Source organism: Triticum urartu, chromosome 3A (assembly GCF_056163025.1).
Source record: "Triticum urartu cultivar PI428250 chromosome 3A, HENAU_Tu73, whole genome shotgun sequence".
NCBI lineage: Eukaryota > Viridiplantae > Streptophyta > Magnoliopsida > Poales > Poaceae > Triticum > Triticum urartu.
In genome coordinates this window covers 733,261,552-733,405,730 of record NC_141875.1, presented here as the reverse complement: position 1 = coordinate 733,405,730, position 144,179 = coordinate 733,261,552, and the positions used below count along the sequence as shown (strand labels likewise).

The 144,179-nt window shown below is 47.2% G+C and overlaps 2 pseudogenes; both read left to right on the top strand.

The window, feature by feature from the left end:
• Positions 1-29,091: 29,091 nt before the first annotated feature.
• LOC125547369 (wall-associated receptor kinase 4-like) lies at positions 29,092-106,946 on the top strand (annotated as a pseudogene).
• A 1,876-nt stretch (positions 106,947-108,822) lies between these two features.
• Positions 108,823-109,704, top strand: LOC125541518 (uncharacterized; annotated as a pseudogene).
• The last annotated feature ends 34,475 nt before the right edge of the window (positions 109,705-144,179 follow it).

Genomic DNA, 144,179 nt, shown 5'->3' with positions numbered 1-144,179 from the left:
AAGTATGCAAAGCTCCAGCAATCCTTCTGAGGACTGGAGTAAGCATCTCGGAGTTGGAATGTATGCTTTGATGAGATGATCAAAGATTTTAGGTGTATACAAAGTTTATGAGAAACTGGTATTTCCAAAGAAGTGGGTGGGAGCACTATAGAATTTCTGATGAGTATATGTTGTTGATCAGAAATGATGTAGAGTTTCTGGAAAGCATATAGGGTTATTGGGAAAGTGTTTTTCAATGGAAAGCCTGGATTAAGCTACTTGAGCATTGAGCATCAAGATCTATAAGGATAGATCAAAACTCTTAATAGTACTTTCAAATGAGCACATGCCTTGACGTGATCTTGAAGGTGTTCAAGATGGATCAGTCAAAGAAGGAGTTCTTGCCTGAGTTATAAGGTATGAAGTTAAGACTTAAAGCTCGACCACGGCAGAATAGAGAGAAAAGACGAAGGTCGTCCCCCATGCTTAAGACGTAGGCTCTACAGTATGCTATGTTGTGTACCGCACCTGAAGTGTGCCTTGCCATGAGTCAGTCAAGGGGTACAAGAGTGATCCATGAATGGATCACAGGACATCAGTCAAAGTTATCCTTAGTAACTAGTGGACTAAGGAAGTTTCTTGGTTATGGAGGTGGTAAAAGAGTTCGTCATAAAGGGTTACGTCGATGCAATCTTAACACCTATCCGGATAGCTCTGAGTAGAGATGCCGGATACGTATAATGGAGCAACAATTTGGAATAGCTCCAAGTAGAACAGTTATTTGGAATAGCTCCAAATAGAATGTGGTAGCTACATCTAGGAGATGACATAGAGATTTGTGAAGCACACACGGATCTGAAAGGTTCAGACCCGTTGACTAAAACCTCTCTCACAAGCAACATGATCAAACCCAGAACTCTTTGGGTGTTAGTCACATGGCGATGTGACCTGTGAGTGTTAATCACATGGCGATGTGAACTAGATTATTGACTCTAGTGCAAGTGGGAGACTGTTGGAAATATGCCCTAGAGGCAATAATAAATTGGTTATTATTATATTTCCTTGTTCATGATAATCGTTTATTATCCATGCTATAATTGTATTGATAGGAAACTCAGATACATGTGTGGATACATAGACAACACCATGTCCCTAGTAAGCCTCTAGTTGACTAGCTCATTGATCAATAGATGGTTACAGTTTCCTAACCATGGACATTGGATGTCGTTGATAACGGAATCACATCATTAGGAGAATGATGTGATGGACAAGACCCAATCCTAAGCATAGCACAAAGATCGTGTAGTTCGTATGCTAAAGCTTTTCTAATGTCAAGTATCATTTCCTTAGACCATGAGATTGTGCAACTCCCGGATACCGTAGGAATGCTTTGGGTGTGCCAAACTTCACAACGTAACTGGGTGGCTATAAAGGTACACTACGGGTATCTCCGAAAGTGTCTGTTGGGTTGGCACGAATCGAGACTGGGATTTGTCACTCCGTGTAAGCGGAGAGGTATCTCTGGGCCCACTCGGTAGGACATCATCATAATGTGCACAATGTGATCAAGGAGTTGATCACGGGATGATGTGTTACGGAACGAGTAAAGAGACTTGCCGGTAACGAGATTGAACAAGGTATCGGGATACCGACGATCGAATCTCGGGCAAGTATCGTACCGCTAGACAAAGGGAATTGTATACGGGATTGATTAAGTCCTTGACATCGTGGTTCATCCGATGAGATCATCGTGGAACATGTGGGAGCCAACATGGGTATCCAGATCCCGCTATTGGTTATTGACCGGAGAACGTCTCGGTCATGTCTGCATGTCTCTCGAACCCGTAGGGTCTACACACTTAAGGTTCGGTGACGCTAGGTTTATAGAGATATTAGTATGCGGTAACCCGAAAGTTGTTCGGAGTCCCGGATGAGATCCCGGACGTCACGAGGAGTTCCGGAATGGTCCGGAGGTAAAGAATTATATATAGGAAGTGCTATTTCGGCCATCGGGACAAGTTTCGGGGTCATCGGTATTGTACTGGGACCACCGGAAGGGTCCCGGGGGTCCACCGGGTGGGGCCACCTGCCCCGGGGGGCCACATGGGCTGTAGGGGGTGTGCCTTGGCCTATATGGGCCAAGGGCACCAGCCCCAAGAGGCCCATGCGCCAAGAGATGGGAAAAAGAGGAGAGTCCTAAAAGGGGAAGGCACCTCCGAGGTGCCTTGGGGAGGATGGACTCCTCCCCACCCTTGGCCGCACCCTTCCTTGGAGGAAGGGGCAAGGGCTGCGCCTCCCCCTCTCCCTTGGCCCTATATATAGTGGGGAAAAAGGAGGAGCAAACCAACCTAAGGCCTGGCGCCTCCCTCTCCCTCCCGTGACACATCTCCCTCCTCCCGCAGCGCTTAGCGAAGCCCTGTTGGAATCCCGCTACTTCCACCACCACACCGTCGTGTTGTTGGATCTCCATTAACCTCTCCTCCCCCCTTGCTGGATCAAGAAGGAGGAGACGTCGCTGCTCCGTACGTGTGTTGAACGCGGAGGTGCCATCCGTTCGGCGCTAGGATCATCGGTGATTTGAATCACGACGAGTACGACTCCATCAACCCCGTTCTCTTGAACGCTTCCGCGCGCGATCTACAAGGGTATGTAGATGCACTCTCCTTCCCCTCGTTGCTAGTCCCTCCATAGATAGATCTTGGTGACACGTAGGAAAATTTTGAATTTATGCTACGTTCCCCAACAGTCCGTCGTGCGCGGCTTAACCGGCGCTCCTGCTCCCGGCGCCCCCGCCTGGTTTAGTGTGGGTTGGTTGCCAGCTCCTGCACCTGGCGTGTTGAAAAGATTCTGCGGCTCATAAACCGACGGGAGACGTGATCGTACCTTCTTCTCATGACTTCCTCCGAAGCATTCTGATCCAGTCTAATCCGGTAAGCCTGTGCTTCCAACTCGGCCCTCTCTGTAGCCATCCTGGCGTTCTCTGCTGCCAGGTCCGCTTTGGCCTGGGCTATCTGATCTTTCAACTTTGCAATCTCCGCATCGTGCTGATCCCTGGCTGCCGTGTCTACCTCCGCGGACATCAATGTTGCAAAGCGTCGAACAAATCAGATAAGACTTGGGCCAGAGGTGTCGCGAAGCTTCCTGCCCCTGCTGGCGTGGTCGTTGTTGAACCGGAGAGCATTGCTGCGGCGGTAGATGAATGAGGCGCCAATTGTGTGCCGACCATGAAGATGGCGGCCCGGTTTGGCAGACCGGGGGAATCCGGAATACTGTTGCCCTCGGATCCTCCCTCAATCCGGCCGTCCTGCAACTGGTAAAGCGATTCGGTTTCTCCAGAAGACTCGTCATCAGAGTAGACTACGGTTTCTCCTTCGGACACCGGTCCGTCCTCGTGCCCTGATCCATGGATGACACCTAGGAAAACATGCCTTGCCTCGGGCTGAACCGGCGAAGGACTTGCACGCCGAGCCGTTTCGATGATGTCGGTGCAGATGTCCGGCTCGGGGGCCGGTTCGCCAATCTTGCCGATGAAGACGTGAATCCCACCAAAGGGGACCCGGTACCCGTATTCGATTGAATCAGCCTCGGGACCCCATCCTGCATTGTCGATGTAGAGCTTGCCGCGGCGGCTCTTCGTCATCCGGCCCACAGCGTATCCCTTAAGTCCATCGAAGCTGCCCTTCAAGAACTCGAAACCATCGTGCGATAGCCCCACGGTGGGCGCCAACTGTCGTGGGTTTGTCACGGCAGATGTCCTCGTGAAAGGACTTAGTTGTGGAACCATCGCGACGGGTTAGCTTAAAGGGGTTAAACCGGACAAGGGGACACGGGAGTTTATACTAGTTCGGCCCCTTCGATGAAGGTAAAAGCCTACGTCTAGTTGTGATTGGTATTGCTAGGGTTTCGAAGGCCAGGGAGCGAATCTGCTTTGTCTGGCTTTCGAGTTGTTGTTGTCTGTCCCTAAACCGCGGCCGGGTCGTCCCTTGATATACATAGGTTGATGCCCGCCGGGCTACAGAGTCCCGAAGCCGGTTTATAAACGTATCCGGTTCGGTCTCTCTCTTTCTATATTACTATACAAGTTACATGACTGGGCCGGTTTACATTTACATATTGTAGTCGCCTCTGGGCCCTCCGTAAAGCGCTAGCATCTTTACATCTTCATGGGCTTCTAATCTTCAAAGAGTCAACCCGGCTACCCAAGGCCGGTTTACCTCTAGTAGTAATATCCCCAACAGGTCCCGCATGGCTGAACTTAGTAGCAACGAAGACGGTGGCGTGTCCGCGTCTTCTCCGCCTTGAACTGCCTCTTCGCCATCGACATTTCCAAGGTATTCTTCCTCTTCGGGCACATAATCGGTCATCTCTTCATCTGGTAGCCCCATGTCGTTATTTCCTGCCCCGTCGACGTCCTCCTCCTCCTCCTCCTCCTCCTCATCATCATCATCGTCATCATCATCATCATCATCATCATCATCATCACTTAAAACATCGAGTATGGCCATGCATGAAACCATGCATGAGCAGGTGCGCCTTGAATTTACCACCCTCAAAGGGGTCGAGCCTGACTCTTCCTTTGCATTTTTGACACGGACATAAAACATCCTTTAGTCTTTTTTCATACATGTCATCCACAGCGGATTGCCAGTATCTTTCCACCTTCCTTCCATTGACCTTCATGATCACCTACGCGTGAAGCAAATGTTTTAAACATGTATATATGCATGCATGGATCAAATTCATAAAAAATTCGGCATGACCTTCCCTAAATATAGCACATATTGAGTTTGCATGCCCGAAATTCGCCGATACGGAATTGAATCGACATTTCGGCATAACATAGGCAACTCATGTCACCCACATTATTTCATCAAATACACAATGTAGGAAACTCAAATTATGCCACACACAAATCAGTATATATATTCTCATATCGCCCATATATATATAGTTGCGATCCTATCCACACAAACACCTTTTTTTGCTCACCTATGTGTTGAGAGGGATATCAAGCACCTTTCTTCTTAATTACCTAGTAGCTCTAGATATATAGCTCTAACTAGCTAGCTAGCTAGCTAGGGAGAGAGAGAGAGAGCTAGCTAGGGAGATAGTGGGAAAGGAGAGGGAAGGCATTAATGGAAGGGGGTGGAGGGCAAAGAAGAGGGGGAGGGAGGGCATTAATGGAGGGGATGGTGGTTGAGGGCACAAAGATGAGGGGGGTGGTAGAGGGCACAAAGAAGAGGGGGTGGTGGAGGGCAAAGAAAGAGGGCTCTAATGAAGGGGGGGTGGTGGAGGGCAAATAAGAGGGGGGTGGTGGAGGGCAAAGAAGAGGGGAGGGAGGGCTCTAATGGAGGGGTGGTGGAGGGGGAGCATTGAATGGAACAAGCAAGGTGCAAGGAAAGGGGAAGAGGAAGGGGGAGAGGAAGAAGAAAGGGGAGGAAGGATGGGAAAGGTGGTAGGCGGGTGGCGACCATAGCAGTAGCGCGGGGTGCCAAAGCACGCTACTGCTATGAGTGCCAGCCAAAATATATGCTGGTACATAAAACTAGCTATAGTTCTTGTACAAAAACAACGCTACTGGTATAAGTTTACCCATTGAAGAAATAGCAGTAGCGCTTCTAGGTGCACGGGCGCTACAGCTACTTTCTTAACAGTAGCGCTTGTTAGACAACAAACGCTGCTAATATTTTTTGGTCGGGTGGTGTGTTATGGCAAACTTACCAGTAGCGCGGCCTCCAAAAACCAACGCTGCTACTATGTTGTACCAGTAGCGCGCTTTGTAACAGACGCTACTGTTAATTATCAGTAGCGTGGGGTCCATAATACACGCTAGTGGTAAACTTCTATATATAAGCCTTTTCCTAGTAGTGTCCCGTGGCAACGCCTCCCGTTTCGGTGACCGCGGCGGAGTGGCGCACCAGTTCACGTCCACGGCGGTGGCCATCTCCGGTGCAGTGCAGGACCAGCCCCACCCCTGGCCCACCAGACCCGGCTGGAACGCGGCCACCGGCTCCTCTATAGCCTCCTCCGCGGCCACCATCTCCAGCTCGGGGATGGCTACCTTGCCGGCGGCGGAGTGGGCCATCATCTCCTCCAGGCCCTCCCATTGCTGCTCATGGTGCGTGTACATGGTGTCCTCCATGAATACGCACCATGAGACGGGCCTCCTCCTCCTTTGTCATGCGAGGAGGTGGTGGTGGAGATGGCGAAGGCGACGGCGATGGTGTGGGCGTGAGGCCGCGCACCAGCCTACGCCCTCGCTCCTGGGGAGCAGACGCTGCGCGCTCCCGACGTGGCCATCGCGGCCCAGACGCTGTGCCGACGAAGAAGGAGGCACGCCACACGTCTTGCTCGTCCCTGAGCCAGGTATCCCAGAGGGAGGAGTCCGGGGCATACCTGTCATCGTACTACAGGTCGTCGGGGAGGAGGAGGCGGCGGCGCTTGATCTCTTCACGGCGTGCACGGCCGCTCGCCGGGACCGGTGGGATCGGCACACGGTCGGCAGACAGGTGCCAGTTGTTGGGGAGGTGGACGTTGCTCCTGGGGAGCGGTATCCTCGTCTCCCAATAACGGCGGCACTCCAACATGCGGATGTAGTGCCGGTCGCGCTCGCCGGTGGACGTGGGGGCGATGGAGAACACGGGCGGCATGGGGGCCCGGCGTGGTGGTGATGCGGCCTCCTTCTTCACTGAGCCGGCGCGGCGCCCCGACGAGGAGCCGTCCTCGCGGTCGTGCTTCCCCTTGCAGTTCTAGAAGACCATGGCTTCGAGGTGGCCGGCCGTTGAGCTCGAGGACAAGGAAGGGCTAGGGTTTGGCACTGTCGGGTTTCGAGGAGGCCGCGGGATGGAGTGGGGCAGTGTGGACGACGACCGGTCCATGGGTTCCCCATTTAAGAAGGACGGCGACCTTCCACTGAGCCGATGACAGATGGGGCCGGCCACCCGTCCGCCACGCGACCACGCCACGCCACGCCACGCCGCCGGGTGTGAGGTAGGTAGCCGCCGCGCCACGCGACCAGACGCGGACGAGCGGCGCGTTTGTTCGGTGTCCGCGGAGACCCAAACCCGGCGTAAGTTTGTGCTCGAAATGGGTCGGCCTGGAGACAAAACGGACCAGATGGGTCCGGACCGTCGTGCACTGTGCCGCCTCGTTTGTCTGTTTTACTCCAAACGGACGGGGACGGACAAAATGGGGTCGCGCAGTGGAGTTGGCCTCACACACCGCATCAGCTTTGCGCTCAAGATTCTTTCTTACATACTAATATACTTCAGATTTGTAACACTGCCCGCACAGGGTTCCAGACCCACCACTGTTGAAAATTTTCCAAAATAATCATCTCAAACATCAGTCATGTACATGATTCTTTGTCTGTAGTTTTTTCTCCAGCAATCACAGTGTTTGTCCCGTGGTCTTTGTTTCTGCTTGAGCAAGCAACAGCTAAATTGAAGATGGACTTCAGTTAATGTTGCTTAGCTCAGTTAGCTTATCTAAGATTTGTGTTATTCCTCTAAAAATAAGTTACTGGTTTGCTTTTCTTCCGAATCTATCTATTCATTTCAGTGGTCGGAGGTTTTTATGTCGTGATTCCCTTGGTTGTGATGTAACCCCTTTTGCATGGGTCCCATCACATTTACATTAAAAAACAAGATGGGAAGGTGTGGTCAGATGACTTATAAGTCAGATGACAACCAAACAGACGTGACTTATAAGTCACTTGTTTTAGGTCAGCTGACTTATAACAGAGGTGACGTATTGAAAGCAAACAGACTCTAAAACGTCTTATTTTGTTAACAGAGGGAGTTCATGATTCTGTGCATGTACTTTATTTCCAGCAGTCACACTTTTTACTCTGTGCTCTCCAGTAGTTTAATGGGCACATCACTAACTGTCAAAATTTTTACCATGGCTGTGTTCTTTGGTTGTAGCTTAAGAGCATCTTCAATAGACGGTCCAAATGTAAAAATACCTAACTTTTGGACCGTCTCGGGCAAAAAAAACGCTGCTCCAACAGACGGTCCATATGTAAAAAAAATTGGACCGCGGCCTCCTCGTGATGTAAAATCCAAAATCACGTGATGCAAATATACATCACGAGATGCATCTGGTCCAAAACCAGCCGCCGCCCGGGAACGCCCAGCCGCCACTTCATTTCTGTTCCCGCCCGCCCGCGACCTGCCGGCCGGAATCCACCACCGCGACCGCCCAAAACCTCGCCGTCGCCCATGTCACCACCCCACATCCCCGCCACCGTCCTCCACCGCCGTCGCCCCCCTCGCCTCCCCGCCGCTGCCCGGACAGCGCCGAATCAGGAGGCAGCCGGCGCGGGGTTCGGCCCCTTCGGCGGTCCGGCTCCCGCGGTAGGCCTCCGCAGGGTCTTGGGCTGCCGCTGACATGCTCCCGTCGGCCGTGAGCCTATCCACGGACGTTGCACCGGCCACACGATGACCGCCACACCAATCCCTCCGCCCGGCTGCCGTATTTTTCTTCGCCGCCCGCCAAGGTCCTCTTGGCCGGCCTCCAACCTCTTTTGTTATCACCGCTGCCGTCCGGAGCCGTCCGCAGCCGTAAAGCAGCAGCCAATCCAACCAGCGGCCATCTTCCTCCACCGCACGCACAAGGTGTTCGACGAAATTCCTCAAGGTAAAAAATTGACAAAACTTGATGATTTAACTCGGGATTGGATAGTATGTTTGACGGTGGTCGTGTGCATTGTAGATGGCGCACGAGATCCGCATAGATTCATCATTTGTTTGTTCAAAACTATGTTGTATTGTGCAAAACTATGTTGTATTTGTGTTGCATTTCATCTCCTGGATCTGAAGAACTATGTAATAATTTGATGTTGTGGACATGGAATTTTTTTATGTTGTTTTAAAACATGTTTTATGCAATATGTGCGGCTGTACAATGGCTAGACAGCGGCTGAACAGCAGCCACGTGACTGCTGGCCGGTTTTGGACCATGAATTTGGACCGTCTATTGGAGTTGCTCTTTTGGATCATGAATTTGGACCATCTGTAGGAGTTGGCCTTTTTTCGGAGCTCCAAAACGCACTTTTTGGCGGTCGAAATTTTACATCTCCGGTTTTGGACCGTCAAAATTTGGACCATCTATTGGAGATGCTCTAAGGAAATGACGACGGTGGGAAACCCCCGGCTCCTACACGGTGCACGGTGATGCGACATGCCACATCAGCTTTGCGCACAAGTATTCTTTACACTCAAGATTCTTACATACTTTAGCTATGTAGCCCTTTTCCACACCGGAACACTGCCCGCCCAAAGCACGAGACCCACCAGATTCTTGGAATATATTCAAACTAGTCATTGCACTTCATGTACCTGATTCTTTGTCTGTGGCTTATCTCCAGCAATCACAATGTTTACCATGTGCTCTTGATTGCTTCTTGAGCAACCAACGTCTAAATTGGAATGGACTTTAGTTACTGTTGCTTAATTAGCTGTGTTAGCTTATCAAAATTTTGTGTTACTCTAAAAAAATGTGTTACTTCTTAATGTTGGTGATGGTTTCAGTTACTGTCACCTAGCTCAGTTGGAACATATCAGTTAGGTTGTCTCCACCAGTTTCCATTGTTGACGAGCAAGATGTCATTCACTATTGGATTATGGATGGGCTTAGGCCCATATAAGACACTAATCCCTGGTTAACCTTGAGGCCCATGTATGAGATGGCAGGTGGTGAGAAGTTTAGTCCCACCTTGCTAGTTGAGGAGATTTGAGACCCCTTTATAGGGGTTGCTCTACCACTTGCCATTGGGAGCTTGGGAAGAGGAGTGATACACGCGCGCTCCTCCTCCTCCGCCGCCCGCCTCGTCACGACGCGCGCGCGCAGCGGGTTGCGGGAATGAGCCGAGCCGAAGCTTATTTTTGCCGCTCAGGAATGAATTAATTAATCAGGGATTAATTAACGAGTCGCTAACATGTGGGCCACTGTCCAAGACGTTGGACTGTGGGCTGACTTGCGTTGCCGGGATTCGTCGACTCCCTTGCCAGGACACGCGTATTCGTCGACTCCCTTGCTGGGAGTGCGACCCTTGCCGGGAACAACGACTCACTTGCCGGGAGTGGGCCGACATGGTCGTGGGCCTCGACAAGGCCCACAACTTTCTTCCTTATGGACTATATAAGAAGGCTCTAGCCAATGAAGTAACCTAGTTCGGTTCACTCACTCCCTCTCGCGTGACCTAGCCATCATCTACTGTTCCTCACTCTTTGCTGCCTCCGGCGATCCCATCCCGACGACTGCGTGCATGGCTGGTCAGGAGAGCAGGTGCCTTCGGAACCCTGTCATTCGAGATCCTGCTCGGGAGAACGGCAATAAGGTTTTTGGGGAGCGTCTCGACGCGACTGCTCCCGATCCATCCCTAACTTCTTCCGCCTCTGCTTCCACTACTTCCTCTGCATCGACACCATGGCGGACGACGCCGCCGCTAAGAATAAGGCCACGAACGATGCTGAAGCTGCTGCTGCAGCCGTCGCGTTGGCCTGGCCAACCGGAGGGTCTGATTTGTTCATCCCTCATTAACTCGTACTTATGCTAGCCGTATATGTGCTGCTCATAGAAGGTTCGATTCTATGTTCTGCACGTGCTAGTATGCTTAGGTATCGCTATGAGATGCATACCTTTTATGCCATGCTTACTGTTTACTCGTGGATAAGTCTAATCGGAAAAGTGCTAATATTTCCAACAATCCAAAAACCTTATTTTAGGCACTTTTTGATTCAAGGCTTTGCTGCTACTCTGAAACTGGAAAAGTTCACCGGGACGCATTTTAAGCGTTGGCATACTAGGACCACCTTGTGGCTCACAGCGATGAACGTGTTCTGGGTTGGTGGTGTGTCCCTCACAGAAACGATTGCTCCTGAATAGGAGAAGGTGTTTAGGGAGGCAACCACAATCTTTCTGGGAGCAGTTCTGAGTGTGATTGGAGACAAGTTGGTTGATGCCTATATTCATATGAGTGTTGCCAAAAACTTGTGGGATGCGCTCGAAGTCAAATTCGGCGCAACTGATGCTGGCAGTGAGCTGTATGCCATGGAGCAGTTCCATGATTACAGGATGGTTGATAATCGTTCTGTATTGGACCAGGCTCATGAGATACAGTGCATTGCTAAGGAGCTGGAGCTCCTGAAGTGTGAGTTACCAGACAAGTTTGTCGCGGGTTGCATTATTGCAAAACTCCCTCCTAGTTGGAGGAACTTTGCTACTTCTCTCAAGCACTTGAGACGTGAATTCTCTGTTGTGGATGTCATTGGTCATCTCAGTGTTGAGCAGAACTCAAGAGCAAAGGACTCACACGTGAAATGGGCAGAGGGTTCTTCTAGCACCAATGTGGTGCAGAAGAACTTCCACAAGTTCAAGGGAAAGAACTCTGTCCAGCAGAATACTACCTTTAAGAAGAAGGGTAAGAAGAAAGACAAAAATAGAGATGGCTGCTTTACTTGTGGTTCAGATGAACATTGGGCGAACAAGTGCCCAAACAAGTATAAGAAGCCAGCACAGGACTCCAAGTCTGTGAATATCACTCTGAGGAACAATGATACGACATCCGGATATGGTAATCTGTTTACCATAATTTCAGTCTGTCAGTCCACCGATTGGTGGATTGACACTGGGGCCAATATTCATGTGTGTGCTGATGTGTCTTTGTTTTCTTCTTACCAGGTCGCACGAGATTGTTCCGTCCTGATGGGGAATGGCTCGCATGCTTCTGTTCATGGTGTTGGCACGGTAGATCTGAAGTTTACTTCGGGAAAGATCGGACAACTGAAGAACATGCAGCATGTCCCCGCCATAAAGAAGAATCTCGTTAGTGTCTCCCTTCTATGTAAAAAAGGGTTTAAGTTAGAATTTGAGTCTAACAAAGTAGTCGTATCTTGGTATGGACTATTTGTTGGAAAAGAATATGATTGTGGTGGTTTGTTCCGCCTTTCCCTGGAGGATTTCTGTAATAAAGTCGTGAACCAAATTCATTCTAATGTGAACGAATCTGAGGTTTGGCATTCACGTCTTTGTCACATAAATTTCGGTTGTATGACGCGGCTAGCTAGGATGGATTTAATCCCGAGTTTCACTTTAGCCAAAGGCTCTAAGTGCCATGCGTGTGTGCAAGCTAAGCAACCTTGCAAGCCTCACAAGCTTGCGAAGGAGAGACACCTGGCACCTCTAGAGCTCATACATTCAGATCTCTGTGAGATGAATGGTGTGCTGACTAAAGGTGGAAAGAAATACTTCATGACTCCGATTGATGATTCCACTAGGTTTTGCTATGTGTATTTGTTAAATACTAAGGATGAGGTTCTACACTACTTTAAAGTCTATAAGGCTGAAGTTGAGTACCAACTTGAGAAGAAAATAAAACTTGTCCGGTCTGATCGTGGTGGAGAGTACTTTTCTAATGAGTTTGATTTATTCTGTGCGGAACATGGTATTATTCATGAGAGGACGCCTCCCTACTCACCCCAGTCAAACGGGGTTGCCGAACGAAAAAACCGTACTCTAACCGATTTGGTTAACGCCATGTTAGATACATCGGGTTTATCCAAGGCATGGTGGGGGGAGGTTGTATTGACATCTTGTCATCTCCTGAATAAAGTTCCCACAAAGGATAATGAGACTACTCCCTATGAGCAATGTGAAAAGAAAAGAACTACACTCTCTTACTTGCGCACTTGGGGCTGTTTGGCGAAAGTCAATGTGCCGATAATCAAAAAGCGCAAGTTGGGACCAAAGACCGTGGACTGTGTTTTTCTTGGCTATGCCAAGCATAGCGTTGGCTATAGATTTCTAGTGGTGAAATCTGAGGCACCTGACCAGAAGGTCGGTACAATTATAGAGTCTAGGGATGCTACATTCTTTGAGGATATTTTCCCCATGAGAGATATGCAAAGCAATTCTAGACTAGAATCTGATGAGACTCCTGAACCTGCTATTCCGATGGAATATTATGAACATAAAAGTGATAAGAGTTCCACGGAGGATGACGAGGAAGCTCCTTTAGGAGCAAGAGACAGAGGACTGCAAAGTCCTTTGGTGATGATTTCCTCGTGTACCTCGTGGATGATGATACTCCCAGCTCCATTTCAGAAGTGTCAGGACCCCGATTCTAAGTCACACCGATCTAGCCTGTAACACCTCATATCACTTTGCGGCCTCACGCACGGTATTCCCACGGGTGTCGCCTTACCATGGCCTGGGACCGTTTGCGCCTTTTGGCTCACGTATATGATAGTGCCGCTAGCATCCATATGACAGAGAACCCGGACCGACATGACTAGTCGTGAACCCAAAGTGGCACTAACTTACGGGGACAGGCATACATGAATCAACATCGAGCATGTCGGTCAGCAGCGTGTGAATCCGGGCTGTAGCACTGGGCTAACAGGACTTCGGGAACCCGGGCTGTAGCAGGCTAGGCAGGACTCCGGATGTCACCGTGTGACATTTCCCCGAAGGGACAGACACAGGAACGAAGTGAATCAGACGCCGGCTAGTCAAGTGCTCCGGAGCAGTAGTGCTGGGCTAGCAGGACTCCGGTGAACCGGGCTGTAGCGGACTACTATGGCTCATGGAAGAACAAGACTACATTTCCCCATAAGAGAGGCTACCAAGGATAAACAACTAGGTTGTCAGATCCCACACATACCAAGCATTTCAATCATACACACAATATGCTCGATATGTGTAAATACAACATGGCACCACAACATAACTCTACGACTCAAGTATTTATTTATTAGGCTTCGAGGAGCGAGATATTACAAACATGGGTCTCATGACCCAACATTCAGAGCATACAAGTCAAAGCACATGCGGAAGCTTAACTTGTCTGAGTACAGGCAACTAAAAATGAAGAAGGCTGAGGAGCCTGACTATCTACCAGACCCTCCCAAGGGTACAAGATCGTAGCTGAGGTAACAAGCTAAACGTCGAAGTCCACGTGGAACTACTAGCGAGACTGAAGTCTCTCTGCAAAACATAAAATAAGCAAACGTGAGTACAAATGTACCCAGCAAGACTTACATCAGAACTAAGTACATATGCATCGGTAACAACAAAGGGGGTGGTGGAGTTTAACTGCAGCAAGCCAGCTTTGACTCAGTGGCTAACCTGAACTACGACTGCAAGTAACTCTTTTGAGGTGGCGCACACGAGTCCACAAATTCACCATACCAATACACCACTATGGATCCGCTCTCGTCTCCCTGCGAGAACGCCAACCATAGCACTCACGCTTATCTTGCGAGTTTTAGAGTATCCACTTTCACTTGTCTATGAACTATGCAAGGGGTCCAAGTTTCCATATCCGAGGAATCCGTCTATTCGAATAGATAATGATAACCCTGCAGGGGTGTACTTCTTCACATACACTCTCGCCACTTATCGTCATGTACACGTCATGTACCTCGGCAACCTTCAAGCAGAAGCCGGGCGAGGGTGTCGGCCACAACCTGACTAACCACACAACTCTCTCGTCCAGGTTTATCGCCTATTCGGGTTCCATCCGCGAGGAGATCCGGTCGGGGTGTCGCTCACGGCCCCAAACGATGTGTGAAGGGTTCCCAAGCCCACCATCCGTGTGCCACTTGGTACACCGTGCCACTGTGCCTAGTCTGTCCCAAGCCCACCTGTACCGGGTGCCACTTGGTAGACTACTAACACTACCTACAAACACCAGAAACTAGTTGCAACTCCTGGACAGAGATCGAGTTGATTAATAAGCTGAGAGGGGCCGAGTTACCGGAACCCAATGTGTGGTAGTAACTGTTCATGGATCACAAACACAGAACTCAGTTCCTGAGAACGGCTCCAATGAGACAACCCACCATGTACTCCTACATGGCCTCTCACCACTACCTTTACCAAATCGTGTTCACACACTTAGCTATCAACGATAGGACAAGTTCACCATGTTCCAATTCATTCCCGATGAATCAGACCTGACTCAACTCTAAGCAGTAGCAGGCATGACAACAAGCATGAATGAGTAGGCACATCAGGGCTCAAACAATTCCTACTCATGTAGTGGGTTTCATCTATTTACTGTGGCAATGACAGGTCATGCAGAGGAAAGGGGTTCAGCTACCGCAACATGTAACAGTTGAAACGTTGTTGTCCTAATGCAGTAAAAGAGAGCAGGAGCGAGAGAGTGGGATTCTATAGGAATGACCAAGGGGGTTTTGCTGCCTGGCACTTCTGAAGATAGTATAGTTCTTCATCGATCAAATCGTCGGAACGTCGTCTGCTGAGAGGGGACAAACACCGGCAACAGAGAGGAAACACAATCAATGCAATGCAATAATATGATGCATGAACGTGACATGGCAATAATGTTATGATTTGCACTAATGCATCTAGCAACAATTTAAATGAAGTCCATATGGACCAAGGGTTCATATGCAAACTCCATATTTAGCATTTAAAATGCCATTGTCATGTTTTCACTTATACAGTGGGTATAAGTTGGTTGATCATGCATGAAAGTAGCGTAAATGGATAGATTGGATTTTTCTGATAATTTTTCATATATAAATTATTTCATTTGGAGTTACGGTTGATTTTCTATGATTTTTAGAAGTTTTAACTATCTGGAATTTGTAAATCATTTCTGAATAAGAAAAACCAGAAAAGCATTTACTACGTCAGCATGACGTCGGTGTGACGTCAGCAAGTCAACATGACCGTTCCTGGTCAAATCTGACCAGTGGGTCCCGCGTGTCACTGTCTAGGCTAATTAACAAAGTTAGTTAACACTAAACTAATCCTAAACCCAGGTTAATTAGGGGCCTGGGCCCACACGTGGGTGACTCAGGGGAGTCAAACCCCGGGTCAAAGGTCAAACACGCCGGCGGCTTGACGCCGGTGACAGCAGGCGCAACGGAGTGCTGCGGAATCGCTGCTCCGGCCACGGTTTGATGCGCGGAGGGGTGCTATGCAGAGTTGGAACCCGTCCGCGTCGTTTGGTGCAGGTGGTGTCGTCGTAGGTGACCTAGAACGACGGCGGCGTCCTCAAATGCGGCGGCCGGAGTTCGGGCGATGATGCAAACGTCGCTATGGTGCACGGCAGGAGCAACGGGTGGTTGCTCTGGGCCCGTGGAGCTGTGCTAAGCACGGTGACGCACTCGGTTTTGAGCCTGAGTGGTTGCGGCGACGACAGTGACATGGCCGGCGGGCGGAAGCTTTCGGCTCCGGTGAAGAGCACGGTTAGGGGACACGTTCGGCAGCGAGAAGAGAGGGGAAAGACGGCGGGCTCACTTGGGGTCGGAGGAGAAGGTCAGCGGGCTCGAGGACGCGCCAGACGTCGCGAATCGACAACGGTGATTGGTGGCGCCCGAGGTGGAAGACGAGCTCGAAGGCGTCACCACAGTGCTCTTGGGTTCGGGATCTTCCGCGTGGAGGAGCTGTGCGTCGTCATGGAGCTTTTGGACACGGGGAAGGGGCGAGAAGACCACGGTGGTCACGGTGGCAGCGAACGGCGGTGATGGACCCGTTCGGGTGAGTGAGAGGGAGAGGTCCAGGGGAGGGGAGAGGCCACGGGTGAGGGAGAGGGGAGAGAGCCCACTGGGCGTCTCCGTGGCGCGTCCAGAAGAGCCGGCATCGCAGTGGAAGCAGAAGCTGGCACGCGCGTAGCGACCACGCGCCCCTGCTCCTACTGGCAGGAGGTAGACGACGCGGTAAGGAGGTGGGCTAGGCCCTTTACAGCGATGGGCCGCAGCTGGGCTGCTAGATGGCCTGCGTCAGGTAAGTCCACTCTCTCTCTTTACTAATTTGTTCTGCTTTTCTATTTTTGTTATTTTGTTTTGATTTAGTTTATAACCCAAATCATTTTAATAAATACTGAAAATAATTGTGGGCATTAAATGAATTATTTCAAAGGTCCATAACTATTTTCAGAATTAGTGGGGCATTTAAAAATATTAATAGTATTTAAATGCCCCAATTCAAATACAATATGGGTTATTCAAAAATCCAGAATGGCCTAAAAATATGTGCATCATTTTTGGCAGAGGTTTTCACCTTTATCAAAAAAATAAACTTTTCTAAAGGGCATTCTGGGTTCATTGGAAATATTTGTATTTTGATCCTAATTGCATTTCATTTAGTGCTAGGGTTTGTCATCCCTATTTCAAATTTCAAACAAATATAGACATGATGCATGGATGCTTATGAAACTAATTGCAATCAAATTGTAGGGTTGTGACAACTCACCCCCACTAAACAAGAATCTCGTCCCGAGATTCAAGACGTGAGGTAAGAAGACAGAGGGAACACAAAGCTAATAACACGATCTTCATGATCCAACTGCCCTTCTCGGAGATGTTGATCCACTACATCATATTGATTATGACATCCTTTCCTTCGGGAACTTCATACAACATGGCGACAAGAGAGCAAGACAACCTCACAAGAATGGATCATCGATCTTAATGAACACAAGATCAACTCACGGAATGAGGCGTAGAAACATCCCTTGAGCTGAGACGCAAAACACACATCAGAGATGATGGATGAGAAACATATGACAAAGGTTCAAATTGGTAGGCAACAATTCGACGCTTAAATAGATGGTGAGGGGGGGTTTCAAAGTAGCGAGGAGTTAAGTTGCCCATGATACCATAACGGAACACCTCGGGGAAGATGACTCGTAGAATTATTCCCTTAAGTGGCCAAAAGAATTACTTTTGATACAGAGATTATTGAAACTCTCTATACCAGCCTGAGGTAATCACAATGGATCATTGGAAGGGGTTCGAAAGAATGGCATACTCCGACTAGGATGGATGATGTGGACTACCTTGTTGAAGACAACGTAATGGATGAATTTGCTTGCGCGTGCTCTCAAGAACTTGAGCACTTACATATTCATCAAGGTTCTACCAACATCCGAGTCGAGGATCCTGGCAACACATCTCACTACCCTGAAAAATAGTGGTGGACAATGCAGATGCATAGAAAGACAACCCTTTCACAGATTTCACCTTAGCGAGGCCAAGGGAATGAAATCTGGATGATCGACCGAGAGACATTTAGTACTCTGCTTCTAATGTTCTCCTTGATGTACTGGTTACCACGGTCATGCTTTAAAGCATCAACATAGTCATCCAGTAGTGGTCGGACTTCGGAATACAAAGGATCCATAAGAAAGAACTGTTGGAGTAAATCCTACGAAATCCTTATGGGGAGGTGGCTAACTTCCTCAATCAAGATACTACAATAATAGTTCTTCCGGCTGGGTGTGTTGGCCACAACATCCACTTTACCGGTTATAGAGAGACCAATATTATAGTTCTTGGAGTGTGTTCCAACCATCATATCTGCCTGAGATTCAGATCTGGTTGGTGTCAGGATATTCCAGACTCATCAAGTCTAGAAATAAAAATGAAAGTTTGCAACACAATTCGACGATATGACGTTGCGAGATTCTCAGGGAAATGAACTACGGTAGTAAGCTCCAAAACATGAGCTGGTTCTGCTAACACATGTGAACATGTTATCCCAGACAAGCATGACCACATGGTAGTCTTATAATAAAACACTACCGAGTTCAGGTGGGGAACCATCATCAAGGATAACAAAGTCCTTACATAAGGCATGATCTTAAGAAGGAACTTCTTCTCCTTGAACAAATCAATCAGTGGCTTGGTGTGCTAGGGAATACATATGGAGTGGAGGTAATTAATCGACCAAACCATATAATACATTGGCACATGCATAACTAACTTGGGATGGTACCAGAGGAAACAAAACAATCTTTCTCGAACTTATGGCGGCAACTTGCTCCAAATGCACATGAATTTGAGGAAGTCACTTCTTCCATCCAAGCATAAGCTTCATGAACGAAACACGAAGGCATTGCTTACAAAGTTTCCAATACTAGGTTGATGTTCAACATGAATCATGGGGGAGACAAAATGCTGCTGATGGGTTCAATAGCAACTCATTGGAATTTCCATATCACTGGACTTCCACCATCATGTGAACACGGTGATAGCATTGGTCAGACCCAAAGGATGTAATGGTGTATGCTCGAGGGATCAACCACGAGTAAGAAAACATTACGAACATCGTTGGTTCTGATTTGATTTGACAATAGCCCATACTCAAATCAAAGTTGATAAGACAATAGGTCCAACAACTGATCACAGGGACCAATCGATGAAGATATCATCTTTCTTCAACACACACACACACACAAAGATATCCCTTATCATGAACTAAGTCAGACAATCTTCCATCTTCCAACTCTCCAAGTTGTTGTTTAGCTTAACCAACTAGCTCGGGGGTATCCAACTCAGATTCTTGGAGAATGGATGGTTTAGAGAAAAACCAACATGATCACGAACTCAACATAGCGATCAGGGAACAACCTGGTAATACTTCCGAGAAGATATTCGGAAAATCATGAACCACCGATATGTTATTTAGCTCGAGCACAATCTTGCTTTTCAGGGAAAGATGATATGATCAAGAAGCGAGTGATTGTCACAATCCTAACTCATTGGTCGATGAGTGCACCCGAAAATATGGTCTAGGCAGCATGATCAATCTTAGGATGATGATTCAATAACCAACACGCTAAGAATGAGAGTATTGTCCATTAAATGTCCATTAAGCTTGATTTCACACCTCACAGTTCACTTATCGGCAATCTTACAACAACACGGGACTGAGGAATGAATAATGATGGCGAGAAGTATCACTCTGTCAGGAATTCATAAGAGGTGGTGCAATTTTCATGACATTCTTGACAATAAGATGGTAACACTTCAAGGTAGAACAGAGCAAAAGCTGGATTGGCATTTTGATCTGCGGAATACAATTGCTTTGACCCAATCCTAGATATGGATGAGGTACTGGACTTTGTTTTCTCCTAGTCATTCTGGAGTAGAATGGCTTGACGGACCACAAGAATAATAGACTTTGATGAACGAATGCAATGATATACCCTCAACTATCAATTGATAGACGAAGGTTAGAAACAACTAAGGAGGGACAACTCAAGGAACATATATCTTTCTGAGTTGTGGATGCATATATTAGTATGTCGAGCAAAGCTCAACATTTCTTCCGGATAACCCATGTAGAAAGGTAGAACTGGCAGATTCACAATGTAGAACGAAGAACTCATCAAGAGCACTCTTATTGTGATCCTTTGGTTAAAAAGAACTTCTGCCATAAGCAGTTCATGGTACTTGAAAGAAGAAAATACCACGGACCTCGAGGACTATCGCAAAGGTTACTAATATTCTAAAGGAACTAGCAAACACTATCAACAGAAGGTAAGTGGAGTGAATCTTGGGTCAGGAACCCAAGAGTAGAATACCTACTACTAAATGGCATCACGAGATGCTTTCGAGAACAATGGCCAGAATCATAACACCGGGGACACAAAGCATTGCTAGATTACTAGGTGACTCTCTAAGACATCTAGGGTCATAATAATAGCTCCAACATATATGTCGAGGCAACAAAGTACCTCAACTCACTAGCTAGTGTGCTTATTCTGACCAAAAGGACATCAGGAACGGAGGAAGGATTTACAAATGCATCAGATTATTTAGAAACCTGGAATGACTCAGACAGCATAATGGCTGTAAATGCTCGAAAAGATTTGAGACATCCTGCAAAATGGTGGCATAACGACTTAACATCGCAATATCAAGTTTCCCAGTCCAACTAACAACACACTGGAGTAGTAGAAACTGGACTGAGGCTTAAATCCAACAATCCTAGGCAACTACGGTTTAGTAACACGTCATCCTGAGAGATAGAAGAGAAGCCTAGTTCTTAACCCCGTAGAAAAGATAAGATGACTCAGATTAGAAGGTCATGAGGATAAGGAGTAAAAAGAGCCTTACGTTCCCTTCCACAATCAATTCCCTTACATAACTAAAGCATTTCTAGACTCAACTTCGACCGGTTTGGCTTGGTAATCCTACAGCCAGTCAGGCTCTGATACCAAAGCTGTCAGGACCCCGATTCTAAGTCACACCGATCTAGCCTGTAACACCTCATATCACTTTGCGGCCTCACACACGGTATTCCTAGGGGTGTCGCCTTACCATGGCCCGGGACCGTTTGTGCCTTTTGGCTCACATATATGATAGTGTCGCTAGCATCCATATGACAGAAAACCCGAGCCGACATGACTAGTCATGAACCCAAAGTGGCACTAACTTACAGGACATGCATACATGAATCAACATCGAGCATGTCGGTCAGCAGCGTGTGAATCCAGGATGTAGCACTGGGCTAACAGGACTCAGGGAACCCGGGCTGTAGCAGGCTAGGCAGGACTCCGGATGTCACCGCGTGACATTTCCCCGAAGGGACAGACACAGGAGCAAAGTGAATCAGACGCCAGCCAGTCAAGTGCTCGGGAGCAGTAGTGCTGGGCTAGCAGGACTCCGGTGAACCGGGCTGTAGCGGACTACTATGGCTCATGGAAGAACAAGACTACATTTCCCCATAAGAGAGGCTACCAAGGATAAACAACTAGGTTGTCAGATCCCACACATACCAAGCATTTCAATCATACACACAATATGCTCGATATGTGTAAATACAACATGGCACCACAACATAACTCTACGACTCAAGTATTTATTTATTAGGCTCCGAGGAGCGAGATATTACAAACATGGGTCTCATGACCCAACATTCAGAGCATACAAGTCAAAGCACATGCGGAAGCTTAACTTGTCTGAGTACAGGCAACTAAAAATGAAGAAGGCTGAGGAGCCTGACTATCTACCAGACCCTCCCAAGGGTACAAGATCATAGCTGAGGTAACAAGCTAAACGTCGAAGTCCACGTGGAACTACTAGCGAGACTGAAGTCTCTCTGCAAAACATAAAATAAGCAAACGTGAGTACAAATGTACCCAGCAAGACTTACATCAGAACTAAGTACATATGCATCGGTATCAACAAAGGGGGTGGTGGAGTTTAACTGCAGCAAGCCAGCTTTGACTCAGTGGCTAACCTGAACTATGACTGCAAGTAACTCTTTTGAGGTGGCGCACACGAGTCCACAAATTCACCATACCAATACACCACTATGGATCCGCTCTCGTCTCCCTGCGAGAACGCCAACCATAGCACTCACGCTTATCTTGCGAGTTTTAGAGTATCCACTTTCACTTGTCTATGAACTATGCAAGGGGTCCAAGTTTCCATATCCGAGGAATCCGTCTATTCGAATAGATAATGATAACCCTGCAGGGGTGTACTTCTTCACATACACTCTCGCCACTTATCGTCATGTACACGTCATGTACCTCGGCAACCTTCAAGCGGAAGACGGGCGAGGGTGTCGGCCACAACCTGACTAACCACACAACTCTCTCGTCCAGGTTTATCGCCTATTCGGGTTCCATCCGCGAGGAGATCCGGTCGGGGTGTCGCTCACGGCCCCAAACGATGTGTGAAGGGTTCCCAAGCCCACCATCCGTGTGCCACTTGGTACACCGTGCCACTGTGCCTAGTCTGTCCCAAGCCCACCTGTACCGGGTGCCACTTGGTAGACTACTAACACTACCTACAAACACCGGAAACTAGTTGCAACTCCTGGACAGAGATCGAGTTGATTAATAAGCCGAGAGGGGCCGAGTTACCGGAACCCAATGTGTGGTAGTAACTGTTCATGGATCACAAACACAGAACTCAGTTCCTGAGAACGGCTCCAATGAGACAACCCACCATGTACTCCTACATGGCCTCTCACCACTACCTTTACCAAATCGTGTTCACACACTCAGCTATCAACGGTAGGACAAGTTCACCATGTTCCAATTCATTCCCGATGAATCAGACCTGACTCAACTCTAAGCAGTAGCAGGCATGACAACAAGCATGAATGAGTAGGCACATCAGGGCTCAAACAATTCCTACTCATGTAGTGGGTTTCATCTATTTACTATGGCAATGACAGGTCATGCAGAGGAAAGGGGTTCAGCTACCGCAGCATGTAACAGTTGAAACGTTGTTGTCCTAATGCAGTAAAAGAGAGCAGGAGCGAGAGAGTGGGATTCTATAGGAATGACCAAGGGGGTTTTGCTGCCTGGCACTTCTGAAGATAGTATAGTTCTTCATCGATCAAATCGTCGGAACGTTGTCTGCTGAGAGGGGACAAACACCGGCAACAGAGAGGAAACACAATCAATGCAATGCAATAATATGATGCATGAATGTGACATGGCAATAATGTTATGATTTGCACTAATGCATCTAGCAACAATTTAAATGAAGTCCATATGGACCAAGGGTTCATATGCAAACTCCATATTTAGCATTTAAAATGCCATTATCATGTTTTCACTTATACGGTGGGTATAAGTTGGTTGATCATGCATGAAAGTAGCATAGATGGATAGATTGGATTTCTGATAATTTTTCATATATAAATTATTTCATTTGGAGTTACGGTTGATTTTCTATGATTTTTAGAAGTTTTAACTATATTCCGGAATTTGTAAATCATTTCTAAATAAGAAAAACCAGAAAAGCATCTACTACGTCAGCATGACGTTGGTGTGACGTCAGCAACTCAACATGACCGTTCCTGGTCAAATCTGACCAGTGGGTCTCGCGTGTCACTGTCTAGGCTAATTAACAAAGTTAGTTAACACTAAACTAATCCTAAACCCAGGTTAATTAGGGGCCTGGGCCCACAGGTGGGTGACTCAGGGGAGTCAAACCCCGGGTCAAAGGTCAAACGCGCTGGCGGCTTGACACCGGCGACGGCAGGCATAGTGGAGTGCTGCGGAATCGCTGCTCCGGCCACGGTTTGATGCGCAGAGGGGTGCTATGCAGAGTTGGAACCCGTCCGCGTCGTTTGGTGCAGGTGGCGTCGTCGTAGGTGACCTAGAACGATGGCGGCGTGCTCAAATGCGGCGGCCGGAGTTCGGGCGATGATGCAAACGTCGCTATGGTGCACGGCAGGAGCAACGGGTGGTTGCTCTGGGCCCGTGGAGCTGTGCTGAGCACGGTGACGCGCTCGGTTTTGAGCCTGAGCGGCTGCAGCGACGGCGGTGACATGGCCGACGGGCAGAAGCTTTCGGCTCCGGTGAAGAGCACGGTTAGGGGACGCGTTCGGCAGCGAGAAGAGAGGGGAAAGACGGCGGGGCTCACTAGGGGTTGAAGGAGAAGGTCAGCGGGCTCGGGGGCGCGCCAGACGTCGCGAATCGACGGCGGTGATCGGTGGCGCCCGAGGTGGAAGAAGAGCTCGAAGGCGTCACCACGGTGCTCTTGGGTTCGGGATCTTCCGCGTGGAGGAGTTGTGCGTCGTCACGGAGCTTTTGGACACGGGGAAGGGGCGAGAAGACCACGGTGGTCACGGTGGCAGCGAACGGCGGCGACCGACCCGTTCGGGTGAGTGAGAGGAAGAGGTCCAGGGGAGGGGAGAGGCCACGGGTGAGGGAGAGGGGAGAGAGGCCTCTGGGCGTCTCCGTGGCGCGTCCAGAAGAGCCGGTGTCGCGGTGGAAGCAGGAGCTGGCGCGCACGCAGCGACCACGCGCTCCTGCTCCTACCGGCAGGAGGTAGACGACGCGGTGAGGAGGTGGGCTGGGCCCTTTACAGCGATGGGCCGCAGCTGGGCTGCTAGATGGCCTGCGTCAGGTAAGTCCACTCTCTCTCTCTCTTTATAATTTGTTCTGCTTTTCTATTTTTGTTATTTTGTTTTGATTTAGTTTATAACCCAAATCATTTTAATAAATCCTAAAAATAATTGTGGGCATTAAATGAATTATTACAGAGGCCCTTAACTATTTTTAGAATTATTGGGGCATTTAAAAATATTAATAGTATTTAAATGCCCCAATTCAAATACAATATGGGTTATTCAAAAATCCAGAATGGCCTAAAAATTATGTGCATCATTTTTGGCAGAGGTTTTCACCTTTATCAAAAGAATGAACTTTTCTAAAGGGCATTCTGGGTTCATTGAAAATATTTATATTTTTATCCTAATTGCATTTCATTTAGTGCTAGGGTTTGTCATCCCTATTTCAAATTTCAAACAAATATAGACATGATGCATGGATGCTTATGAAACTAATTGCAATCAAATTCTAGGGCTGTGACAAGAAGCTTATGCATCTCCGGATGCTGACTACTGGAAGGATGCGGTCCATAGTGAGATGGATTCCATCTTGGCTAACGGGACATGGGAGATCACTGATCGTCCTTATGGTTGTCGGCCATTAGGATGTAAGTGGGTGTTCAAAAGAAAGCTTAGGCCCGATGGTACTGTTGGGAAGTACAAGGCTAGGCTTGTGGCCAAGGGTTATACCCAGAAAGAAGAAGAGGATTTCTTTGACACTTATTCACCTGTGGCTAGACTGACAACGATTCGAGTGTTACTCGCTTTGGCTGCCTCGCATGGTCTTCTCATTCATCAGATGGATGTTAAGACGGATTTCCTTAACGGAGAGCTAGATGAGAAAATTTACATGCAACAGCCGAATGGCTTTGTAGTAAATGGCCAGGAAGGAAAGGTGTGTAAGCTAGTGAAATCTTTGTATGGCCTGAAACAAGCGCCTAAGCAATGGCATGAGAAGTTCAACACTACTCTGACATCTGCTGGCTTTCTTGTGAACGAAGCTGACAAATGTGTATACTATCGCTATGGTGGGGGCGAAGGAGTTATACTTTGTCTGTATGTCGATGACATACTGATATTTGGGATCCACCTCAAGGTCATTGAGGAGGTCAAGTCTTTTCTATCTCACAACTTTGAGATGAAGGATCTGGGTGTGGATGATGTTATCCTGAACATCAAGCTACTGAGAAATTCTGATGGTGGAATTACACTTTTGCAATCCCACTATGTTGAGAAAATTTTGAGCCGTTTTGGATATTCGGACTGCAAACCTTCTGCAACACCATATGATCCTAGCCTGCGGATTCGAAAGTTCGAAGGCACGGCTATAGATCAATTGAGATATTCTCAAGTGGTTGGTTCACTGATATACCTAGCATGTGCTACTCGTCCTGACATCTCATTTGCTGTGTGCAAACTGAGCCGGTTTGTTTCCAATCCAGGAGATGTGCATTGGCATGCTGTTGAGCAAGTGATGCGTTATTTGCAAGGTACTACGAACTATGGAATTCACTATTCTAGGTACCCGATGGTACTTGAGGGGTATAGTGATTAGAATTGGATATCTGATGCCGATGAGATGAAAGCCACAAGTGGACATGCCTTCACACTTGGTGGTGGTGCTGTTTCCTGGAAGTCTTGCAAGCAGACGATCTTAACCAGATCGACTATGGAAGCAGAACTCACAGCATTAGACACATCATGCGTCGATGCAGAATGGCTTCGAGAGCTTTTGATGGATTTGCCGGTGGTTGATAAACCAGTGCCGGCTGTCCTTATGAACTGTGACAATCAAACAGTGATTGCCAAGGCTAAGAGTTCAAAGGACAACATGAAATCCACAAAGCACATAAGAAGAAGATTGAAATCTGTCAGAAAATCAAGAAACTCTGAAGTAATAGCGTTGGATTACATCTAGACGGCTAAGAATCTGGCAGACCCTTTTACGAAAGGGCTATCACGGATTGTGATAGAAAATGCATCGAGGGAGATGGGTATGAGACCCACGTAAGTTGCCATGGGGGTAACCCAACCTATGTGACCGGAGATCCCGTGAATTAGGACCTGAGAAAACAATCCAGCGGTCAACTGAGGAGAGTATCCTTAATTAACCCACTCCATTGGAGATGCACAATACTCTCAATTCTGTAAGGCTGGCTGACTTTTGTCTTAATGTGTTCCAAAGCTTGTGTAAGCAAGATGCTAACCTACAGAGCATTCTTTGAAGGAACACACCTATGTGAGCCCGACTGCTGGTCACAGTCTATGAGATTGGGTAATCTCTATTAAGCTCATGAGAAGGTACGGAGTATGACTAATAAGCTCCACCCGTGGGGTTTAGCTTTCGGCAACCACGTATCAGCTGACAATAGGCGAAACTTCTGCACGCCAAACTGACAATTCAAGGCATATTCCATTGTTCAGTTGTGAAGAAGTCTAATCTTGTTGCTCTAGGTGGAAGTTCAACTTAACAGTCTGCACTGAAAATTCTGGTATATCAAACATTGTTTGGAATAGTTGACAAACTTATGTGCCTCGAGATCTGGTGGGGATTGTTGGATTATGGATGGGCTTAGGCCCATATAAGACACTAATCCCTGGTTAATCTTGAGGCCCATGTATGAGATGGCAGGTGGTGGGAAATTTAGTCCCACCTTGCTAGTTGAGGAGAGTTGAGACCCCTTTATAAGGGATGCTCTACCACTTGCCATTGGGAGCTTGGGAAGAGGAGTGATAATCGCGCGCTCCTCCTCCTCCGCCTCCCGCCTCGTCACGACGCGTGCGCGCCGCGGGTTGCGGGAATGAGCCGAGCCAAAGCTTATTTTTGCCGCTCAGGAATGAATTAATTAATCAGGAATTAATTAACGAGTCACTAACATGTGGGCCACTGTCCAAGACGTTGGACTGTGGGCTGACTTGCGTTGCCGGGATTCGTCGACTCCCTTGTCGGGACCCGCGTATTCGCCGACTCCCTTGCCGGGAGTGCGACCCTTGCCGGGAACAACGACTCACTTGCCGGGAGTGGGCCGACTCGGTCGTGGGCCTCGACAAGGCCCACGACTTTCTTCCTTACGGACTATATAAGAAGGCTCTGGCCAATGAAGTAACCTAGTTCGGTTCACTCACTCCCTCTCGCGTGACCTAGCCGTCATCTACTGTTCCTCACTCTGTGCTGCCTCCGGCTATCCAATCCCGACGACCGCATGCACGGCTGGTCGGGAGAGCAGGTGCCTCCGGAACCCTGTCGTTCGAGATCCTGTCCGGGAGAACGGCAATAAGGTTTTTGGGGAGCGTCTCGACGCGACTGCTCCCGATCCGTCCCCAACTTCGTCCGCCTCTGCTTCCACTACTTCCTCTGCATCGACACCATGGCGGACGACGCCGCCGCTAAGAAGAAGGCTACGGACGACGCCGAAGCTGCTGCTGCAGCCGCCACGTTGGCCTGGCCAACCGGAGGGTATGATCTGTTCATCCCTCGTTTACTCGTACTTATGCTAGCCGTATATGGGCTGCTCATAGAAGGTTCGATTCTATGCTCTGCACGTGCTAGTATGCTTAGGTGTCGCTATGAGATGCATACATTTTATACCATGCTTACTGTTTACTCGTAGATAAGTCTAACCGGAAAAGGGCTAATATTTCCAACATTCACACCAGTTTGCATGGAACGGTTCCATGCTCTACCGATGGCCTACCTATTGTTGGTGAGTTTCTTGTGTGTTTCCCTTTTTCATGTTGTAGCATGCTCATATTTTTCCTTTCTATGTTGGTAATGCCTTTCTTGCCTAGAGCAACATTTGGAAACCCAGAAAATCGACAAGGGAAATTTGTAGCGTGGTTTATCAGGAACAAGCATAGATTACCCCCTTTAATAGGCCGACTTGTTGAGGTCTCCCTGTGGCATGACTTACGAGGTCACGGACTGACAGTCATGGTCTTCTACTTTACATCCCATCAAATATACCACCACTGCCACATCCACATGGGCATGTACGAAGCATCTCCTTTCACATGCCAATAAAGCACACCACATCCACGCCAGCTGTAACCATTGATATATATGCATTAGGGAGGCAGTCATGAAAGTGGTACCTAGAAGAGAAGAAACCAGATCCTCTAACATCACGAAATGATGTTAGGGAAGCTACAGTACCCTGACATCCCTTCTTCACATCCATATGATTAAGCCTAAAATAATTTGAATTAATTTGCAAATTACAAATCTACTATATACATTTATAAAAATTACATACAAACAAAATTATGGTGCAATAAAATTAATTTCGGATTTTATTTTCTATGAACAGTAATTGCGCACATTATATTTGCTACAGTGTCCGTGACATCCCTTCTTCGTTTTGCACTGGGATTGCACTGTAGCTTCATGACATCCCTTCATGATGTTAGAGGATCCGTTCCCAGAAGAGAAGCCACTGCGGCCTGACCTGAATGTCTCTAGTGCAAGGTGTAGTATAGAACTGTAGATCGATCATGGGCATCTTCCCGATGATGTTCTATCTGTTGGTAGTCGGGTTACTAGGACAGCCAACGGCTCTAGCATCTGGAGCTGTAACAAGCCAGCAGAGCCCTGAGGGGAACTGGGCGCAACCATCACGTACCGGTGGCACACTTGCTGGCTGCCCAACGAACTGCGGCAACCTGAGCTTCGCCTGTCCGTTCGGCATCGGATCCAGGTGCTCCCGAGGGCCTGACCTCAACCTCACTTGCGACGACACAACTCAGCCCCCGAGGCTCTTCTTGCACGACGGCATCACCGAGGTGATCGAATTCGACAATCTTCTTTCTGTTTATAACACTATCCATGCCTCCTTGCATACCATCCACATGAAATCTGGTGTCAGTGTCTACAACTATTCTTTGGAACCACCTGGGGGTCCTTCTCTCTTTCATCCTTTGTTCTAAACATTACCAGCTGTGACATGGGGGTATACTCTGTCGTAGACAATGCTACCATGTTGAAATGCTGCACTGCATGTCTGGATCCAAGAACCCCAGAGATGGTGGCTATGCACAACTGTAAAAATACATACGGATGTTGTCGTATTAAAGTCTATGGTAACATCAGTTTTCAGTTCAAACTAGCAGGGCCACCCGCGCATTTGCGCGGCTAGAAGTTTTGAGTTTACAATTTCATATATTAGAAGCTATATATTTCTCTATAAATATTTTTTATATTTTATAATAAACATTGTATACTATCATACGCTTTTAAACTGTGCATTTAGCTAATTTAGGGCATTCATAATATGTGTTAAAACTAACAAAGGTTTTTTACTGATAATGAATAGTATAGAACAATCACATGTAAATATGCACATGTGAAAAGGTACATCTTTAGATCAAATGTATGCTCCAAGAATTCATATAGTTATGTATATGCATTGCTGATGCTTTGTCTGGCTACATTACCTAAGTATATAGTTGTTATTTTACTTGGAAGATTTTAATGCTATTTCAAAATTTTGTTTTATTCTTCCTTGAGAAACTTGAAATTTTTTATGAGGTTAACCGCGATTCGAAGTATGTAGCCATTCCAAATATAGTTTTGAATTGAATTTATCTCTCTCTCTCCCTCAATCTCTCTCCCTCTCCCTCTCCCTCTCCCTCTCTCTCTCTCTCTCACACACACACACACATACACACATCCATTTGATTGAGCAGTTCTAAAATGGCCCCTTTGATTAGCCACCTTCAAAAATATCTCATGCGCAAGTACCACGGATTGGTGGCTCTCTATTTTAGCCTCCCGGCCAACTTTCTTTATTGGTCCAATGTCATCTCCATAAGTTACTACATTAAACCCCTAGGCTCCCCTGAATGTTGTATGCCCAGTTTTTGCTCCCCTGAATTTATTGTAAACATTCGTCCACATGAAAGGATACTATCGCCTTTACCAAATTGATATTGTGAAACTAATACTTTAGATTACTGTAGAAAAATGTAAATAATGTTCATTAAAAATGGAAAACTTTGGTACACTAAATTTGATCGTATTTTAATTAAAGTTCATGTCACTTTCGGTTAAAAAATTCAAACAGATGGTTGTAGATAGTACCTTCTATCTTTTCTTAGATGACTTATTTTGCGGGGAATTTTTCCTAGGATGATAGGACTGTGTGTGTACAGGTGAAGCAATCAAGAATGTGTAGCTACCTGATTGTCACTGACAATAATTCATATATTTTCTTGGAGGTATGGGACAGGTCCGATACACATATGTCATTTGTGTCTGCCACCAGGTCCTAAATTTCATTGCTGGTATGGGACCTAAGTGCATGATGTACGTCGTAACACCTTTTCACCTGGTTTGTGTGCATCATTTGGCACTGGCACGCCGTACTACATGGACTGACCAAGTAGCATCCCGTTCTGCCCAGTCTTGTCCGCTGTCACGGAGGCCGAGGAAGTGCCTGATTGCAAGAGCAAAACTCCCTTGTGCATCTCGCGGAGACATGTTGCCAGTGCAATCTATACATGTGACGGCCGACAACCAAGTCAGGTCTTCATGCTTGCAATAAAAATCTTGGGTGGCAGCGCAATTGATTGCGCAGCCATGCCGGACAACCTGGCCGGCTCTTTGTGCGACCATGACATTGACGGCCTCCCGGATGGGTCGCGTCATCACTAAATTTCCTATCGTCCTGCCATCCCAGATCTCCGTAATGCCTAATTTCTCAACAAAGGAGCACGCCGCTGAGCACTCTCCACGTCATCGACCTAGCATCGTATGTGTGTAGACACATGTGCAATGTGAGATTTATTTTTTGAAAAACAACTGGACTTTCTTCATGGACAGAGAGGAGGCTAGACTTTCCTTTATATTTCTTGTATATTTACTGGATTATGCGTGTTTGCTTTTCCCCACGGAAAGAACAGCCTGTATGTTTCCTTTTCCATCATGCGTACATGACATTGCACGTACGTGCAATGTGATTTTTTTTGAGGGAGAGCTAGCGTGCCTTTTTCTTGCACATACGTGCAACGTGAGACTTTTGTTTTTGAGGGAGAGCTAGCGGGCCTTTCTTTTTTTAGGTAGACGTGACATGATCTACGTGACCTAGACTTTCGTTTTTATTTCCTTGTAGGTTTAGGTGACATGATCTACATGTGATTGTTTTTTAAGTTAACGTGTGATTGTTTTGGACAACGTTTTTTAATAGAGTAGGCTTAGAGACATGTACGTGACATGCCAAACTGTTTGACATGACTTTATTTTTACGTAACGTTACATCTTTTAAATCTTAACCGTTGATATCTAAAATTGATGGTCGAGATAATATAATCTATGTGGGCGAACGTGATGGCTTGTTTGCCTCTTGTCTACAACTTTTTTTAATAGAGTAGGCTTAGAGACATGTACGTGACATGCCAAACTGTTTGACATGACTTTATTTTTACGTAAAGTTACATCTTTTAAATCTTAACCGTTGATATCTAAAATTGATGGTCGAGAAAATATAATCTATGTGGGCGAACGTGATGGCTTATTTGCCTCTTGTCTTAATTATATAATACATAGATAGATAGATAGATTTGGCTCAAACCACGGCCAAAGCAACATTGATGCACGCTCTAACCAGACCTCTCAACTGTGGGATAGAATCAGCATAACTAGTGATGGGCTGAGTGGCTTTCAGCTATCGTGGCAGATAGTTGACAAATCCAACTGTGTTGCTGCCAAGCAAAACAGGACAGACTATGCCTGTATCAACGAATATACCGAGTGCACTGATAGCACAACCGATTTCTGCATCAAAGATGCCGAGTGCAGTGGCCCAAGCGATGGCTACACCTGCAAGTGCAGAACTGGCTATACAGTTAACCCCACATTCATCGCTACACCTGCAAGTGCAGAACTGGCTATACAGGTAACGCCTACATTAAAGATGGTTGCTCAAATGATAGAGGTGAATTCTCTTTTCCTAATCCAGACCAAACATACAGGTGTTGTCGGATTTTGGGTTCCGGTAAAACCCTTAAGGTTCGAACACTGGGGTGCGCACAAAGATCTCTTTCCCTCTCTAGCTCGCACACTCTATGATCTCACGTCCTACCTCGACGAAACCAAAAAACACGATACATAAGATTTATACTGGTTCGGGCCACCGTTGTGGTGTAATACTCTACTCCAGTGTGGTGTGATGTATTGCCTCTTGGGCTTAGGATGAACAATTACATGGAAAAAACAGCCTCACGAGGAGAGGTGTTCTTGTACTTGGTGAACTTGAGTGGTTGGGGGATGATCTGGATCCGATCAGGATGCCTCCCTACGGTGGTGGCTAGTCCTATTTATAGAGGCCCCGGTCCTCTTTCCAAATATTGAGCAGGAAAGGATCCCACAATGGTCAAATTCGAAGGGGGGCAACTAGTACAAACTATCCTGAAAAAAATAGTCTTCGCCTGCCAAAAGCTCTGGTGGTGACGTCGTCTTGGGCTCCACGGTGACCTCCGTCCTGCCGTCCTGCTGGTGTTGGTCTTGTTGCACCGATATGGAAACCTTTGCCTAATGTCTCGGGACTCCTCGTCTGCGCTAGCCCCTTTAGCACCAAAGAGGAAACGAGGACACTGCGCGCGCTGGCGCCCGCCTGGCTCCAGTCGTCATGGCTTGCGTCACAGAAATCTCGCGAGGTGTCCCTTGCCTTGATCTCTCCGCCCCTCGCGAGCCAGCCTGGTGAGGCCGCCCCTGAGAAGGTCTTGCATCGTCCGCCTTGCGAGGCTTGGCCCCTCGCGAGGGTCTTGAGTGTTTGCTGGTGAAGATGGGCCGTACAGGGTCGCTGGTGGAGCCACGCAGCGGGCCGCAGGAAGGCAAGTCTGGGGACCCCCGTTCCCAGAACCCCGATAGTAGCCCCCGGGCCCAAGGCGCGCTCGGGCTTGGCTTCGAGGCGAAGCCAAAGGGCAAGTGCGGAGCGCCGCGTGCCCCAACAGCCTACGGCCCAGCTTGACATGTGGCGATCGATTGGACGTGGGCGGCCCCGCTTCCCCATGCAGCCTTGATATCCGCCTGACTAGGCGGCCACGGCGTCCCACACAGTTATTTCCTCCTTGCTGGCAACGCACCCCCCAACTCCTTCGCTTCCTCTCCCAATCCAACCTGAGCTCAGTCCTCCCCATCGTCATGGCGCCGAACCGGACGGAGAAAGCGAAGAAGCCCCTGTCCTCAGCCAACCCACCTCTTGTCGTCGAGCCCACCGTCGGCCGATCGCGGGTGCTCAATGAGGAAGCCATGGACAAGGTCCGCCTTGCGCTCGCCACCAGCTTCAACGAATGGGGAGGGTCGGCGGCCTGGCCGGCGTCCCGAACTTCTGTCGATAGAGCAGTCACCGAGGTCCAGTTCTTCGTCAACGCCCTGTGCGCCGGTCTGATCCCCCGCTACTCCGCCTTCTTCAACGTCGTGCTTTCCCATTACCATTTTCATCTGCTGCACTTGGATCCCCAATCTGTCGCTCTTCTTGCCGTCTTCGCCTTTATCTGCGAGGCCATGCTGGGCATCACCCCCTCCGTGGCCCTTCTGCGCCATTTCTTCTCGTTGCACCTAACCGACCCCCGGCAATGCTCGGGGTGCCTGAGCTTCCAGGCCGTGGCGATGACGGCCGACTCGGGGATCGACTTCGAGCTCCCGCCATCTACGAGTGGGTTGTAGACGCGGTGGGTGTATGTGGATGTCGGAGTGCTCAGCCCTTTGCTCTCGCCTCCGTTCCCAGCTCCGGCTGGGCTCACGAGAAGCTTATGAGCCCCCGCCTTGCCTTCGTCTGGCTCCGGCTGAGGAGGTTGAAAGACCTTGGCTTGACCGCGCCCATGGTGATGAAGGAGTTCCTCCGATGCCGCGTCGCCCCACTCCAGCGCCATTCCCAGCCGATGTGGGCCCTATCTATCGTCCCGGATCGCATGATGCTCCAGGAGTCAGAGCTTCCGCTTGAGGCACGAAGAACGGTGCTCGAGATCCTGGCGGGCTACCCCTCGCCAGCCGATATGCCACCGGTGGGCTGTCTCTTGTACTGTTGCTTGAACAAGGTGGAGTTCGCGGGGCAGATGCCCCCTTTTGACGAATAGGGGTTGCGTCCGGTTGGCCTTAAGGGTCCCGCGAGAACGCTGTCACCGTGGTTCCCCTCCTTGTCTTCGGCACCGAACTTGCCCCAAGAGTGGATGCAGGGGGCAAGCACCACCGGAGGCTGGAGGCGCGGGCGCCGAGGCGTCGAAGCCGCCCGCAGTCCCTGAGGCGTCATCTTCGGGAGCCTACAACACTCACGCTGAGGTGGCGGCTGAGGGGGCGACGCAACCCGCTGCTCCCGAGGCCTCTAGAGGCCGTCACAAGGCGGTGCTTGATGGCTCTCCCCAGCTTTGCGCTCATGAGTTCACCTCCTTGGGCGCTTCACCAGCCGCGCCCTGCGCTGGTCGGCACGCCCAACGCTTCGGCCGGCTCCGTGTAGACTTCAATGCGCTCCGCAAGAGGAAGGGGTCCCCAAGCTGCAGCAGCGGCGCTTTCCGGCTGTTGAAACAGAGGAAGTACATCGCCATAGATGAGTAAGTACCATATCTTTGTAATTCCTTGAGTGCTGCTTCCCTTATCTTCAGGATCCCCTCTGCTAAGGCCGCGAAGCCCCTCGCGAAGCAACCTCCTCCTGCCTCGGATCTCCCGCTGGCCATGGGCGTCCCGGGCCAGCATGCTGCCCCCGTCGCGAGGTCGGCTGGAGAGGCAGACGCACTAGCTTGGCGCCTTGAGCCCGCGCTCCTACAGTCTCTTCTTCGTGGCCTCGTCGGGGGAGTGACGAGCGTGCCAAGGGCTCCTCCTATGGTTATAGACGGCGGCCGGAGGGCTTCGGTCTTGGTTCCTCCTTTGAGCAGCGAGACTCAACCCAACTGGGCTCCTGCCGAAGCCCAGTCGGCGACCGGAGGGGCGCCAGCCCCCAGCCCCCTGCAGGAAGGGGGAGCGCCGCTTCAGATCCCGTCGACGGCCCCCGCTGTGGAGGACGGAGTCGGCCGAGCGCTCAAGGTTGCGCACGAACGAAGCTTCGTCCGCCACGAGCTCTTCCGGGAGGAGATGTGTGTCGGTGTCAAAACCGGCGGATCTCGGGTAGGGGGTCCCGATCTGTGCGTCTAAGGTCGATGGTAACAGGAGACAGGGGATACAATGTTTTACCCAGGTTCGGGCCCTCTCTATGGAGGTAATACCCTACGTCCTGCTTGATTGATCTTGATGAATATGAGTATTACAAGAGTTGATCTTCCATGAGATCGTACTGGCTAAACCCTAGAGGCCTAGCTTGTAAGGTTATGATAATCAGTATCCTCCGGACTAAGTCCTCCAGTTTATATAGACACCGGGAGGATCTAGGGTTACACAAGGTCGGTTACAAAGAAAGGAATCTACATATTTGATCGCCAAGCTTGCCTTCCACACCAAGGAGAGTCCTGTCCGGACACGGGTGCAGTCTTCGGTCTTCATATCTTCACAGCCCATCAGTCCGGCCCATGGCTAACAGGCCGGATGCCCGAGGACCCCTTAGTCCAGGACTCCCTCAGTAGGCCCCGAACCAGGCTTCAATGATGAGGTGTTCGGCGCGCAGATTGTCTTCGGCATTGCAAGGCGGGTTCCTCCTCCGACGTCTTCCAAGTTATGTATTCGGCTTTCAATTCAATGCCGCACCCCTCGGCTTCTATGCATCGATGACTTCAGCTTCCACGTGTCGGGCGAATGCGGACGGTCAGGGTATTTCTTTTGCAAATAACACCCCGGCCATGCAAGGAAGAGCGTATATTTAAAGAGATTGGGTCTCAGATCCATTCGGCACCACGCGGAGAAAATCCTCGGAGATTGCCAGGAAAGGCCATTCCAACATGGCTAGCATTCCCCGCTTCTCCTCCTGTTCCGACCCAGAGAAAGGCGAGTGGGAGAGGTGCTCTGTGTCCCATAGTCAATTAGCGAAGTTGCAAACGCAGGGATTTCTCCCCCCTGCGGATCTGATCCCTATTCGAGCAGGGTTGGCTTCCTTCAACGGCAAAACCCAGGCGGAAGATTTCCCCAATCCATCTGCGGGGGAACGAGTGTGCTTCGTCCCCTATCTGCTAAGGGGCATGGTATTTCCAATTCACCCATTCCTCCAAGGTCTTCTGGAGTATTACGACCTCTAGCTACACAATTTTACCCCAGCCTCCATCCTGCACATTGCGGGTTATGTAGCTTTATGCGAACTATTCCTGGGTTGTGAGGCCCATTTCGATCTATGGAGAAGGTTGTTTTGTCTTGTCCCGCACAACCACGAGGGATTCATATTTGAAGTGGGTGGGGCTGAAATATGGCGCATTGTTGAGACCAGATACCTATCCGGCACACCGAAGAAAGCTTCTGAAGAGTGGACCTCTGAATGGTTTTATATTGACGACTTCACTCTTCCTGACCCAGTCCGGATGGGCCTCCCTTAATTTTCAAGTGCTCCGTTGAAGAAACGCCATAGCTGGCGTCCTCGAAGCCTTGAGGAAGAGGATAGCAGAGAGATCAGTCTGCTGCTGGGTAAGATTATGATGCTCGCCCAGTCCGGATTGTCAATAGTCGAGGTAATGGCGGTCTCCATAACGCGCGGGGGGGGGGGGGTCCAACCACTCCAATATAGAGGGATACCCATGTGGCATTACAATGGGGAAGACGACGCCTCCCGCTGCGGTCGGAAGGGCCCGAAGACTCCCGCCGCTCTGGCCAAAATATTGGCCGAACTGTATAAAGGGGAGCAGGAGGAGTTCACCCATCTCCAAAATCGAGACGGGTTTTCCATGTACTTAGCTGATATAGCTGAGATTGCAAGTATGTTGACGGGCCGTCCCGAAGAGGAGGTGTCCGGATCATCAAGTGATCTTCTACAAGGGCTATCGCAGTTACACGAGCAAGGTTGGCAGGCAATGCGGAGTGTAGCCAAGGCCTTATGGCCATCCGCCTCCCCTCCAGGGAGTATGGAGAAGCTTGTAGAGCTGTTCAAGGGAGCACGGCAGCGTATCTGACTATGGAAGATATCGGCCTACCGAGAGGGTGCGCGAGTGGCCTGGGCCATGGTAAAAACGCGGTATACCAAGCTAGATCCGAATCACATGGCCCGGGTCGGACCGCTAGGGTCAAATGGGGAAGAAATTCCCGTTAGTTTAGTATATGACCAAGTAGAGGTGGCCGCGAGATATTCCCAATAGGATTGTAAGTTAGACCACCTGTTGGACGGTATAGAGGAGGAAGTCTTTAAGTCCTAAGTGACTATGTACTTTCCTTCTAGCTGGATTGTAAAAACAATTGTCATGGCCGACCTTTTCGCTTCGACCTCTGGACCCGAAGGTGCGAGTGTTTATGAATACCCTAGCGGTAGAATATACCGGGGTATGCATGGGAACCAGGCGTAGGGGTCATAATTGCTTGAACAGACAATGTGTATCCGGCTAGTTATGTTATATTACATTATGTAAGAAACATCTTCCAGAGAGAAAAGTTCCGTTAAGGGTTCCTTTCCCTGGGTGTGCATGCGTTCAATGTGCATGTCCGAACTGTGATTGAAAAAATCGTAGAGTAAGTAACTTCTAGGGTTTCACAATGGAGTGAATGCGGAAACATCTTTAATTCACCGACCGAATATTCCCTTGAGAATGCTAGCTTTTGGCTTCACCCAGTCTGAGGTACACATCCGGATGACCCGGCAGTAACAATCGCAGAGGTGCTCCCTTTATGCCCTAGACGAACTAACGAGAACGTAGGGCATAAGCACAGGAGCCAGTCAACCCAGCTTGGCCAAAACTTAAGTCATATCGATACATATAATGGCGAAGAAAAGGTGCATATGAGAAGAACGCATATGTGGTGAGCATGATGCTCGAAGAATAATAGCAAGCTTCTGTACAAGAAGCCCCCGGGTATAATGGACGTACATATTTGGAGATGTACGCATCAGGGGAGCTCAGTCTAGCCGTACTAAAGCCGTAGGGCTAAAGAGCAAGACGAAAAGAGAGAAAAAACGAAAAGAGAGAAAAAATAACGCTAATAACAGGAGGAAGGAGACGAACACAGAGTTCGGCGCTAGGCATAGAATCGTCGGAGTCTGGCCGCATTCCAGGCGTTCGGCTGTTAGGGAACGTAGTTATTTCAAAAAAATTCCTACGCACTCACAGGATCATAGTGATGCATTGCAGCGAGAGGGGAGAGTGTTTCCACGTACCCTCCTAGACCGAAAGCGGAAGCGTTAGCACAACACGGTTGATGTAGTCATACGTCTTCACGATCCGACCGATCCAAGTACCGAATGCATGCCACCTCCGAGTTCAGCACACGTTCAGCTCGATGACGTCCCACGAACTCTGATCCAGCGGAGCTTCACGGGAGAGTTTCGTCAGCACGAAGGCGTGATGACGGTGATGATGATGCTACCGACGAAGGGCTTCGCCTAAGCATCGCTACGATATAATCGAGGTGGATTATGGTGGAGGGGGGCACCGCACACGGCTGGAATAGATCAATAGATCAACTTGTGTGTCTAGAGGTGCCCCCTGCCCCCGTATATAAAGGAGCAAGGGGGGAGGCCGGCCGGCCCTAGAGGGTGCGCCAGGAGGAGGAATCCTCCTCCTAGTAGGAGTAGGATTCCCCTCTTTCCAGTCCTACTAGGAGGGGGAGAGGAAGGGGGAGAGGGAGAAGGAAAGGGGGGCGCCACCCCCCTCTCCTAGTCCAATTCGGACCAGAGGGGGAGGGGCGCGCGGCCTACCCTACGCCAGCCATCTCTCTCCACTAAGGCCCATAAGGCCCACTATTTCTCCCGGGGGGGGGGGTTCCGGTAACCCTCCGGCACTCCGGTTTTCTCCGAAACCACCCGGAACACTTCCGGTGTCCGAATGTAGTCGTCCAATATATCGATCTTTACGTCTCAATCATTTAGAGACTCCTCGTCATGTCCATGATCATATCCGGGACTCCAAACTACCTTTGGTACATCAAAACACAAAAACTCATAATACCGATCGTCACCAAACTTTAAGCGTGTGGACCCTACGGGTTCGAAAACTATGAAGACATGACTGAGACACGTCTTCGGTCAATAACCTATAGCGGAACATGGATGTTCATATTGGCTCCCACATATTCTACGAAGATCTTTATCGGTCAAACCGCATAACAACATACGTTGTTCCCTTTGTCATCGGTATGTTACTTGCCCGAGATTCGATCCTCGGTATCTCAATACCTAGTTCAATCTCGTTACCGGCAAGTCTCTTTACTCGTTCCGTAATACATCATCCTGCAACTAACTCATTAGTTACAATGCTTGCAAGGCTTATAGTGATGTGCATTACTGAGTGGGCCCAGAGTTACCTCTCTGACAATCGGAGTGACAAATCCTAATCTTGATTTATGCCAACTCAACAAGTACCATCGGAGACACCTATAGAGCACCTTTATAATCACCCAGTTACGTTGTGACGTTTGGTAGCACACAATGTTCCTTCGGTAATCAGGAGTTGCATAATCTCATAGTCATAGGAACATGTATAAGTCATGAAGAAAGCAATAGCAGAAAACTAAATGATCAAGTGCTAAGCTAATGGAATGGGTCAAGTCAATCACATCATTATCCTAATAATGTGACCCCATTAATCAAATGACAACTCATGTCTATGGTTAGGAAACATAACCATCTTTAATTAACGAGCTAGTCAAGTAGAGGCATACTAGTGACATCCGGTTAATACAATTCTAGCATGAATAATAAACATTTATCATGATATGAGGAAATAAATAATAACTTTATTATTGTCTCTAGGGCATATTTCCTTCAGTCTCCCACTTGCACTAGAGTCAATAATCTAGATTACTCAGTAATGATTCTAACACCCATGGAGCCTTGGTGCTGATCATGTTTTGCTCGTGGAAGAGACTTACTCAACGGGTCTGCTACATTCAGATCCGTATGTATCTTGCAAATCTCTATGTCTCCCACCTAGACTAGATCCCAGATGGAATTGAAGCATCTCTTGATGTGCTTGGTTCTTTTGTGAAATCTGAATTCCTTTGCCAAGGCAATTGCACCAGTATTGTCACAAAAGATTTTCATTGGACCCGATGCACTAGGTATGACACCAAGATTTTCAATGGACCAGAATTGAACTCCTTCATCCAGACTCCTTCATTTGGTGTTTCCGAAGCAGCTATGTACTCCGCTTCACACGTAGATCCCACCACGACGCTTTGTTTAGAACTGCTTCAACTGGCAGCTCCACCGTTCAATATAAACATGTATCCGGTTTGCGATTTAGAATCGTCTGGATCAGTGTCAAATCTTGCATCAACGTAACCATGCACTTTTTATGGCCTAGCTAGGTAAGTAAGGGGGGAACCTATATTTATGTTGTTCTCCCTACAACAATGTGCACATGCACTTTTTATGGCCTAGCTAGATCTATATATGTTCCTAGTGTTGCATATGTTTGTGGTGTTGCATATGTGTTTGTGTTTGGAGGTGTACCGGTATTTGAAATGCGATAGTTGCCAATATTTTGCTGGAATGTTGATTCATTTCCGTTTCGGCGAGAATTTTGGCATTAAGCATTCTCTTTGGTCCTATTTTTAGGGAAAGTCATGCCAAATTTTTTCTTGGTTCTAAAATATCATTTTGCTCTACCCCGCAGGCGACCATGGTCCGCATGATGACCAAAGGCATCGTGAATAGGTTTTTGAGGTCCGCGAAGGCCGAGATGCTTCAAAAGAACGAGACGGAGATAAGATGTCCGTGTCGAAGATGCAAGCTGAAGAGCCTTATTGCGGACCCAGAATCCGGGCAGGTGCGGGACCACCTGCTCTTGCGTGGTTTCATGGATGGCTATCGGTGGCAAGGTGATGAAGATGACTACGAAGTCGTCCATGGGGGCCGGGCAAGAAATGAGGAAGGGCAGCAAGACAACCACCGCGGCTCGGGCTGGCGAGAAGACGAAGAATCCCCAGGAGATGATCACGACGGTGATGCTGTACACAGTCATCATGTAGAAGATGCAGGACATGATGATGAGGAAGATGCTGGAGCAGACGACCGGCATGATCATGAAGATGATGATGGCGGCGGAGCAGACGATGCTGGACCATCGATGGGCTGGGTGCAGGACCCTCATATTCAAGAGCTGCTTCTCAAGCAGACGGATAACGCAAGAGCTGCCGCCCGAGAGAAAGCCAAGATGGATCAACTTGAGTTAGACGCGGTTACTCCATTGTATGAAGGATGCAGGCCCGAGGATACCCACCTGAAAGTAACGCTCATGGCTCTGGAGATGAAGGTAAAACACAAAATGACCGATGCATGCTTCGACGAGAACATGTCATTCTGGCACGAACGTCTTCCCAAGGGGAACAAGTGCCCGACCAGTTTGGAGGAGGCGAAGAAAATCATGTGTCCTCTGGATTTATCGCACGTGAAATACCATGTGTGCATGAACAATTGCATCATTTATCGGGACGAGCACGTGGAGTCTACCATATGTCCGGTGTGCGGCGTCACTCGATACAAGAAGAGGAAGAAAGCTCCTCGAAAAGTGGTGTGGTACTTTCCGATCACTCCTTGTCTGCAGCGGTATTTCGCGGACCCTAAGGTAGCAAAGCTCCTGCGTTGGCACGCGGATAGGGAGGAGAAGAAGCGAGAAGATGACGCAAATGATCCGGAGATGGATAAAAAAGACAAGATGCTGAGTCACCCTAAGGATGCGAGCCAGTGGCAAGCGTTGAACTTCGAAGACCCAGAATTTGGGAACGATCCAAGGAACATCGTGCTGGGCGCGAGCACCGATGGAGTCAATCCGTTTGGCAGCCAGAGAAGCACACATAGCACCTGGCCTGTGTTTGTGTGGATGTACAACCTTCCCCCCTGGTTGTGCATGAAGAGGAAGTACATTCACATGAGTATGCTAATTGAAGGACCGAAACAACCAGGGAACAACATCAATCTGTATCTAGGGCTGCTGAAAGAGGAGCTTGACACACTGTGGAAAACGCCAGCCAATACGTGGGACGCCGCAGAGAAAGAATATTTCCCTATGAGAGCCGCGCTGCTCACGACGGTGCACGACTATCTCGGTTACGGATATGTCGCGGGGCAGGTGGTCCACGGATTTTCTGGATGCGTCAGGTGCATGGACGACACAACGTATCGCCAGCTAGATAGAGATCCCGGGTCTTCGAAAACCGTGTTCATGGGACATCGAAGGTGGCTTCGCGATGATGACCCGTGGAGAAAACGCAAGGATCTGTTCGATGGTGAAACCGAACCCCGAGGACGCCCGCGTACGAGGAGCGGCGAGGAAATAGACGAGCTGTTGAAAAATTGGAAAGACTGCCCACTGCCGGGAAAGAAGCAAAAGGCGCCAGAGCCGGGAAAGAAGCGAAAGGCGCCAGAGCCGCTGCTGAAGGTATGGAAAACGAGGTTTGTTTTCTGGGACTTGCCGTACTGGAAGATCCACCGTGTGCCTCACAACCTTGATGTCATGCATATCACGAAGAACGTGTGCGAGAGTCTGCTTGGTACCCTGCTCAACATGCCAGAGAGGACCAAAGATGGGCCAAAAGCAAGGGTAGACTTGAAACCAATGGGCATCAGGCAGGAGCTTCACGCTATATATGATGATCATGATGATGATGATAATGATGAGGCGAAGCAAGACACGGAAAGTCGTCGCAAAGGCAAGAAGGCCAAGAAGACCGGAAATGACTACCCTCCCGCGTGCTTCACTCTAAGTCAGGAGGAGATCGAGCAGTTTTTCACCTGCCTCGTAGGAGTAAAACTTCCTTACGGTTACGCGGGGAAGATAAGCAGATACCTAGACCCAGCGAAGCTGAAGTTCAGCGGGATGAAGTCTCACGACTGTCACGTGCTGATGACGCGGATACTTCCAGTTGCAATCCGTGGGATCATGGACGCGCACGTCTGTGAAACCCTATTTGGCCTATGCAACTTTTTCGACGTCATCTCTCGGAAGTCTGTTGGCGTGAGGCAACTCAGAAGGCTACAGGAAGAGATCGTGGTGATACTATGCGAGCTTGAGATGTACTTCCCGCCCGTATTCTTCGACGTTATGGTGCATCTGCTGGTCCATATCGTGGACGATATCATCCAACTCGGGCCGACGTTCCTGCACAGCATGATGCCGTTCGAAAGGATGAATGGTGTCATCAAAGGATACGTTCGCAACATATCACGTCCAGAGGGAAGCATAGCCAGGGGCTTTCTGACCGAAGAGTGCATCTCCTACTGCACGAATTATCTAGGGATCGAGAACCCCGTTGGTCTGCCCGTCAACAGGCACCTCGGCAGGCTCGCTGGATGGGGTCACCGTGAGGGCCGTCGTGAAATGCATGTCGACTTCGAGGGTCGACTCGCCGACTTTGAAAGAGCAAACCTAGTCGCTCTACAACACATAGACGTGGTCGATCCTTGGGTGGTAGAGCACAAAACCTTTATTAAGAAGACGTACAATGACCGAGGCCAACAAAGGACGGACGAAGATATACTCAAAGAGCACAACTCATGTTTCACGCGTTGGTTCAAGCAGAAGCTTCTGTCATACCCTTTACATGAGGATTCTTCCGCGGAAGAACAACTCATATTCGCCTTGTCACAGGGCGCCGAGCACAACCTGATGACCTATGAGGCGTACGATATCAACGGCTACACATTCTACACCGAGGCCAAGGACATGAAGAGCGATGGTTATCAGAACTCGGGGGTAACGATGGAATCCTACACCGGTAACGACAAGGACAGATACTACGGAAGGATCGAGGAGATCTGGGAGCTGAGCTACGCTGGAGAGAAGGTCCCGATGTTCCGTGTCAGATGGGCCAAGAGCGTCCTAAAAGAAGACCGGTATTTCACCACCATGGTTATACCCGAAGCCAAATCCAAGACCGCGGGCGCAAACGTCACCGCGAAAAATGAGCCATGGGTACTGGCTTCCCAAGTGGACCAATGCTTCTTCATTACCGACCCGTCAAAGCCCAGTCGTGTTGTCGTGAGGAGAGGCAAAAGGAAGATCATCGGAATGGATGGAGTAGCCAATGAGCAAGACTTCGACAAGTACGGCGACCGGAGGATCGAACATGACGACGATGATGAAGTAGAAGCATACACCACAAGAAGAAGCAGGACCACCCTACCTAAAGGACGTCCGTTCCACAGAAGAACTCCATTTGCGAAAAAGAAGGGCAAGAAGATTGTGAACAGATAGCTATAGCTAAGATCGATTGTATTTAAATCGTAGCCTTCATTTCTCGATTGTATTTCATGGGCACTTTTTGAACTATCATGAATATTTTTAAATTTCATGGACACTCGATCTCGATCCCCCTCCATCTCAATCGCTATCCCACCTCGCCAGATCCGGTCCCCCTCGCCGCCGAGCACCCCCCCGGTCCACCGGCCGCTGCCGCCGACCCCCCGCACCCTCGATTCCCCTACTCAACCGCCGCCGCCGACCCCCCGCACCCCTCCCCAACTCAACCGCCGCTGCCGACCCCCCGCACCCCGCGCACCCTGCCCCGCTCCACCGGCATTACTGTTTGATTATATTTTTTTAAAAATTATTACTGTCTTATAAAATTTTTTTACTGTTATGATTTAAACAAGTTTGAACATATTTAAACACAAATAAGTATCAAAGAGCATTTTAAATGCATAAAAAAAATTTGTGGAGCCTAGGAATCGAACCCAAGACCTCCTAGTGTGAGAACTAGCTACTAACCAGTCGAGCTAGTAGAGGGGGCTTGGTGTGGATCAGGTCAGGTGGAAGATAACCTGTTGGCTCGAGCAGAAATCAAAAAAAAATACTAATGGCGCACCACGGTGAGGTGCGCCATTAGTATGGATGTACTTATGGCGCACCGAGGGGTGGTGCGCCATTAGTATTGTGCCCGGCCCCATCCATATTCCCTCCCCGGCCCCTCCCTATCCCCTCTCTCTCCCTCGCCCTCGCCCTCGATCCCCTTCCCCTCTCCTCTCCCGACGCCACTGCCCCGCCGCCTCGACACTGCCCCGCCGCCCCGACGCCGCCTCGACGCTGCCCCGCCGCCCCGACGCCGCCCCGACGCCGCCTCGACCCCGCCCCGCCCCGACGCCGCTGCCCCGCCACCTCGACGCTGCCCCACCGCCTCGACGCGACCCCGCCGCCCGGACGCCGCCCCGTCCACACCACCGTCGTCGGAGCACCACCACCACCCGGACCTCGTCCCCGACATCCTCCCCGCGCCCCACTCCACGGCATCCTCCCCGCGCCCCACTCCCCGGCCCCCGTGAGCTCCCCCTCCTCCTCTCCCCCTCTCCCCCTCTCCCCCTCTCCCCTCTTGACTGGTTACCTGTCATTTTTTTTGCTTCTCCAGCCATGTTTGTGTCTAGAACTCTAGATCATGGAGGAATCGCCCTCTCCAGCACTGTAATTCTTTTGTGTGTTTTAAGTGGTATTTACAGTGTACTTTTAGTGTAATTACTGTGCATTTTCAGTAAAATTTACACTGTAATTGTTAGTGGAATTTACACTGTAAATGTTAGTGGGTTTACAGTGTACTTCTAGTGGATTTTTGCTCTGTATTTGCAAGTGGCATTTTTAGTGGAATTACTGTGTATTTCCATGGTTTTTACACTGTAATTATTAGTGTAATTTTGGGCCTTTGTATAGTTGATTCACAGCAGCAGCAACTGTAATTGATCCAAAAACCAGGTCAATTGATGTCAAATTGATTAACTAAATCATCCAGAAACAAGAATGATAAGTCCATATGCTACTGTTGATCCCAAGACCGGAATGACAAGTCCAGGTGTTCCTCAATTGAGGAATTTGATTAACTAAATCATCCAAAAACCAGAATGATAAGGCCACATGCTATTGTTGATCCCAAGTTTGATGCATAACAATTGTTGTATGAGTTCTCCAAATGAACAGGAGTACTCCTCTATTTTGATATGAAATCACCATGATAGGTGCACCTGCTACTGTTGTCAACATGATAAATAGTTTCAGTTAGTTACCTCTAAAACTATTCCTAATTAACTGAAGAAGAGAAGAGAGGAGGAGTAGTTTATTTCATAGAGTAAACATTAGCACTATTTGACAGTAAAAGGTTTTAGCTAATTTGAATTAACTGAAAGCAGCAATACATCATTTTTATTGACAGTAAAATGTTCAAAGAAACAGAAATATCAGTACAATAGCTAGATTACACTATCAGTACACTACCAGTAAAATGTTCATTTAGTTTCAGTAAACAAATATTGCCAAGCATGACATGGCCTTTGTGATCTCCTACTCCTGAATTTTCATGTCACTTGTGCTATTAGTAGTTTTTTGACAGTAAAAGGGATGAAGAGGTCGGTGACCTCCAAATTACAAATTTAGTAAAAGTTTGCGTATTCGAAACTACTAGTCTAAAAAACAGTTTATGTGGTCTGAAACTTTTCCTAATGTGTTTCAGACTTTCAGTAAAAGTTGTTGAATCAAATCAGTTCTTTGATGCTATTATGGACAGATTTAAAATCCACACTAAACCTTGATATGGGAACTATTCGTTTTGATGCTACTGTGCTTTAATACGATATGCTGCTAGTGGAAGACTTTGGAATTTGAAAACCCAAATCAGTTCAGTCTGCCTAGTTCAGCTTCACATAGGTTCCCATTTTCTAGCCTACTGTAATTGTTCCGAACTTTTGATAATCTGTTTCAGACTTTCAGTTAGGAGTTAAGACTAGGAAATAGTATGAACTGCTGTTGGATTAAATCAGTACGTGGTTAACAGGCACAACATTGTGCCTGTTGGGTTTATGGACAGATGCTAGAAGGTTGTCTGAAGATAGTTGTTTGATAGGGGTGGGGAATCATTTCATAAGTAAAAAGTCCATACTGAACCTTGATACGTAAACCAATGGTTTTGATGGTACTTTGGAACTTGAAAATCAAAATCAGTTCAGTCTGCCTAGTTCAGCTTCATATAGAAGATAATGATTCCTGTTTTTTAGTCTACTGTAATTGTTTTTTAGCCCACAGCACTTTGCATTCTTTTGAGGTTTTGTACATCAGCTTCCTTTTTTATCTTCTTATTTAAAACTGTAGTAGTACCTGTGACACATAATGCCTAACAGTTTAACTATTTTCCTGCTAATCCAGCCCACTCGGCTGCTGTACTACTTGTCAAGTGATGCTGCTGCTGCTATCTGCGAGTTGCTGCTGCTGGTTGTGATTTTGTCAAGTGATGCTCCTGCTACTTGTGATCTTCTAAAATAACCCCTTTCTCCTGAAACGTTGATTAATTTCCGTTTCGGTTGAGAAATGGGGCACTCCTAGGTCAAGAAAATTAGCAAAGGTCATGCCCAATTTTCTTGACCTAGAAGGTGCCCGATTCTCAACCGAAATAAAAATTAATTTGCTTTTGTGGTTGGATTAGTTTAGTATTTTTTTCACACACTCACACACCCTTGCTTGCCATGTGTGTGAGAGAGATAGTGAGAGGAGACAAGAAGAAGGGGGTTAGGAAGATGTTGCCTGCTCATCAAAGCTAACCATCTCCCCCTTTTCACCCCTTTTCCTTTGTCTTTTGTGGGTTGCAAGGAAGCTACTGTCTTAGCTAGCTTAGCTTGTGCGCAAAACCCAGTGTTACAATCTAGAAAATTAGCCTGCAAAGATGAGGTCCCATGCTGGCTGTACCACTGCATCATGCAACAGTGCCTTCAAGATCCAAGGCAATATCACAAACATCATAGGCAATTTGACCAAACTCACAACCTTGTATCTTTGCAGCAACCAACTTTCTAGACACACCCCTCAAGAACTAGGTTACCCTGAGAACGTGGACTTGGACCTTAGCAACAATACACTAACAGGTTCTATCCCAAAACACCTAGGCAATATCACAAACATCTCTCAATTGTTCCTTGACAATAACCAACTTTTTGACCAAACTTTGTTCCTATTTATAGAGAAACATGGCCAACAACGATGAGGCCGGGGGTTCGGGCGGCAAGAAATTCTGGGAGCTGTCCCAGGAGATGGAGGAACAACCTCACTTGTATGAGGACGCCGCCTTCCCCACCGATCTTGAGACCACTGAAGGTACCGCCGAGGATGACCCCATTGATGCCACCACTGATGGTGCCGCCGAGGATGCCACCACTGATGATGGCGGCGCACGCACAGATAGCAGCCAACCGAAGAGGCAACGGAAGGACCGGCGCCCGACCGTGCTCCGCACCCTCAAGGAGGAAGTTACTGAAGTAGAGTCCAACGGGAATCCAACAGCGCCCGAACGAATAGTCAAGGGGTACTCGCTTCAGCTCGGGTGCATTCTCCGGAGCACCGTCTCGATCAACACCGAGAACCTCAGGCATCCTGACCGAGGGAATTTGCGCAACCTCCTCTTCACGAAGCTGCACGAACGACACAAGTTCCCCGCTGAATTTGAAAACACAAGCCTCAAAGGGAATAAAGTGAATAGTGCTGCCCTCACGAAGATGAGCACGGCCCTGTCTACTTGGAAAAGCAATGTGAATAGAATGATCGAGAAAGGTGAGAGTTATGAGAAGATCAAGGAGAAAAATCCTTCGATCACCGAAGATGACTACAACGACTTCAAGATCAATTGCTCGAGCACCACAAGCTCCGAATCAAGTAAGTGGGGGAAAGAAATGCGGGAGCTGAACTTAGGGGAACACACACTCGGTCCCGGCGGTTACAGAGTGGCGGAGCCTATATGGGACAAGGAGGAGGCGGACTGTGCCGAGCAAGGCCTACCGCCCCTCTTCGATAAATACGGTGACAAGCAGACCAGGAACTTTGTCAGGTCCCGGTACAAGAAGGACCCGAAAACAAAGGAGATTACCACGGATCCGAAGACCAGGGCGCTTGAAGCTTGTTCTGGTAAGGAATACACCCCCGCGTAATTAGCTCCATATGGTTGCATTCTAATTAATGAAGCCAAATTTCTAAATGGTTCACATTCCTTCCGCAGGCAACTGAAAGCAGTAGCGCGGGGTCGACTAAGAGCAACCCTCTGGACACCACTCTAAATAGGGCGTTGAATGTAATGAAGAACAAGGATAAGCTCAGTAAGCCGACGTCAGCTGGTCGTGTGGCCGGCAAAGGCTTGTCGACAAAATGGTCGTCATACTATAACACTGGTGGGCGAAAGGAGAAAAAGAGCAGCTCAGAAAGCCAGGCGCGCGAGGTTCAAGAACTTAGGGCACAGGTGGCGCGGATTCCGGAGATTGTCCAAGAGCAAGTGCAACAACAACTCGGAGCGATGATCACCGCCATTGTGCCTACCTTGATCCAGGGGATTAGTGCGTGGATTGCGGGCGGCCAACAGGGGCCGCCCCCGATTCCTAGCTTCACGGCCAGCAACTCGCAGAACGCGATGGCGGGGCCATTGGTGTCTCCAGCGGAGGCGGCATTGGTGTCTCCGACGGAGGCGGCACGGGAGCTTAATGCACCCTGGTGTACGCCGGCCGGCACCTCTGCCGCAAGCGGCCCCTCCGTCAACTGCACGCCCGCCGTTGGCAGTGCCTCGACATTAGCCGAGCTCGACGCCATCATCACGGTAACTAATTAAGCCTCTCTCGGCCGAGGACTTCATCTCCTTGCCTTTGACTGGGCATCCCTGACGCCCTACATGTTTTCGCAGGGTGCCGCTGACGTTCCGTGCACTCTCCTGCACTTCGTGAACAACGAGTTGGTTGATGTCGCCAAGGGCAAAATCGTTCAACCGGGCAACCCCTTGTTCCACGGTACCCAGATGCCACCCAACTTGTTTAGGGTTCAACTGGTTTGGGTGCTGCCAGGCTGCGATGAGTTGTTACCTCCGATTCGACCCGTCGGGGCCGACGATGATGACGTGATGACCCTTAGCGCTTGCCTGAGCTGGCCCCTGCTTTGGCCGAAGAGCCAGATTCGTTTGGGGGCGGGGGACACCACCCCAAAGACAACACCGCCAGTCGTGCCGCCGCCAAGTCGGCCCCATGGCAAGACCGCCGCAACAGTGCTGGACATCCCTATGCCACTGGATCCAAACATGCATATGACACAGGATCAGAACGACGATGACGACGATACATTTGCCAACGTCAATCAGTACTTTGCCGATCATGGGTATGGTGGCGACTTCATGGGGCCTCCTTCTCAAGAACCCAACCCAACAAAATACGTGCGCGATCTAGCTAGTACCGCGGAGAAGCCAAGTTGCAACAGGCGTCGTCTGCAGCTCAGCTCTCAGGAGACGCCTCCAGCTGCCGACTTCACCGAGCCTCAGATAGGCAAGGTGCGAAATATGATCAGCCCCAACACACTCAAGAAGGCGGTCTATGAGCAGAACTCGGTCCCATTACAGGAGAAGAAGAAGGCATGCAAAAGAAAGACTAACAAGGGTGCGGGCCAGCCGGCACCGAGTACGATCCGTGCTCAGGACGGGCCACCTTCACCTGAGGATATCTCGAGGAGGGTGCATGTGGCGGGTAGGCCGATGCTACCGAGAAATATGCTCGATGCTGCAACCGGTGCTATGCGGATCTGCATGACAGTGTTCTTTCTTTAGAGAAGCGGCGTCTCGGAGAGAAGGATGTGGCATACCCGGTTTTCGCGGCCAAGGTGCCAGAGGGCAAGGGCTTTGTGGATAACTCCATCGGGGGTACGATCGTCCTGCGGTTTGATGACATCCACGCTATGTTGAACCTTCATCCGCTGCACTACACCTTCGTTCGGCTATTTTCGCCGAGTATGGAGATGCGGATCATTCGCGACAAGACCCCGGACATCGTGATAGTCGACCCCTTCTACATGCGTGCCAAGATCTTGGGCAGCGCTGGGGACCGGCAAGTCGCGAGTTCTTACCTCGAAGGCGTCATTCTGGCAAACCAAGATAAGGATACTTCCTCGTGCCTTACTTTCCCGAGTAAGTCCTCCCCTCAACCGCCCCGTAACATATGAATTCTTAGATTTCGATCGTTTTTCTTTTAACATTCCGTGTTTTCTGCAGTGACACACATTGCACGCTCATCCTCCTAAGCCCCAAATATTCCATGGCCACGTATTTCGACCCGGACCATCAGTCGAACATAGACTACACAAATGTCAAGAAGGTTCTTGATGATGTTCTCCCCGGCTACGTCAAATCTGGAGGCACCTTCACCAGGCCTATTCCTAAGTACGGCAAGCACGTGTTCTCCCAGAATACGACGTTCTGCTGCGTCAAGCAGCCGCCTGGCGGTCAGAAGGGTGCCTACTACGCCATCCATCACATGCGGGTGATCGTACGGGACCATCATCACCTTCTGCTACCGAGTAGACTCAAAGATTGGGCCGCGAGCGTGTCGGCAATCCAGGACGCGGACATCAGACAAGAATTCTTTCGCATCCAGTCGGAGTTTGCGGAAATCATCCATCAAGCTGTCCTTCGTACCTCGGGGCAGTTCTACCTCAGAAATCAACCGTCCAACAGTGACATCGACACAATCCTACAAATGCAGGCTGACAACGCCCGTTCTTTCATGACCCCCACGATAGACGGCGGCTTCATCCACGCTCCGGTCCCTTGAGTCTCATGTTGTAATTAAACTTTAATGAACTTGTAGTATGTCTCTTTGGTTTCGAGAGTCGTTCAACTTAAGATGTAATCGATGCTATTAATGTCTTGCTTTTCTCTTCCGATCGTTCTGTTGCATACTTATATATTGCTTATGTATTGTCTGTGAATTGGTACTAACGTTTCGTTTGGCTACTGCATAGTGATGCCGTGGTATGTCGTGTACAAGGGTAAGGTTCCCGGAGTCTATGATGACTGGGAGGAGTGTCGGAGACAGGTTCACCGATTCAGCGGTAACAGTTACAAAGGGTACGCCACTAGGGCCGAGGCCAAATCTAGATACGCCCGCTATCTAGCGGGAGAGGGGAGGGAGCGTTGGAGGAACCGGATGAAGACGAGTTTCATCGTGATGATGCTCATCGTGATGACCGCAGCTCTCTTCTATGTGATGGTAGTTTAGATGATCGATATCGACTTGTAATGTGAAGACAAACTCGCGGTCTCGAGACTTGTAACATAATGTTCTATCTTTGTTCGGTCTTTTCAATTCGGAGACTAATATGATGACTTGTATTCGGAGACTAAAATGATGAATTGTATTCAGAGACTAATCTTCTATTGTATTCGATGAATCTGTTGTTGATGTGTGTTGTCTATATTTTGTCCAATTATACATTTTGTAACCTGTGCAAAAAACAAAAAATTAAAAAATTAAAAAACCTAATATTCATACTAATGGCGCATCACATCATAGTGCGCCATTAGTATGCCAAAGGATACTAATGGCGCATCATTAAAGAGTGCGCCATTAGTATGCCGAAGTTACTAATGGCGCATCTTGCTGTCGTGCGCCATTAGTATGCCAAAGCACCTGGGTATACATGGCCCCCTGGGAGGCATACTAATGGCGCACTGTTGTATATACTAATGGCGCATCTGGGGTGCGCCATTAGTATACCAGATACTAATGGCGCACCCCTGGTGCGCCATTAGTAAAATATACTAATGGCGTGCTACTAATGGCGCACCACAAATGCGCCATTAATGGCCAAATTAGGTGCGCCATTAGTAGGCCTTTTCCTAGTAGTGATGCTTTGATCACACTATCAAAACGTTTATTCCAACTCCGAGAGGCTTGCACCAGTCCATAAATGGATCGCTGGAGCTTGCACACTTTTTTAGCACCCTTTGGATCGATAAAACCTTCAGGTTGCATCATATACAATTCTTCTTCTAGAAATCCATTCAGGAATGCAGTCTTTACATCCATTTGCCAAATTTCATAATCATAAAATGTCGCAATAGCTAACATGATTCGGACGGACCTAAGCATCGCTACGGGTGAGAAGGTCTCATCGTAGTCAACTCCTTGAACTTGTCGAAAACCTTTCGCAACAAGTTAAGCTTTGTAGACAGTAACATTACCATCAGCGCATGTCTTCTTCTTGAAGATCCATTTATTCTTGATGGCTTGTCGATCATCGGGCAAGTCAACCAAAGTCCATACTTTGTTCTCATACATCGATCCCATCTCAGATTTCATGGCCTCAAGCCATTTTTCCGGAATCTGGGCTCATCATCGCTTCCTCATAGTTCGTAGGTTCATCATGGTCTAGTAACATCACCTCCAGAACAGGATTACCGTACCACTCTGGTGTGGATCTTACTCTGGTTGACCTACGAGGTTCGGTAGTAACTTGATCTGAAGTTTCATGATCATTATCATTAGCTTCCTCACTAATTGGTGTAGGTGTCACAGGAACCGGTTTCTGTGATGAACTACTTTCCAGTAAGGGAGCATGTACCGTTACCTCATCAAGTTCTACTTTCCTCCCACTCACTTCTTTCGAGAGAAACTCCTTCTCTAGAAAGGATCCATTTTACCAACAAAAGTCTTGCCTTCGGATCTGTGATAGAAGGTGTACCCAACTGTTTATTTTGGGTATCCTATGAAGACACATTTCTCCGATTTGGGTTCGAGCTTATCGGGTTGAAGCTTTTTCACATAAGCATCGCAGCCCCAAACTTTAAGAAATGACAACTTTGGTTTCTTTCCAAACCACAGTTCATAAGGAGTCGTCTCAATGGATTTAGATGGTGCCCTATTTAACGTGAATGCAGCCGTCTCTAAAGCATAACCCCAAAATGATAGCGGTAAATCATTAAGAGACATCATAGATCACACCATATCTGGTAAAGTACGATTACGATGTTCGGACACACCATTACGCTATGGTGTTACGGGTGGCGTTAGTTGCGAAACTATTCCGCATTGTTTAAAATGAATACTAAACTCGTAACTCAAATATTCTCTCCTCCACGATCAGATCGTAGAAACTTTATTTTCTTATTACGATGATTTTCCACTTCACTCTGAAATTCCTTGAACTTTTCAAATGTTTCAGACTTATGTTTCATCAAGTAGATATACCCATATCTGCTCAAATCATCCATGAAGGTGAGAAAATAACGATATCCACCGCGAGTCTCAATATTCATCGGGCCACATACATCAGTTTGTATGATTTCCAACAATTCTGTTGCCCGCTCCATAGTTCCGGAGAACGGCATTTTAGTCATATTGCCCATGAGGCACGGTTCGCAAGTACCAAATGATTCATAATCAAGTGATTCCAAAAGTCCATCAGAATGGAGTTTCTTCATGCGCTTTATACCAATATGACCTAAACGGCAGTGCCATAAATAAGTTGCACTATCATTATCAACTCTGCATCTTTTAGCCTCAATACTATGAGTATGTGTATCTCCACTATCGAGAAAAAAGAATAGACCACTTTTTAAGGGTGCATGACCATACAAGATATTACTCATATAAATAGAACAACCATTATTATCTGATTTAAATGAATAACCGTCTCGCATCAAGCAACATCCAGATATAATGTTCATGCTCAACGCTGGCACCAAATAACAATTATTCAGGTCTAATACTGATCCTGAAGGTAGATGTAGAGGTAGCGTACCGACCGCGATCACATCGACTTGGGAACCATTTCCCACGCGCATCGTCACCTCGTCCTTTGCCAATCTTCGCTTAATCTGTAGTCCCTGTTTCGAGTTGCAAATATTAGCAATAGAACTAGCATCAAATACCAGGCACTACTGCGAGAATTAGTAAGGTACACATCAATAACATGTATATCACATATACCTTTGTTCACCTTGCCATCCTTCTTATCCGCTAAATACTTGGGGCAGTTCCTCTTCCAGTGACTAGTCTGTTTGCAGTAGAAGCACTCAGTCTCAGGCTTAGGTCCAGACTTGGGTTTCTTCTCTTGAGCAGCAACTTGTTTGCCATTCTTCTTGAAGTTCCCTTTCTTCTTCCCTTTACCCTTTTTCTTGAAACCGGTGGTCTTGTTAATCATCAACACTTGATGCTCCTTCTTGATTTCTACCTCCACAGCCTTTAGCATTGCGAAGAGCTCGGGAATTGTCTTACCCATCCCTTACATGTTATAGTTCATCACGAAGCTCTTGTAGCTTGGTGGCAGTGATTGAAGAACTCTGTCAATGGCACTATCAATAGGAAGATTAACTCCCAGTTGAGTCAAGTGGTTATGGTACCCAAACATTCTGAGTATATGTTCACTGACAGAACTATTCTCCTCCATCTTGTAGCTATAGAACTTATTGGAGACTCCATATCTCCCAATCTGGGCATTTGCTTGAAATATTAACTTCAACTCCTGGAACATCTCATATGCTCCATGATGTTCAAAACGTTGTTGAAGTCTCGGTTCTAAGCCATAAAGCATGGCACACTGAACTATCGAGTAGTCATCAGCTTTGCTCTGCCAGACGTTCATAACATCTGGTGTTGCTCCTGCAGCAGGTTTGGTACCTAGCGGTGCTTCCAGGACGTAATTCTTTTGTGCAGCAATGAGGATAATACTTAAGTTATGGACCCAGTCCGTGTAATTGCTACCATCATCTTTCAACTTTGCTTTCTCAAGGAACGCATTAAAATTCAATGGAACAACAGCACGGGCCATCTATCTACAATAACATAAACATGCAAAATACTATCAGGTACTAAGTTCATGATAAATTAAAGTTCAGTTAAACAAATTATTAAAGAACGCCCACTTAGATAGACATCCCTCTAATCATCTAAGTGATCACGTGATCCATATCAACTAAACCATGTCCGATCATCACGTGAGATGGAGTAGTTTTCAATGGTGAACATCACTATGTTGATCATATCTTCTATATGATTCACGCTCGACCTTTCGGTCTCTAGTGTTTCGAGGCCATATCTGCATATGCTAGGCTCGTCAAGTTTAACCCGAGTATTCTGCATGTGCAAAACTGGCTTGCACCCGTTGTATGTGAACGTAGAGCTTATCACACCCGATCATCACATGGTGTCTCGGCACGACGAACTTTCGCAACGGTGCATAAACTTGTACCTTGAAATTTAGTGAGAGATCATCTTATAATGCTACCGTCGATCTAAGCAAAATAAGATGCATAAAAGATAAACATCACATGCAATCAATATAAGTGATATGATATGGCCATCATCATCTTGTGCTTGTGATCTCCATCTCCGAAGCACCGTCATGATCACCATTGTCACTAGCGCGACACCTTGATCTCCATCATAGCATCATTGTCGTCTCGCCAACTATTGTTTCTACGACTACCGCTACCGCTTAGTGATAAAGTAAATCAATTACAGGGTGATTGCATTGCATACAATAAAGTGACAACCATATGGCTCCTGCCAGTTGCCGATAATTCGGTTACAAAACATGATCATCTCACACAACAAACTATAGCATCATGTCTTGACCATATCACATCACAACACGCCATGCAAAAACAAGTTAGACATCCTCTACTTTGTTGTTGCAAGTTTTACGTGGCTGCTACGGGCTGAGCAAGAACCGTTCTTACCTACGCATCAAAATCACAACGATAGTTTGTCAAGTTTGTGTTGTTTTAACCTTCTCAAGGACCGGGCGTAGACATACTTGGTTCAACTAAAGTTGGAGAAACTGACACTCGCCAGCCACCTGTGTGCAAAGCACGTCGGTAGAACCAGTCTCGCGTAAGCGTACGCGTAATGTCGGTCCGGGCCGCTTCATCCAATAATAGAGCCGAACCAAAGTGTGACATGCTGGTAAGCAGTATGACTTGTATCATCCACAACTCACTTGTGTTCTACTCGTGCATATAACATCTACGCATAAACCTGGCTCGGATGCCACTGTTAGGGAACGTAGTAATTTCAAAAAAAATCCTACGCACACACAGGATCATGGTGATGCATAGCAGCGAGAGGGGAGAGTGTGTCCACGTACCCTCATAGACCGAAAGCGAAAGCGTTAGCACAACGCGATTGATGTAGTCATATGTCTTCACGATCCAACCGATCCAAGTACCGAACGCACGGCACCTCCGAGTTGAGCACACGTTTAGCTCGATGTCGTCCCACGAACTCCGATCCAGCAGAGCTTCACGGGAGAGTTTCATCAGCACGACGGCATGATGACGGTGATGATGATGCTACCGACGCAGGGCTTCGCCTAAGCACCGCTATGATATAATCGAGGTGGATTATGGTGGATGGGGGCACCGCACACGGCTGGAATAGATCAATAAATCAACTTGTATGTCTAGAGGTGCCCCCTGCCCCCGTATATAAAGGAGCAGGGGGGTGGCCGGCCGGCCCTAGAGGGCGCGCCAGGAGGAGGAATCCTCCTCCTAGTAGGAGTAGGATTCCCCTCTTTCCTACTCCTACTAGGAGGGGGAAAGGATGGGGGAGAGGGAGAAGGAAAGGGGGGTGCCGCCCCCCTCTCCTAGTCCAATTCGGACCAAAGGGGGAGGGGCGCGCGGCCTGCCCTAGGCCATCCCTCTCTCTCTCCACTAAGGCCCATAAGGCCCACTATTTCTCCCGGGGGGTTCCGGTAACCGTCCGGCACTCCGATTTTCTCCGAAACCACCTGGAACACTTCCGGTGTCCGAATATAGTCGTCCAATATATCGATCTTTACGTCTCGACCATTTCGAGACTCCTCGTCATGTCCATTATCATATCCGGGACTCCGAACTACCTTCGGTACAACAAAACACAAAAACTCATAATACCAATCGTCACCAAACTTTGAGCGTGCGGACCCTACGGGTTCGAGAACTATGTAGACATGAACGAGACACGTCTCCGGTCAATAACCAATAGTGGAACCTGGATGTTCATATTGGCTCCCACATATTCTACGAAGATCTTTATCGGTCAAACCGCATAACAACATACGTTGCTCCCTTTGTCATCGGTATGTTACTTGCCCGAGATTCGATCGTCGGTATCTCAATACCTAGTTCAATCTCGTTACCGGCAAGTATCTTTACTCGTTCCGTAATACATCATCCCGCAACTAACTCATTAGTTACAATGCTTGCAAGGCTTATAGTGATGTGCATTACCGAGTGGGCCCAGAGTTATCTCTCCGACAATCAGAGTGAAAAATCCTAATCTTGATTTATGCCAACTCAACAAGTACCATCGGAGACACCTGTAGAGCACATTTATAATCACCCATTTACATTGTGACGTTTGGTAGCACACAAAGTGTTCCTCTGGTAATCGTGAGTTGCATAATCTCATAGTCATAGGAACATGTATAAATCATGAAGAAAGCAATAGCAGAAAACTAAACGATCAATTGGTAAGCTAACAGAATGGGTCAAGTCAATCACATCATTCTCCTAATGATGTGATCCCATTAATCAAATGACAACTCGTGTCTATGGTTAGGAAACATAACCATCTTTGATTAACGAGCTAGTCATGTAGAGGCATACTAGTGACACTCTGTTTGTCTATGTATTCACACATGTACTAAGTTTCCGGTTAATACAATTCTAGCATGAATAATAAACATTTATCATGATATGAGGAAATAAATAATAACTTTATTATCGCCTCTAGGGCATATTTCCTTCATCGGCTCCAAGTGATTGTCTGATGCATCACGCATGTGGTACACTCCTCCGGTGAGAACTTCGTCAATAATGAAAGGACCCTCTCACTTGGGCTTGAGTTTGTCCTTTTTCTTCTCCGGCACGCATAGAACGAGTTCACCAACGTTCTAAGTCTTGGCCCGCACTTCTCTGCTTTGATATCTGCTAGCCTGCTATTGATAAAATGCGGAACGGGCTTTTGTGACGTCGCGCTCCTCCTCCAGGGCATCTAAGCTGTCCTGCCGATCAAGCTCGGCCTCTCTCTCTTCGTACATGCGCACTCGAGGTGAGTCATGAATAATGTCGCAGGGTAACACTGCTTCCGCACCGTACACCATGAAGAAATGTGTATATCCAGTAGTGCGGTTGGGCATGGTCCGCAACCCCCAGAGTACGGAGTCAAGTTCCTCCACCCAGTGCTTGTCTGATTCTTTCAAAGACCGCACTAGTCTAGGTTTGATGCCGCTCATAATAAGACCATTAGCCCTCTCGACTTCACCATTTGTCTGCAGGTGATAGACAGAGGCGTAATCAAGCTTAATGCCCAAATTAGCACACCAAGTTTTCACTTCATCGGCTGTGAAATTAGAGCCATTATCGGTGATGATGTTGTGTGGAACACCATAATGATGTACCATGCCAGATATGAAATCTATTACCGGCCCCGCCTCGGCCGTTTTGACTGTTTTGGCCTCTATGCACTTAGTGAATTTATCCACCATGACCAGCAGATACTTTCTCTTATGGCTTCCTCCTTTAAGGGGTCCGACCATATCGAGTCCCCAGACTGCAAAAGGCCAAGTGATGGGGATTGTTTGTAAGGCAGTGGGGGCATATGGCTTTGGTTGGCGAAGAGTTGGCATCCGACGCAACGTTGGACAAGGTCCTGTGCATCTGCTTAGGCCATCGGCCAATAAAACCCTGTACGGAAGGCCTTGCTAACAAGGGCCCGAGCTGCGGCGTGGTGACCGCCGAGTCCGGCGTGAATTTCAGGCAAAAGATGCCACCCCTCTTCCTCGGAGATACATCTTTGAAGAACTCCGGTAGCGCTTTTCTTATAGATCTCTCCGTCATGAACCTTGTAGGCCTTCGAACGCCGGACAATGCAGCGGGCCTCATTCTAGTCCTCGGGAAGCTCCTCCTTATTAAGGTAGGCCAAGAAGGGTTCGGTCCATTGGGCAATGACTTCCATAATGAGATGGGCCGACGGTGTTATTTTTGTGGTTGAGCCTCCGACGATATCGGTGTGTTCGGAATCTGGGGTTGTGTTCGGATCCAGACTAGTGTTGCCGCCCTCCCCCTGCCACACCACGGATGGCTTAAAAAGCCTTTCCAGAAAAAATTTAGATGGGACGGGGTCGCGCTTAGCGCCTATGCAAGCAAGAACGTCCGCCGCTTGATTACTTTCTTGAGCCACATGATGGAACTCGAGTCCCTCGAACCGAGCCGACATTTTTAGGACGGCATTATGATAAGCTGCCATCTTCGGGTCTTTGGCATCAAAGTCTCCATTTATTTGAGATATTGCGAGGTTTGAGTCCCCGCGCACTTCCAGGCGCTGTATGCCCATGGAGACAGCCATCCGGAGACCATGCAATAAGGCCTCGTATTCGGCTGTGTTATTGGAGTCTGTGTATAGTATTTGGAGTACGTACTGAACGACGTCTCCAGTAAGGGACGTTAAAACGACGCCCACTCCTAGTCCTGCCAGCATTTTGGAGCCATCGAAATATAGAACCCAATTGGAATATGTGTCGTACTCTTTAGGGAGTTCGGCCTCTGTCTATTTCGGTGACGATGTCAGCCAGTACATGGGATTTAATAGCTCGACGTGGTTTATATGTAATGTCAAATGGGAGGAGCTCAATGGCCCATTTGGCAATCCGGCCCGTGGCATCGCGGTTGTTTATTATGTCGTTGAGTGGTACTTCGGAAGCCACCGTGATCGAACACTCCTGGAAGTAGTGTCATAGCTTTCGGGATGCCATGAAGACTGCGTATGCTATCTTTTGATAATGGGGGTACCGGGATTTGTATGGTGTAAGGACAGTGGATACGTAGTACACTGGCTTCTGAACTGGGAATTTGTGTCTGTCCTGTTCTCATTCAACGACAAGTACGACGCTCACAACTTGATGTGTTTCCGATATGTATAGCAACATGGGTTCGCCGATGTTTGGTGCGGCCCGGATTGGGTTGCTCGCTAGAAGGGTTTTTATTTCTTCCAGTCCGGCTGTTGCCGCGTCCGTCCACTCAAAGTGATCGGTTTGCCGTAGAAGACGATAGAGTGGCAGTGCCTTTTCTTCCAATCTGGAGATAAAGCGGCTTAGAGCTTCCACGCAACCCGCGAGTTTTTGGACTTGTTTAAGGTCTGTTGGCGTAGCCAATTGTGACAGAGCTTGGATTTTGGCTGGATTTGCTTCAATTCCTCTATTGGAAACGATGAAGCCCATCAGCTTTCCTGCAGGGACACCAAAAACACACTTTTCCGGATTGAGCTTAATGTCATATGCGCGGAGGTTGTCAAATTTGAGGCGTAGGTCGTCTATTAGTGTTTCGACGTGCCTTGTCTTGATTACGACGTCATCCACGTAGGCTTCAACTGTCTTTCCGATCTATTTCGCCAGGCATGTTTGGATCATGCGTTGATAAGTGACGCCGGCGTTCTTGAGTCCAAAGGGCATGGTGTTGAAGCAGAATGGCCCATATGGGGTGATGAATGTTGTTGCAGCTTGATCGGACTCCTTCATTTTAATTTGATGGTATCCGGAATATGCCTCAAGGAAGCATAATGAGTCGTGTCCTGCGGTAGCATCAATGATCTGGTCAATGCGGGGGAGGGGGAAGGGATCCTTAGGGCAAGCCTTGTTGAGGTCTTTGAAATCGACGCACAGGCGCCAGGACTTGTCCTTCTTTGGAACCATCACCAGGTTTGCCAGCTAGTCTGGATGTTTTATTTCTCTGATGAATCCTGCCTCGATTAGCTTGGCTAGCTCCTCCCCCATAGCTTGATGTTTGGGTTCGGAAAAGCGCCGCAGTGTTTGCTTAACCGGTTTATATACCTTCAATATATTGAGGATGTGTTCGGCCAACTCGCGTGGGATTCCTGGCATATTAGAAGTGAAGGAAATATGCCCTAGAGGCAATAATAAAGATATTATTTATTTCCTTATATCATGATAAATGTTTATTATTCATGCTAGAATTGTATTAACCGGAAACATAATACATGTGTGAATACATAGACAAACAAAGTGTCACTAGTATGCCTCTACTTGACTAGCTCGTTAATCAAAGATGGTTATGTTTCCTAACCATGGACAAAGAGTTGTAATTTGATTAACAGGGATCACATCATTAGTTGAATGATCTGATTGACATGACCCATTCCATTAGCTTAGCACCCGATCGTTTAGTATGTTGCTATTGCTTTCTTCATTACTTATACATGTTCCTATGACTATGAGATTATGTAACTCCCGTGTGCCGGAGGAACACTTTGTGTGCTACCAAACGTCACAACATAACTGGGTGATTATAAAGGTGCTCTACAGGTGTCTCCAAAGGTACATGTTGGGTTGACGTATTTCGAGATTAGGATTTGTCACTCCGATCGTCGGAGAGGTATCTCTGGGCCCTCTCGGTAATGCACATCACTTAAGCCTTGCAAGCATTGCGACTAATGAGTTAGTTGCGGGATGATGTATTACGGAATGAGTAAAGAGACTTGCCGGTAACGAGATTGAACTAGGTATTGGATACCGACGATCGAATCTCGGGCAACTAACATACCGATGACAAAGGGAACAACGTATGTTGTTATGCGGTCTGACCGATAAAGATCTTCGTAGAATATGTAGGAGCCAATATGGGCATCCAGGTCCCGCTGTTGGTTATTGACCGGAGACGTGTCTCGGTCATGTCTACATTGTTCTCGAACTGTAGGGTCTGCATGCTTAAAGTTACGATGACAGTTTCATTATGAGTTTATGTATTTTTATGTACCAAAGGTTGTTCGGAGTCCCGGATGTGATCACGGACATGACGAGGAGTCTCGAAATGGTCGAGACATAAAGATTGATATATTGGACGGCTATATTCGGACACCGGAAGTGTTCCGGGGAAGTTTCGAATTTAACCGGAGAACTGGGGGGTTACCGGAACCCCCCGGGGGGTTAATGGGCCTCATGGGCCTAAAGTGGAGAAGAGGAAAGGCAGCCAGGGCAGGCCGCGCGCCCCCTCTCCCCCTAGTCCGAATTGGACAAGGAGGGAGGGGCGGCGCCCCCCCCCCCCCTTTCCTTTCTCTCCTCTCTCCCTTCCTTCCCCATCTCCTACTTGGACAAGGAAAGGGAGGGGAGTCCTACTCCCGGTAGGAGTAGGACTCCTCCTGCGCGCCTCCTACTAGGGCCGGCCGCACCCCTCCTTGGCTCCTTTATATACGGGGGCAGGGGGCACCCTAGGACACCCTAGGCACCTTAGATGTGATCACTTAGAGGATTAGAGAGATGTCTATCTAAGTGGGAGTTCTTAAATAATATGATTAATTGAACTTAAATTTATCATGAACTTAGTACCTGATAGTATCTTGCTTATGTATGTTTGATTGTAGATAGATGGCCCGTGCTGTTGTTCCGTTGAATTTTAATGCGTTCCTTGAGAAAGCAAAGTTGAAAGATGATGGTAGCAATTACACGGACTGGGTCCGTAACCTGAGGATTATCCTCATTGCTGCCCATAAGAATTACGTCCTGGAAGCACCGCTAGGTGCCAGGCCTGCTGCTGGAGCAACACCAGATGTTACGAACGTCTGGCAGAGCAAAGCTGATGACTACTCGATAGTTCAGTGTGCCATGCTTTACGGCTTAGAATCGGGACTTCAAGGACGTTTTGAATGTCATGGAGCATATGAGATGTTCCAGGAGTTGAAGTTAATATTTCAAGCAAATGCCCGGATTGAGAGATATGAAGTCTCCAATAAGTTCTATAGCTGCAAGATGGAGGAGAACAGTTCTGTCAGTGAGCATATACTCAAAATGTCTGGGTATAATAATCACTTGATTCAGATGGGAGTTAATCTTCCAGATGATTGCGTCATTGACAGAATTCTCCAATCACTGCCACCAAGCTACAAGAGCTTCGTGATGAACTATAATATGCAAGGGATGAATAAGACTATTCCCGAGCTCTTCGCAATGCTGAAAGCTGCGGAGGTAGAAATCAAAAAGGAGCATCAAGTGTTGATGGTCAACAAGACCACTAGTTTCAAGAAGAAGGGCAAAGGGAAGAAGAAGGGGAACTTCAAGAAGAACAGCAAGCAAGTTGCTGCTCAAGAGAAGAAACCCAAGTCTGGACCTAAGCCTGAAACTGAGTGCTTCTACTGCATGCAGCCTGGTCACTGGAAGCGGAACTGCCCCAAGTATTTGGCGGATAAGAAGGATGGCAAGGTGAACAAAGGTATATGTGATATACATGTTATTGATGTGTACCTTACTAGAGCTCGCAGTAGCACCTGGGTATTTGATACTGGTTCTGTTGCTAATATTTGCAACTTGAAACAGGGACTACGGATTAAGCGAACACTGGGAAAGGACGAGGTGACGATGCGCGTGGGAAACGGTTCCAAAGTCGATGTGATCGCGGTCGGCACGCTACCTCTACATCTACCTTCGGGATTACTATTAGACCTAAATAATTGTTATTTGGTGCCAGTGTTGAGCATGAACATTATATCTGGATCTTGTTTAATGCGAAACGGTTATTCATTTAAATCAGAGAATAATGGTTGTTCTATTTATATGAGTAATATCTTTTATGGTCATGCACCTTTGAAGAGTGGTCTATTTTTGATGAATCTCGATAGTAGTAACACACATATTCATAATGTTGAAGCCAAAAGATGCAGAGTTGATAATGATAGTGCAACTTATTTGTGGCACTTCCGTTTAGGTCATATCGGTATAAAGCGCATGAAGAAACTCCATAGTGATGGGCTTTTGGAACCACTTAATTATGAATCACTTGGTACTTGCGAACCGTGCCTCATGGGCAAGATGACTAAAACACCGTTCTCCGGTACTATGGAGAGAGCAACAGATTTGTTGGAAATCATACATACAGATGTAGGTGGTCCGATGAATATTGAGGCTCGTGGCAGATATCGTTATTTTCTCACCTTCACAGATGACTTAAGCAGATATGGGTATATCTACTTAATGAAACATAAGTCTGAAAAACATTTGAAAAGTTCAAAGAATTTCAGAGTGAAGTTGGAAATCATTGTAACAAGAGAATAAAGTTTCTACGATCTGATCGTGGAGGAGAATATTTGAGTTACGAGTTTGGTGTACATTTGAAGCAATGCGGAATAGTTTCGCAACTCACGCCACCCGGAACACCACAGCGTAATGGTGTGTCCAAACGTCGTAATCGTACTTTACTAGATATGTTACGATCCATGATGTCTCTTATTGATTTACCGCTATCGTTTTGGGGTTATGCTTTAGAGACGGCCGCATTCACGTTAAATAGGGCACCATCAAAATCCGTTGAGACGACGCCTTATGAACTATGGTTTGGCAAGAAACCAAAGTTGTCGTTTCTTAAAGTTTGGGGCTGCGATGCTTATGTGAAAAAACTTCAACCTGATAAGCTCGAACCCAAATCAGAGAAATGTGTCTTCATAGGATACCCAAAGGAGACTGTTGGGTACACCTTCTATCTCAGATCCGAAGGCAAGATATTCGTTGCTAAGAATGGATCCTTTCTAGAGAAGGAGTTTCTCTCGAAAGAACTGAGTGGGAGGAAAGTAGAACTTGATGAGGTAACTGTACCTGCTCCCTTATTGGAAAGTAGTTCATCACAGAAATCGGTTTCTGCGATACCTACAGCAATTGGTGAGGAATTTAATGATAATGATCATGAAATTTCAGATCAAGTTACTACTGAGCCTCGTAGATCAACCAGAGTAAGATCCGCACCAGAGTGGTACAGTAATCCTATTCTAGAAATCATGCTACTAGATCATGATGAACCTACGAACTATGAAGAAGCGATGGTGAGCCCAGATTCCGCAAAATGGCTTGAAGCCATGAAATCTGAGATGGGATCCATGTATGAGAACAAAGTATGGACTTTGGTTGACTTGCCCAATGATCGGCAAGCAATTGAGAATAAATGGATCTTCAAGAAGAAGACTGACGCTGACGGTAATATTACTGTCTACAAAGCTCGACTTGTCGCAAAAGGTTTTCGACAAGTTCAAGGGGTTGACTACGATGAGACCTTCTCACCCGTAGAGATGCTTAAGTCTATCCGAATCATGTTAGCAATTGCCGCATTTTATGATTATGAAATTTGGCAGATGGATGTAAAAACTGCATTCCTAAATGGATTTCTGGAAGAAGAGTTGTATATGATGCAACCAGAAGGTTTTGTCGATCCAAAGGGAGCTAACAAAGTGTGCAAGCTCCAGTGATCCATTTATGGACTAGTGCAAGCCTCTCGGAGTTGGAATAAACGCTTTGATAGTGTGATCAAAGCATTTGGTTTTATACAGACTTTCGGAGAAGCCTGTATTTACAAGAAAGTGAGTGGGAGCTCTGTAGCATTTCTGATATTATATGTGGATGACATATTACTGATTGGAAATGATATAGAATTTCTGGATAGCATAAAGGGATACTTGAATAAGAGTTTTTCAATGAAAGACCTCGGTGAAGCTGCTTACATATTAGGAATAAAGATCTATAGAGATAGATCAAGACGTTTAATTGGACTTTCACAAAGCACATACCTTGACAGGATTTTGAAGAAGTTCAAAATGGATCAAGCAAAGAAAGGGTTCTTGCCTGTGTTACAAGGTGTGAAGTTGAGTCAGACTCAATGCCCGACCACTACAGAAGATAGAGAGAAAATGAAAGATGTTCCCTATGCTTCAGCCATAGGCTCTATCATGTATGCAATGCTGTGTACCAGACCTGATCTGTGCCTTGCTATAAGTTTAGCAGGGAGGTACCAAAGTAATCCAGGAGTGGATCACTGGACAGCGGTCAAGAACATCCTGAAATACCTGAAAAGGACTAAGGATATGTTTCTCGTATATGGAGGTGACAAAGAGCTCATCGTAAACGGTTACGTTGATGCAAGCTTTGACATTGATCCGGACGATTCTAAATCGCAAACCGGATACGTGTTTACATTAAACGGTGGAGCTGTCAGCTGTGCAGTTCTAAACAAAGCGTCGTGGCGGGATCTACATGTGAAGCAGAGTACATAGCTGCTTCGGAAGCAGCAAACGAAGGAGTCTGGATGAAGGAGTTCATATCCGATCTAGGTGTCATACCTAGTGCATCGGGTCCAATGAAAATCTTTTGTGACAATACTGGTGCAATTGCCTTGGCAAAGGAATTCAGATTTCACAAAAGAACCAAGCACATCAAGAGATGCTTCAATTCCATCTGGGATCTAGTCTAGGTGGGAGACATAGAGATTTGCAAGATACATACGGATCTGAATGTAGCAGACCCGTTGAGTAAGTCTCTTCCACGAGCAAAACATGATCAGCACCAAGGCTCCATGGGTGTTAGAATCATTACTGAGTAATCTAGATTATTGACTCTAGTGCAAGTGGGAGACTGAAGGAACTATGCCCTAGAGGCAATAACAAAGATATTATTTATTTCCATATATCATGGTAAATGTTTATTATTCATGCTAGAATTGTATTAACCGGAAACATAATACATGTGTGAATACATAGACAAAGTGTCACTAGTATGCCTCTACTTGACTAGCTCGTTAATCAAAGATGGTTATGTTTCCTAACCATGGACAAAGAGTTGTCATTTGATTAACAGGGATCACATCATTAGTTGAATGATCTGATTGACATGACCCATTCCATTAGCTTAGCACCCGATCGTTTAGTATGTTGCTATTGCTTTCTTCATGACTTATACATGTTCCTATGACTATAAGATTATGTAACTCCCGTGTGCCGGAGGAACACTTTGTGTGCTACCAATCGTCACAACGTAACTGGGTGATTATAAAGGTGCTCTACAGGTGTCTCCAAAGGTACATGTTGGGTTGACGTATTTCGATATTAGGATTTGTCACTCCGATCGTCGGAGAGGTATCTCTGGGCCCTCTCGGTAATGCACATCACTTAAGCCTTGCAAGCATTGCGACTAATGAGTTAGTTGCCGGATGATGTATTACGGAACGAGTAAAGAGACTTGCCGGTAACGAGATTGAACTAGGTACTGGATACCGACGATCGAATCTCGGGCAAGTAACATACCGATGACAAAGGGAACAACGTATGTTGTTATGCGGTCTGGCCGATAAAGATCTTCGTAGAATATGTAGGAGCCAATATGGGCATCCAGGTCCCGCTGTTGGTTATTGACCGGAGACGTGTCTCGGTCATGTCTACATTGTTCTTGAACCATAGGGTCCGCACGCTTAAAGTTACGATGACAGTTTCATTATGAGTTTATGTATTTTGATGTACCGAAGGTTGTTTGGAGTCCCGGATGTGATCACGGACATGACGTGGACTCTCGAAATGGTCGAGACATAAAGATTGATATATTGGACGGCTATATTCGGACACCTGAAGTGTTCCGGGGAAGTTTCGGATAAAACCAGAGAACCGGGGGGTTACCGGAACCCCCCGGGTGGTTAATGGGCCTCATGGGCCTAAAGTGGAGAAGAGGAAAGGCAGCCAGGGCAGGCCGAGCGCCCCCTCTCCCCCTAGTCCGAATTGGACAAGGAGGGAGGGGCGGCGCCCCCCCTTTCCTTCCTCTCCTCTCTCCCTTCCTCCCCCCTCTCCTACTTGGACAAGGAAAGGGAGGGGAGTCCTACTCCCGGTAGGAGTAGGACTCCTCCTGCGCGCCTCCTACTAGGGCCGGCCGCACCCCCCTTGGCTCCTTTATATACGGGGGCAAGGGGGCACCCTAGGACACACAAGTTGATCTTTGTGATCGTTCCTTCGCCGTGTGCGGTGCCCCCCTCCACGATATTACACCTCGGTCTTATTGTAGCGGTGCTTAGGCGAAGCCCTGCGATGGTTAAACATCAAGATCGTCACCACGTTGTTGTGCTGACGAAACTCCACCCCGAAGCTTTGCTGGATCGGAGCCCGGGGTGCGTCATCGAGCTGTACGTGTGTCAAGAACTCGGAGGTGCCAGAGTAACGGTGCTTGGATCGGTTGGACCGGGAAGACGTACGACTACTTCCTCTACGTTGCGTCAACGCTTCTGCTTCGATCTACGAGGGTACGTAGACAACACTCTCCCCTCTCGTTGCTATGCATCACCATGATCTTGCGTGTGCGTAGGAAATTTTTTGAAATTACTACGTTCCCCAACAAGAAGGGTGCCAGGCGAATATATCCCAATTCTTGCATAGGAACTCTCGTAGCGCGGCGTGAACCGTTGGGTCTATTTGTGCTCCAATGGATTCTGTCTTCTTGGGGTCCGTTGGATGGACTTGGAATTTGACTATTTCTTCTGCTGGTTAGAAGGAGGTGGAGTTTGGTCGTTTGTCTAGGACCACATCATCCCTGTCCACCATGGAGCGCAGCGCGGTTAATTCTTCAGCCGCGAGGGCTTCAGATAATGCCTCGAGGGCCAAGGATGGGGTTTTATTCTCGACGCGGAGTGCTATGTCCGGATCACTAGCTAGAGTGATTATGCCATTGGGCCCAGGCATCTTAAGCTTCATGTATCCATAATGGGGTATCGCTTGGAAGCGCGTAAATGCATCTCGCCCTAAGAGAGCGTGATATCCGCTGTTGAAAGTGGCCAGTTGGAAGGTTATTTCTTCGGACCGATAGTCCTCCGGTGTGCCGAATACCAAGTCGCGTGTGATTTTTCCCGCACACCGTGCCTCCCGACTGGGAATGATTCCTCGAAAGGTCATGTTGCTTTGCTCGATGCGGCTCCTGTCTATTTCCATTTTTGTATTGTATCCTCATAGATGAGGTTTAGTCCGCTGCCGCCGTCCATGAGAACCTTGGTGAGCCGAAAGCCGTCCACAATTGGGCTGAGGACCAAGGCAGCTGGTGCTCGGACTGTCCTGTATTTTGGCTCATCTCCATCATTAAAGGTTATCGCCCTGTTGTTCCAAGGGTTTATTGTTGCAATCTGGCAGACTTCGGCGAGTTCGTGGAGTGCCCTTTTGCGCCTATTGTTTGAGGCGAATGTCATGAAGACTGTCAATACTTTGAGGTCGTCGTCTTCTCGGCGGTGTTGCTCTAGGGTATTCCTCGTGAGGATATCTTCACCGCTCTTGGCCACCTGCCGGAGTATCCAACATGCTCTAAGGCTGTGGGTTGGTATGCTATCCGGTGTTGTGTGTATTTTGCATGGCTCGTCGAGCCATCCTTCCAGAACGGTTCCGCGCCCCGTAACAAGCTTGTGTTTCTTTGCCATTTGTCCCGGCGTGCCATGAGGGTGCGCCCTTTTCGTCTGAACGAGGGGTTGAGTGGGGACTGCTGGTCCCCACCGCGCTGCCTAAGTTTTCCAGGCAGTTTCCATTGCGATGTACTTCTGCCTGATAGTTGCCAGGTCACCAAAGTGTAATATGTGACGGTGGTTGATGGCGTTGAGGATTCCCTCATCCGTGCAATTGTTGCGAAACACTGAGATTGCGTCTTCGTCGCGGCAATCTTTGATCTTATTTTTGACAAGGAGGAATCTGGCCCAAAAGTGGTGGACCGTTTCCTGAGATTGCTTATGCGTGCTCAAGAGAGTGCCTATGTCTGGGTGGGTGGGTGGAATTAAATCCGAACCCTGACCCAATTTTGGGTCCGGAGTCCGAAGATCTTCCGGACTTAGTGGTTTGAGTTCCGCGATATCAACTGATTTTTGAAGCTTATTGTCTGATTCTATGTTCGGAGGACAAGGTGTGTCTTTTTCCGATAGGTGTCCGGCTTCTCGAGGTCGGAGATCCAAACATAGTTCGTCCTCAATATAGAGGAAGAGTTATCTTGCTCCTCGACTACCGCTGTTGGTTGGTGATCGGTGGAGTTTTAATTTCTCTCTGGTCGGGTTTAAGCCCAATCTGATCGTAGTCTGTAGAGACCCCCAAGGAGGCAATGCGATCTAGGAGTTCCTTTAAAGACGATAACTCCGTCGGATCCATCCGTTTGGCATATTCGGAATCAACGCAGAGGCGATTTTCGATGACTCGAGAGGTCATCATCGTCGGCTCAAGGGCCGAACAGGCGGTGATGATGAAACCACCCAGCCAAGGGTTTGGCCTGAGGCTAGAGCACTTCCGGAGGTGATAGTTTCCTTGACGATAAGTCGATCCATCAACCCTTTCGACAACAGCATAGTGGAACTCTCAACGAAAGCACTAATGTTGGTGTCAAAACCGGTGGATCTCGGGTAGGGGGTCCCAATCTGTGCGTCTAAGGTTGATGGTAACAGGAGACAGGGGACACAATGTTTTACCCAGGTTCGGGTCCTCTCTATGGAGGTAATACCCTACGTCCTGCTTGATTGATCTTGATGAATATGAGTATTACAAGAGTTGATCTACCACGAGATCGTAATGATCCTAAACCCTAGAGGCCTAGCTTGTATGGTTATGATAATCAGTATCCTCCGGACTAACTCCTTCGGTTTATATAGACATCAGGAGGATCTAGGGTTACACAAGGTTGGTTACAAAGAAAGGAATCTACATATTTGGTCGCCAAGCTTGCCTTCCACGCCAAGGAGAGTCCTGTCCGGACACAGGTGCAGTCTTCGGTCTATATATCTTCAAAGCCCATCAGTCCGGCCCATGGCTAACAGGTCGGATGCCCGAGGACCCCTTAGTCCAGGACTCCCTCAATGGGCGCGATCACTGCTAGGGAAAACCCTAGCAGTGCCGCGAGTATTTTGCCTATCAATAGCGCGGGATGATGGGCTATTGATAAGGCACTACAGCTAACATGTAGCAGTAGCGCCTGTCGTCCCACGCTACTGCTATACATGTCTAGCAGTAGTGTGCTATAGTTCAGAGCGCTGCTGCTAATATCTGCCGCACTTTTTAGCTGGAAGTGCTACTGGTAAGGGAGCGCTACTGCTAACTTTGTTCCCCTCGCTACTGCTAGTTTTATTAGTTTCTGTTTTTTCTGCATATTTTTTTTGTATTTGAATAGGCTTTATACAATAATCTTTAGCATATCATACACATACAAATGTAATCATAGCATATACATACAAATAGTCTCATCAAATCATGTCATCATCATAATCATCATCCAACACAAAGTGGTCTCTCGTCATCATCTCAAAAATAGCGATACAAGTCTCGATTACTTGCAACTACATCGTCATCCATCTAAACAATGATATACGCGAGAAGAGCTATCACTTTGAGTGAGAGAGGAACTATGCAGTACATAAGTTCATATCCCTCTCTCGCATTAGCATGAACCTAAACTAACTACTGGTTGTCGCTCAGAAACCGGAAACGGGTACACCTGGGCCTGACATTCCGGCCACTCGCCGTATACTCCTGGCATAGCACTTCTTCGCCATCGATGATCTATATACCTGCATCGTCACATGATTCGATAATATGCAACATATATAGTTGAGCTACAGAAAGAGACAGACTTGGCAAAAATAGAAGCAACATATCATAAGCATAAATAACAAAGTTCATCGTATCCAAAATGCCCTAACTAGAGTGATCTTCGCTAGTCGAGGAGGACGGTTTAATTACATCACAAATAAAGTTTCATCGTGCATAACTCAAAGTTTCGTCATACAGATAGTATGGACTAAACGGACACATTGTCATATATCGACAATCACTCCAACATGTCGTGCCATCCATCCAAGTCAGGGAAATAGTCCCCGAGCCTAGTGAAAGGCTTTAGGTCGAGACGCTGAGCGGCTACGCGTGTTCGGACGTCTTCCCACGACATTTTTCCTTCTTCGTAGAACATCCGTGTTTTTCCGACGACCTCCTTCATGATGATTTGGGCAAGTTCGTGCTGGATGTGATAGAACTTAGCTCGAAGTTGATGATCCTCGATATCTCCTAAGTTCTTTGCCCATTGCAGAATATGGGCATCGCCGGATCTAGGTGACATGCGAAGGTTCTGGTGATCCCTTCTGTACTCCAGCATGTGGTGTAGGACATAGAATCCATCATTAAGAGAATCACTCGGTTGCTGGATGCAGCAGAAGTCGGTCTTATGGCCGAAGGCGGGCCTGCCATCCATTTTCTTCTTGTCCTTGACCTGTCCACCCCATGCGCCGTAGTAAAACATAGCACTGTCAAGAACAGACTTGATGTGGGTGTAATCCTTTTTGTTAATGTTCTTCGATGAGTCCAAGTAAAAAAGCATGGGAGTATCGGGAGTAGAGGATGATGAGGACGGCGCGCCCGCCGCTGTGCAAAATAAGTACACCGCAAATTAATTAGCCTCCACCGTGCAAATGAATGATTGAAATCAAAGGAAGGATATCTGCGCGGATGACTTACAGGGGATGATAAGGCACGAGAATCGCCTCCTTGTCCTTATTGGAGAGCATGAAATTGGCGATGTATTCCCTCGTGTATTCACGGTGCTCTCCGCACACTCCCAAGATGCCCTCATGCATGAAGTACGGGTCAGCGACACAGATATGAGGTATCTACGCAACCCCGATGAGGTAGTTCATGTGCAAGGCATTAAGGCGGACAAACATAAAATCCAGCTTCTTCAAGTGAAACATGTCGAAGATTGTCTACTACACAACCTTCTTCTTGTAGACGTTGTTGGGCCTCCAAGTGCAGAGGTTTGTAGGACAATAGAAAATTTCCCTCTAGTGTATGACCTAAGGTTTATCAATCCGTAGGAGGCGTAGGATGAAGATGGTCTCTCTCAAGCAACCCTGCAACCAAATAACAAAGAGTCTCTTGTGTCCCCAACACACCCAATAAAATGGTAAATTGTATAGGTGCACTAGTTCGGCGAAGAGATGGTGATACAAGTGCAATATGGATAGTAGATAATGGTTTTTGTAATCTGAAAATATAAAAACAGCAAGGTAACTAATGATAAAAGTGAGCGTAAATGGTATTGCAATGATAGGAAACAAGGCCTAGGGTTCATACTTTCACTAGTGCAAGTTCCCTCAACAATAATAACATAATTGGACCATCTAACTATCCCTCAACACGCAACAAAGAGTCACTCCAAAGTCACTAATAACGGAGAACGAACGAAGGGATTATGGTAGGGTACGAAACCACCTCAAAGTTATTCTTTCCAATCAATCCGTTGGGCTATTCCTATAAGTGTCACAAACAGCCCTAGAGTTCGTACTAGAATAACACCTTAAGACACAAATCATCCAAACCCTAATGTCACCTAGATACTCCAATGTCACCTCAAGTATCCGTGGGTTGATTATACGATATGCATCACACAATCTCAGATTCATCTATTCAACCAACACATAGAACCTCAAAGAGTGCCCCAAAGTTTCTACCGGAGAATCATGACAAAAACGTGTGCCAACCCCTATGCATAGGTTCATGGGCGGAACCCGCAAGTTGATCACCAAAACATACATCAAGTGAATCACGTGGTATCCCATTGTCACCACAGATACGCGCGGCAAGACATACATCAAGTGTTCTCAAATCTTTAAAGCCTCAATCCGATAAGATAACTTCAAAGGGAAAACTCAATCCATTACAAGAGAGTAGAAGGGGGAGAAAACATCATAAGATCGAACTATAATAGCAAAGCTCGCGATACATCAAGATCGTATCACCTCAAGAACATGAGAGAGAGAGAGAGAGATCAAACACATAGCTACTGGTACATACCCTCAGCCCCGAGGGAGAACTACTCCCTCCTCGTCATGGAGAGCACCGGGATGATGAAGATGGCCATCGGAGAGGGATTCCCCCTCCGGCAGGGTGCCGGAACGGGTCTAGATTGGCTTTCGGTGGCTACGGAGGCTTCTGGCGACGGAACTCCTGATCTATTGTGCTCCCTGATCGTTTTAGGGCATATGGAGATATATAGGTGGAAGAAGTACGTCAGCGGAGCCACGAGGGGCCCACGAGGGTGGAGGGCGCGCCCAGGGGGGTGGGCGCGCCCCCCTGCCTTGTGGCTTCCTCGTTGCTTCCCTTACGTGGACTCCAAGTCTCTCAGGTTGCTTTCCTTCCAAAAAATAAGTTCCGTGAAGTTTCAGGTCAATTGGACTCCGTTTGATTTTCCTTTTCTGCGATACTCTAAAACAAGGAAAAAACAGAAACTGGCACTGGGCTCTAGGTTAATAGGTTAGTCCCAAAAATGATATAAAAGTGTATAATAAAGCCCATAAACATCCAAAACGGAAGATAATATAGCATAGAGAAATCAAAAATTATAGATACGTTGGAGACGTATCAAAGATGTAATCGAATGGAAGGAAGAACTTCTCCGCGGGGAATGTGTCAACGTATGACAATTGCTGTGGCACGTTAACCACGTAGAGTGGGTATCCTGGATTTTTTGAGGCGATGAGGCCTTTCTCTATCCGCAGCACATCATCATGAAGTCTCCTTAAATCGCCGAATCTGGCCCCTAGCGCTGCTTTAGGTAGGATTGGTTGACCAGGCATATGCCATTTTTCCGCACTAGGGATATCTATACGGTCTTGAACCCGAGGCCGCTGAGGCGGCTGGATCATAGAAGCAGCTTTTTTGCCTTTCCTCGGTCTCTTCCTAGACTTCTTTACTGCTGGAAGGTTGTCCAAATACGTTCAGACTCCGGAGGCGGCAATTCAGGCACCAACTCATGACGCTCAAACCCTAAGTAGGCGCCAGTATTGACATACTGTTGAGTGCCATCATCATCCTCATCCTCATCTATGGCGACGTCACCAGCGACTAATGGAGCCTCTTCCTCACCCCCTCCACTATCACCCAGCACGACAGCCGATGCTAATTGGGTAGGTGAGGTGTTGATGTTCCTACCTAACTGCGTGCTGATGGGTGTGCACCCAGCCGCCTCCAGACGAAGCAGACTCTTTGGCCACAACAGGACCCACCCATTGCAACAATCACCAAGCTGCCACGGGGTCTCGTCGTCATCCCCCACTAGTACCAGAGGAGCCAAATTATCGTGGCCTGATTTGACACTGGCCACGAAAACCTTGAAGACGTCCGGGGGGATCGGCCAGCTGTGGAACAATGGTTCCTTCGGCTCCATTATCGTCGCCTTCCCCACGTCCACCTTCTAGTCGCCGATGGTGTACAATATGGTGCACGGGGTTTCGTCGGCCTGCAAAGAAAATTCTGTGACGTGAGACATCGGAAAGGCAACGAAAACGGGAGATTATACATTTATTGAAGGGGGGCGGTGTGACAGATACCGTGAGCCATCGAGATCAGCCAAAGACGAAGCACCGCCAAGCACGTCCGGTTCATATGAACACCTAGGGTTCACATGAACATCAACACAGCATCAACATATATATGAATTGCCCTAGCAGAGAGAGAGAGAGGAGGGTAGGGGAGAGGAGAGGCAGAGCCTTAGGGTCGGCGGCGAGGGCAGGCCCTGGCTCGGGCGGCGGAGGTCCTGGGCGGGCGCGGGCGGCGGCGATGAGGTCGAGGGCGGCGGCGGTGAGCTCAAGGAAGGCGACAGTGAGGACGACGATGACGTTGGGCGGCTGTGAGGTCGAGGGTGGCCTCTGGCGGCGGCGGTGTGGTCGAAGGCGGCCTCGGGCGGCGGCGGTGTGGTAGAAGGCGGCAGGGCGACGGCGGCGATGGAGCAGTTGGGGGAGAGGGGGGAGTGGAGGGGGAAGGACTTAGCGAAATTTTGAGCCCGCGCGGCCAGGGGTTAAGTCAAACTAGTAGTAGCGCTTTTTGCCAAAACGTGCTATAGCTAAGTTAGCTATAGCGTTTTCGAGCGAAACGCGCTACAACTATTCCTTTCTGTTTTATTTTTATTTTTCTTTTGTTTTCTTTACATTTTATTTTTTTTTCATTTTTCTATTTCTTTTCTTTTCTTTCATTTTCATTCACTTTTGTACTTATTTTTCTATTTATTTTCTTTTTCATAGCAGTAGCGCTCTACAGCATAAATGCGCTGCTACAAAGTTTTTAGCAGTAGCGTGCTTCCTGAAGAATCGCTACTAGTATTCCTAGCCTACCGGCACCAGTGAGGGAATTATAGTAGTAGCGCTTTTCCGCGCAGATGCGCTACTGCTATAACAATGGTTGTAGTGTGCTTTTGTAACAAGCGCTACTAATAAGTAGCAATAGCGTCGTGTTTTGACCAGCGCTACTCCTATACCTCTATGTATAAGGTTTTCCCTAGTAGTGGATGAGCCGACTTGGCGGGGAGCTCGCGGATGTAGACGCGCGCCTCGAGGCCGAGGGTCTTCGGCTGGTGAAAGAGTGGCATAAACTGAAGGTGGCCATCAACCTCGGGCGCCACCAACGCGAGCTTGATAATTCGAAGGCCGAGGCGTCTCTTGCGACCTCGCGCGAAGCTTGCGCCCGAGCCTTGGAAGAAGCCCGGGAGGCTGATCGACGCCGCGAGATCGAGGAGAAACGCACGTGGGAGCTCCAAGCCTGAAGTGCCTCCCTGGAGCAGCAAGTGGAGGCGCGCAAGGCCGCCCTAGCGTCGATGAAGGGGACGCCTGCCGAGGAGGAAGAGATCCTGAGGCGTGAGGAAGCGCTGGCGCTGGAAGCCGCGGAGCACAGCCTTGAGCTTGAGCGGTTGGAGACGAGGGAGCGCCAGGTTGCCCAAGCTGAGGATGCTGTCGGCGCGCGCAAGGCCAAGGCCTAGGAGGAAGTCGACCGCTGGGTGGACGAGGCTCACGCGGATCTTGTGGGCAGGTACGACCTGAAGTTGAAGCTTGTGGAAGCCGAGGCTGTGGGCAGGACTAATGCCCTCAGGTCAGGGTTGGACGAGGCGGAACATCGCGAGAAAGCCACCGCAGCCGCCCTGTCCTCAGTGCAATCTGAGCTGGCTTCCGTTCATGCCGAGCTGTCTTCCCTCCGGCAGCGGGTCGCCGACGCCGAATCCTCCGCACAGCGGGGCAGGGAGGAAGCGCTCCGGCAGCGGACGCTGGAGCGCGAGCATGCCCCCATGCTCCAAAACCTCAGGGTCAGAGCCAACGCGGCGCTGGGCGCCGTCTGTGACGAAAATGCACCAGATCCCCAGTCGAACAACTACGCCAGCCACCTCATTTTCTTCACCGACATGGTGACACGCCTGGAGAATCGATCCGAGAGGGCTCGTGTGCTTGTAGAGGAGAGGAGCCGCGGCCTTCTCAAGTGCGCATTCTCCCGTGTCTTCATCCACCTCCAGAACACCTACCCCAACTTTGACTTTGACATCGCCATTGCCCCTATGCCCGAAGCCATCCCGGACGACCTGACCCACTGAGTAGAGGACAATGTGGATACTCTAGTCAGAGCCTTCACCTCCAAGGATGACGTGGTGGTGGTCGCTGCGGATGAAGGTGACGTGGTCGACGAAGGTGCGGGCGACGCCGGCAATAGTGACGGTGATGCCGGTGATGAGGATGGTGGCGCCAGCGATGGTGACGATGATGCCAGCGACGCGTCTGAGGGCGACCCGAAGGACACAGCGAGTGATATCTCCGATTGATCCCGTGCTTCCTCGTTGCTGACCCTGTAAGTGAACACTTGGGCACGACCCTGAAAGTTGTAAGAGCATTTTGGGAGGGGGCTCCCCTCATGTAAACAGATTACTGCCTCTATTCCTTAGGCCAAGCTGAAGATGTGTTTTTATGGGCCCGCGAGTCATGTCGCGAGCTTACTGCTGAAATTTACCTTAGTCAGGACCGGTTCCCGGCTAGTTCATCAGGTCGTGAGATCCAAAAGGGCCTGTTGATCTGCCCGAGAGGGCTTCGCAAGGAGCAAGCGCCAGCCATGGAAGGGCGTGCGCGCAGCGCGTGCGTGCCGCGCCCAGCCCCTGCTCTCGAGGGGCTCGCGAGGAGGGCAGCACGTGCGAACTCCCAGTCGGGGCAAGGAACCGGACGACAAGAAATCGAACAAACGAGGAAAGTCACCCCCCGCGCATAGCAATGAAAATTCAACTTCAACTTAAATCCAAAGCCAGAAACAGGGCTACAGAAAAGAGATTAAGAGCAAATGTTTACGTCCGGCACCTAGTCTAGTCTTCTTGTCTTCTCACCAGCGTGGAGCTAAGTGCTGCCACTAGGCGTGGGAGGGAGCCCCCGAGGCCCGAGAGCGGCGCTCCTGAGACTCCGGGGCGTGTACAGCCCCACTCATTATTACGTGAGAGTGTCACGAGCAGAGATCTTCACTGAAGGAAATATGCCCTAGAGGCAATAATAAAGATATAATTTCCTTATATCATGGTAAATGTTTATTATTCATGCTAGAATTGTATTAATCGGAAACATAATACATGTGTGAATATATAGACAAACAGAGTGTCACTAGTATGCCTCTACTTGACTAGCTCGTTAATCAAAGATGGTTATGTTTCCTAACCATGGACAAAGAGTTGTCATTTGATTAACGGGATCACATCATTAGTTGAATGATCTGATTGACATGACCCATTCCATTAGCTTAGCACCCGATCGTTTAGTATGTTGCTATTACTTTCTTCATGACTTATACATGTTCCTATGACTATGAGATTATGTAACTCCCGTGTGCCGGAGGAACACTTTGTGTGCTACCAAATGTCACAACGTAACTAGGTGATTATAAAGGTGCTCTATAGGTGTCTCCAAAAGGTACATGTTGGGTTGACTTATTTTGAGATTAGGATTTGTCACTCCGATCGTCGGAGAGGTATCTCTGGGCCCTCTCGGTAATGCACATCACTTAAGCCTTGCAAGCAATGTAACTAATGATTTAGTTGCGAGATGATGTATTACAGAACAAGTAAAGAGACTTGCCGGTAACGAGATTGAACTAGGTATTGGATACCGACGATCGAATCTCGGGCAAGTAACATACGGATGACAAAAGGAACAACGTATATTGTTATGTGGTCTAACCGATAAAGATCTTCGTAGAATATGTAGAAGCCAATATGGGCATCCAGGTCCCGCTATTGGTTATTGACCGGAGACGTGTCTCGGTCATGTCTACATTGTTCTCGAACCATAGGGTCCGCACGCTTAAAGTTACGATGACAGTTTCATTATGAGTTTATGTATTTTGATGTACCGAAGGTTGTTCGGAGTCCCGGATGTGATCACGGACATGACGAGGAGTCTCGAAATGGTCGAGACATAAAGATTGATATATTGGACGGCTATATTCGGACACTGGAAGTGTTCCGGGGAAGTTTCGGATAAAACCGGAGAACCGGGGGGTTACCGGAACCCCCCGGGGGGTTAATGGGCCTCATGGGCCTAAAGTGGAGAAGAGGAAAGGCAGCCAGGGCAGGCCGCGCACCCCCTCTCCCCTAGTCCGAATTGGACAAGGAGGGAGGGGCGGCGCCCCCCCTTTCCTTCCTCTCCTCTCTCCCTTCCTTCCCCCGCTCCTACTTGGACAAGGAAAGGGAGGGGAGTCCTACTCCCGGTAGGAGTAGGACTCCTCCTGCGCGCCTCCTACTAGGGCCGGCCGCACCCCCCCTTGGCTCCTTTATATACGGGGGCAGGGGGCACCCTAGGACACACAAGTTGATCTTTGTGATCGTTCCTTAGCCGTGTGCGGTGCCCCCCTCCACGATATTACACCTCGATCATATTGTAGTGGTGCTTAGGCAAAGCCCTGCGACGGTTAAACATCAAGATCGTCACCACGCCGTCGTGCTGACGAAACTCCTCCCCGAAGCTTTGCTAGATCGGAGCCCGGGGTGCGTCATCGAGCTGTACGTGTGTCAAGAACTCGGAGGTGCCGGAGTAACGGTGCTTGGATCGGTTGGACCGGGAAGACGTACGACTACTTCCTCTACGTTGCGTCAACGCTTCCGCTTTGGTCTAAGAGGGTACGTAGACAACACTCTCCCCTCTCGTTGCTATGCATCACCATGATCTTGCGTGTGCGTAGGAAATTTTTTGAAATTACTACGTTCCCCAACAGTGGCATCCGAGCCTAGGTTTTATGGTTTGATGTTATATGCACGAGTAGAACACAAGTGTGTTGTGGGCGATATAAGTCATACTGCCTACCAGCATGTTATACTTTGGTTCGGCGGTATTGTTGGATGAAGCGGCCCGAACCGACATTACGCGTACGCTTACGCGAGACTGGTTCTACCGCCATGCTTTGCACACAGGTGGCTGGCGAGTGTCAGTTTCTCCAACTTTAGTTGAACCGAGTGTGGCTACGCCCGGTCCTTGCGAAGGTTAAAACGGCATCAACTTGACAAACTATCGTTGTGGTTTTGATGCGTAGGTAAGATTGGTTCTTGCTTAAGCCCGTAGCAGCCACGTAAAACTTGCAACAAACAAAGTAGAGGACGTCTAACTTGTTTTTGCAGGGCATGTTGTGATGTGATATGGTCAAGACATGATGCTATATTTTATTGTATGAGATGATCATGTTTTGTAACTGAATTATCGGCAACTGGCAGGAGCCATATGGTTGTCGCTTTATTGTATGCAATGCAATCGCCCTGTAATGCTTTACTTTATCACTAAGCGGTAGCGATAGTCGTAGAAGCATAAGATTGGCGAGACGACAACGATGCTACGATGGAGATCAAGGTGTCGCGCCGGTGATGATGGTGATCATGACGGTGCTTCAGAGATGGAGATCACAAGCACAAGATGATGATGGCCATATCATATCACTTATATTCATTGCATGTGATGTTTATCTTTTATGCATCTTATCTTGCTTTGATTGACGGTAGCATTATAAGATGATCTCTCACTAAATTATCAAGAAGTGTTCTCCCTGAGTATGCACCGTTGCCAAAGTTCGTCGTGCCCAGACACCACGTGATGATCGGGTGTGATAAGCTCTACGTCCATCTACAACGGGTGCAAGCCAGTTTTGCACACGCAGAATACTCAGGTTAAACTTGACGAGCCTAGCATATGCAGATATGGCCTCGGAACACGGAGACCGAAAGGTCGAGCGTGAATCATATAGTAGATATGATCAACATAATGATGTTCACCATTGAAAACTAATCCATTTCACGTGATGATCGGTTATGGTTTAGTTGATTTGGATCACGTAATCACTTAGAGGATTAGAGAGATGTCTATCTAAGTGGGAGTTCTTAAATAATATGATTAATTGAACTTAAATTTATCATGAACTTAGTACCTGATAGTATCTTGCTTATGTATGTTTGATTGTAGATAGATGGCCCGTGCTGTTGTTCCGTTGAATTTTAATGCGTTCCTTGAGAAAGCAAAGTTGAAAGATGATGGTAGCAATTACACGGACTGGGTCCATAACCTGAGGATTATCCTCATTGCTGCCCAAAAGAATTACGTCCTGGAAACACCGCTAGGTGCCAGGCCTGCTGCTGGAGCAACACCAGATGTTACGAACGTCTGGAAGAGCAAAGCTGATGACTACTCGATAGTTCAGTGTGCCATGCTTTACGGCTTAGAATCGGGACTTCAACGACGTTTTGAATGTCATGGAGCATATGAGATGTTCCAAGAGTTGAAGTTAATATTTCAAGCAAATGCCCGGATTGAGAGATATGAAGTCTCCAATAAGTTCTATAGCTGCAAGATGGAGGAGAATAGTTCTGTCAGTGAGCATATACTCAAAATGTCTGGGTATAATAATCACTTGATTCAGATGGGAGTTAATCTTCCAGATGATTGCGTCATTGACAGAATTCTCCAATCACTGCCACCAAGCTACAAGAGCTTCGTGATGAACTATAATATGCAAGGGATGAATAAGACTATTCCCGAGCTCTTCGCAATGCTGAAAGCTGCGGAGGTAGAAATCAAAAAGGAGCATCAAGTGTTGATGGTCAACAAGACCACTAGTTTCAAGAGGAAGGGCAAAGGGAAGAAGAAGGGGAACTTCAAGAAGAACAGCAAGCAAGTTGCTGCTCAAGAGAAGAAACCCAAGTCTGGACCTAAGCCTGAAACTGAGTGCTTCTACTGCAAGCAGACTGGTCACTGGAAGCGGAACTGCCCCAAGTATTTGGCGGATAAGAAGGATGGCAAGGTGAACAAAGGTATATGTGATATACATGTTATTGATGTGTACCTTACTAGAGCTCGCAGTAGCACCTGGGTATTTGATACTGGTTCTGTTGCTAATATTTGCAACTCGAAACAGGGACTACGGATTAAGCGAACACTGGGAAAGGACGAGGTGACGATGCGCGTGGGAAACGGTTCCAAAGTCGATGTGATCGCGGTCGGCACGCTACCTCTACATCTACCTACGGGATTAGTATTAGACCTAAATAATTGTTATTTGGTGCCAGCGTTGAGCATGAACATTATATCTGGATCTTGTTTAATGCGAGACGGTTATTCATTTAAATCAGAGAATAATGGTTGTTCTATTTATATGAGTAATATCTTTTATGGTCATGCACCTTTGAAGAGTGGTCTATTTTTGATGAATCTCGATAGTAGTAACACACATATTCATAATGTTGAAGCCAAAAGATGCAGAGTTGATAATGATAGTGCAACTTATTTGTGGCACTGCCGTTTAGGTCATATCGGTATAAAGCGCATGAAGAAACTCCATAGTGATGGGCTTTTGGAACCACTTAATTATGAATCACTTGGTACTTGCGAACCGTGTCTCATGGGCAAGATGACTAAAACACCGTTCTCCGGTACTATGGAGAGAGCAACAGATTTGTTGGAAATCATACATACAGATGTAGGTGGTCCGATGAATATTGAGGCTCGTGGCAGATATCGTTATTTTCTCACCTTCACAGATGACTTAAGCAGATATGGGTATATCTACTTAATGAAACATAAGTCTGAAAAACATTTGAAAAGTTCAAAGAATTTCAGAGTGAAGTTGAAAATCATTGTAACAAGAGAATAAAGTTTCTACGATCTGATTGTGGAGGAGAATATTTGAGTTACGAGTTTGGTGTACATTTGAAGCAATGCGGAATAGTTTCGCAACTCACGCCACCCGGAACACCACAGCGTAATGGTGTGTCCAAACGTCGTAATCGTACTTTACTAGATATGTTACGATCCATGATGTCTCTTATTGATTTACCGCTATCGTTTTGGGGTTATGCTTTAGAGACGGCCGCATTCACGTTAAATAGGGCACCATCAAAATCCGTTGAGACGACGCCTTATGAACTATGGTTTGGCAAGAAACCAAAGTTGTCGTTTCTTAAAGTTTGGGGCTGCGATGCTTATGTGAAAAAACTTCAACCTGATAAGCTCGAACCCAAATCGGAGAAATGTGTCTTCATAGGATACCCAAAGGAGACTGTTGGGTACACCTTCTATCTCAGATCCGAAGGCAAGATATTCGTTGCTAAGAATGGATCCTTTCTAGAGAAGGAGTTTCTCTCGAAAGAAATGAGTGGGAGGAAAGTAGAACTTGATGAGGTAACTGTACTTGCTCCCTTATTGGAAAGTAGTTCATCACAGAAATCGGTTTCTGCGACACCTACACCAATTGGTGAGGAATTTAATGATAATGATCATGAAATTTCAGATCAAGTTACTACTGAGCCTCGTAGATCAACCAGAGTAAGATCCGCACCAGAGTGGTACAGTAATCCTATTCTAGAAATCATGCTACTAGATCATGATGAACCTACGAACTATGAAGAAGCGATGGTGAGCCCAGATTCCGCAAAATGGCTTGAAGCCATGAAATCTGAGATGGGATCCATGTATGAGAACAAAGTATGGACTTTGGTTGACTTGCCCAATGATCGGCAAGCAATTGAGAATAAATGGATCTTCAAGAAGAAGACTGACGCTGACGGTAATATTACTGTCTGCAAAGCTCGACTTGTCGCAAAAGGTTTTCGACAAGTTCAAGGGGTTGACTATGATGAGACCTTCTCACCCGTAGAGATGCTTAAGTCTATCCGAATCATGTTAACAATTGCCGCATTTTATGATTATGAAATTTGGCAGATGGATGTCAAAACTGCATTCCTAAATGGATTTCTGGAAGAAGAGTTGTATATGATGCAACCAGAAGGTTTTGTCGATCCAAAGGGAGCTAACAAAGTGTGCAAGCTCCAGTGATCCATTTATGGACTAGTGCAAGCCTCTCGGAGTTGGAATAAACGCTTTGATAGTGTGATCAAAGCATTTGGTTTTATACAGACTTTCGGAGAAGCCTGTATTTACAAGAAAGTGAGTGGGAGCTCTGTAGCATTTCTGATATTATATGTGGATGACATATTACTGAATGGAAATGATATAGAATTTCTGGATAGCATAAAGGGATACTTGAATAAGAGTTTTTCAATGAAAGACCTCAGTGAAGCTGCTTACATATTAGGAATAAAGATCTATAGAGATAGATCAAGACGCTTAATTGGACTTTCACAAAGCACATACCTTGACAAGATTTTGAAGAAGTTCAAAATGGATCAAGCAAAGAAAGGGTTCTTGCCTGTGTTACAAGGTGTGAAGTTGAGTCAGACTCAATGCCCGACCACTACAGAAGATAGAGAGAAAATGAAAGATGTTCCCTATGCTTCAGCCATAGGCTCTATCATGTATGCAATGCTGTGTACCAGACCTGATGTGTGCCTTGCTATAAGTTTAGCAGGGAGGTACCAAAGTAATCCAGGAGTGGATCACTGGACAGCGGTCAAGAACATCCTGAAATACCTGAAAAGGACTAAGGATATGTTTCTCGTATATGGAGGTGACAAAGAGCTCATGGTAAACGGTTACGTTGATGCAAGCTTTGACATTGATCCGGACGATTCTAAATCGCAAACCGGATACGTGTTTACATTAAACGGTGGAGCTGTCAGTTGTGCAGTTCTAAACAAAGCGTCGTGGCGGGATCTACATGTGAAGCAGAGTACATAGCTGCTTCGGAAGCAGCAAACGAAGGAGTCTGGATGAAGGAGTTCATATCCGATCTAGGTGTCATACCTAGTGCATCGGGTCCAATGAAAATCTTTTGTGACAATACTGGTGCAATTGCCTTGGCAAAGGAATTCAAATTTCACAAAATAACCAAGCACATCAAGAGACGCTTCAATTCCATCCGGGATCTAGTCCAGGTGGGAGACATAGAGATTTGCAAGATACATACGGATCTGAATGTAGCAGACCCGTTGAGTAAGTCTCTTCCACAAGCAAAACATGATCAGCACCAAGGCTCCATGGGTGTTAGAATCATTACTGTGTAATCTAGATTATCGACTCTAGTGCAAGTGGGAGACTGAAGGAAATATGCCCTGGAGGCAATAATAAAGATATTATTTATTTCCTTATATCATGGTAAATGTTTATTATTCATGCTATAATTGTATTAACCGGAAACATAATACATGTGTGAATACATAGACAAACAAAGTGTCATGAGTATGCCTCTACTTGACTAGCTCGTTAATCAAAGATGGTTATGTTTCCTAACCATGGACAAAGAGTTGTCATTTGATTAACAGGGATCACATCATTAGTTGAATGATCTGATTGACATGACCCATTCCATTAGCTTAGCACCCTATCATTTAGTATGTTGCTATTGCTTTCTTCATGACTTATACATGTTCCTATGACTATAAGATTATGTAACTCCCGTGTGCCGGAGGAACACTTTGTGTGCTACCAATCGTCACAACGTAACTGGGTGATTATAAAGGTGCTCTACAGGTGTCTCCAAAGGTACATGTTGGGTTGACGTATTTCGAGATTAGGATTTGTCACTCCGATCGTCGGAGAGGTATCTCTGGGCCCTCTCGGTAATGCACATCACTTAAGCCTTGCAAGCATTGCGACTAATGAGTTAGTTGCCGGATGATGTATTACGGAACGAGTAAAGAGACTTGCCGGTAACGAGATTGAACCAGGTATTGGATACCGACGATCGAATCTCGGGCAAGTAACATACCGATGACAAAGGGAACAACGTATGTTGTTATGCGGTCTGACCGATAAAGATCTTCGTAGAATATGTAGGAGCCAATATGGGCATCCAGGTCCCGCTGTTGGTTATTGACCGGAGACGTGTCTCGGTCATGTCTACATTGTTCTCGAACCATAGGGTCCGCACGCTTAAAGTTACGATGACAGTTTCATTATGAGTTTATGTATTTTGATGTACCGAAGGTTGTTTGGAGTCCCGGATGTGATCACGGACATGACGAGGACTCTCGAAATGGTCGAGACATAAAGATTGATATATTGGACGGCTGTATTCGGACACCGCAAGTGTTCCGGGGAAGTTTCGGATAAAACCAGAGAACCGGGGGGTTACCGGAACCCCCCGGGTGGTTAATGGGCCTCATGGGCCTAAAGTGGAGAAGAGGAAAGGCAGCCAGGGTAGGCCGGGCGCCCCCTCTCCCCCTAGTCCGAATTGGACAAGGAGGGAGGGGCGGCGCCCCCCCTTTCCTTCCTCTCCTCTCTCCCTTCCTCCCCCCTCTCCTACTTGGACAAGGAAAGGGAGGGGAGTCCTACTCCCGGTAGGAGTAGGACTCCTCCTGCGCGCCTCCTACTAGGGCCGGCCGCACCCCCCTTGGCTCCTTTATATACGGGGGCAAGGGGGCACCCTAGGACACACAAGTTGATCTTCGTGATCGTTCCTTAGCCGTGTGCGGTGCCCCCCTCCACGATATTACACCTCGATCATATTGTAGCGGTGCTTAGGTGAAGCCCTGCGACGGTTAAACATCAAGATCGTCACCACGCCGTTGTGCTGACGAAACTCCTCCCCGAAGCTTTGCTGGATCGGAGCCCGGGGTGCGTCATCGAGCTATACGTGTGTCAAGAACTCGGAGGTGCCAGAGTAACGGTGCTTGGATCGGTTGGACCGGGAAGACGTACGACTACTTCCTCTACGTTGCGTCAACGCTTCCGCTTCGATCTACGAGGGTACGTAGACAACACTCTCCCCTCTCATTGCTATGCATCACCATGATCTTGCGTGTGCGTAGGAAATTTTTTGAAATTACTACGTTCCCCAACAAGAAGGGTGCCAGGCGAATATATCCCAATTCTTGCATAGGAACTCTCGTAGCGCGGCGTGAACCGTTGGGTCTATTTGTGCTCCAATGGATTCTGTCTTCTTGGGGTCCGTTGGATGGACTTGGAATTTGACTATTTCTTCTGCTGGTTAGAAGGAGGTGGAGTTTGGTCGTTTGTCTAGGACCACATCATCCCTGTCCACCATGGAGCGCAGCACGGTTAATTCTTCAGCCGCGAGGGCTTCAGATAATGCCTCGAGGGCCAAGGATGGGGTTTTATTCTCGACGCAGAGTGCTATGTCCGGATCACTAGCTAGAGTGATTATGCCATTGGGCCCAGGCATCTTAAGCTTCATGTATCCATAATGGGGTATCGCTTGGAAGCGCGTAAATGCATCTCGCCCTAAGAGGGCGTGATATCCGCTGTTGAAAGGGGCCACTTGGAAGGTTATTTCTTCGGACCGATAGTCCTCTGGTGTGCTGAATACCAAGTCGCGTGTGATTTTTCCCGCACACCGTGCCTCCCGACTGGGAATGATTCCTCGGAAGGTCATGTTGCTTTGCTCCATGCGGCTCCTGTCTATTTCCATTTTTGTATTGTATCCTCATAGATGAGGTTTAGTCCGCTGCCGCCGTCCATGAGAACCTTGGTGAGCCGAAAGCCGTCCACAATTGGGCTGAGGACCAAGGCAGCTGGTGCTCGGACTGTCCTGTATTTTGGCTCATCGCCATCATTAAAGGTTATCGCCCTGTTGTTCCAAGGGTTTATTGTTGCAATCTGGCAGACTTCGGCGAGTTCGTGGAGTGCCCTTTTGCGCCTATTGTTTGAGGCGAATGTCATGAAGACCGTCAATACTTTGAGGTCGTCGTCTTCTCGGCGGTGTTGTTCTAGGGTATTCCTCGTGAAGATATCTTCACCGCTCTTGGCCACCTGCCGGAGTATCCAACATGCTCTAAGGCTGTGGGTTGGTATGCTATCCGGTGTTGTGTGTATTTTGCATGGCCCGTCGAGCCATCCTTCCAGAACAGTTCCGCGCCCCGTAACAAGCTTGTGTTTCTTTGCCATTTGTCCAGGCGTGCCATGAGGGTGCGCCCTTTTCGTCTGAACGAGGGGTTGAGTGGGGACTGCTGGTCCCCACCGCGCTGCCTAAGTTTTCCAGGCAGTTTCCATTGCGATGTACTTCTGCCTGATAGTTGCCAGGTCACCAAAGTGTAATATGTGACGGTGGTTGATGGCGTTGAGGATTCCCTCATCCGTGCAATTGTTGCGAAACACTGAGATTGCGTCTTCGTCGCGGCAATCTTTGATCTTATTTTTGACAAGGAGGAATCTGGCCCAAAAGTGGTGGACCGTTTCCTGAGATTGCTTATGCGTGCTCAAGAGAGCGCCTATGTCTGGGTGGGTGGGTGGAATTAAATCCGAACCCTGACCCAATTTTGGGTCCGGAGTCCGAAGATCTTCCGGACTTAGTGGTTCGAGTTCCGCGATATCAACTGATTTTTGAAGCTTATTGTCTGATTCTATGTTCGGAGGACAAGGTGTGTCTTTTTCCGATAGGTGTCCGGCTTCTCGAGGTCGGAGATCCAAACATAGTTCGTCCTCAATATAGAGGAAGAGTTATCTTGCTCCTCGACTACCGCTATCTGGTGGGTGATCGGTGGAGTTTTAATTTCTCTCTGGTCGGGTTTAAGCCCAATCTGATCGTAGTCTGTAGAGACCCCCAAGGAGGCAATGCGATCTAGGAGTTCGTTTAAATACGATAACTCCGTCGGATCCATCCGTTTGGCATATTCGGAATCAACGCAGAGGCGATTTTCGATGACTCGAGAGGTCATCATCGTCGGCTCAAGGGCCGAACAGGCGGTGATGATGAAACCACCCAGCAAAGGGTTTCGCCTGAGGCCAGAGCACTTCCGGAGGTGATAGTTTCCTTGACGATAAGTCGATCCATCAACCCTTTCGACGACAGCACAGTGGAACTCTCAATGAAAGCACTAATGTTGGTGTCAAAACCGGCGGATCTCGGGTAGGGGCTTCCGATCTGTGCGTCTAAGGTCGATGGTAACAGGAGACAGCGGACACAATGTTTTACCTAGGTTCGGGTCCTCTCTATGGAGGTAATACCCTACGTCCTGCTTGATTGATCTTGATGAATATGAGTATTACAAGAGTTGATCTACCACGAGATCGTAATGATCCTAAACCCTAGAGGCCTAGCTTGTATGGTTATGATAATCAGTATCCTCCGGACTAACTCCTTCGGTTTATATAGACATCAGGAGGATCTAGGGTTACACAAGGTTGGTTACAAAGAAAGGAATCTACATATTTGGTCGCCAAGCTTGCCTTCCACGCCAAGGAGAGTCCTGTCCGGACACAGGTGCAGTCTTCGGTCTATATATCTTCAAAGCCCATCAGTCCGGCCCATGGCTAACAGGTCGGATGCCCGAGGACCCCTTAGTCCAGGACTCCCTCAATGGGCGCGATCACTGCTAGGGAAAACCCTAGCAGTGCCGCGAGTATTTTGCCTATCAATAGCGCGGGATGATGGGCTACTGATAAGGCACTACAGCTAACATGTAGCAGTAGCGCCTGTCGTCCCACGCTACTGCTATACATGTCTAGCAGTAGCGTGCTTTAGTTCAGAGCGCTGCTGCTAATATCTGCCGCACTTTTTAGCTGGAAGTGCTACTGGTAAGGGAGCGCTACTGCTAACTTTGTTCCCCTCGCTACTGCTAGTTTTATTAGTTTCTGTTTTTTCTGCATATTTTTTTTGTATTTGAATAGGCTTTATACAATAATCTTTAGCATATCATACACATACAAATGTAATCATAGCATATACATACAAATAGTCTCATCAAATCATGTCATCATCATAATCATCATCCAACACAAAGTGGTCTCTCGTCATCATCTCAAAAATAGCGATACAAGTCTCGATTACTTGCAACTACATCGTCATCCATCTAAACAATGATATACGCGAGAAGAGCTATCACTTTGAGTGAGAGAGGAACTATGCAGTACATAAGTTCATATCCCTCTCTCGCATTAGCATGAACCTAAACTAACTACTGGTTGTCGCTCAGAAACCGGAAACGGGTACACCTGGGCCTGACATTCCGGCCACTCGCCGTATACTCCTGGCATAGCACTTCTTCGCCATCGATGATCTATATACCTGCATCGTCACATGATTCGATAATATGCAACATATATAGTTGAGCTACAGAAAGAGACAGACTTGGCAAAAATAGAAGCAACATATCATAAGCATAAATAACAAAGTTCATCGTATCCAAAATGCCCTAACTAGAGTGATCTTCGCTAGTCGAGGAGGACGGTTTAATTACATCACAAATAAAGTTTCATCGTGCATAACTCAAAGTTTCGTCATACAGATAGTATGGACTAAACGGACACATTGTCATATATCGACAATCACTCCAACATGTCGTGCCATCCATCCAAGTCAGGGAAATAGTCCCCGAGCCTAGTGAAAGGCTTTAGGTCGAGACGCTGAGCGGCTACGCGTGTTCGGATGTCTTCCCGCGACATTTTTCCTTCTTCGTAGAACATCCGTGTTTTTCCGACGACCTCCTTCATGATGATTTGGGCAAGTTCGTGCTGGATGTGATAGAACTTAGCTCGAAGTTGATGATCCTCGATATCTCCTAAGTTCTTTGCCCATTGCAGAATATGGGCATCGCCGGATCTAGGTGACATGCGAAGGTTCTGGTGATCCCTTCTGTACTCCAGCATGTGGTGTAGGACATAGAATCCATCATTAAGAGAATCACTCGGTTGCTGGATGCAGCAGAAGTCGGTCTTATGGCCGAAGGCGGGCCTGCCATCCATTTTCTTCTTGTCCTTGACCTGTCCACCCCATGCGCCGTAGTAAAACATAGCACTGTCAAGAACAGACTTGATGTGGGTGTAATCCTTTTTGTTAATGTTCTTCGATGAGTCCAAGTAAAAAAGCATGGGAGTATCGGGAGTAGAGGATGATGAGGACGGCGCGCCCGCCGCTGTGCAAAATAAGTACACCGCAAATTAATTAGCCTCCACCGTGCAAATGAATGATTGAAATCAAAGGAAGGATATCTGCGCGGATGACTTACAGGGGATGATAAGGCACGAGAATCGCCTCCTTGTCCTTATTGGAGAGCATGAAATTGGCGATGTATTCCCTCGTGTATTCACGGTGCTCTCCGCACACTCCCAAGATGCCCTCATGCATGAAGTACGGGTCAGCGACACAGATATGAGGTATCTACGCAACCCCGATGAGGTAGTTCATGTGCAAGGCATTAAGGCGGACAAACATAAAATCCAGCTTCTTCAAGTGAAACATGTCGAAGATTGTCTACTACACAACCTTCTTCTTGTAGACGTTGTTGGGCCTCCAAGTGCAGAGGTTTGTAGGACAATAGAAAATTTCCCTCTAGTGGATGACCTAAGGTTTATCAATCCGTAGGAGGCGTAGGATGAAGATGGTCTCTCTCAAGCAACCCTGCAACCAAATAACAAAGAGTCTCTTGTGTCCCCAACACACCCAATAAAATGGTAAATTGTATAGGTGCACTAGTTCGGCGAAGAGATGGTGATACAAGTGCAATATGGATAGTAGATAATGGTTTTTGTAATCTGAAAATATAAAAACAGCAAGGTAACTAATGATAAAAGTGAGCGTAAACGGTATTGCAATGATAGGAAACAAGGCCTAGGGTTCATACTTTCACTAGTGCAAGTTCCCTCAACAATAATAACATAATTGGACCATCTAACTATCCCTCAACACGCAACAAAGAGTCACTCCAAAGTCACTAATAACGGAGAACGAATGAAGAGATTATGGTAGGGTACGAAACCACCTCAAAGTTATTCTTTCCAATCAACCCTATAAGTGTTTATTATTCATGCTAGAATTGTATTAACCGGAAACATAATACATGTGTGAATATATAGACAAACAGAGTGTCACTAGTATGCCTCTACTTGACTAGCTCGTTAATCAAAGATGGTTATGTTTCCTAACCATGGACAAAGAGTTGTCATTTGATTAATGGGATCACATCATTAGTTGAATGATCTGATTGACATGACCCATTCCATTAGCTTAGCACCCGATCGTTTAGTATGTTGCTATTACTTTCTTCATGACTTATACATGTTCCTATGACTATGAGATTATGTAACTCCCGTGTGCCGGAGGAACACTTTGTGTGCTACCAAATGTCACAACGTAACTAGGTGATTATAAAGGTGCTCTATAGGTGTCTCCAAAAGGTACATGTTGGGTTGACGTATTTCGAGATTAGGATTTGTCACTCCGATCGTCGGAGAGGTATCTCTGGGCCCTCTCGGTAATGCACATCACTTAAGCCTTGCAAGCAATGTAACTAATGAGTTAGTTGCGAGATGATGTATTACAGAACAAGTAAAGAGACTTGCCGGTAACGAGATTGAACTAGGTATTGGATACCGACGATCGAATCTCGGGCAAGTAACATACGGATGACAAAAGGAACAACGTATGTTGTTATGCGGTCTGACCGATAAAGATCTTCGTAGAACATGTAGGAGCCAATATGGGCATCCAGGTCCCGCTATTGGTTATTGACCGGAGACGTGTCTCGGTCATGTCTACATTGTTCTCGAACCGTAGGGTCCGCACGCTTAAAGTTACGATGGCAGTTTCATTATGAGTTTATGTATTTTGATGTACCGAAGGTTGTTTGGAGTCCCGGATGTGATCACGGACATGACGAGGAGTCTCGAAATGGTCGAGACATAAAGATTGATATATTGGACGGCTATATTCGGACACTGGAAGTGTTCCGGGGAAGTTTCGGATAAAACCGGAGAACCGGGGGGTTACCGGAACCCCCCGGGGGGTTAATGGGCCTCATGCGCCTAAAGTGGAGAACAGGAAAGGCAGCCAGGGCAGGCCGCGCACCCCCTATCCCCTAGTCCAAATTGGACAAGGAGGGAGGGGCGGCGCCCCCCCTTTCCTTCCTCTCCTCTCTCCCTTCCTTCCCCCGCTCCTACTTGGACAAGGAAAGGGAGGGGAGTCCTACTCCCGGTAGGAGTAGGACTCCTCCTGCGCGCCTCCTACTAGGGCCGGCCGCACCCCCCCTTGGCTCCTTTATATACTGGCGCAGGGGGCACCCTAGGACACACAAGTTGATCTTCGTGATCGTTCCTTAGCCGTGTGCGGTGCCCCCCTCCACGATATTACACCTCGATCATATTGTAGTGGTGCTTAGGCAAAGCCCTGCGACGGTTAAACATCAAGATCGTCACCACACCGTCGTGCTGATGAAACTCCTCCCCGAAGCTTTGCTAGATCGGAGCCCGGGGTGCGTCATCGAGTTGTACGTGTGTCAAGAACTCGGAGGTGCCGGAGTAACGGTGCTTGGATCGGTTGGACCGGGAAGACGTACGACTACTTCCTCTACGTTGCGTCAACGCTTCCGCTTCGGTCTACGAGGGTACGTAGACAACACTCTCCCCTCTCGTTGCTATGCATCACCATGATCTTGCGTGTGCGTAGGAAATTTTTTGAAATTACTACGTTCCCCAACAATGGCATCCGAGCCTAGGTTTTATGGTTTGATGTTATATACACGAGTAGAACACAAGTGAGTTGTGGGCGATATAAGTCATACTGCCTACCAGCATGTTATACTTTGGTTCGGCGGTATTGTTGGATGAAGCGGCCCGGACCGACATTACGCGTACGCTTACGCGAGACTGGTTCTACCGCCGTGCTTTGCACACAGGTGGCTGGCGGGTGTCTGTTTCTCCAACTTTAGTTGAACCGAGTGTGGCTACGCCCGGTCCTTGCGAAGGTTAAAACGGCATCAACTTGACAAACTATCGTTGTGGTTTTGATGCGTAGGTAAGATTGGTTCTTGCTTAAGCCCATAGCAGCCACGTAAAACTTGCAACAAACAAAGTAGAGGACGTCTAACTTGTTTTTGCAGGGCATGTTGTGATGTGGTATGGTCAAGACATGATGCTATATTTTATTGTATGAGATGATCATGTTTTTTAACTGAATTATCGGCAACTGGCAGGAGCCATATGGTTGTCGCTTTATTGTATGCAATGCAATCGCCCTGTAATGCTTTACTTTATCACTAAGCGGTAGCGATAGTCGTAGAAGCATAAGATTGGCGAGACGACAACGATGCTACGATGGAGATCAAGGTGTCGCGCCGGTGATGATGGTGATCATGACGGTGCTTCGGAGATGGAGATCACAAGCACAAGATGATGATGGCCATATCATATCACTTATATTGATTGCATGTGATGTTTATCTTTTATGCATCTTATCTTGCTTTGATTGACGGTAGCATTATAAGATGATCTCTCACTAAATTATCAAGAAGTGTTCTCCCTGAGTATGCACCATTGCCAATGTTCGTCGTGCCCAGACACCACGTGATGATCGGTTGTGATAAGCTCTACGTCCATCTACAACGGGTGCAAGCCAGTTTTGCACACGCAGAATACTCAGGTTAAACTTGACGAGCCTAGCATATGCAGATATGGCCTCGGAACACGGAGACCGAAAGGTCGAGCGTGAATCATATAGTAGATATGATCAACATAATGATGTTCACCATTGAAAACTAATCCATTTCACGTGATGATCGGTTATGGTTTAGTTGATTTGGATCACGTAATCACTTAGAGGATTAGAGAGATGTCTATCTAAGTGGGAGTTCTTAAATAATATGATTAATTGAACTTAAATTTATCATGAACTTAGTACCTGATAGTATCTTGCTTATGTATGTTTGATTGTAGATAGATGGCCCGTGCTGTTGTTCCGTTGAATTTTAATGCGTTCCTTGAGAAAGCAAAGTTGAAAGATGATGGTAGCAATTACACGGACTGGGTCCGTAACCTGAGGATTATCCTCGTTGCTGCCCAGAAGAATTACGTCCTGGAAGCACCGCTAGGTGCCAGGCCTGCTGCTGGAGCAACACTAGATGTTATGAACGTCTGGCAGAGCAAAGCTGATGACTACTCGATAGTTCAGTGTGCCATGCTTTACGGCTTAGAATCGGGACTTCAACGACGTTTTGAACGTCATGGAGCATATGAGATGTTCCAGGAGTTGAAGTTAATATTTCAAGCAAGTGCCCGGATTGAGAGATATGAAGTCTCCAATAAGTTCTATAGCTGCAAGATGGAGGAGAACAGTTCTGTCAGTGAGCATATACTCAAAATGTCTGGGTATAATAATCACTTGATTCAGATGGGAGTTAATCTTCCAGATGATTGCGTCATTGACAGAATTCTCCAATCACTGCCACCAAGCTACAAGAGCTTCGTGATGAACTATAATATGCAAGGGATGAATAAGACTATTCCCGAGCTCTTCGCAATGCTGAAAGCTGCGGAGGTAGAAATCAAAAAGGAGCATCAAGTGTTGATGGTAAACAAGACCACTAGTTTCAAGAAGAAGGGAAAAGGGAAGAAGAAGGGGAACTTCAAGAAGAACAGCAAGCAAGTTGCTGCTCAAGAGAAGAAACCCAAGTCTGGACCTAAGCCTGAAACTGAGTGTTTCTACTACAAGCAGACTGGTCACTGGAAGCGGAACTGCCCCAAGTATTTGGCGGATAAGAAGGATGTCAAGGTGAACAAAGGTATATGTGATATACATGTTATTGATGTGTACCTTACTAGAGCTCGAAGTAGCACCTGGGTATTTGATACTAGTTCTGTTGCTAATATTTGCAACTCGAAACAGGGACTACGGATTAAGCGAACACTGGGAAAGGACGAGGTGACGATGCGCGTGGGAAACGGTTCCAAAGTCGATGTGATCGCGGTCGGCACGCTACCTCTACATCTACCTTCGGGATTAGTATTAGACCTAAATAATTGTTATTTGGTGCCAGCGTTGAGCATGAACATTATATCTGGATCTTGTTTAATGCGAGACAGTTATTCATTTAAATCAGAGAATAATGGTTGTTCTATTTATATGAGTAATATCTTTTATGGTCATGCACCTTTGAAGAGTGGTCTATTTTTGATGAATCTCGATAGTAGTAACACACATATTCATAATGTTGAAGCCAAAAGATGCAGAGTTGAAAATGATAGTGCAACTTATTTGTGGCACTGCCGTTTAGGTCATATCGGTATAAAGCGCATGAAGAAACTCCATAGTGATGGGCTTTTGGAACCACTTAATTATGAATCACTTAGTACTTGCGAACCGTGCCTCATGGGCAAGATGACTAAAACACTGTTCTCCGGTACTATGGAGAGAGCCACAGATTTGTTGGAAATCATACATACAGATGTATGTGGTCCGATGAATATCGAGGCTCGTGGCAGATATCGTTATTTTCTCACCTTCACAGATGACTTAAGCAGATATGGGTATATCTACTTAATGAAACATAAGTCTGAAAAACATTTGAAAAGTTCAAAGAATTTCAGAGTGAAGTTGAAAATCATTGTAACAAGAGAATAAAGTTTCTACGATCTGATCGTGGAGGAGAATATTTGAGTTACGAGTTTGGTGTACATTTGAAGCAATGCGGAATAGTTTCGCAACTCACGCCACCCGGAACACCACAGCGTAATGGTGTCTCCGAATGTCGTAATCGTACTTTACTAGATATGGTACGATCCATGATGTCTCTTATTGATTTACCGCTATCGTTTTGGGGTTATGCTTTAGAGACGGCCGCATTCACGTTAAATAGGGCACCATCAAAATCCGTTGAGACGACGCCTTATGAACTATGGTTTGGCAAGAAACCAAAGTTGTCGTTTCTTAAAGTTTGGGGCTGCGATGCTTATGTGAAAAAACTTCAACCTGATAAGCTCGAACCCAAATCAGAGAAATGTGTCTTCATAGGATACCCAAAGGAGACTGTTGGGTACACCTTCTATCTCAGATCCGAAGGCAAGATATTCGTTGCTAAGAATGGATCCTTTCTAGAGAAGGAGTTTCTCTCGAAAGAAATGAGTGGGAGGAAAGTAGAACTTGATGAGGTAACTGTACTTGCTCCCTTATTGGAAAGTAGTTCATCACAGAAATCGGTTTCTGCGACACCTACACCAATTGGTGAGGAATTTAATGATAATGATCATGAAATTTCAGATCAAGTTACTACTGAGCCTCGTAGATCAACCAGAGTAAGATCCGCACCAGAGTGGTACGGTAATCCTATTCTGGAAATCATGCTACTAGATCATGATGAACCTACGAACTATGAAGAAGCGATGGTGAGCCCAGATTCCGCAAAATGGCATGAAGCCATGAAATATGAGATGGGATCCATGTATGAGAACAAAGTATGGACTTTGGTTGACTTGCCCAATGATCGGCAAGCAATTGAGAATAAATGGATCTTCAAGAAGAAGACTGACGCTGAAGGTAATATTACTGTCTACAAAGCTCGACTTGTCGCAAAAGGTTTTCGACAAGTTCAAGGGGTTGACTACGATGAGACCTTCTCACCCGTAGAGATTCTTAAGTCTATCCGAATCATGTTAGCAATTGCCGCATTTTATGATTATGAAATTTGGCAGATGGATGTCAAAACTGCATTCCTAAATGGATTTCTGGAAGAAGAGTTGTATATGATGCAACCAGAAGGTTTTGTCGATCCAAAGGGAGCTAACAAAGTGTGCAAGCTCCAGTGATCCATTTATGGACTAGTGCAAGCCTCTCGGAGTTGGAATAAACGCTTTGATAGTGTGATCAAAGCATTTGGTTTTATACAGACTTTCGGAGAAGCCTGTATTTACAGGAAAGTGAGTGGGAGCTCTGTAGCATTTCTGATATTATATGTGGATGACATATTACTGATTGGAAATGATATAGAATTTCTGGATAGCATAAAGGGATACTTGAATAAGAGTTTTTCAATGAAAGACCTCGGTGAAGCTGCTTACATATTAGGAATAAAGATCTATAGAGATAGATCAAGACGCTTAATTGGACTTTCACAAAGCACATACTTTGACAAGATTTTGAAGAAGTTCAAAATGGATCAAGCAAAGAAAGGGTTCTTGCCTGTGTTACAAGGTGTGAAGTTGAGTCAGACTCAATGCCCGACCACTGCAGAAGATAGAGAGAAAATGAAAGATGTTCCCTATGCTTCAGCCATAGGCTCTATCATGTATGCAATGCTGTGTACCAGACCTGATGTGTGCCTTGCTATAAGTGTAGCAGGGAGGTACCAAAGTAATCCAGGAGTGGATTACTGGACAGCGGTCAAGAACATCCTGAAATACCTGAAAAGGACTAAGGATATGTTTCTCGTATATGGAGGTGACAAAGAGCTCATCGTAAACGGTTATGTTGATGCAAGCTTTGACATTGATCCGAACGATTCTAAATCGCAAACCGGATACATGTTTACATTAAACGGTGGAGCTGTCAGTTGTGCAGTTCTAAACAAAGCGTCGTGGCGGGATCTACATGTGAAGCAGAGTGCATAGCTGCTTCGGAAGCAGCAAACGAAGGAGTCTGGATGAAGGAGTTCATATCCGATCTAGGTGTCATACCTAGTGCATCGGGTCCAATGAAAATCTTTTGTGACAATACTGGTGCAATTGCCTTGGCAAAGGAATTCAGATTTCACAAAAGAACCAAGCACATCAAGAGACGCTTCAATTCCATCCGGGATCTAGTCCAGGTGGGAGACATAGAGATTTGCAAGATACATACGGATCTGAATGTAGCAGACCCGTTGACTAAGCCTCTTCCACGAGCAAAACATAGTCAGCACCAAGGCTCCATGGGTGTTAGAATCATTACTGTGTAATCTAGATTATTGACTCTAGTGCAAGTGGGAGACTGAAGGAAATATGCCCTAGAGGCAATAATAAAGATATTATTTCCTTATATCATGGTAAATGTTTATTATTCATGCTAGAATTGTATTAACCGGAAACATAATACATGTGTGAATATATAGACAAACAGAGTGTCACTAGTATGCCTCTACTTGACTAGCTCGTTAATCAAAGATGGTTATGTTTCCTAACCATGGACAAAGAGTTGTCATTTGATTAACGGGATCACATCATTAGTTGAATGATCTAATTGACATGACCCATTCCATTAGCTTAGCACCCGATCGTTTAGTATGTTGCTATTACTTTCTTCATGACTTATACATGTTCCTATGACTATGAGATTATGTAACTCCCGTGTGCCGGAGGAACACTTTGTGTGCTACCAAATGTCACAACGTAACTAGGTGATTATAAAGGTGCTCTATAGGTGTCTCCAAAAGGTACATGTTGGGTTGACGTATTTCGAGATTAGGATTTGTCACTCCGATCGTCGGAGAGGTATCTCTGGGCCCTCTCGGTAATGCACATCACTTAAGCCTTGCAAGCAATGTAACTAATGAGTTAGTTGCGAGATGATGTATTACAGAACAAGTAAAGAGACTTGCCGGTAACGAGATTGAACTAGGTATTGGATACCGACGATCGAATCTCGGGCAAGTAACATACGGATGACAAAAGGAACAACGTATGTTGTTATGCGGTCTGACCGATAAAGATCTTCGTAGAACATGTAGGAGCCAATATGGGCATCCAGGTCCCGCTATTGGTTATTGACCGGAGACGTGTCTCGGTCATGTCTACATTGTTCTCGAACCGTAGGGTCCGCACGCTTAAAGTTACGATGGCAGTTTCATTATGAGTTTATGTATTTTGATGTACCGAAGGTTGTTCGGAGTCCCGGATGTGATCACGGACATGACGAGGAGTCTCGAAATGGTCGAGACATAAAGATTGATATATTGGACGGCTATATTCGGACACTGGAAGTGTTCCGGGGAAGTTTCGGATAAAACCGGAGAACCGGGGGGTTACCGGAACCCCCCGGGGGGTTAATGGGCCTCATGCGCCTAAAGTGGAGAAGAGGAAAGGCAGCCAGGGCAGGCCGCGCGCCCCCTCTCCCCCTAGTCCGAATTGGACAAGGAGGGAGGGGCGGCGCCCCCCTTTCCTTCCTCTCCTCTCTCCCTTCCTTCCCCTGCTCCTACTTGGACAAGGAAAGGGAGGGGAGTCCTACTCCCGGTAGGAGTAGGACTCCTCCTGCGCGCCTCCTACTAGGGCCGGCCGCACCCCCCCTTGGCTCCTTTATATACGGGGGCAGGGGGCACCCTAGGACACACAAGTTGATCTTCGTGATCGTTCCTTAGCCGTGTGCGGTGCCCCCCTCCACGGTATTACACCTCGATCTTATTGTAGTGGTGCTTAGGCGAAGCCCTGCGATGGTTAAACATCAAGATCGTCACCACGTCGTTGTGCTGACGAAACTCCTCCCCGAAACTTTGCTGGATCGGAGCCCGGGGTGCGTCATCGAGCTGTACGTGTGTCAAGAACTCGGAGGTGCCGGAGTAACGGTGCTTGGATCGGTTGGACCGGGAAGACGTACGACTACTTCCTCTACGTTGCGTCAACGCTTCCGCTTCGGTCTACGAGGGTACGTAGACAACACTCTCCCCTCTCGTTGCTATGCATCACCAGGATCTTGCGTGTGCGTAGGAAATTTTTTGAAGTTACTACGTTCCCCAACATTCACATGCGTGAGCCTTACTTCATATCGCCAGACGAGGGCCCCGCCTTGCGCCGCCCTCGACCACCGTTGGTTCGACCGAAAACCAGGACGAAGCCAAGGGGCAAAGGGGACGCCAGCGGCGCCCTCGGCGACCACGGGTCCTTTGCCGGGGGAAGGCTCACCATCACCTCCCCGACAGAGGGCCTACCTCCGGGGGGGGCGCCTTTTCTCCACGCGATGCGGGGAGGGACCTGGCTCCCGGCCTCTCCCCTGCAGCCCCCAGTGCGCTCCTCCTGGTAGGAGGGAGGCCATTGAGCTGGGGCCGCCGTCCGTCGTTGTGACCTGATCCTCCTGCGACCCATGGTTAGCATAAGTTTGCTCCTGAGAGATTAGTGGTACCCTGTAGCTGTCGTCGCCAGCATGGTTGATGAGGCTGCCGGCGCGCTCGGGGGGGGGGGGGTCCTGGAAGGCCTCAGCTTCCAGCGCCTCCTCCTCCCAGCCCGGCTCGAGGAAAGAGTTAGGGTCGTCTTCCAGCGCATACTCCTGGTCTACCATGTGGGGCACGTAGGCCTCCGAGGCCGCCGCCCCGAAGACCTCGCCAAAGTGTCCCACGCTCCACGTTGCGCCGCCCTGCGGATGGTAGCGCGGCACTCCGCCGAGGCCGCGGGCGGCAACGCTCGTTCCCGCGCCCATCGAAGGTGGCGCAGGCGCGAGTGGGCGTCCGGTGCTTCTGGTCACGCCGGTGTCGATGAAGCCTCCTGGCGCAACTGGGGGTGCGCGGGTGCGGCGTGGCCCGCCATGCGATCCGGCCGTGGCCTGAGGCGTAAGCAGGGAGCAGAAGGGCGGTGCTCCCGAGGCCGCAGCGTCCAGTAGCTCGGCGACGCGCTCCAGCAATGCATCCCAGCCGCTCTCCATCAGCCGGCACCGCAGCAGCTCACGAGCCACCGTGAGTGCGGCCCTCATGTTTGCTTGTTCCCATCGGGTGTGCGGCGCCTTGGCGGCATCGTGGCTTGAGGCCCTTGCAGCCGCCCGCACTTGTCGTGGAGTGAGGGTGGACGGCGTTTGACTGCGCCACCCGCGCCTCGCGGTGCGCGCGCTGCCTAGGGCGCTGGGTTGAGGTCTTCTTGGGCGGACGGCGCCGCCCTGGCCGGCCAAGCTGCCAAGCGGTCGGCGTTGGTCCTTGGGTCGCCGGACATCGGAACCACAGGGCGTCGGCGGATCAACCGGGGGAAGAGAAGCTCCGGCGCGCCAAATGTCGGATTTCGGGTTCCGGCAAAACCCTTGAGGTTCAAACACTAGGATGCGCACAAAGATCTCTCCCCCTCTCTAGCTCGCACACTCTATGATCTCACGGCCTAGCTCGACGAATCCAAAGAACATGAGACACAAGATTTATACTGGTTCGGGCCACCGTTGTGGTGTAATAACCTACTCCAGTATGGTGTGGTGGATTGCCTCTTGGGCTAAGGATGAACAGTTACAAGGGAAGAACAGCCTCGCGAGGAGAGGTGTTCTTGTGCTTGGTGAACTTGAGTGGTTGGGGGATGATCTGGATCCGATCAGGATGCCTTCCTACGGTGGTGGCTAGTCCTATTTATAGAGGCCCTGGTCCTCTTTCCAAATATTGAGCGGGAAGGGATCCCACAACGGCCAAATTCGAAGAATGACAACTAGTACAAGCTATCCTGACAAAAGTAGTCTTCGTCTGCCAAAGGCTCTGGTGGTGACGCCGTCTTGGGCTCCACGGTGACCTCCTTCCTGCCGTCCTGTTGGTATTGGTCTTGTTGTACCGATATGAAAACCTTTGCCTGATGCCTCGGGACTCCTCGTCCGCGCTTGCCCCTTTAGCACCAAAGAGGAAACGAGGACACTGGGCGCGCTGGCGCCCGCCTGGCTCCAGTCGTCATGACTTGCGTCACAGAAACCTCGCAAGGTGTCCCTTGCCTTGATCTCTCCGCCCCTCGCGAGCCAGCCTAGTGAGGCCTGTCCTGAGAAGGTCTTGCGTCGTCCGCCTCGCAAGGCTTGGCCCCTCGCGAGGGTCTTGAGTGTTTGCTGGTGAAGATGGGTCGTACAGGGTCGCTGGTGGAGCCATGCTGCGGGCCGCAGGCAGACAAGTCTAGAGACCCCGTTTGCAGGTGTTATTATGTATTTCCGGTATTGATAGATGCTAACCTTTACTGATCAAACAAGGATATAATTCAATTCCAAGCAGGGCTAATTGTACACGTTCCTGTGGTAACATTAGTGTGCAATTCCCGTTTGACTTCGAAGAGGGTTGCTTTGCCAGGGAAGAGTTTCACCTCAACTGCACAAATACGACATCATTAGATGCCCTGGTCATTTTGGACTTGTGGGAGAAACATGTCATTGATATAAATGTTGACGAAGGAACCATTAAGAGAGTGGATTTTTTGGTCCCGGGTGCTGTGCACCCCACTATCTAGTCCATCCACTTCAAATGTTCTGTGATGGGATATGTGCCCCGTACTGCGAAAGCGTTTGGATTAGCAGGCCTATGTAAACAGTAAGGGGAGGCTGAAATAATTTGAAAATATGGACCTGAGCCTATTCCGTCAGGAACAAGATTCGGCAGACATGTCCCAGTCCAGTCGATGTGGACAGGTGTGCCGACCCATGACTCGCAACTTGAAACCGAATCTTGAAAATACGGAAGCTCTTGCTCTAACGCCTCACTGCTCCTCACTTTTTTTCTTTTCTCGCTCTTACCAGCATACACGTCGCTCTCTCTCATGGTGAACAATTTTTTTTTTCTCTTTCACATATCTCTCGCTACCTAAAAAACAACCCCTCTCTCTCCTTCCTGCCAACTCGTCTTCCTTCTCACGGCCTTAGAAGAGGCTCTCTCTCCTCACATTTATCCTCTCTCTCTCCACTCAGACAGCTGCGTGGTTTTCAACTCGAAAAAAGGCCTCTACACTGGTGGGTTGAACAGTGACCGATATGTCACTCTTGTCAGGCCTGTACACTGGCTGCTGCCTACACCGGGACCTGCAACCTACCCCTAGGACCTATCCACCGCTGTTTGTTCGGTCAAACGCACTGGTTAAGCATGCTGCTGCTGCAAACCGTCTGGGGCTCTAGTGCCTACTGTACGAATCTTTGCGTGAAGTGGATGGGGCGATAATGGGGCAGAATACTCCCGGGACCAGCTACAGCTTTCCGAACCATTAATGTCACCATTTCTGACCAACAACAAGGGACCTCCCTGTCTTTTTTATTAGTTCCTGGAAACCTTTTTTCTACACATGGATTATTTTTCTCTATGAAATGGGTCGCTGCTAATCTGAGTTGCGCAGAGGCCCAACAGAATAGATCTGGATATGCTTGTGTGAGTACGAACAGCAAGTGTATGAAAGTAATATCTGAAGGGGTCTATGCTGGTTACCCGTTGCAAATGCTCAGATGTCTTCCAAGGAAATCCATACATCAAAACCGGTTGTCAAGGTACCCCCCCCCCCTCCCTCTTCTCTCTCTCTCTCTCTCTCTCTGGGCTGACAAATGTAATCCCCCTCACTTTACACTTGAAATGCTCAAAACTTTGTACTATACCGTCTACCTTAATTGCCTATGCCGCTGGAAAAAAAGTATGATATATAAAATCATGTATGCTAATTTTAAAAGTTGCCAGCTGCTAAAAAATGATGTACAATCTTCCGATTTCTGTGTCACAGATTTTGTCAAGACATCTTATCAAGATTTTGTTAATTTCAGATATTAATGAATGCCTTCGACCGAACAACTGTAACGGGACATGCCATAATACCAGAGGAAGCTTTAGTTGTACTGAATGTTCTCGCAAGACTGAGTATAATCCATTAAAAATGCAGTGTACTAAGAGGCAACAACCTCTGCTCTTAGGTAACACTACTATCGTTACATTTTTGATAGACAAGATAGAACGGAAACTTAAAAGAGCTTAATGCCTACAGGTATAATTATTGGGTTGTCTTGTGGTTTCGGCATTATATTTCTGAGCTTCAGTGCAGCACTTCTCATTCGTAGATGGAAACGAAATGTTCAAAAGCAACTACGGAATAACTATTTCTGGAAGAACCAAGGTCTTCTACTAGAAACGGTGATATCATCGGATGAAACTGCAAATGAGAATACTAAGATTTTCCCGCTAGAAGAGCTGGAGAAGGCAACAAACAACTTTGATCCTACACGTATCATCGGACGTGGGGGCCATGGCATGGTTTACAAAGGCATATTGTCTGATCAGCGTGTCGTTGCAATAAAAAAGTCTAAGATCATTAAGCAGTGTGAGATCAGTCAATTCATCAATGAGGTCGCAGTCCTGTCTCAGATAAATCATAGAAATATTGTGAAGCTATTTGGATGTTGCCTCGAAACCGAGGTTCCACTGCTAGTATATGAGTATGTATCCAATGGCTCACTATCTCATGTTCTTCATGCTGATTCAAATAAAGGTTTTTCTTTGTCCTGGGCTGATCACTTAAGGATTGCCCAGGAAACAGCAGGAGCTCTATCTTATCTCCACTCTTCAGCTTCAATATCAATCTTCCATCATGATGTGAAGTCCTCAAATATACTCTTGGATGGGAACTACACGGCTAAAGTTTCAGATTTTGGTGCGTCTAGGTTGGTTCCGATTGATCAAACACACATTGTCACTAATGTGCAAGGTACATTTGGGTACTTAGATCCAGAGTATTTCCATACCAGGCAGCTCAACGGGAAGAGCGACGTGTACAGTTTTGGTGTGGTACTAGTGGAGTTGCTTCTGAGAATGAAGCCTGTTTTCACAAGTGAATCAGGCACAGTCATGAGCTTGTCAAACTATTTTCTGCGGGAGTTCAATGAGGGAAGAATCACAGGTATTGCAAATTCCCAGGTGCTCGAGAGGAAGCAACCGAGGAAGAGATCAGTACTGTCGCTTCTTTGGCAGAGCGTTGCTTGAGGCTACACGGCGAAGAAAGACCAACCATGAAACAGGTCGAGACGGAACTGCAGACTCTACGGACAAAACGGATGATCTCAACTCAGCCTGATCCGAGTTATGGACAACAGATGCAAGCAAGGCCGTTGACACGAAGGAGTCGATCTTCTCGGCAATCGTCCGTACGGCCAGGAGGTAGCCAACGACGCTATAGCTTGGAGGCAGAGTTCTTGTCATCTGCTAGCCTACCACGTTAGCTGAGGCTATTGAGCTAATAATAAAGGATAATTTGCTTCCCTCTTGTATGAACTGTTGCTAGGACTTGTATTACAGGCTAGTTAGGTTGGTACTGTAATAAGCCATGATTTCAGGCATCGTGATTGTATCGGTTTCTCGGTTGGAATTATGCTTGCTGATATATGTAGACTGAATTTTGTTATTCTGAGATGATCAGAAGAGATGTAGTGGATTATATTAGCAATGATTTTGGCACTCATGCTGTCTTGTCGTTGCCACCGTTAGTACATTTCTGTTTTTTCTCGACCCTTCTTTTAACACAAATATATGGTTCAAATTTTTCCTCTCGGCGCAAATATGGCAGGCATCCGGATACATGTTCGGGAAACAGAAGAAGAATGCACTATATATCCAGCTCTAAAATTCATTGGGGTCCATCACACCACTGCTGTCCTTCTCCAACTTGTACCTCCAGTGTCAGACAGCAAAGGCGTCTAAAGAATTGAATGCGTATTTTGTAGAGAGGGGGACATATTACATCCCAAACTACTATCAAAGTCTAATATACACCCTGAACTCCAAAACCGTTCAATTTACAATCTCAAACTTTTAAAACCGGACAAAAATCAACCCAAGGCCGGTTTGACCATGTGTTGACTGGTTTTGACTACTGAAAGCGTCCAGTCAGTTGTCATGTCACCATCTACCAAAACTAGAAGAACGCCCGTGCGTTGCAACGGGTAACATTTTCGTAACTTTAAAAGTTTAATATTAATCATGTTAATATTATATTTAATATTCTCATACATATCAAGTGACATTGGAGACCTTTTTTATCATCAAATCCTCACACACACACTCTTGACGTCCCTCTTCTTCACTGTCTCTTCCCCTCTCCCCCTCTCTCTCTAACACACGCACATATCCATCTTATTGGGTATGAGACCATAATCCATCTATTTCACACACACACGCTAGTGCATAACAATATGGATTAGGTGTATTATATTTGCCACCACAACTAAGGAAATTAATTTCATGTAAATTGGCCAGTCACAGCTCCGTGACAAACAATGCATCTAAATTCTCATCGTTATTTTTATGTAATATGCTCTCTCTCTCTCTCTGATATTATAGGACCAAAAACTTTTACCAATTACCATACTGTAGAACACCACACTCCTCACTGCATCGATGGGTGGTGGGTGGTGTCTCTCCTCTACCGCCGTGGACCTGTGTTGGCTTGAGTCCATGTCCGCCGTTGGCCGCTGCTCGCATTCGTCCCACCCATCGCCCAAGCCGGCGTTAGGAGCAAACTCAATAGCATTGCCCACCGTCATGGCTCCATTCCACGAGATCGAATCAAGCATCATAGAGTTCGGGGAGGAGTAGCATTTCCACCGTCAGCTCCTCGCTGATGTATCAGCGTAGAGTGCGGGGAGGACACGGAACGTAAATACCTGGGGTTTAGCGCTGGTGGCGGGAACGACCGACACGGCCTCCTTGCGCCGCTCCTCACTGCCCGCCCTGCTTTGGGGATCCTAGCGCCCTGCCCTAGGGTTCCGCACTGGCGGCGGCGGTGGCGGCGTTTCCCTCAAGAAAAAAAGCACGTCTCATGTCCGGCTTGTGCAGGAATCCATCACCAAGTAGGATCAGTAGTTCCGTCCCGAATCGGTTATGTTGCAAGTCCTAGCTATAGCTATATATATGTATTACCCTGCACCCCTATAAACAGTACACCCAGAGACCAATAGAAAGATCAGCGGGCACGAGGCATGCCCGTGTGTATCAATTGCTTGCGCGTATCCGTGTTGCTTCTAGTAGATCGATACTACATCAACCGTGGTTAGCCAGCTACGTCCAATCTATACGAGTGTTTTCGTATGCGTACGTGTTTTTCTGGTATATACTTCAGAATTCAGTCAGTCGGGGGCGGGATGTCTAAGCAAAGAAGGCAGGGCGAGGAGGATGAGCCCAACTACTACCACGACCGCAGCGGCAACAAGGAGAAGAGCCTCTATCTGGTTCTAGACGACTAGCACAAGGGCTTCACCATCCGCAAGATCGATGCCGACAGTCCCGACCTCACCGCCGCCCCCCCCCCCCCCTGTCCTCCGGCTAGTGTCACCTAAGCGTGGCCGTGCCATGTAGTTCGCAGCCCTGGGCAGCAACATCATCGCCACGAGCAACATACACGCCGGAACCCTCTTCTACGACACTGACACCGCCGGACTGCCCGTCGGCCCTCCCGTTCGAGACGCACTGCTTTGTGGCTCCAACACCTTCCTGACCTCCGGCGCCGGCAACGTGCTGTACTCATTCGCCTTCCACTTCATGGAGCGGCCTGTGTCCTTTGAGGCGATGGCGAAGCCACCGACGACGGAAGACGACGACCTACTGCCCACCTACTGGTCCTGGAAAAGCATGCCGACGCCCTTCACCAAGGACGAGATGATCTTCTCCTACGCGCTGCACCCGGACGGGCGCACCATATTCGTGTCCTCGTGGAGCAGGGCGGTCTGCGGCACGTACTCCGTCGACACCAGGAGCTGCAAGTGGAGGCGCCATGGGGAGTGGATGTTGCCTTTCAGAGGCCGAGGCTACTTCGCCACCGAGCTAGACGCATGGGTCGGGCTGCACGAGGACGGCTATGTCTGCCCCTGCCAGGTTGCCTCCCGCAGCAGCGGCACCACGCAGCAGCCGGAGTGGAAGATGGCCGACGAGCGTAGGATGTGGATCCCGTGGCATCAGCTGGAGTTTCGCCTGCGTCAGATGTGATGGCGCGGGTGGAGTACCGAGGAGTCGCCGGCGTCGGCCAGGGCCTGGGGCACAGAGGAGTCCTACTAGTCAAGGAGATCGGAGAGAAGAAGATGATGGCGGCGGGAGGACACATGAGGGTAGACGTCGAGAGGATCGGCCGTCCAGGCTCGTGAGGAGGGCAGCGGTGGGAGGATCGAGTTAATGGTACCGTGTACAAAAATCCCATCAAAACAAGTAAAATATACCAGCAATGCTTGATTGATTCTGATTTAATTTTTATAGGCATTTTCGGATTTGTAGGGCATGTGCCCACGATACTCGCACGCTGTACCTTTTTTTGACGTGTATGATTCATGATAAGAAATGAAAATCACATCAATGTAAGGAAATATTTCATCAATGCTTGATTGATTGTGATTAATTTTTTTATATGGTAACTAATCCGATGGGTTTATGTGGGCGGTGAAGCGAAAAGGTATGTGGGAGGGGAGACGAAAATTAACCGGTCAGAAAAAAATGAATTAATTGTTGCCTTGTATGTTTGGTTTTGATATTTGAAGATTGATTACCATCCGTTAGTTGGGTTACTAAAAAAGAAATCAATCACCATATGTGAATTCATTGTGTTACCAAATAAACGTTGGGTTTGTCCGGCCAGTGGGAGGGGGGCGAATAAAAAACCGATGAAAAAAACCGATAAAATTGGAAGGTGGGAGCAGGTACCAAATAAAACCATGGTAGGTGGGACGAAAATAAACCGTACGAGGCTACCAACTGCTTCATTAGGAGTAGAGATTGGTTGGTTCAATTTTTTTTGCGTGGAGGGAACTACCTGGAAGGTGGGAGGGAGTACGAAAATAAACCGTCTCAGCTGAGCGGGAGGTGGGAGCAAGTACCAAAGAAGTACCAAAAAAGACCGGGTGAGGTGGGACGAAAATAAAACCCGAAACGCAACCTACCAACTGAGATATTAAGAGTAGAGATTATTCACACAATGCGGCAAGCAAGGCACACCGCAACGGTCAGGCACACAGCCAGATGGAGTAAAATGCATTCTTGGTCCTTAAACTTAGTGGCAGTGTTCAAAACGGTCCTGGAAGTTGCGAAGTGCCTCAATACGGTCCTGAAAGTTGCCAATACTGCTACTATACGGTCCCTAAACTTGCCAGGCCGGTCCTGGGCTATGTATGTGCATACACAACACCTACGCCACAGCGTACCACAGTCGCCACGTCAGCTAAGGGGCCCATTTACACCCCCGGAGATCCTCGCTGTCAGCTCCAACCACCTCGATGGCCGATGCCTGGCGCCGGAGGCCGGGTCGGACAATCCCCGCGACAATCAGGTGACCACGAGAGCAGTGAGCAGGACGGCTGTGGAGACGCAAGGGGCACGCTGCGCCGTGCGCTCGCGGTCACTGGTGTCGCCGGGGCACCGGGAGAGGCAGAGCACTGGGTTGCCCTCATTGTCCCTCATGGGCAGCTTCGCGAAGAACGCTGTCTCCGGCGCACGCCCGGAGACGTTGAGCGCGACGAGGTTCTCGAGAGCGGACATCAACTAGAGGTCGCCGGATAGCTTGTTGTGCGAGACGTCGAGCACACCAAGCCGCGTGAGCCCGGCGAACTCCTTCGACATCGCACCTGAGTCCTGACAGCCCATTGCAGCTCAGGTCAAAATCAATGTGAGCTGGAATCTTTACCGTTGCTCACCGGTATCACGCTGGCCAGTGAGTTATCACCGACTCACCGAGCTCCAGTCCGCGCACGAGCCGATCTCCGGAAGTATCTGACCGGAGAGCCGGTTGCTGCCAAGAACGAGCTTGGCGAGCGCACTGAGCATGCCGACCGCCCAGGCGTACGTACAGTCTTACACATACCCAAGTGTCCGGCGAGCTGCACTTACGTGTGCTAGACAAAATCGATCAAGCTGCTAGTTTTGTTTGAGCTAGCTTTGCCCCGTACCGTACGTGTTGCTTCTGGGTTCGGATATAGCGTTCTAAAACCAACAGCCGGCCGGGATGTGGCCAGTGATGCCATTCATGGACAGGTCGACGACGTCGAATCCCGTGCACTTGCCCAGCTCCACCGGGATGACGCCCACGAGATTGTCATGCCACGCGCCGGGATGAAGCCCGACAGCAACTTTAAAAGAAAATTCTTTGTCCCCGAAAGTACAGGAGGAAAGGCACCACCACCTACACGGCTACACCCACACAACTACAGCCGGTGTTACACCCACATATCCGAAGAAAACTCTTTGGACATTTGACCCGGTGAAGGTAAAAGGAGTGGGCGACAGTGTCTAGTAAGTACCGATGAACCGGCAGAATTTGTGAGCGCAAATACGGAGTGTTGGTGTCAGGCTATGAAAGAAGAGTTGGGGTCGATCCATGACAATAATAGATGAGATCTTATGGATCTTCCTGATAATGAAAAAGCCATGGATCTCAAGTGGGATTTTAAGATCAAGAAAGATACCGGAGGGTTTGTGAAGCACAAAGCAAGGCTAGTAGCCAAAGAGTACATGCAAGAGGAAGGCGTGAACTTCGAATAAGTGTTCAATCCTGCTGCAAAGATGGAATCAGTGAGATTACTCATCACTCTCGCGGCTCAGGAATCATGGAGAACACATCACATGGATGTAAAATCCTTGTTTTTGAACGGCGAGATAGAAGAAGATGTGTATGTGAATCAACCACCGGGATTCATCAAAGAGGGAGAAGAACACAAGGTACTGAAGATACACAAAGTCTTGTACGGGCTACAACAAGACCCTCGGGCATGGAGCATCAATCTTGATCGGGCGATGATTTCTCTTGGATTTGAGAAAACCCCACTAGAGTATACATTGTACAAGTGAGGAGAAGGAAGGGGTCTTCTACTAGTTCGAATCTACCACGACGACCTATTAATTATCTGAGCAGATGAAGAGATGATTGCAAAGTTCAAGCTATAGATGAAAAGGCTTTTCAATATGGATGATCTAGGTCTTTTAAGCTACTACCCCGAGATAGAGGTACAACAAAAGACGGAGGGATCACATTATGCCAGGAGGCATACACAAGGAAGTTACTTGAAGGCTGTGGCATGAAAGATTGCAATCTAGTTGACGCTCCAATTGAACCTCGTCTTGAACTGAGTAAGAAGAGTAAAGCAACCGCGGTGTGTCAAGGTGTGTGGTGAGGTGGCTACATGGTGATCTCATGAATCATGATTTGAAACAAGTGGTGCTCAACGTTGACAGTGAGTATAATTTTTCTATGTGAGGATCCAGTGTGACGTGATAGGAGCAAGCACATTGATACGATGTATCACTACATGAAGGACGGCGTGGAAGAAGGTAAGACAGGGTCAACTACAATTGCACCAATGATCAGTTGGCAAATATCCTAACCAAAGCTTTGGATCGAGAGAAGTTCTTGGGGAGGTGAAAATGGATCAGCGTCAGAGTTGTAACGTAACGACGTTGTATTTAGGGAGGGAGGGGGGGGGGGGGGGGGGAGGAGGAGGAGGGGGTGTGATTGTTAGGATTAGTATTGCTAGGTGTAGCCTAGTATATATATGTATCTACCGTACCCTTTGTAACAACCGTGAGATCAATAAAGCAAAGCAAATCCTTTGGCAATAAGCCAAGTTGTGTACGTGCGTTCCTGGAGCCAGCCGGCTAGTAGATCAATCGATCGGCCGAGCTTTTGCTATACTCCCCTGTCCGCGAATAAGTGTATATCTATCTTTTGTTTTAAATAAAAATTTTAAAATTTTAACCAACTTTATAAAAAAATAGTAGTAACATACTTGACATCAAATTGATATATTATCAAAGTACAATTTAAAATGAATCTAGTGATATTAATTTAATGTCATAAATGCTTTTATTTTTTTCTAGAAAGTTGGTCAAAGTCTTGAAACTTTAACTTAAAACAAAAAGCTAGATGTATACTTATCCGCGGCGGACAGAGAGAGTATGTGCGTATTCCCGCCGCGTAGCATATCAATTAACTAGCTTAAGGTTAGCTTGCTACGTTGCTGTGTACAGTGAGCCAAGCCAGCTTGGGGCAGAACCAAGTTCGAATAAAGTTGCTTCGTCGTCGCGTGTCACCTCGCCGGAAAGTACTCGGCGTGGAGACCTCCTCCAACCCCTTCGGGCCGGCCACCCTCAACGCCACGAATATCATCCTTCCTCGACCGATCCGCAGAAGTAACACAAGCGGCTCGTGCCTTCCAGTTTAGCACCAGCCAACCCTAGAGCACAACCTTGGAGCTGGCTTGATTCGTCGAGCCGTCGCCCTAGCTCTCCTGGCATTGATCAATTTCTCTACTTTGTGATCCTGCGGATACGTGGGCGTGATTTCTGCGATCGTGCGTGCACGGTTTAGAGAAGAGTTCGCTTTATTAATCTCCTTCTACTAAGTATAGTACGTGTGGTGAAACACAGAGTGAGTTTTTGAGGAATTCGTATGTGGGCTCGAAACCGAGTTGGTTGTCCACAGCCACGCTAGAGTGGCGAGGAATATACGATGATATAAAACCACCTTTTTTTCCACATGTACCGTCCTTTAATTTGAAATACATCAGTATTGTGTGTTGATTAGGAAACAAGTTAAGGGGTTTCCTACAAAAGTGCACGACGAACCAACAATATATTTTTGTTTTTTTAACACAAGTACAACAATATATATATGTGGATATACTCACCCTATGAACGCACGCACGCACACCCTACCTTTATGAGCATCTTTGAGAGACTCGGCCGTCATATCATCTTAAGATTTACGAAAACACTGTAGTCGCCTCGTTCGTAGTCGACAGAAACATCTCTTTTTGAGGGGACCAAAAATACCTCTTGCGTTCAATAGTAGATATAGATACAAAAAATGCGTTTGATGGCCGTGCTACAGGCAGGCCGCTATCCTTGCCGTCTGGCCAGCATTGGGATTCCCGCTGTGAGTGTATACTGCCTGTATTCCATTTATTTTTCCACATGCAAAAGCACCTAGGGCTCTTACACTCAACTGAAATGTACGCACAGCGTTGGGCTTTTTAGTACTGATGCCCCATGCGCGTGCAGACTTGTATGACCCGTGCATGCACGTCGTGGTCGATTGGTGACCAGAGGAGAGCGCCCGTGTAGAACGCACATGCAAAGCCATCTAGACTCAGACGTGCCCCTGAAATGAACGCACTGCTATGCGAGCTGTAGACCTGTGCGTGCATGCCGTGGAGGATCGTTAGCTGGTCAAGGGCACGCATGTTCGTTCACCATTAGCTCTTCACGAACTAAGCAAGTTTATTTTGTTTGATGTTAATTCGTCTGTCCATTTTGACTAGCAAATGCAGCACGGTTACGCTGCTGTTTGTGTTTAAAAGCAAGTACCACTAAACTTGGACTTGAGAGTTTTATCCGTTTTACACGCTAGAAATTTGGAACAGCTTAGCCACATGTGCGTCGTAATGGTGAATGCGATAGATCCAGAAGTATTAGTCTTGACTAATTACGCCATGTTCATCTATAATGGCCGATTTGCATTAGCACTTCACGTCTGCGACCTCACTTTGGTCGCAGCCAGGTAGGTCCCACCACATAGCATGCAAACGAATCTAAACTACCACCACTTGGTCTGACATGTACGCACACCGCGTCGAGCTGAGTGCATAGCCATGCACAGTAGGACGCAGACCTGTACGTGACTGGATTCCATGGCTGGCCACAAGTTCGACTGTTAAGATTTGTTCTTCATTAGCCGCCCTTGACTAAGCGCATCCAGATTAATTTGTTTTTTTGCCGCTGCACAAATAGAACTCCTCAAGTTCTGCCCGTTAGTGTGAAAACTTCTATGTTTAATCTGGGAATTAATTTTGGCGAAGTATCAAGTGAAAATTGGAATTCGGTGCAAATCTGGAAACTTCCATCGTGGGACCTTGGATCAATAGCGAGCGGCAGAGATCAAAGGTGGGAGCACTAACCAGCCACTTAACTCCATTTTTCACATAACCCCCTCTTTCAGTAATTAGGTAACTCCATGTCTTATTCTACCCGTTCCTATCCTTCCAAGTTCTAACCCAAATCTCGCCGCCGCCCCATCTGACCTATGCGACGGCGACCAGGCGAGCCCCCGCGCGATGGCGGGTGCTGCACCACGCAATGGTGATTCGGCGGCCTCAGCGCTACTTCAGGCAACGACCACCCGGCGCCCTTGGGGCTGCTCCGACGCGACGACAAGTCTGACGGCCTTGGCGCTACCCATCCTGCCCGTCCCACCCCAGTGCGATGGCAGCCCGCTGACCTTGGCGCTGCTTGCCCTTCTAAGCTGTTGGTCTGTATTTGCTGTCGTCCAAATTCTAGTGCAGACAATTGGGTTGGGCCAGCTTTTGGTTAGCTGTTCATATTCAGTTCCTTAGCTAAATGAATGCTGCAGCGTGCAGCCTAAAGGAAAAATTAAGTTCCCCAGAAATCCACTATAAAGAAATCACAGAGTATTGGAGCAACAATAACAAGAGACCATCTATGAAGAAAGGCAGCAAATGGAAACCCCCAAATGAAGATTACCTGAACATCAAGTGCTCTGTTTCAAGAAGCAAAATTTAAACTGACCTTTTATTTCAGTTCTGCTTTCTATTGTGTGATGACCCAAGTCTTGTAATTAAATTTTTATTGGCCGAGTGTAATCTCACCCTCGACCCCAACTCTCAACCTTTGTAAATGTACTCTATCTTATAATGAAATGGTTCATGCCGGCGTAAGTTCGCCGTAGCTCCGTAAAAAAAAAGGTCCAACTCTGTAATCTGTATCTTCATTTTTGTTTGTTTTGGCGTTGCAATTCTGTGTGGTGGCTTTCCCCTCGTCTCCTATTCTAATATATTTACATACAACTCTTCAAATTTCTGATGTAATCAACGGATCTATGATTAGTACTCCTACATTACTAAGACCCCATGAGCCACTGCGTTACTTCCACTACCCGTGAACTGGAACATGTAGTTAGGAAAACGGCCACACATCACATTGATCTCCCTGAGCTCTCATGGCACCATTTGCAGAGAGAAGCTTCAAGTATTTTCAGTTTGTCGACGACCAGCGAACAAACACATTCAAAAGAGCTTTGCTACAGTTATGGGATGAAAATCACGGATTATAATTACAGGCTGACAGTGGCCATATCGTATTGGGTCACGTTGCCCCCCCCCCCCCCCCCCCCCCCCCCCCCCCGCTGGAAATTAGGGGGGAAAGTTCAGCGTGGGGTGGACACGTCTGTCCGTAAGAGCAGTCCGTGGCTTGTAGTCCGTAAGTGTAGGATTTTTATATTCAAAAACTACAGGGAAGTTGTACAACTCCAGTACCTATTTTTTAATTGCACAGCTTCAGCACTACCTTTTTCTTTTTGCGGGTGTACTCCAGCACCAACTGAACAGCAACTTTCCGTGCACAAGCTTCAACATATCCAGGTAAAGTACTTCACAGAACAGAGTTTGTGCTGGACAATTCTCCAGAGAACTGCAAAATCAATGTACAATTCTTCAGAGAACGACGTAGCATGGGGGCAACCCGCGGCTGTCGAGTTGCCCTTCGAGGTTGCCACATCCGGACGCCGATGTGCTTCACGCAACCTACATTGCAGGTCATGGCCACCGTTACGGCGTCGCTTGGAGCTCAGAGGTGCTATTAGCGATGCGTGGCTGTGTCGCTCTACTTCACCTCCGGGGCTGTGCCGGCGAGCTCTTCGCCTCCTACGCAGTCCCAATCCCTTGCCGCAAGGTCCACATCGTCGGTGAGGGAGGCTCCCTGGGCCGACGCCACGGGCACCCTCGCCAGCGCGTCCCTTGACTCGGCTTCTCAGGACTGCGCTCCTCGCCGAGTAGAGCTTCGGCACGGTGCGCGGCTGCGTCGCCGCAGTTGGGAGCCCCGTCAGCTATGCCCGCCTACCTCTGTGGCATTCACCGCGGCAGCTGCACCATGGTACGTGGCGAGTTAGGTTGGATACGGCCAAGTAATCTGCTAATCATCGAGATAAGAGGGGGTTTCTGCTAATTGATGTTTAAGTGGCCGGTTAGAATTCCCACCATCTATGCCGTTCTTTGTAGATCTAATGGCTCACATGGCAAGTTTCCAGATTTTCACTGAAAATCAGTTTTCACTCGATACTTCGCCATCAATTTTATCCATTTGACATCCTACACTCGTTAGTCTACCACAAGTTTGAATGTGCACGTAGATGAACCATGACCTGTAGGCTTGAGTTTGATAAATTAATGCCAATGCTGTTAAGGGCCTGTTTGGTTCACAAGTCCTAGGACTTTTTTTAGTCCCAACTTATATGTCCCAAGTCCCTAAAAAGTTCTTACCTGTTTGGTTCCTGAAACTTATAAGTCTCTATAAAACCATATTACAACTATAAGTCCCAATAAGTCCCTCTTTGAGAGTCTTATTTTATAAGTCCCAAATGCCCACTTTAAGTCCCTATAAGTCCCTCCTGTTTGGTTTAGATGGGACTTATAGGGACTTATTTAAGTCCCTAGACCAATAAATCCCTGGAAACAAATACCCTCTAACTTATTTAACCTGTATAAACAGGCTACCACGCATTAACATGTTTACAAGGTTTCATGAACACTTGTACACAACTGACCAGTACGCTGTAAGCGACAGCTGGCACAAGTTCTTTGCTCCACTCACGCGCCGACTGTGCCGTGAGTGCTGGCAAATAAAATTAACCGCTCTCCTGATTACAATATTGGATTAGAGAGTAAACAGGATGAGGACTTACACATCAGAGTGTATGTAATGATAGCAAGGTAGTTAACAGGTACTCCCTCTATAAGGAAATAGGAGTATAAGAGTGTTTAGATCACTACTTTAATAATCTAAACGCTCTTATATTTTTTTACGGAGGGAGTAGTATTTACTAACAAATATCTAATGTTAGTTGAAACTCAGTATTCCACAGATGACTATGCACATTGCTTATCCATTTCCATAACGTGTTTGTGATTACCAATCGCTGGCACAACATTTTCAGTCGAAAGCATAGTCACACATTTGTGCCATGAAATTCTTTGGACCCTTGATCACCTCCTAACTCCAATGTACCATCACCATATGCAGGATATATCACATGTACTCCCTCCGTTCCTAAATATTTGTCTTTCTAGACATTTCAAATGACTACTACATACGGATGTATGTAGACATATTTTAGAGTGTAGATTCACTCATTTTACTTCGTATGTAGTCACTTGTTGAAATGCCTAGAAAGACAAGTATTTAGGAACGGAGGGAGTATTTGATTTTGCACAGATTAGCATGCAGAATGAAGGAAATATGCCCTAGAGGCAATAATAATGTTATTATTTTATTTCCTTATATCATGATAAATGTTTATTATTCATGCTAGAATTGTATTATCCGGAAACATAATACTTGTGTGAATACATAGACAAACCAAACGTCACTAGTATGCCTCTACTTGACTAGCTCGTTAATCGAAGATGGTTATGTTTCCTAACCATAGACATGTGTTGTCATTTGAATAATGGGATCACATCATTAGAAGAATGATGTGATTGACATGACCCATTCCATTAGCTTAGCACCCGATCGTTTAGTATGTTGCTATTGCTTTCTTCATGACTTATACATGTTCCTATGACTATGAGATTGTGCAACTCCCGTTTACCGGAGAAACACTTTGTGTGCTACCAAACGTCACAACGTAACTAGGTGATTATAAAGGAGCTCTACAGGTGTCTCCAAAGGTGAATGTTGGGTTGGCGTATTTCGAGATTAGGATTTGTCACTTCGATTGTCGGAGAGGTATCTCTGGGCCCTCTCGGTAATGCACATCACATAAGCCTTGCAATCATTACAACTAATGAGTTAGTTGCAAGATGATGTATTACGAAACAAGTAAAGAGACTTGCCGGTAACGAGATTGAACTAGGTATTGAGATACCGACGATCGAATCTCAGGCAAGTAACATACCGATGACAGAGGGAACAACGTATGTTGTTATGCGGTCTGACCGATAAAGATCTTTGTAGAATATGTAGGAACCAATATGAGCATCCAGGTTCCGCTATTGGTTATTGACCGGAGAAGTGTCTCGGTCATGTCTACACTGTTCTCGAACCCGTAGGGTCCACACGCTTAAGGTTTCGATGACAGTTATATTATGAGTTTATGAGTTTTGATGTACCGAAGTTAGTTCGGAGTCCCGGATGCGATCACGGACATGACGAGGAGTCTCGAAATGGTCGAGACATAAAGATTGATATATTGGAAGCCTATATTTGGATATCGGAAGTGTTCCGGGTAAATCGGGATTTTACCGGAGTACCGGGAGGTTACCGAAACCCCCCGGGAGGTATATGGGCCTTAGTGGGCTTTAGTGGAAAGAGAGGAGAGGTGTCCAGGGCTGGGCCGCGCGCCCCTCCCCCCTAGTCCGAATAGGACAAGGAGAGGGGGGCGGCGCCCCCCCTTCCTTCTCTCTCTCCTCTTTCCCCCTCCCGAATCCTATTCCAACTAGGAAAGGGGGGGAATCCTACTCCCGGTGGGAGTAGGACTCCTCCTGGCGCGCCCTCCTCCTGGCCGGCCGCACCTCCCCTTGCTCCTTTATATACGGGGGCAGGGGGCACCCCTAGACACACAAGTTGATCCACGTGATCATCCGTGTGCGGTGCCCCCTTCCACCATAATCCTCGATAATATTGTAGCGGTGCTTAGGCGAAGCCCTGCGACGGTAGAACATCAAGATCGTCACCACGCCGTCGTGCTGACGGAACTCTTCCCCGACACTTTGCTGGATCGGAGTCCGGGATCGTCATCGAGCTGAACGTGTGCTAGAACTCGGAGGCGCCGTAGTTTCGGTGCTTGATTGGTCGGGCCGTGAAGACGTACGACTACATCAACCGCGTTGTGCTAACGCTTCCGCTGTCGGTCTACAAGGGTACGTAGATCACACTCTCCCCTCTCGTTGCTATGCATCACCCAGATCTTGCGTGTGCGTAGGAATTTTTTTGAAATTACTACGTTCCCCAACAGTGGTATCAGAGCCTAGGTTTTATGTGTTGATGTTATATGCACGAGTAGAATACAAGTGAGTTGTGGGCGATATAAGTCATACTGCTTACCAGCATGTCATACTTTGGTTCGGCTGTATTGTTGGACGAAGCGGTCCGGACCGACATTACGCGTACGCTTACGCGAGACCGGTTCTCCCGACGTGCTTTGCACAAAGGTGGCTAGCGGGTGACAGTTTCTCCAACTTTAGTTGAACCAAGTGTGGCTACGCCCGGTCCTTGCGAAGGTTAAAACAGCACCAACTTGACAAACTATCGTTGTGGTTTTGATGCGTAGGTAAGATTGGTTCTTACTTAAGCCCGTAGCAGCCACGTAAAACTTGCAACAACAAATTAGAGGACGTCTAACTTTTTTTTGCAGGGCATGTTGTGATGTGATATGGTCAAGACATGATGCTAAATTTTATTGTATGAGATGATCATGTTTTGTAACCGAGTTATCGGCAACTGGCAGGAGCCATATGGTTATCGCTTTATTGTATGCAATGCAATCGCGTTGTAATGCTTTACTTTATCACCAAGCGGTAGCGATAGTCGTGGAAGCATAAGATTGGCGAGACGACAACGATGCTACGATGGAGATCAAGGTATCGCGCCGGTGACGATGGTGATCACGACGGTGCTTCGAAGATGGAGATCACAAGCACAAGATGATGATGGCCATATCATATCACTTATATTGACTGCATGTGATGTTTATCTTTTATGCATCTTATCTTGCTTTGATTGACGGTAGCATTATAAGATGATCTCTTACTAATTATCAAGAAGTGTTCTCCCTGAGTATGCACCGTTGCGAAAGTTCTTCGTGCTGAGGCACCACGTGATGATCGGGTGTGATAGGCTCTATGTTCAAATACAACGGGTGCAAAACAGTTGCACACGCGGAATACTCAGGTTATACTTGACGAGCCAAGCATATACAGATATGGCCTCGGAACACGGAGACCGAAAGGTCAAGCGTGAATCATATAGTAGATATGATCAACATAGTGATGTTCACCAATGAAACTACTCCATCTCACGTGATGATCGGACATGGTTTAGTTGATTTGGATCACGTCATCACTTAGAGGATTAGAGGGATGTCTATCTAAGTGGAGTTCTTTAAGTAATATGATTAATTGAATCTAAATTTATCATGAACTTAGTACCTGATAGTATCTTGCTTGTTTATGTTTGATTGTAGCTAGATGGCCCGTGTTGTTGTTCCGTTGAATTTTAATGCGTTCCTTGAGAAAGCAAAGTTGAAAGATGATGGTAGCAATTACACGGACTGGGTCCGTAACTTGAGGATTATCCTCATTGCTGCACAGAAGAATTACGTCCTGGAAGCACCGCTGGGTGCCAGGCCTGCTGCTGGAGCAACACCAGATGTTATGAACGTCTAGCAGAGCAAAGCTGATGACTACTCGATAGTTCAGTGTGCCATGCTTTACGGCTTAGAATCGGGACTTCAACGACGTTTTGAACGTCATGGAGCATATGAGATGTTCCAGGAGTTGAAGTTAATATTTCAAGCAAATGCCCGGATTGAGAGATATGAAGTCTCCAATAAGTTCTATAGCTGCAAGATGGAGGAGAACAGTTCTGTCAGTGAGCATATACTCAAAATGTCTGGGTATAATAATCACTTGATTCAATTGGGAGTTAATCTTCCAGATGATTGCATCATTGACAGAATTCTCCAATCACTGCCACCAAGCTACAAGAGCTCCGATTGCATCATTGACAGAATTCTCCAATCACTGCCACCAAGCTACAAGAGTTTCGTGATGAACTATAATATGCAAGGGATGAATAAGACTATTCCCGAGCTCTTCGCAATGCTGAAAGCTGCGGAGGTAGAAATCAAGAAGGAGCATCAAGTGTTGATGGTCAACAAGACCACTAGTTTCAAGAAAAAGGGCAAAGGGAAGAAGAAGGGGAACTTCAAAAAGAACAGCAAGCAAGTTGCTACTCAAGAGAAGAAACCCAAACCTGGACCTAAGCCTGAAACTGAGTGCTTCTACTGCAAGCAGACTGGCCACTGGAAGCGGAACTACCCCAAGTATTTGGCGGATAAGAAGGATGGCAAGATGAACAAAGGTATATGTGATATACATGTTATTGATGTGTACCTTACTAATGCTCGCAGTAGCACCTGAGTATTTGATACTGGTTCTGTTGCTAATATTTGCAACTCGAAACAGGGACTACGGATTAAGCGAAGATTCGCTAAGGACGAGGTGACGATGCGCGTGGGAAATGGTTCCAAAGTCGATGTGATCGCAGTCGGCACACTACCTCTACATCTACCTTCGGTATTAGTATTAGACCTAAATAATTGTTATTTGGTGCCAGCGTTAAGCATAAACATTATATCTGGATCTTGTTTGATGCGAGACGGTTATTCATTTAAATCAGAGAATAATGGTTGTTCTATTTACATGAGTAATATCTTTTATGGTCATGCACCCTTAAAGAGTGGTCTATTCTTATTAAATCTCAATAGTAGTGACACACATATTCATAGTGTTGAAGCCAAAAGATGCAGAGTTGATAATCATAGTGCAACTTATTTGTGGCACTGCCTTTTGGCTCATATCGGTATAAAGCGCATGAAGAAACTACATACTGATGGGCTTTTGGAACCACTTGATTATGAATCACTTGGTACTTGCGAACCGTGCCTCATGGGTAAGATGATAAAAACACCGTTCTCCGGTACTATGGAGAGAGCAACAGATTTATTGGAAATCATACATACAGATGTATGTGGTCCGATGAATGTTGAGGCTCGTGGCGGATATCGTTATTTTCTCACCTTCACAGACGACTTAAGCAGATATGGGTATATCTACTTAATGAAACATAAGTCTGAAACGTTTGAAAAGTTCAAAGAATTTCAGAGTGAAGTTGAAAATCATCGTAACAAGAAAATAAAATTCCTACAATCTGATCGTGGAGGAGAATATTTGAGTTACGAGTTTGGTGTACATTTGAAACAATGTGGAATAGTTTCGCAACTCACGCCATCCGGAACACCACAGCGTAATGGTGTGTCCGAACGTCGTAATCGTACTTTACTAGATATGGTACGATCTATGACGTCTCTTACTGATTTACCGCTATCGTTTTGGGGATATGCTCTAGAGACGGCCGCATTCACGTTAAATAGGGCACCATCAAAATCCGTTGAGACGACGCCTTATGAACTGTGGTTTGGCAAGAAACCAAAGTTGTCGTTTCTGAAAGTTTTGGGTTGCGATGCTTATATGAAAAAGCTTCAACCTGATAAGCTCGAACCCAAATCGGAGAAATGTGTCCTCATAGGATATCCAAAGGAAACTATTGGATACACCTTCTATCACAGATCCGAAGGCAAGACTTTTGTTGCTAAATTCGGAAACTTTCTGGAGAAGAAGTTTCTCTCGAAAGAAGTGAGTGGGAGGAAAGTAGAACTTGACGAGGTAACTGTACCTGCTCCCTTATTGAAAAGTAGTACATCACAGAAACCTGTTTCTGTGACACCTACACCAATTAGTGAGGAAGTTAATGATAATGATCATGAAACTTCAGAACAAGATACCACTGAACCTCATAGATCAACCAGAGTAAGATCTGTTGGAAATATGCCCTAGAGGCAATAATAAATTAGTTATTATTATATTTCCTTGTTCATGATAATTTTCTTTATTCATGCTATAACTGTATTATCCGGAAATCGTAATACACGTGTGAATACATAGACCATAATATGTCCCTAGTAAGCCTCTAGTTGACTAGCTCGTTGATCAATAGATGGTTACGGTTTCCTAACCATGGACATTGGATGTCGTTGATAACGGGATCACATCATTAGGAGAATGATGTGATGGACAAGACCCAATCCTAAGCCTAGCACAAAGATCGTACAGTTCGTATGCTAAAGCTTTTCTAATGTCAAGTATCATTTCCTTAGACCATGAGATTGTGCAACTCCCGGATACCGTAGGAATGCTTTGGGTGTATCAAACGTCACAACGTAACTAGGTGGCTATAAAGGTGCATTACAGGTATCTCCGAAAGTGTCTGTTGGGTTGGCACGAATCGAGACTGGGATTTGTCACTCCGTGTAAGCGGAGAGGTATCTCTGGGCCCACTCGGTAAGACATCATCATATGCGCAATGTGACCAAGGAGTTGATCACGGGATGATGTGTTACGGAACGAGTAAAGAGACTTGCCGGTAACGAGATTGAACTAGGTATTGGATACCGACGATCGAATCTCGGGCAAGTAACATACCGCTAGGCAAAGGGAATTGAATACGGGATTGATTAAGTCCTTGACATCGTGGTTCATCTGATGAGATCATCGTGGAACATGTGGGAGCCATCATGGGTATCCAGATCCCGCTGTTGGTTATTGACCGGAGAACGTCTCGGTCATGTCTGCATGTCTCCCGAACCCGTAGGGTCTACACACTTAAGGTTCGGTGACGCTAGGGTTATAGAGATATTAGTATGCGGTAACCCGAAAGTTGTTCGGAGTCCCGGATGAGATCCCGGACGTCACGAGGAGTTCCGGAATGGTCCGAAGGTAAAGAATTATATATAGGAAGTGTTGTTTCGGCCATCGGGACAAGTTTCGGGGTCATCGGTATTGTACCGGGACCACCGGAAGGGTCCCGGGGGTCCACTGGGTGGGGCCACCTGCCCCGGGGGGCACATGGGCTGTAGGGGGTGTGCCTTGGCCTATATGGGCCAAGGGCACCAGCCCCAAGAGGCCCATGCGCCAGGAGATGGGAAAAAGGGGAGAGTCCTAAAAGGGGAAGGCACCTCCGAGGTGCCTTGGGGAGGATGGACTCCTCCCCACCCTTGGCCGCACCCTTCCTTGGAGGAAGGGGCAAGGGCTGCGCCTTCCCCTCTCCCTTGGCCCTATATATAGTGGGGAAAAAGGAGGAGCAAACCAATCTAAGGCCTGGCGCCTCCCTCTCCCTCCCGTGACACATCTTCCTCCTCCCGCAGCGCTTAGCGAAGCCCTGTTGGAATCCCGCTACTTCCACCACGCCGTCGTGCTGCTGGATCTCCATCAACCTCTCCCTCCTCCTTGCTGGATCAAGGCATGGGAGACGTCTCCGTTCCGTACATGTGTTAAACGCGGAGGTGCCGTCCGTTCGGCGCTAGGATCATCGGTGATTTGAATCATGACGAGTACGACTCCATCAACCCCATTCTCTTGAACGCTTCCGCGCGCGATCTACAAGGGTATGTAGATCCACTCCTCCCTCGTTGCTAGATGACTCCATAGATAGATCTTGGTGACACGTAGGAAAATTTTGAATTTCTGCTACGTTCTCCAACAGTGACATCATGAGCTAGGTCTATTGCGTAGATTCTATGCACGAGTAGAACACAAAGTAGTTGTGGGCGTTGATTTTGTTCAATATGCTTGCCGTTACTAGTCTTATCTTGATTCGGCGGTATCGTGGGATGAAGTGGCCCGGACCGACCTTACACGTACTCTTACGTGAGACAGGTTCCACCGACTGACATGCACTAGTTGCATAAGGTGGCTAGCGGGTGTCTGTCTCTCCTACTTTAGTCGGATCGGATTCGATGAAAAGGGTCCTTATGAAGGGTAAATAGCAATTGGCATATCACGTTGTGGTTTTGCGTAGGTAAGAAACGTTCTTGCTAGAAACCCATAGCAGCCACGTAAAACATGCAAACAACAATTAGAGGACGTCTAACTTGTTTTTGCAGGGTATGCTATGTGATGTGATATGGCCAAAAGGATGTGATGAATGAATGAATGATATATGTGATAGATTGATCATGTTCTTGTCAAAGGAATCACAACTTACATGTCGATGAGTATGCCGGTGACAAGATGATCATGGAGCCCCAAGATGAAGATCAAAGGAGCTATATGATATTGGCCATATCATGTCACTATTTGATTGCATGTGATGTTTATCATGTTTATACATCTTATTTGCTTAGAACGACGGTAGTAAATAAGATGATCCCTCATTAAAATTTCAAGAAGTGTTCTCCCCTAACTGTGCACCGTTGCTACAGTTCGTCGTTTCGAAGCACCACGTGATGATCGGGTGTGATAGATCATTACGTTCACATACAACGGGTGTAAGGCAGTTTTACACATGCAAAAACACTTAGGGTTAACTTGACGAGCCTAGCATGTGCATAGACATGGCCTCGGAACACAGAAGACCGAAAGGTCGAGCATGAGTCGTATGGTAGATACGATCAACATGAAGATGTTCACCGACGTTGACTAGTCCGTGTCACGTGATGATCGGACACGGCCTAGTTCACTCGGATCATGTAATCACTTAGATGACTAGAGGGATGTCTATCTAAGTGGGAGTTCATAAGATGAACTTAATTATCCTGAACATAGTCAAAAGGATTTTGCAAATTATGTCGTAGCTCACGCTATAGTTCTACTGTTTAGATATGTTACTAGAGAAAAATTAGTTGAAAGTTGATAGTAGCAATTATGCGGACTAGGTCCGTAAACTGAGGATTGTCCTCATTGCTTCATAGAAGGCTTATGTCCTTAATGCACCGCTCAGTGTGCTGAACCTCGAACGTTGTCTGTGGATGTTGCGAACATCTGACATACACATTTTGATAACTACATGATAGTTCAGTTAAACGGTTTAGAGTTGAGGCACCAAAGACGTTTTGAAACGTCACGAAACATATGAGATGTTTTGAGGGATGAAATTGGAATTTCAGGCTCGTGCCCACGTCAAGAGGTATAAGACCTCCGACGATTTTCTTAACCTGCAAACTAAGGAGAAAAGCTCAATTGTTGAGCTTGTGCTCAGATTGTCTGAGTACAGCAATCATTTGAATCAAGTGGGAGTTGATCTTCCAGATGAGATAGTGATGGTTCTCCGAAGTCATTACCACCAAGCTGCTAGAGCTTCGTGATGAACTATGATATATCAGGGACATATATGATGATCCTTGAGATATTCGCGATGTTAGACACCAAAAAAGTAGAAATCAAGAAGGAGCATAAATTGTTGATGGTTTGTGAAACCGCTAGTTTCAAGAAGGGCAAGGGCAAGAAGGGATACTTCATGAAACGGCAATTCAGCTGCTGCTCTAGTGAAGAAACCCAAGGCTGAACCCAAACCCGAGACTAAGTGCTTCTGTAATAAGGGGAACAACCACTGGAGCAGAATTACCCTAGATACTTGGTAGATTAGAAGGCTGGCAAGGTCGATAGAAGTATATTGGATATACATTGTGTTGATGTGTACTTTACTAGTACTCCTAGTAGCACCAGGGTATTAGATACCGGTTCGGTTGCTAAGTGTTAGTAACTCGAAATAAAAGCTACGGAATAAATGGAGACTAGCTAAAGGTGAGCTGACGATATGTGTTGGAAGTATTTCCAATGTTGATATGATCAAGCATCGCACGCTCCCTCTACCATCGAGATTGGTGTTTGCGTTGAGCATAGACATGATTGGATTATGTCTATCGCAATACGGTTATTCATTTAAGGAGAATAATGGTTACTCTGTTTATTTGAATAATACCCTCAATGGTCTTATGCCTAAAATGAATGGTTTATTGAATCTCGATCGTAGTGATACACATGTTCATGCCAAAAGATAGTAATGATAGTACCACCTACTTGTGGCACAGCCACGTAAGTCATATCGGTATAAAACGCATGAAGAAGCTCCATGTTGATGGACCTTTGGACTCACTCATTTTTGAAAAGTTTGAGACATGCGAACCATGTCTATTGGTGTATATGCATGAAGAAACTCCATGCAAATGGACCGTTTTGTACTCGCTTGATTTTGAATCACTTGAGACATGCAAATCATACCACATGGGCAAGATGACTGAAAGCCTCGTTTTCAGTAAAATGGAACTAGAAAGCAACTTGCTGGAAGTAATACATTTTGATGTGTGCAGTCCAATGAGTGCTGAGGCATGTAATGGATATCGTTATGTTCTTACTTCACAGATGACTTGAGTAGATGTTGAGTATATTTACTTGATGAATCACGAGTCTGAATTATTGAAAGGTTCAAGTAAGTTCAGGGTGAAGTTGAAAGATCGTCGTGACAAGAGGATAAAATATCTATGATATGATCATAGAGATGAATATCTGAATTACGAGTTTGGCACAGAATTAGGACATTGTGGAAATTGTTTCACAACTGATACAGCCTGGAACACCATAGTGTGATGGTGTGTCCGAACATCATAACTGCACCCTATTGGATATGATGCATACCATGATGTCTCTTATCAAAATTACCACAATAGTTTATGGGTTAGGCATTAGAGACAACCACATTCACTTTAAAAGGGGGCACCATGTAGTTCCGATAAGGTGACACCGTATGAACTATGGTTTAGAGAAACCTAAGCTGTCATTTCTTAAAAGTTTGGGGCTGCGACGCTTATATGAAAAAGTTTCAGGCTGATAAGCTCGAACCCAAAGCGGATAAATGCATCTTCATAGGACACCCGAAACAGTTGGGTATACCTCCTATCTCAGATTCGAAAGCAATAAGGGATTGTTTCTAGAATCAGGTCCTTTCTCGAGGAAAAGTTTCTCTCGAAAGAATTGAGTGGGAGGATGGTGGAGACTTGATGAGGTTATTGAACCGTCACTTCAACTAGTGTATAGCAGGGCACAAAGAGTCGTTCCTGTGGCACCTACACCAATTGAAGTGGAAGCTTATGATATTGATCATGAGACTTCGGATCAAGTCACTCCCAAACCTCGTGGGATGACAAGGATGCGTACTACTTCAGAGTGGTACGTAATCCTGTCTTGGAAGTCATGTTGCTAGACAACAATGAACCTATGAGCTATGGAGAAGCGATGGTGGGCCCAGATTCCGATAAATGGCTCGAGCCCATATAATCCGAGAGAGGATCCATATATGAAAACAAAGTGTAGACTTTGGAAGAACTACTTGATGGTCGTAAGGCTGTTGAGTGTAGATGGATTTTAAAAGGAAGACGGACAATGATGGTAAATGTCACCATTAAGAAAGCTCGACTTGTCGTTAAGATGTTTTCTGACAAGTTCAAGGAGTTGACTACGGTGAGATTTTCTCACTCGTAGCGATGCTAAGAGTCTGTTGGAATTATATTAGCAGTCACTGCATTATTTATGAAATCTTGCAGATAGGATGTCAAAACATTGTTTCCTCGACGATTTTCTTGAGGAAAGGTTGTATGTGATACAACCGGAAGGTTTTGTCAATCCTAAAAGATGCTAATAAGTATGCAAAGCTCCAGCAATCCTTCTAAGGACTGGAGTAAGCATCTCGGAGTTGGAATGTATGCTTTGATGATGATCAAAGATTTTGGGTGTACACAAAGTTTATGAGAAACTTGTATTTCCAAAGAAGTGAGTGGGAGCACTATAGAATTTCTGATGAATATATGTTGTTGATCGGAAATGACGTAGAATTTCTGGAAAGCATATAGGGTTATTTGGAAAGTGTTTTTCAATGGAAAGCCTGGATTAAGCTACTTGAGCATTGAGCATCAATATCTATAAGGATAGATCAAAACGCTTGATAGTACTTTCAAATGAGCACATGCCTTGACGTGATCTTGAAGGTGTTCAAGATGGATCAGTCAAAGAAGGAGTTCTTGCCTGAGTTGTAAGGTATGAAGTTAAGACTTAAAGCTCGACCACGGCAGAATAGAGAGAAAAGACGAAGGTCGTCTCCTATGCTTAAGACGTAGGCTCTACAGTATGCTATGCTGTGTACCGCACCTGAAGTGTGCCTTGCCATGAGTCAGTCAAGGGGTACAAGAGTGATCCATGAATGGATCACAGGACGGCGGTCAAAGTTATCCTTAGTAACTAGTGGACTAAGGAAGTTTCTCAGTTATGGAGGTGGTAAAAAGAGTTCGTCGTAAAGGGTTACGTCGATGCAAGCTTAACACCTATCCGGATAGCTCTGAGTAGAGATACCGGATGCATATAATGGAGCAACAATTTAGAATAGCTCCAAGTAGAACAGTTATTTGGAATAGCTCCAAATAGAGCATGGTAGCTACATCTAGGAGATGACATAGAGATTTGTAAAGCACACACGGATCTGAAAGGTTCGGACCCGTTGACTAAAACCTCTCTCACAAGCAACATGATCAAACCTAAAACTCATTGAGTGTTAATCACATAGTGATGTGAACTAGACTACTAACTCTAGTAAACTCTTGGGTGTTAGTCACATGGCGATGTGACCTGTGAGTGTTAATCACATGGCGATGTGAACTAGATTATTGACTCTAGTGCAAGTGGGAGACTGTTGGAAATATGCCCTAGAGGCAATAATAAATTAGTTATTATTATATTTCCTTGTTCATGATAATTGTCTTTATTCATGCTATAACTGTATTATCCGGAAATCGTAATACACGTGTGAATACATAGACCATAATATGTCCCTAGTAAGCCTCTAGTTGACTAGCTCGTTGATCAATAGATGGTTACGGTTTCCTAACCATGGACATTGGATGTCGTTGATAATGGGATCACATCATTAGGAGAATGATGTGATGGACAAGACCCAATCCTAAGCCTAGCACAAAGATCGTACAGTTCGTATGCTAAAGCTTTTCTAATGTCAAGTATCATTTCCTTAGACCATGAGATTGTGCAACTCCCGGATACCGTAGGAATGCTTTGGGTGTATCAAACGTCACAACGTAACTGGGTGGCTATAAAGGTGCATTACAGGTATCTCCGAAAGTGTCTGTTGGGTTGGCACGAATCGAGACTGGGATTTGTCACTCCGTGTAAGCGGAGAGGTATCTCTGGGCCCACTCGGTAGGACATCATCATATGCGCAATGTGACCAAGGAGTTGATCACGGGATGATGTGTTACGGAACGAGTAAAGAGACTTGCCGGTAACGAGATTGAACTAGGTATTGGATACCGACGATCGAATCTCGGGCAAGTAACATACCGCTAGGCAAAGGGAATTGAATACGGGATTGATTAAGTCTTTGACATCGTGGTTCATCCGATGAGATCATCGTGGAACATGTGGGAGCCATCATGGGTATCCAGATCCCGCTGTTGGTTATTGACCGGAGAACGTCTCGGTCATGTCTGCATGTCTCCCGAACCCGTAGGGTCTACACACTTAAGGTTCGATGACGCTAGGGTTATAGAGATATTAGTATGCGGTAACCCGAAAGTTGTTCGGAGTCCCGGATGAGATCCCGGACGTCACGAGGAGTTCCGGAATGGTCCGGAGGTAAAGAATTATATATAGGAAGTGCTGTTTCGGCCATCGGGACAAGTTTCGGGGTCATCGGTATTGTACCGGGACCACCGGAAGGGTCCCGGGGGTCCACCGGGTGGGGCCACCTGCCCCGGGGGGGCACATGGGCTGTAGGGGGTGTGCCTTGGCCTATATGGGCCAAGGGCACCAGCCCCAAGAGGCCCATGCACCAAGAGATGGGAAAAAGGGGAGAGTCCTAAAAGGGGAAGGCACCTCCGAGGTGCCTTGGGGAGGATGGACTCCTCCCCACCCTTGGCCGCACCCTTCCTTGGAGGAAGGGGCAAGGGCTGCGCCTTCCCCTCTCCCTTGGCCCTATATATAGTGGGGAAAAAGGAGGAGCAAACCAATCTAAGGCCTGGCGCCTCCCTCTCCCTCCCGTGACACATCTTCCTCCTCCCGCAGCGCTTAGCGAAGCCCTGTTGGAATCCCGCTACTTCCACCACGCCGTCGTGCTACTGGATCTCCATCAACCTCTCCCTCCTCCTTGCTGGATCAAGGCATGGGAGACGTCTCCGTTCCGTACGTGTGTTGAACGCGGAGGTGCCGTCCGTTCGGCGCTAGGATCATCGGTGATTTGAATCACGACGAGTACAACTCCATCAACCCCGTTCTCTTGAACGCTTCCGCGCGCGATCTACAAGGGTATGTAGATCCACTCCTCCCTCGTTGCTAGATGACTCCATAGATAGATCTTGGTGACACGTAGGAAAACTTTGAATTTCTGCTACGTTCTCCAACAAGATCCGCGCCAGAGTGGTACGGTAATACTGTTCTGGAAGTCATGCTACTAGATCATGATGAACGTACGAACTATGAAGAAGCGATGGTGAGCCCAGATTCCGCAAAATGGCTTGAAGCCATGAAATCTGAGATGGGATCCATGTATGAGAACAAAGTATGGACTTTGGTTGACTTGCCCAATGATCGGTAAGCAATTGAGAATAAATGGATCTTCAAGAAGAAGACTGACGCTGACGGTAATATTACTGTCTACAAAGCTCGACTTGTCGCAAAAGGTTTTCAGCAAGTTCAAGGGATTGACTACGATGAGACCTTCTCACCCGTAGCGATGCTTAAGTCTGTCCGAATCATGTTAGCAATTGCCGCATTTTATGATTATGAAATTTGGCAGATGGATGTCAAAACTGCATTCCTGAATGGATTTTTAGAAGAAGAGTTGTATATGATGCAACCAGAAGGTTTTGTCGATAGTGATCTAAGAGTAGATCAATGGAGTACAATAGTGATCTAAGAGTAGATCAATGGACAGCGGTCAAAATTATCCTTACTGGAATAAGGATATGTTTCTCGATTACGGAGGTGACAAAAGGTTCGTCGTAAAGGGTTACGTCGATGCAAGCTTTGACACTGATCCAGATGACTCTAAGTCTCAATCTGGATACATATTGAAAGTGGGATTCATATTGAAAGAAGCGATGGTGAGCCTAGATTCCGCAAAATGGCTTGAAGCCATGAAATCTGAGATGGGATCCATGTATGAGAACAAAGTATGGACTTTGGTTGACTTGCCCGATGATCGGCAAGCAATTGAGAATAAATGGATCTTCAAGAAGAAGACTGACGCTGACGGTAATATTACTGTCTACAAAGCTCGACTTGTCGCAAAAGGTTTTCAGCAAGTTCAAGGGATTGACTACGATGAGACCTTCTCACCCGTAGCGATGCTTAAGTCTGTCCGAATCATGTTAGCAATTGCCGCATTTTATGATTATGAAATTTGGCAAATGGATGTCAATACTACATTCCTGAATGGATTTCTGCAAGAAGAGTTGTATATGATGGAGCCGAAGGTTTTGTCGATCCAAAGGGAGCTAACAAAGTGTGCAAGCTCCTGCGATCCATTTATGGACTGGTGCAAGCCTCTCGGAGTTGAAATAAACGCTTTGATAGTGTGATCAAAGCATTTGGTTTTATACAGACTTTTGGAGAAGCCTGTATTTACAAGAAAGTGAGTGGGAGCTCTGTAGCATTTCTGATATTATATGTAGATGACATATTACTAATCGGAAATGATATAGAATTTCTGGATAGCATAAAAGGATACTTGAATAAAAGTTTTTCAATGAAAGACCTCGGTGAAGCTGCTTACATATTGGGCATTAAGATCTATAGAGATAGATCAAAACGCATAATTGGACTTTCACAAAGCACATACCTTGACAAAATTTTGAAGAATTTCAAAATGGATCAAGCAAAGAAAGGATTCTTGCCTGTGTTACAAGGTGTGAAATTGAGTAAGACTCAATCCCCGACCAATGCAGAAGATAGAGAGAAAATCAAAGATGTTCCCTATGCTTCAGCCATAGGCTCTATCATGTATGCAATGCTGTGTACCAGACCTGATGTGTGTCTTGCTATAAGTCTAGCAGGGAGGTACCAAAGTAATCCAGGAGTGGATCACTGGATAGCGGTCAAGAACATCCTGAAATACCTGAAAGGACTAAGGATATGTTTCTCATATATGGAGGTGACAAAGAGCTCATTGTAAATGGTTACGTTGATGCAAGCTTTGACACTGATCCGGACGATTCTAAATCGCAAACCGGATACGTGTTTACATTAAACGGTGGAGCTGTCAGTTGGTGCAGTTCTAAACAAAGCGTTGTGGCAGGATCTACATGTGAAGCGGAGTACATAGCTGCTTTGGAAGCAGCAAACGAAGGAGTCTGCATGAAGGAGTTCATATCCGATCTAGGTGTCATACCTAGTGCATCGGGTCCAATGAAAATCTTTTGTGACAATACTGGTGCAATTGCCTTGGCAAAGGAATCCAGATTTCACAAAAGAACCAAGCACATCAAGAGACGCTTCAATTTCATCTGGGATCTAGTCCAGGTGGGAGACATAGAGATTTGCAAGATACATACGGATCTGAATATAGCAGACCCGTTGACTAAGCCTCTTCCATGAGCAAAACATGATCAACATCAAAGCTCCATGGGTGTTAGAATCATTACTGTGTAATCTAGATTATTGACTCTACTGCAAGTGGGAGATTGAAGGAAATATGCCCTAGAGGCAATAATAATGTTATTATTTTATTTCCTTATATCATGATAAATGTTTATTATTCATGCTAGAATTGTATTATCCGGAAACATAATACTTGTGTGAATACATAGACAAACCAAACGTCACTAGTATGCCTCTACTTGACTAGCTCGTTAATCGAAGATGGTTATGTTTCCTAACCATAGACATGTGTTGTCATTTGATTAATGGGATCACATCATTAGGAGAATGATGTGATTGACATGACCCATTCCATTAGCTTAGCACCCGATCATTTAGTATGTTGCTATTGCTTTCTTCATGACTTATACATGTTCCTATGACTATGAGATTGTGCAACTCCCGTTTACCGGAGAAACACTTTGTATGCTACCAAACGTCACAACGTAACTGGGTGATTATAAAGGAGCTCTACAGGTGTCTCCAAAGGTGAATGTTGGGTTGACGTATTTCGAGATTAGGATTTGTCACTGCGATTGTCGGAGAGGTATCTCTGGGCCCTCTCGGTAATGCACATCACATAAGCCTTGCAAGCATTACAACTAATGAGTTAGTTGCAAGATGATGTATTACGAAACGAGTAAAGAGACTTGCCGGTAACGAGATTGAACTAGGTATTGAGATACCGACGATCGAATCTCGGGCAAGTAACATACCAATGACAAAGGGAACAACGTATGTTGTTATGCGGTCTGACCGATAAAGATCTTCGTAGAATATGTAGGAGCCAATATGAGCATCCAGGTTCCGCTATTGGTTATTGACCGGAGAAGTGTCTCGATCATGTCTACATTGTTCTCGAACCCGTAGGGTCCGCATGCTTAAGGTTTCGATGACAATTTTATTATGAATTTATGAGTTTTGATGTACCGAAGTTAGTTCGGAGTCCCGGATGCGATCACGGACATGACGAGGAGTCTCGAAATGGTCGAGACATAAAGATTGATATATTGGAAGCCTATATTTGGATATCGAAAGTGTTCCGGGTAAAATCGGGATTTTACCGGAGTACCGGGATGTTACCGGAACCCCCCGGGAGGTATATGGGCCTTAGTGGGCTTTAGTGGAAAGAGAGGAGAGGTGGCCAGGGCTGGGCCGCGCGCCCCTCCCCCCTAGTTCGAATAGGACAAGGAGAGGGGGGCGGCGCCCCCCTTTCCTTCTCTCTCTCCTCTTTCCCCCTCCCGAATCCTATTCCAACTAGGAAAGGGGGGGGGGGAATCCTACTCCCGGTGGGAGTAGGACTCCTCCTGGCGCGCCCTCCTCCTGGCCGGCCGCACCTCCCCTTGCTCCTTTATATACGGGGGCAGGGGGCACCCCTAGACACACAAGTTGATCCACGTGATCATATTCTTAGCTGTGTGCGGTGCCCCCTTCCACCATAATCCTCGATAATATTGTAGCGGTGCTTAGGCGAAGCCCTGCGACGGTAGAACATCAAGATCGTCACCACGCCGTCGTGCTGACGGAACTCTTCCCCGACACTTTGCTGGATCGGAGTCCGGGGATCGTCATCGAGCTGAACGTGTGCTAGAACTCGGAGGCGCCGTAGTTTCGGTGCTTGATCGGTCGGGCCGTGAAGACGTAAGACTACATCAATCGCGTTGTGCTAACGCTTCCGCTGTCGGTCTACAAGGGTACGTAGATCACACTCTCCCGTCTCGTTGCTATGCATCACCATGATCTTGCGTGTGCGTAGGAATTTTTTTGAAATTACTACGTTCCCCAACACAGACAACAACTGAATCGAAGTCGAAAATGACTGAAATATCAACTGCCTTACATTGACAGCTAAGTCATCTTTTTAATTACCCACTCAAGCCCTCTTTACTTGTTCAAAAAAAGCCCTCTTTACCAACCAGCTTGCAGTTAGCTTGCGAGCACTTTTTCGGCCAGGCCTCCCTCTCCAAATTTTCCAGATATGCTTTTCCCACTCTCACCCTGATGAGACAACACAAACCATTATCACTAGAACTGAATTGAAAATCGACACATTTTGACAAAATAACTTAAGCTAACACATAACATGTGCTGATTTTTACTAATACACACATCATGTTCTACGTACAGAACTAGGAACAATGAATAATTGGAATACCCATCACCCACCTTAGCAATTTGATATGGTTCACAAACGGTACAAATACATTACAGTATTTACAAACATATGCCATAGTGTGTCAAATGGATCACTGACAGGGAACTTATCAGATGCGTATCTATATGCTGGCAGATTTCAGTCCAAAATTATTGATACATTTCACAATTTACCAGGAAGAAACTTTCAGCAGCTCGTGCAAAAAACCAAGATTTCTGTTTGGTAAACAGCAACACATTGCAAGACACGAGTGGTTGATCTGAATTTACACAGACGTACCGTGCAAAAAACCAGGAAGAAACATGCTTTTTTTTTACACAGACGTATCGCGCATGCACACACAATCTCTTGCATACATCTTGTTCTCTGCACATTGAGCCTGCTCTTCGCCAGCCGTATACCAAACCCAGTTTCCCATGAATATAGGTTATAGAACTCATATGCCTCATCCAACAAGTCAAATTCCGTGCCAGTTGTTGGATTGATGACATGCCCTTCACATTTTTCAGCATAAGCATGGACAGACAGCTCAACCGTTGTTTTCCTGTCGGGGTTCATGTCCCTCTCACCAGGTGCTTTCCCGAGCCTCACCCTGAGCCAGTGTGTCGCATGGAAAAGAACAGCCATCAATTAGTTATCTATTGATGGTATAGCACTAGCATAAATCAATAACAGCAAAAGATCTGTATGCGCCGGAAAACTTCGTATGATCAAGATACCTACTACCACAAGAGACTAGAGAAACCCCCCAAAAAACTAATGAAATATGGCTCCCCACTGCATAGATATCAAACGCCACAGTAGAAATCACATACACATATCCAGCTCACTATTAGCTGAAAAAAAATGCATTTCTCCTGTCACCATAGGAAACCAGCTCTACTTATAGAAGCCAAATCCACAACCATAATCGGTATAACTCATCCTCTCTTTTTTCAGACTTTTTGAATACAGAATCAGCCATCTTTTTAAGGTCCAGCACACTCATCCTAGAATCGAAACAAAACAGATTTTGTGTCTGCATGCGCGGTGAGTCTCAGTACTCCAGCCATAATCACAACAAAAAGTTATCTCGCTTACTCTTGCCTAAATGTCAGACGCCACGCTTAAAATCAAAAAAACTACATAGTTCAGTATCGCCTACTAATTTGCATTTATGTATTTCACCATAAGAAAGCAGCTCTAGTTACGTAATCCAAATATGCACGCCCATGATTAGCATAACTCATTCTATCCATTTTTGCAGCCGGCTACATCCACAAAAAACACCCATAATTTCAAGATCCATCAGAGCATGCTAGGAATCCAAACATCACAGATACTGTGTATCAATGACAGGTTGGTCTTATTAATCCTAGAATCCAAAAAACGAACCAGAAAGCTATTCAGAAATCTAAAACGAACAACCTGAAACCATTACTCTCTGCGTCTCCTACTAGGGACACGACTCAAACAAGACAAATCAGACACTTAACTGTTTGATATTTGGTCTTTCTAAATAGGGATCCATCACAGGATTGTACCAGCAGGGTATGTCGAGAATGCATCTCTTAAGCTGAACAGATGCGAATGAAGCATGATGGGGGGACAGAAAAAACCGCACCTCCTCGTCCAGCCGCTTGTAGCTTTAGAGCACACCTCGTATCTCTTCCCATCTCCAACCATCGCTGCCTCTTCGTCCTTGTCGAGCTCTAGGGCTGGAGCACTCATGGAATCTTGGGATTCCACCGGGAACACATCACTTTTTCCATCCGGTGATGTTAGCTCCACCGCTCCTGCAGTCAAACCTAGCGCCATCAGTGAATGGATTTGCAAAGAAAAGTGGGGAAGGAACTAGGGGGAGAGAGAACTTGGAGGAACAAGAACATACCCGTTGACCTCCAATCCGTCCGTCGAAATCTCACCGGTGGGGAATCCGCAGCGCGCCCGTGTGGAAAAAGAGAGCAGCCGTGGACGCAAGCTTTCTGTCTGTGGAGGAGAGGCCCATATAACATGTGCTGTTTCGAAAATTGCTCTGTACCAAAACTAGGGAGCAACTAGTCAACGAGCGCTCCTTCAGGAGCCTCGCAACATCAGCGTCACTTGGCGCGCTCTCAGCCATTCGCCACGTGTCGCGCTATGGACGCTCCCTTCGGATTTTGTTTTTTTTTATTTTTCCACACGTGTTTTTGACTTTTTAAACGGTTTTTCCCGGGTTTTTTCTGCGTTTTGGTTTTCCCCCGGTCTTTCTTAGCTTTTCGATAAAAAACAATTCGAAAAAAAACTTTTTGCGCGAAAAAACGCGTTTTCTTTTTTTCCCTTTGGCAAAAGTCACGGTTTTTCTTCCGCAAGAGGCACGGTTGTGCTTTATCGAGAGTCACGGCCGTGCCTTTTCGGAAACGAAAAAAAATGCATTTTCTGTTTTTTTTCTTTTGCGAGAGTCACGGTTTTTCTTCCGCGATAGGCACGGTTGTGCTTTTGCGAGAGTCACGACCGTGCCTCTCGGAAAGGGAAAAACAAAACGCGTTTTCTGTTTTTTTCTTTCGTGAGAATCGTGGTTTTGCTTCCGCGAGAGGCATGGTTGTGCTTACGCGAAAGTCACGGCCGTGCCTCTCGGAAAGGGAAAAAAATACATGTTTTCTAATTTTTTTTTCTTTCACGAGAGTCACGGTTTTGCTTCCGCGAGAGGCACGGTTGTGCTTTCGCGAGAGTCACGGTCGTGCCTCTCGAAAATGAAAAAAAACACGTTTTCTGTTTTTTTCCTTCCACGAGAGTCACGGTTTTGCTTCCACGAGAGGCAAGGTTGTGATTTCGCGAGAGGCACGGGCGTGCCTCTTTCGAAAAGGGAAAAAACCGTGCTCCCGTTTCGGTTTTTTCGCCCGGTTTTTTTCGTCCGGTTTTTTCGTGAAAAAAAGTTCGTCAAAACCTATCAAAATGGGATCTAGTTTTGAAGATCTCGATGCGAGGAATCCAATGATGAAAACGGTTTAAGATTTGGATGCACGGTTTAAGAGATAAAACGTTTTGAATAAACGGATCTACGAAAAAAGGGAAAACTCCCAGGTTGCGACAAGTGGCGCACTGCATGTACGCCACTTGTCGCGACCTGGGAAAGTGAAGTGTTCTTTGCAACGAGTACTCCTTAATTAGTGATTTCGCCAAAACTACTGTCCAGGCCACCGAGTCACGCCGCGGGCCGGGGTACAGGAACAGGTGATGGGCCGAACACAATACGCCTATTGAAGGAAGTCTAGCTGTATCACGGACCGTAATTCACCCACTAGGCCTGCCACCCCACAGCAGTGAAAAGACGGATCCCCAATCCCAAAGCCCATTCGAATGGACGAGATTGCAGCCTGCCTGTAGCCCGGCCATCAAAAGCCCTTACTCGTATAGATACAGATACTAGAAGAACGCCCGTGCGTTGCAACGGGGCCACGTTAACTTAAAGAGTTCAATATTACGACATTGGCGACCTTTTTTACCATCAAATCCTCACACACACACACTCCCTCCCTCTTCCTCACTCTCTCTCCCCCTCTCCCTCTCTCTAACACACACACATATCCATCTTATTGGGTACGGGACCATAATCCATCTATTTCACACACACACGCTAGTGCATAACAATATGGATTATGTGTATTATATTTGCCACCAGAACTGAGGGAATTAATTTCATGTAAATCGGCCAGCCACAACTCCAAGAATACGTGGAGGAGGTGGCCCGGGTCAGCGTCGGCGCCGTCCGGCGTGGGCCACGGGCCCGCTTCCAAGTGCACATGCAATGCACGTCTTCACAAATATTATAACCAGATGTGAGAAATCACATACTAACACGATGTTGCAATCAATTTGTAATTAAAGAAGCCAAAAGTCTTTTTTCTTAAACAAGAATTCCTTATGCTGGAGTTTAAACAAACCCCACAATAGCCCTACTTATCACCTAATTAAGCAGATGCATGAATTATGAAGCGGATAAGAAATCATGTTAACTTGGAACTAAAATTCCAACAAAAGATTGAGGAATAAACCTTTTTATCATTGCTCCGAAGTCTGAACCTCCCCCTATTTGTTAGTGAAATGTGAGTATGCTTGGAAGATAATAATTTCTTATGCAACATATGCTTTTACATCCGAAAGAGCTACAAAATATGTTGACCTACCTATGTGCACTTCCTAAATCAAGCGGATAAAATTATTTCTATCGGCAATATAAAATATTAAATATTAGAAAGAAAGGGACAATGTCCACTAGCCATGCAAATATTCTGACCATGAGATATTTAGGCTGGAGTATATGGGAAATCAAAGCTAAAAATGACTCGATGAGTTAGGGATACATCAATAAATATTGTAAAAAGTGATAAAAACAAATCTGCAGCAACTCGCGACCCCACGAACTCGTATTCGCAATGAGCAAGTTAGTGAGGCCACTACGGTAGGCTAGCACCAAGGGACAAGGGCAACAACCGCCTTCCCATCCAACCTACTGATTCTGCTGGCGCTACTTTCATCCTAAGCCCATGAGTACCGTTAGTGTGTTGCCACGTACGGAGAAACTATGAACTGAAATTTTCATCCAAATCATGAAAAATGTTAATGTTCCTCTCCTCTCCCATCCCTCGTGTGAACATACCCAATTCGTGGTTGGCTCGCTACATTCAGCGTAGCTCTGATGTGCACTGCCCTCGCTCTTGATTAGTTGCCGCAGTGCCACGCATCTACGCCTGAAGGAAATATGCCCTAGAGGCAATAATAAAGTTATTATTTATTTCCTTATAATCATGATAAATGTTTATTATTCATGCTAGAATTGTATTAACCGGAAACATAATACACGTGTGAATACATAGACAAACAAAGTGTCACTAGTATGCCTCTACTTGACTAGCTCGTTAATCAAAGATGGTTATGTTTCCTGACCATGAACAATGAGTTGTTATTTGATTAACGAGGTCACATCATTAGTTGAATGATCTGATTGACATGACCCATTCCATTAGCTTAGCACCTGATCGTTTAGTATGTTGCTATTGCTTTCTTCATGACTTATACATGTTCCTATGACTATGAGATTATGCAACTCCCGTTTACCGGAGGAACACTTTGGGTGCTACCAAACGTCACAACGTAACTGGGTGATTATAAAGGAGCATTACAGGTGTCTCCAAAGGTAGATGTTGGGTTGGCGTATTTCGAGATTAGGATTTGTCACTCCGATTGTCGGAGAGGTATCTCTGGGCCCTCTCGGTAATACACATCACATAAGCCTTGCAAGCATTACAACTAATATGTTAGTTGTGAGATGATGTATTACGGAACGAGTAAAGAGACTTGCCGGTAACGAGATTGAACTAGGTATTGGATACCAACGATCGAATCTCGGGCAAGTAACATACCGATGACAAAGGGAACAACGTATGTTGTTATGCGGTCTGACCGATAAAGATCTTCGTAGAATATGTAGGAGCCAATATGGGCATCCAGGTCCCGCTATTGGTTATTGACCGGATACGTGTCTCGGTCATGTCTACATTGTTCTCGAACCCGTAGGGTTCGCACGCTTAAGGTTACGATGACAGTTACATTATGAGTTTATGCATTTTGATGTACCGAAGGTTGTTCGGAGTCCCGGATGTGATCACGGACATGACGAGGAGTCTCGAAATGGTCGAGACGTAAAGATTGATATATTGGAAGCCTATGTTTGGACATCGGAAGTGTTCCGGGTGAAATCGGGATTTTACCGGGTTATCGGGAGGTTACCGGAACCCCCCGGGAGCCATATGGGCCTTCATGGGCCTTAGTGGAAAGGAGAAAGGGGCAGCCCAAGGTGGCTGCGCCACTTCCCCCTCCCCTAGTCCTATTAGGACTAGGAGAAGGTGGCCGGCCCCCCTCTCTCTCTTTCCCCCCCTTGGGGAATCCTAGTTGGAATAGGATTGGGGGGTGGGGGGGGGGGAGTCCTACTCCCGGAAGGAGTAGGACTCCTCCTGCGCCCTCTCCCTGGCCGGCGCCCCCCTCCCCCCTTGGCTCCTTTATATACTGAGGTAGAGGCACCCTAGAACACACAAGTTGATCCACGTGATCTATTCCTTAGCCGTGTGCGGTGCCCCCTGCCACCATATTCCTCGATAATACTGTAGCGGAGTTTAGGCGAAGCCCTGCTGCTGTAGTACATCAAGATCGTCACCACGCCGTCGTGCTGACGAAACTCTACCCCGACACTTTGCTGGATCGGAGTCCAGGGATCTTCGTCGAGCTGAACGTGTGCTCGAACTCGGAGGTGCCGTAGTTTCGGTGCTTGATCGGTTGGATCGTGAAGACGTACGACTACTTCCTCTACGTCGTGTCATCGCTTCCGCAGTCGGTCTGCGTTGGGTACGTAGACAACACTCTCCCCCTCGTTGCTATGCATCACATGATCTTGCGTGTGCGTAGGAAATTTTTTGAAATTACTACGAAACCCAACAACGCCAACAAGCTGGGGAAACAAATGCAAATGTTACACCGAGTCAAAATCAACCATCCCACAATCGTAAGAATAGAAAAGATAATAACCAAAATTTAACAGAAGAACTATTGCTTGGCTCCCAGATCCATCTCGATAGCCCTTGATCTGGCTGCTGAGCTTCTCCTAGCCGCCTCAACATCACGTCATTACCAAACATGTAGTGGATGCCTAGTGGGACAAGGATTAAGAAATAACATGAGGTAAAAAATGCGATGGCTGTCAATTCCATAAGACGATCCAAGTAATTTGACAAAACAGATCGGGAGCATCTTGTATAATCTCAAAAAAGCAACTAAAAATATGAGAAATGAAGTGATGAAAATCAGCCCCTGCTCTCATTTATGCTCGCTTTTGTAATGGGAGGCAAGGAATGGGGATACCGGGAGAAGAAAGGATCACATGGACGGCAAGCCTCCACCACCGGCAAGTGGGGTTGCTTCACATCCAATCTCCACGGCCGCCGCCTCCATGGGGACGAACTCCCATGTTCACAACCGGGCTCCCAATCGGCTGC